The following is a 144,179-nucleotide window of genomic DNA, read 5'->3' as shown; positions in this document are numbered from 1 at the left end:
AATTTTTGAGAATCAGAATTTGTCATTGACTGAAAATTCAGGGAACTGAAATTTCAACACACTTAGGGAGAGTCTAGTTGGGGGATGGCAGTACAGATGAAGCTGGACTCGAATCTGGTGTGGAATAAAGCAATTATCTCCGCATTTTGCTAAGTAATCACACAGTTGTATTCTTTGCTGCAAGGAGAAGTTAGTAAAATAATGCAATCTAGTGATCATTTCTCTTATTCCTATGGTAGATTAAACTCCGTTGAAAAAGTGAAATGATTTCAGAACATTTATTGGTTTACGAAAGTATTGCACATTCATTGCATATTCATCAAGATAAATCTTGCTTCACTGACATCTACTTTTCTATGAGGAAGAAATGGATGAATTCAGGCATATGATTTCCCAGCAGATTCTAAAATGGAGTTCTGAAATAGGTCAACATTGCTATTTGTGTGAAATAGGTCTCTGTGTTGACTGTAAGTGTGTTATTTTATGGGTTTTGTTGTCTGGGGAAATATGGAGTAATTATGAAACTAAAGAAAGCAAAATATAATTATTGAAAATTCCCTCTTCTATAAAACTCCACTGATCACGCTAAGTATGCAGATTCATGATTAATTACAGCATGACTGGTTCTAAAAAGAGAAATGTTTAAAATTAAACTTGGTATACACAGACACATAAGCAAAATCATAGTTTGAAAGTGACCCTAAAATGACCCTGAACAAAAATCAAAGTCTACTTGAATAAAATTAGGACATTTTATGGAAGTAGATTCATTTGCCTTATCTCCAATAAAATAAGTAGGTAATTGTAATATCTTTTAGGATTTTAAAATTTGCTGGGGCAAATACCCCAAATATTAAAGATTAAGCTCCCATCAGAATAAACCATTGGAAAAAAGGATTAGGGCTAAAGAAGGTAAGCAACCCTCTGGGCACCTAATGCGTGGCACTTCTACCAGCCTGGCATTGTGCATCTTGGTGCAGCTCTATACAGTAGATTTTCCTGCAAAGATAATCCGAGTGAATCCAAGTCTTGCAGAACCTTCCCTCCCAGCGTCTGGACTTCAGGAAGCTATTTCTTCCCTCATACATATCTAGCAATAGATAGACATTCTACATTTTGGCCTATAACCAAGAACCAGTTTGATCTAGAAGTTAAGGCACCAGTCTAGAAACCAGAAACCTATATTCCAGTCCCACTTTAGGCATGAACCCAGGTGGATAACCTTGGGCCAGCCCCTCTGTCTCAGACTTTTTCTTTTACAATGTGATCAGAAGAAATCATCTCAGGTAATTTCACACATATTTTCCTTCCTTGTCGTGATTCTTGCTTGCAACAACTATGATTTAGGGTAATATAAATCAAAACAGAGGAGAAACCCGAAGAGAGGAGAGCGCTGGTCTATAGAACTACTGAGAATTGGACATAGCGGGAACGAGAGAGCATCATCAAACCAAAACATAGCAATCCATGTGGTATCTTAATAGTTATTTCTTTAATCAACCTATTGGCCACCTCAAGGCATGGCTAGTAAGCACATGAAAAAGTAAAGACTGAAAACAGAAATACAACATTACAAAGTAGAAGCATGTCGGGACACTTCAGGGAACCACAATATTTAAAACAGCAACCAATGTATTACAACGGAATCATTCTGCTCCAGGGGCGTTGAAAAGCTAGGACCACCAGTCAGCAGAGTTGGGATTATACAAATTTTGGAGGAATGCTCTTCCATAATGCAGGCATGACAACAGCCAAGGCAGAGGCAGATTTGAATCTGATCTATGTGTTGTGCCTAAATTAAACACAAGGATAATAAATCAGAATGTGTGAGAAGAAACAGAGGATACACAAGCACAGATTTGTCTGCATGATTTCTCACAATAGCTTGGTACTAGACTTGTATTCTTGCTGTTTCTCTATTTTAATTTGTTGTCTGCAGTATTTTTCTCAACATAATATCATTTCCTAATTTATCTGACTCTAATCATTTCCTTAGCGTCTTGCCCAGCCTTAAACCAAATTATTCCTAGAATCTTTTGTATGTATGCATATATCACCCCAAACACCTAATTTACAAACTATTCCAAGAATCCAGGGTAAACACAAGAAAAATCTACAAATCCATAAAAATGGATAAACTCACTAAATTATTCATTTTAGATTGGACATGCTCAACTCTATTAAAACATTACTCAAATGGATTATTGCTGATGCAGAATCCATTTCATTTCCTTAGTACAAAGACTGTATTTGTACTATTAATAAAAAAAAATGCCACAGGGATTTTTGCTGCAGTAATATATCTATATATTTTCTTTTCTAACTTATTCAGAAAAATCCACTTGGAGTGAACCAGTTTTCCAAGGAGAAATATTTTAGTTGGCTGTAACTTGAAGCAGCATATAAACTTCTTTTTAAAAACAACGTTGTTTAAAGATTGCAATGGGTATTATATTTGTCTAAAGACAAGGTGATATTTGAAAACTAGAAAGAAAGAAATGACAATAGATTAAGAATCCTTGATGAATGACTGATTGCTTAACGACCATTTTAGGTTACAATAGACCCCTCTCCCAAAAGTTAGTTATGATGTGCCCTTTAAGTTAGGACATTGCACACACACACACACACACACACACCACCCCATCAGTGGTGGGATTCAATTTTTTTTACTACTGGTTCTGTGAGCGTGGCTTGGTGGGCATGGCAGGGGAAGGAGACTGTAAAATATCCAGTCAGAGGTGGTATTTGCCGGTTCTCCAAATTACTCAAAATTTCCACTACTGCTTCTCCAGAACTAGTCATAACCTGCTGAATACCACCTCTGCACCCTAATTGCATTTCAGGTGTTTGGCAATTGGTTCACATTTACAACCAGTTGCAGTTCCCGCAGTCACATGATCACATTTGCCCATTTAGGAGGGTGAATTCAGTTAACAACCATGTGGTTCATTTAACAACCATGTGATTCATTTAACAACTTCAGTGATGTGCTTAACAACTGTTGTAAAACAATCAGATTTTATGGTGACTCATTTACTGACTGCAATGACTTATGATGGAGATTCTGGGCTCATCTGTGGACCTTAAGTGAAGACTACCAGTATTGTATTGTATTTTTTTCCTAATATATGGTATGGTGAACATCAAGGCTATACACATAGTAAATCTTAAAATATGGAACTTCAATTAAAAACTTGGCTTCAGAAGAAAACTATATAGATAAAATTCCTAATTTCCTCTAAAATCTTTTCTCTTCTCTTCTCTCTGTATATGTGCATGTATGTCTATCCATGTATCTTATAGATATGTGCAACTATTTTCCAAGTATGATTTACACTGCATGTAATAGAAACAAAGAGGAGAGCAAAGAGAATATGAAGGATGATATCTACATCTGAAAGTCTTCTCCAGATACAATTTAGAATTCTAGAAAAATCAAATTTCTAAGCCCCTCTTCATCTACTCAAAGCAATATATTTATACAATAAATAAAAAAAAATACTTACCACTTTATTGCTTACACTTGCTATAATGCAGAGGAAAAAAAGGAACATAAATCACTCATGCAATAATCAATAGACACATGGTACATCAATACTTTTGCGCTGATTAAGAGTAAATACATTTGAATCCTTTCCTGTTTGCACAAGGGGCACAATTGAAACTTAAAGGCTTCTAAAATATCAATGGTTAGATGTAAACCTATACAACAAGACAGTAAATGTTAGTTACAAGTGAGCTTCAATTAATTTAAACAGTCATATTCTCAGTTTAACGTGCATAGGGTTGTGGACTTTATATTATGCTCATTTAAGATTTAAATTAGTCTACTCTTATTCCTGATCTAATATAAACCTTCTTAGAACACTGAGTTCTAAGTAGTTAATTTTATGGCCGGTTCAACAAACCGGCAAATCCTACCCCTGGCTGGACCTGCCTGCCCCACCCCACCCCTCCCAGGAGTCCCCATGTGGCCCATTTTGGATCCCAGATAAGCGCAGGGCCTGCTCAAAGGCTCGGAGAGGGCATTTCGCCCTCCCGGAGGCTCGAGGAAAGCCTCCAGAGCTCAGGAAGAGCAAAAACACCCCCCCCCCCACCGTGCAGGAGACCGACTAGGCCACGCCCACCCAGCAACCGGGCAGAGAACCAGTTGCTAAATTTTTTGAAGTCCATCCCTGAACAGATCCCTAAATAAAGCATGGGGGGGAAAAAAGGGGGTGTTTGAATCAAAACAAATTCAAATTTGGTTGAATCAATTTTATTTTTTTTGCCAAGGCAAGTTATTACACTTTTAACAGTATTTCTAAGTGGGCACATTGTACTTCCTCTTGTGCATCAAGATCAGAATAGCAAAATTTGACAACCAAATGGCCAGGTTTTTTTTTTAAATATATATTTTAGAAATTTTCTTTAGCAAATTAAAGCTGGAATGTAGGCAAGTGCTCCCAGGGAGACAAATTGCCTCCTTTTCACAGTTAAAATGCACAATGTGTATTTCTGAGGGGAGTAGTTAGAATTCTTCTAGGAATAGAAGAGGTTTGCTTCACAAAAGACAATTCTTTCCTTTCTAGTTTCAAAATCTCTTCTAAAAGTCTGAAAAATAGCTCCAACTTAACTGGGTGTTTAAAGGACTAACATACAAGGCCTTCAGCTCTTAAATATTGTTATCCCCAGAGTAGACAGAGAATTACTTATGTGAAGATGCTTGTCTAGTCTAAAATAAACTTCAGTTAGGAAGAAAATTTAAAGAATTTGTGAGAAATATAGTTCAAAAATAGTCTCTCTCCAATGGCTGGTTCAAAAAATGATAAGGACTCCTATTTTCTATATCACTGTTATGTTTTGCAGTGTCTATATGACATGGGTAAAGTTTGAACAGATGTCGTCTCCCAACACACTAAGTTGGATTAGTTTTTAAATTGATACTTTTTTCCTGGTTTATCCCAAATTCTCTAGTTAGTTTTCTTTGAAAGAAAGAATTAACAAAGAAGATTAGTTCAGTAACTAACTAGATCAGGGCTGTCAAACTCACGGTCCGTGGGCTGGATGTGTCATGCGCTGGCCCTTGCTGACACCCGTTTTAGGGAAGAGGGGGGAAAGTCCCAGTACGTTATGTGACGACACCATGACAATGCGAGTTTGACACCCCTTGAACAAGAATAAATATTCTGGGTGAATTGCAGCCCTTTTAGTAATAATTCTATGACTTATTTTCTTATTTCTACAGCTAGTATTTGATTAATGACTGTAAAGGAGCCTGCCCATTATAGTCATAGCTTGTGCTGGTCATAAAGCAGAGCATCATATAATAGGACCTGATTATTTCACAACCTTTTCTGTGGTGGCTATGAAGCAAATCCATTTTTTGCTATGAGGCATTTTTCCTGAAAACCAGAAGTAAAATTCTGCTTTTCAGTAAAAAAAACATTATAAATTGAGCTAATGTTTATTTTTTATTTATTTATTTTATTTGGTTTGTCAATTACTTACAAGATAAAAGGTATAAGTAAAAACATAGTTATGAATACATAGATACATATAAGAAAAATAAAAGAAACAATAGGACAGGGACATTGGTGCGCTTATGCATGCCCCCTGCAGACCTCTTAGGAAAAGGGTGAGGTCAATAGTAGACAGTCTAAGGTTAAAGTTTTTGGGGTTTGGGGAAGAAACCACAGAGTCAGGTAGAGTATTCCAGACATTGACCACTCAAAGGATACATGCAAATATATCTGATTTGGATTCAAGAAACATGGTAATACAAAGGATACCCAGAGTTTTTAAGATTAAACTTTGTAAGAAGGCAACTGTTATGTATAACTACATTATTCTATATACTGTAAATAGTCAGCCATCAAACTATGTAGCTTACATAATATATTGTTTTAATGTAGTCAAAATACCTCCTATACTTGCAAATATTTTTGATTTAATTAAAAAAAGTTATAAAAAAAAAAAACCCCCTTTTTTTTTATTTATTATATATTAAAAAAAAAAAAAATTTTTTTTTTTTTTCTTTTTTCCTTTTTTTTTTTTTTTTTTTTTTTTTTTTTTTTTTTTTTTTTTTTTTTTTTTTTTTGTAATAAAGCAATTTAGAAAATGAACTAAAGTCAGGTTCAACTTTCCTATAAAAAAATGAAATGGTGAAATAAGTCAATTGAAGTCAATTGAAAGTAAACCTCTTGGGAACTCGAATACAATAAAGTTATAAGTGTATTGATACGGTATATATTACAATATATCAGGTAGCCTACATCTGCGTAAGTAACCCATCTTCCCCTCCCTTGTCCCTTCACCTTTTCTTCTCACAGGACCAGGACTCTGACTGAGTAAAATTCTTGATTCTGTGGAGAATTTATCTTAACCTTCCTCAAACAGGGAACCTGTAGTGAATATTCAGAAATAGAAATACTCATATTTGGACATCACCATGGTGAGGGAAAGAAATTAAAGTTGTTTTTAGCTGAATACAGTAACATCTTTATTGAAAATCTTTCCCAGTAGTGCCAGAATGGAAAGTAGGATAGGATAGGAATGGAAAGGATGAGAATAGAGCACATATTCCCATTCAGTCACTTTGGTTCAAACATGACAGATGAGACCCAGTTAAATAAGAATCTTCATTGCACACTAGTGTAAACCTATTCTAAGTAGTTGACTGCTTTAAGAGTGCTATTTCCTCTAATACACATTAAACCGTATTTCATACGGCTTAGTGGACCCTTGCCTTGTGTTTCTCCTCCTTGGTGCTATGTAGAAACCAATACATTTTTCAGAAAGGGAAACTCTGATTTTAGATGATGTTCTTCACCCTGCCCTTTACTGAAGGGTTGAAGTAGACCAGGAGTTGTTGTGATAGGAAATGTGTTATTATTGAGGCTGCTATGACAAAGAATAGGGTCCTTATTATTCATCACACATCGGCACTGAAGAAAAAGCAGTCACGGGGAAAGTAGCAACAGGCTGTTTATTATCAATTTATTTTGACTCAGTGCAAATACTTTTTCAATTTTGCTGCTATTAGGCCCTTCTCCTTTTCTTTCCTCAGTCGAATTCTTTTGTTCTGTTTTTATGGAGCTATTTTCTCTCTTTAGCCAGATAATTCTGTATTTTTTTTTTGTCTTATTCGTTAAAAGGTGTGTGCGCACACTCATGAGAGAGAGCAAGTGTACGTGCACACATGTGTAGCAGCATAAATTTCAGTCGTATCCAAGTATCTTGCTGAATTAATCATAGTGTTTGTAGCCGGAAGGTCTTTCATTGGGACATCTCTGTGAGGGGTTGGGAGCAGGACAAGAATTTGACAAAGGCATGGAATAGCTGAAGATACTGCTTAAATTCAGATATATAATATTGGCTGTTCTGCCTTCCCCCCACAGCTCTTGTTTTTCCCTCCTTTTTCCTCTCCCCTCCTTTTTTGGCTTTTTTGTTTCTTTATTTAGCTTTTCAATACAACATTATAATTAAGTATGAACCAGACAGGCTAACCAATGAAACACAGTAGGGCTCACTTTAAATTAGCTCAGAAACCATTGCACTGATGAATAACTTGCTGGTCTGTTGTTTTTGTCTTTAAATCTCAAGGAAGAACTGATGGTTTCTACTATTACTTTATCCTCCCTGAAGCCTTATACGTAGATTAATATAAGAAATAGATCTGGATGCAAAGCCCCTTGGAAAGATTCCAATGGAAAATAGTTTTATTCAAAAGGAAAAGGTTTCATTAATTTGTATCTGCTGCCTTTATTATTTTTACAAATAACTCAAGGTGGAGAACATATCCAAACCCACCTTTCTTCTCCTATTTTCCTCACAACCCTGTAAGGTGGGTTGGGCTGAGACTGAGTGACCACCCCAAAGTCACCCAGCTGATTTTCATGGCCAAGGAGGAACTTGAACTCACACTCTCCCATTTTCTAGCCTGGTGCCATAACCCCTATACCAAACTGACTCCGTGTTTGTTCCATGTGAGTTAGCTTCACTCCTCTACCGCATGCCATGCCTAATCATTTACATATTTGATTGATTTCACAATGGATTTGGTCCAATCAAGTTTTTGTCTTCCATAGTGTAGTTGTATACATATAGAACCCTTTCATGTGCCAATTGGATGCATATGTAATAAGAATGGTGACTTTTCACAGGTGCCAGCAACAAGGAAGGAGCTAATCCATACGCCCTCATCAGACTTATATTTCACATGTTGTTTCAGTGTTCTATCATTATATTATACCGATATCAACATAATGTTGGACTTCAACTCCCATAATTCCCAGGAACATCCAGGGGAAACTGGGTTGGCAATGACTGCTCTATATCCCTCCACATCATATCATCTTCAAAATGGTAGGCCGATTGTTCTAGCCTATATGGCTCCTAGAGCCCTATAAGAATATTTGGTGCAAAAATATAAGCAATAACATTTTGGGGGGAAAAAAAACAATAAGCAGAAAATGAGTATCTTAAGTTCATATTTCTTTTACTTAAAATGAAAAAAAGCAAACCTTCTCTCATTAAAAAAGAAAAGGATAAAAATGAAGGGTCCTTGGTGGCCTCTGGTCTTGGTTGCTTTCTTTCAGGGTTTTCATTACAGAGGTGGTATTCAGCAGGTTCTGACCAGTTCTGGAGAACCGGTAGTGGAAATTTTGAGTAGTTCAGAGAACTGGCAAACACCACCTCTGACTGGCCCCACCCCCATCTATTCTCTGCCTCCCGAGTCCCAGCTGATCGGCTAGGTCTTCTTTTGTTGCCCTGCACAGGAGAACGGAGCTGGAAAGCAGGTTAGTGGGATGGGGAGGGAATGGAGATTTTACAGTATTCTTCCTCTGCCACACCCACCAAGCCACACCATGCCCACCAAGCCACGCCCACAGAACCAGTATTTTAAAAAATTGAATCCCACCACTGTTTCATTACCCAACTAGGTAACATCTTCAGTGCTATAAGTGACTGGGGTTTGCTTTCTGTTTACGTTCAGTGGCTTGCTCTGGCAGGGTTGTTCTGAAATGAAAATTCCAGCCCATTTTTTTTAGGTCACTGTACTACCACCATACTTTCCACAAAATAAGGGTGCAAATGAAGGCATTCTAAGCCTTTCTAATGGTCGAGATGGAAACATTGTGCTCTTATAACTGTGAAACCGCTGAGAGAATTGGTAGTTTTAAGGGGTTGGAGTGGGGCTAGGATGATCCAGAGGCTCATTGTGGGCCAATCACACTCTCCAACCAACTTACCCCATAGGACTTTTGTTGTGGGGAAAAATAGGAAGAAGGAGCCTTATGCTCCTGTACAGATATAAATATAATCAACCAATAAACTCACTCCCCAAAATGGATCTTAAATCAGCCCTGACTCTTCCATGAACTTTCCAAGTATATTATGAGCAGGACTTTGTCCATTTGTGCTTGTGTCCCAACATTAGATGCAAGCATGAAATCACAATGCATATTTTGTAAGTTGCCTGATTTTCACTCCCCATCTCAACACAATTGATGTACCTGGATAGAGGTAATCTGGCAGCAATACTTCATGCTACATAGTGGTGAAGGGACACTTAAGGTTTTTCTATTTTCTATTGTAATTCTGTGTTATTTTGCATTGTCAAGCAAACGCAAACTACACCAATAAGTATTAGTTCTAACTTAGAGTTACATTAACAGAATCTTGCAAGTCTGAAAATACATATCTCCCCACCCCCCTTAACTTTACAATCCATATCTGAAATATTTGCCATAACCCCATTGCGACTGTGAGCTAAGTTATCATTGTGTAGGTCAAGAGTTCTTTCTCCTATCTCCCAAGGCCATTCCCACACACCATTACATGTACATTTATCACTCAAAACTAAGTCCATGAATAGCCTTAAAAGAAATTAATAACCTAATAAGGGCAAAGAAACACTGTAAAGCTACAATCCTATGCACCAGAGATATGCACACCACTGAGTTATTTTTGCAAAGCCCAGAACCTAGAAAATTGCAGAAGAAATTTTTAGTGTTACATTTTTACTTGGTGACGGGAGGTGAAAATAGGCTGCAATTACTACATTAATTATTTATTCCACCATCATTAGTTTTAGAAATAACTCAAGGCAGTGAACGTACTTAATACTCCCTCTTCTTCCTATTTTTCTCACAATAATAACCCTCTTGTGAGGTGAATTGGACCCAGTCACCCAGCTAATTTTCATGCCAAAGACAGGACTAGAAACTCATAATACTTTTGTTAAGGGTTTGATTCATCCTCCTTTCTTCCCTTCACATTGACCCATAAAGCCAAGGAAAAAGAAAAGAAATCCCAAATATTTCAGAACAAGATCCTTTTCATCATTGGATCTTACCCCTAAGCAAAAATACCTGGAATTCACAGTAATGGTCTAGTCGAGTGATGGCTAACCTGCGCTCATGTGCCTGCACCCATGATGCAATGCACATGCAACTCCCCCCACCCCCCTGTGCATGCACACACAACCCCTGTGCATGCAATGCGTGCCCCTGTGCATGCACACACGACTCCCCCACACTGCATACCTCTGAGCATGCGCATGCAACCCCCGGACACCGTATGCCTCTGCGCATGTGTCACCCATGTATGCGTTTACCCCCATGCATGCGTGGCAGATACCTGACAATCAGCTGGTGGTGGGGCGCGCGCGTATGTGGGGCTCTTCTGGGTGACCTCTTTCATGCTGGCAGAAGTGGCTCTGCATGACACTTCCGGCATGTGTGCTATAGGTTCACTATCACGGGTCTAGTCACTCTCCTGTAACATTAACTCTAAATCAAATCTGTATGGAAACAGATTCCCCCCCCCCAACTTATCCAAGATTCTCAAGTGTATTATATTGAAAGATTAAATCTCATCTCAGAAGAACAGGATGGCTAGAATTTTTATTGCCAGCACAGCTAATCAAAATCCCCACTCGCAATCAGCATTTATGGTACTCCATTTAATCACAAACTTGCTGGTCTAGTTATTTTTAGTCCAGAGGTGAAAGCTTTTTATATCTTGTCCATAACAAAAGAAAACAGCATTTTTTTTTTGCCCAACCAGAAACATCCCCATTTTTAAAAAAGGGAATATTTTTAGAAATTAGGAATAGTAAATGGAATTTGATTTCATTAAATTGCATTCTGTCAACATATACCTGTGTTTTAAAAATGCTGAATGTGGAATATGGATGTGTGTGTGTGTGTGTGTGTGTGTGTGTATGTATGTATAGATTTTCATAGATTTTCACGGGTACAGGTATGTACCGTGTTTCTCATATAATAAGGCCTGGTCTTATTTTTTTTTGTGCCCCCCAAAAATGACTAGGCTGTCTTTTCAGGGGTGACTTAATCCCCCCTTGCATCTTTGGGCGGGCGGGTGGCGATGGCTTGGATGTTGACCTTGGCATTGGTGGGGCACTTCGTATCGGGTCAACGCAGGCAGCACCATATCCGGGTGCGCAACAAAAGTACTTCCTAACGGCAAGCCCCCACCATTCCCCCCATTTTGCATGTTTTAATATAGGCCTTAATTTGGGGGAGGGGCTTAATTTCATTTCATGCCTATAAAACATGCTTGGGACTTCCTATTGGGGGAGGCCGTATTGTTGGAGAAACAGGGTAGGTCTAGGTATGTTCGGGTCTTTTCCCATGTAAGATTAAGAGTATCTTGGTGACGTTTGGCGAGGTCCCACTCGCCATCCACAGGCTGGTGCTTTTGGTTTCGTGCCAGTGCAACCTCGCCAAAACGTCACCAAGATACTCTTAATCTTACACAGGAAAAGACCCGAACACACCTAGACCTACACACACACACACATATATAAGTTTTCGCGGGTACTTACACTACCCAGCACAAATAAACTCCATGGCCAAAACACTAATCGCCAGAACCAAACACCTGGCAGACAAGACACACATAAAGACTGAACTATGCACCCTGACTAAAATACTGACAGCTAACGGCTTCCACAAAAGCAAAACCACAGGCTTGATCCACAAAAACACACTGAGACATAATGGAGACCTAGAAAATGAACAGACCTATGGAACAGCTGTCCTGCCCTACATAAGAGGTACTACAGACAAAATCATTAAGATACTACACAGGCATCACATCAAGACTGCCTTCAAAACAGACAGAAAAATAGCAGCCATCCTAAGAAACCCCAAAGATAACATTGACCTGAAAACCAAGGCATATACGAAGTCCCCTGTGAATCATGCCCGGCCACATACATTGGACAGACCAATAGAAGAATAAGTACCCTCCTGGATGAACACAAAAATGCAGTAAAAAAGCTGGAACACACTTCCTCACTAGTCCAACACATGAAAGCAATAGGTCATAGCATCGACTTCAATGGCACCCAAACCCTAGTCACTATAGAAAACCCCAGCCACAGAATTATCAGAGAAGCCATAGAGATTGAAAAAAGACCTGAAAGCAGGAATAGAAGAGACGATTCCACCAGACTGTCAATTATTTGGAAGCCTGCACTCAGAAACAAAAAAATCTCCACACCACAAGCCAGGCAAACACCTGGGCACAAATAGATCCTCCCTGATACCTCCAGCTCAAACACACCCCAACCAGGCACCCAGATGAAACCTAGCTTCCTAATAAATGATAGCCGTCCATTTACTTGGAGCCAAGCCACACTAAAAGCCTCCAATACAGGAAGACAATGTTGCCAGCCAATCAAGATACAAAAAAAGCCACAAAACAGACATAAGATATTAGAAACACCAATCAAGCAGAACACAGCAAACTCCAAGACCAATAAACACAGACCAAGACTCCCAACCAATCAGGATGAAGAAAAAACCATTCTGGTACAGCAGTAGGCTAGTCCCAAATTTAAAACTGAAATGGCTGTGAAAGTCTGACTCACAGACGAACACAATACAGAAGCCTGATGATGGCAGATGAGATTCTGCCGAAATGTTGCTACAACTTTAAAAGCACAACTATAATGACGTGGGAAAATACCCAAACAAAGCTGAATACTTATAAAACATATATATATATATATATATATATATATATATATATATATATATATATATATATATATATATATATATATATAGAGAGTTGATGTTGGTATAAGGGCTGTGTGATGGCCTTGTGAGTTTTGTTGTGGAGATATCTGGGATATATCCACACAGCCCTTTATCAACCCCATCAACCAATCAAGAGGCAGCAGCGCAGCCAACCAGCCCAGCACACCAGCCCCCACCACCAGTATTTACAGAGACACGGCAGCTCCGATCACACACTGCTTGCACTGGCACGAGCCGAAAGCACCAGCCTGAGGATGGCGGTGGGACCTCTCCGAAACGTTGCCAAAATACTCTTAATCTTACATGGGAAAAGACCGAACACACCTAGACCTACACACACACACACACACACACACACACACACACACACACAACACACACACACACACATATATATATATATATATATATATATATATATATATATATATATATATATATATATATATATATATGTGGATCTTTGGTTATTCGGGTTTTCTCCCGCGTAAGATTGGAAGTATCTAGGCAACGTTTGATGAAGTCTCATTCATCATCTTCAGGCTTCTGTCTTCAGCTCTGTGCTTCTCAGAGTGATGTGAGCTTGCAACTGCTTCTTCCTTTTAACTGCTAGTGGGGTGTGACTTGATTGGGTGGGGGCTTGGCTGTGTTCTGATTGGGTGGGGTGTGTTCTCATTGGTTGGGGTTTGGCTGTGTTCTGATTGGTTGGGGGTTGGCCATGTTCTGATTGGCTGGAGGTGTGTTCTGTTCAGGTGGGGGCTTGGTTGTGCTCAGGTTGGTCTTAGTTACTGGGGGATTTGAGCTGGTGAGCTGTGATCTTGCTGTTTGGCTTGAGTTCGTGGTCGTGCTACATCTTCATGGTGGGGGTCAGTTCGCTTCATGTATGGCTCAGAGGGGTTTGAAGTGGGTAGTAATGCAGCTGCAGTGCGGCTTCTGGTCTGTGGTCGTGTCTCATCTTCTGTGTGGGTGTGAGTCTGCTTTTTACTCTGAGAAGCACAGAGCTGAAGACAGAAGCCTGAAGATGATGAATGAGACTTCATCGAAACGTTGCCTAGATACTTCCAATCTTACGCGAGAAAACCCGAATAACCAAAGATCCACATACAAATAACCGCGAGAACCTCAGAATATATATATATATATATATATATATATATATATATATATATATATATATATATATATATATATATATATATATGTATATATGTTTTCTGAGGTTGTATATATATGTATATATGTATATATGTATATATGTATATATGTATATATGTATATATGTATATATGTATATATGTATATATGTATATATGTATATATGTATATATGTATATATGTATATATGTATATATGTATATATGTATATGGATCTTTGGTTATTCGGGTTTTCTCCAGCGTAAGATTCAAAGTATCAGGCAGCGTTTCGATGAAGTCTCATTCATCATCTTCAGGCTTGCTTCTTCGCTCTGTGCTTCTCAGAGTGATGTGAGCTTTCAGCTGCTTCTTCCTTCTAACTGCCAGTGGGGTGTGACTTGACTGGGTGGGGGCTTGGCTGCGTTCCGATTGGGTGGGGGTGTGTTCTCATTGGTTGGAGGCTTGGCTGTGTTCTGATTGGTTGGGGGCTGGCCGTGTTCTGATTGGCTGGAGCGTGCTCTGTTCAGGTGGGGGCTTGGCCGTGCTCACACCCCCACCCAATCGGGCGCAGCCAAGCCCCCACCCAGTCAAGTCACACCCCACTGGCAGTTAGAAGGAAGAAGCAGCTGAAAGCTCACATCACTCTGAGAAGCACAGAGCCGAAGAAGCAAGCCTGAAGATGATGAATGAGACTTCATCGAAACGTTGCCTAGATACTTTGAATCTTACGCGGGAGAAAACCGAATAACCAAAGATCCACATACAAATACCCGCGAGAACCTCAGAAAACAAATATATGTATATATGTATATATGTATATATGTATATATGTATATATGTATATATGTATATATGTATATATGTATATATGTATATATGTATATATGTATATATGTATATGGCATTCAGCTTTGTTCAGGTATTTTCCCACAGACCTATGGAACAGCTGTCCTGCCCTACATAAGAGGCACTACAGACAAAATTAGTAAGATACTACACAGACACCACATCAAGACTGCCTTCAAAACAGACAGAAAAATAGCAGCCATCCTCAGAAACCCCAAAGATAAAACTGACCTGGAAAACCAAGGCATATACGAAGTCCCCTGTGCATCATGCCCGGCCACATACATTGGACAGACCAATAGAAGAATAAGCACCCGCCTGGATGAACACAAAAATGCAGTCAAAAAGCTGGAACACACTTCCTCACTAGTCCAACACATGGAAGCCACAGGTCATAGCATCAACTTCAATGGCACCAAAACCTAGCCACTATAGAAAACCCCAGCCACAGAATCATCAGAGAAGCCATAGAGATTGAAAAAAAGACCAGAAAGCATGAACAGAAGAGATGATTCCACCAGACTGTCAATCATTTGGAAGCCTACACTCACAAACAAAAAAAATCTCCACACCACAAGCCAGGCAAACACCTGGGCACAAACAGATCCCCCTGATACCTCCAGCTCAAACACACCCCAACCAGGCACCCAGATGAAACCTAGCTTCCTAACTAATGATAGCCGTCCATTTACCCAGAGCCAAGCTGCACTAAAGGCCTCCAATAAAGTAATACAATGTTGCCAGCCAATCAAGATACAAAAAGAGCCAAAAAAACAGACAGAAGATATTAGAAACACCAATCAAGCAGAACACAGCAAACTCCAAGACCAATAAACACAGACCAAGACTCTCAACCAATCAGGATGAAGAAAAAACCATTCTGGCACAACAATAGGCTGCCCCAAATTCAAATCTGAAACCACTGTAAAAGCCTGACTCACAGATGAACACTATACAGAAGCCTGATGATGGCAGATGAGATTCTGCTGAAACGTCGCTACAACTTTAAAAGCACAACTGCTATGACGTGGGAAAATACCGAACAAAGCTGAATGCCATACATGTAAGTACCATGAAAACTTAAGAAATATATATATATATATATATATATATATATATATATATATATATATATATATATATATATAAGAGAGAGAGAGAGAGAGAGAGAGAGAGAGAGAGAGAGAGAGAGAGAGATATCTTTGGTTATTCGGGTTTTCTCCGCGTAAGATTGGAAGTATCTAGGCAACGTTTTCGATGAAGTCTCATTCATCATCTTCAGGCTTCTGTCTTCAACTCTGTGCTTCTCAGAGTGATGTGAGCTTGCAGCTGCTTCTTCCCAACCCCCAACCAATCAGAACACAGCCAAAACCCCAACCAATGAGAACACACCCCCACCCAATCAGAACACAGCCAAGCCCCCACCCAATCAAGTCACACCCCACTAGCAGTTAAAAGGAAGAAGCAGCTGCAAGCTCACATCACTCTGAGAAGCACAGAGTTGAAGACAGAAGCCTGAAGATGATGAATGAGACTTCATCGAAACGTTGCCTAGATACTTCCAATCTTATGGGGAGAAAACTCGAATAACCAAAGATCCACATACAAATACCATGAGAACCTCAGAAAACAAATATATATATATATATATATATATATATATATATATATATATATATATATATATATATATATATATATATATGTGTGTGTGTGTGTGTGTGTGTGTGTGTGTGTGTGTGTGTGTGTGTTGCTTTACATGAATACATAGACATGTAGAGACTTAAATATGAATAAATAAAAGTGAATTAAAGCATTGCAGTTTCTAAGATCAATAGTAGCTACCTAAAAGACCTGCACACCTTGATTAGTAGCCTCAATTCATTTTTGCTGAGGTTTCACATTTTTACCTTATTTTATACTCTGCAATCTACACTCTCATAAAGCAGAAACAATCGGGAACTTTCACAGAGCTTATTTGTGTCTACCATCCTTATAGATATAAAAGCTGCATATGAGCAGTAATTGAATATTTGAGCTTTATTTTCAGTTATTATAATGAAGAACAACCCCCACGTTATATATATTTTTAATTTCAATTTCCAGGAGGGAAGTAGCAAAAGACATTTCAGTTAAAGAGGAAGATTCACAGCAATGTGTAAAGGCTGGGATTAACTTGTGATCAAGGAAAAAGGCTTTGCATAATTAAAACTGAGAGTACTTTTTTTCTTCCTGTTGCCCTATCACAGAGTTCTCCTTAGGGGACATAAGCATGGAGAAGCAGGGTTTTTAAAAATATATAAGTACTATCAACTAAATGGGTTATCATATGCAACAGTTAGTTCCCTAGGCTTAATTTTCCAACCCTGTTTAAAAAAGAAAGAATAACCCTTTTCAAAAAGTTCCACCCAATCAGCCATTCAGAAATGGAGCAACACAGGATGAGTACATTCAGGGGTGGGCTTCAAAAATTTTAGCAATGGGTTCTCTGCCCGGTGGCTGGGTGAGTGTGGCCTAGTCAGCCTCTTGCACCACTGTGCAAGAGAAACATTTTTGCCCTCCCCGGGCTCCAGAGGCTTTCCTCGAACCTCCAGGAGGGCAAAAATGGCCTCCTCAAGCTCTGGAGGCCCTCTGGAGGCCGGAAACCAGCCCATTTCTGGCCTTCCCAAACTTTCGGGAGGCCCGTTTTTCACCTTCCCTGAGCCTCTGCGCATGCCCTGCACTTACCTGTGTTGAAAGGTGTCAAAATGCCTTTCCTTCAAGGATTCGATTTTCCCACCGGGAGAGCTCCGGCGCAAGGATACGGACAACTGCTTGAAAGTTGAATCTTTTTATTTTTCAGGAAGGCGGAGAACAGCAAGAAGTTTGCGTTCCTGAGCTAGCTAGCTTCTTATGGTAAGTCCCTGGTTTTATATACCCTTTTCTCCCTTTGTGAGTTGATTTCGTGTAAATGTTTGTATTTGTGCTTAATCTGTCAAAACCTGTTTGAGTTTGTCTTTATTCCTGCTGGAGGGCAAACTCCACGGGATGCGGAAGGCAAACTCCACGGGGTGGTTAGATTGTATTATCATTTTTTTTCCTAATATCTTTTAGCTTTATGATGGATTTTCATATTTGTCTTGTGGCAATCTCCTGTCTGTCTCTTTTGTAATTTATATTTTTGTGTCTTTTGTTTGTTTGTTTTGCTTATTTGGTATGTCCTGTGTTTGTAAGGGTTTCCTTTTCTTATTTGTCTAGTTTTCTTAATTACTCTTAGGCTTTTGTCTATAGGGATTCTTTAATAACTTTTATTTGATTCCTTTTCCTATGTAAGTTTGTTTTATGGCTGGCCTGATATTCCCCTTTGGCTTTTCCTGTTTGAGTGACACTACTGTCTTTGTGAAGTTCCCTTTCCACATCTGCATCCAAAACTGGCCGCGTGGGGACTCCTGGGAAGGGAGGGGTGGCTGGGTCCAGCCAGGAGTGGGATTTGGGGGTTCTCCAAACTGCACAGATTCTTAGCTAGGGGCTCTCCTGAACTCCTGTGAGCCCCCAGCAACCCACCTCTGAGTACATTACAGAATGGCATTGTTTCGGTTTGCTCTTTTATTTAAAACATCTCTTAACATTATTGTGCTTTAAGTTGTAGTGTATCGCCATGGCTCACTCAAGCTTTTTATGGTATTTTGAACAAAAAAGAATGTGAAGCAAATGGATAGTATCACTTTGGGGAATGGCAGTTCACATTTTTGCATGTAAAAAAATAGCCTACACAAGACAATTGCATGGATAGGATCGGGTTGGGCTGTAATTTTTCACTCTGTTGGAGTAATATTGTAGCTGTTCCTTGGAATTCTTTGACTTAGGGAAGTATTCAGGAGTTACTTGGTTCCTTTGGTAGTAAAGAGTCACAGCCTACACTTTTCTCCAGTATTTTAACACCTCACAACCTATGCTAGTCTATAGAACCAATGAGTTCATATAGGAAATGGTGGGTGGGTGAATAACATTTCCATTTTGGCTTCTTGAAATGGCATCCTTATGACAATTTGCTTCAATCTGATGTCTTCCATGCTAGCTGGACATCCTAAGAGTCACACTTCCAACGTAACTGAAGAGTGCATGGTTCCAGATGTGTCAGGACTGAAACTCTTAGAACTCCAAATGTAAAATTCCAAATCCCAAATCATAAAAGACCAGTTATTTTTAAAAGTCTAGAAAAATAAATGGTTGTTTTACAACCACCCAAGGATATAAAGGCAGCCTGCTGGAAACCACATTCCCTTCTAGCACCAATGATGTTACCTAGCCTGGTTATGAAACATTTGCAAACAAGCAAACAAGCTGAGAGGCCAACAAGAACCATATAGTTTAACCCTGAGCTATAGATGTTCTGATTTGGTTTTGTCTGGTCTACTCTAAGGGAATGGCAAATTGTCAAGGATGACTTTTAGAAGACTGGAAGCTGAGTTGCTAAGAATAGTGAGGCAGGAGAAAACAGGAAGGCACCGCCACAGCCACGGGTCTACAACAGATCACCATGGCCAACTTGCCACAGCTAACTCGCCATAGCCAACTCATCATGGCCAACTTGCCACAGCTAACTCACTGCAGGACAACTTGCCACGGGACAAGAGTTACACGAATTTTAAAGAAATAGTGGAATAGAATCATTAAAGAAAAAAAATGCCAAAGAAGGATAGACAAAATCAAATGTGAATGACAAAAATTGAAACATTTCTAAAATTATTTTAAATAATTAAATTCAATCGAATTCTTAAATTTTCCCACAGTGAGTGGTCCTGTGGAAAACTGGCTGTGGCAAGTTGTCCTGTTCTGCCTCAGCCTCAGTAACTTAAAAAGAGAGAGAGAAAACCTGAAAATAAATTAATATGATCTCCAAGAATCTGATGTTGTAAAAATACAGTGTCAGCATTCCAAGTATTGCACCCAAAGAAAGCAGAACTCCAAGGCAGGTAGATTCCTCAAGGAATGATTTTTTGGACACTTCATATTGGCACAACTGATGAAAACTGACTCTGAAGGTTCCCACGGTTTTCACCTAATTAAAAAGTAAAAGTCCCCCTTCCCCCAAGTCCTCAGTTACATTGTCCAATCAAGTTGCTGGCTGGTTGCCTGGTTACTTCACTCATCCTCTCCCCAGACACCTGCTGGAATGTCCTTGGTTCCCACAGGAAAACTTTTTGTTTAGACTACAAACCCCTGGCTAGCTATTTCCCCCCCCCCTGTCCCTTCTTCTTCCTTGTGGCAACCCTGAAGCCTTAAATATGGCCTCAGCCAGGTTCACTTCAGGATTGACAAATAGTTCCATAGGGCATTCAAGCTGGTATAAAATATTTTGTAGAAGTTGCTCCAGTATGAAATGACTATATAGTATCTGTATATTCTGTAATTACTCAATTGCACTAAAAATATAATTTAGATGCTGAGCTTCCCATAATTGAAACTTAAAGGAAGCAGGATGAAAAACATAGAAGAAACTTTCAAAATCTCTGCAGGCAGCCTTGCGTTTTGTTTTGTTTTTACCCAAGTAGGAAGTCTTAAATCCTGGAGTCATGTGAGTTTCATTACCATATGGATGAATTCAGATTCAAATTGGATATTTAAAGTAAGAATGTGCAAATTCTTGAATCAAGAATAACAACACGGACATTAATGCATTGGAACACATGGAGAGTTTGAATACCTAATCTGGCCCTGAGGATAAAAAACCTAAAACAGCTGCAAAAAATGCCAGTTTAAATTCAATTAATATGAAATCTACTCTGGCTGGTGGTGGAAGATGGAAAAAAGAAAGCTTTGCATGTAGAAAGACACCGATCCAGAGCAAAACTGTACAATGTTTTAAATATATCCCCTGCAGCTGTGATTCTGCTTTTTTGTTTACAGGAGTGCGCACACAAGGGGGCCCGGTTTCCGACTGAGACAATCATACATGAGTGGGAGGTCTTAAACTCCATTCCAACAGCTTGCTTTGAAAAATTCTTTCACTTCAGCACATTCTTATTTTAATCCAAAGTGCCAAAGGAGAATTGTTGTTTTCAGAGAAAAAAATCACATGGAAGGGGATTGTGTTTTTTTTTTTTTTTAAGTTGCTAAGGAGTTTATCCACTGGTCTCAATCTGGCTCGAACATCACAGTTATGCATGAACCACAGAAGAGCAATTGCATGCAACGCATTTATTTTTTCTGTGAAGTTCAGCCTGCAACAGTTGTTCTTTCTAAGAACAATAAATAAAAATAGGCAGTTCAGTGGTGGGATTGAAGTTGTTTTACCACCAGTTTGATGGGTGTGGCTTGGTGGGTGTGGCTTGGTGGGCGTGGCTTGGTGGGTGTGCTTTGCCTAAAGCGACATGCAGCTTTCCCACACCAGCTGAGATCTGCAGCGTCAATCAGCCGAGAGGATAAAGAAGAGAAAAACGCAGGGCTGGGTGGGAGGGCCGATCCTGCCCTTTCCTCTTCTTTTTCCTCTTAGCTGATTGTCGGAGGATTTTTTTCCTCCTCTCGGCTGATCGTCAGCTTTTTGTGTTTTACTACCAGATCAGAGGTGGCATTCAGCAGGTTCTGACCAGTTCTGGAGAACTGGTAGCGGAAATCTTGAGTAGTTCGGAGAACCAGCAAACACCACCTCCGACTGGAGATTTTACAGTCTCCTTCCCCTGCCACGTCCATTGAGCCACGCCCACAGAACCAATAGTAAACATTTTTGAATCCCACCACTATACTGGTTCGGTCCGGTCCGGTCCACTGAGGCAGTGTTGCTTTATAAAGTCAAAGTAGATAATCGTGGGCTACCTGCACAAATAGACCTTGTACATGACATTTTCCTGAGAATTCCTGATAGGGAATTTATAATATTCATCCTACTAATATACACTAGCTTTTCTAAAGGCTATCTTATAATGTTGCATTGGTGATTTGATTCTATAGTAGAGGGGAAATGTTGACATAAGAGAAAAAGAAATAACAATGTCTTGAACTCTTGAACAGATGAGATGGGGTAATACAATACAATCTAAAATATCTGAGCTGACATTAATACGGATTTACATTATTCCTCACGCAACTCTTACATTGGCATGGTATCTGGTATTGGATGATGGGAGATGTAAGTCAACGTCCTTGTAAGTGTCAGTTTGGGAGACACTTTGCTTCCTCATTACTATCTCCTCACCTAATGGTTGACTCTTTGCTTTTTTCTGTCTTACCCAGGTTTCAACAGAAGCTTGCTCACGTATAGGGCAAAAATAAAGTGTGCTGTGTGCTACTGCCTTCCCTCTGGGACTGTTGACCTGAGATGTGTAAAAGGAAAAGCAGCAGATGGGTGAGATGCTATGAAAACACATAAGCACCTGTGAACTCAGTGCCTTCATACTTCTAGAAGAGTGGTGACCATTGTCGTTCCTTAATGAGGAGAAACTCCAGAAACAAACCCATAAATAATAAAAACATGGGGCGCTGGTTTGCGAAAGGCTTTACGAATTTAGTCACCCTAAGAGTAATAGTGAGAAGAGGAGCTTTTCTGATAAAGTCAGGAGAAGAAGGCTGAAGCTTAGGGTAATCTGCACAGGTGTGAGAGAAGCCAACCAACATGGAGAAGGAACTCTATGTTCAAACCAAGAAGAAAGGTGTTTCCTAATAAAGCTAGAAAACTGCCTGGATTGGCTCAACATTTAGACAAAATGTCAAATTTTAACAATCTTTCTAGTTTCTTAGAGAGAAGACTGACCTTTCATGAGCAGTTCTGGAGACAGTGTCATGGATTCACCAAAAGGCAAGTCTCATCACTAAAAGTGATGGGACTAAAAGAGAGGTTCTTCATCTTACATTGAAATGGAAAGGTGGAATTTCAGAAACACGAGACGAGGAATATTTGAAATTGTCAAAGCAGAAATGAAGCACATTGTCAGGTCCCAAACCAAGAATGACACGTAGCAATCCTTCCAAGCTGAGTTCTTTATTGTTTCACAGTTGTAGACAAAATTTTGCCAGATTGAACATTCTACTATTTGCATCTACAATAGCAATAGCACTTAGGCTTATACACTGCTTCACAGTGCTTTTACAGCCTTCTCTAAGTGGTTTACAGAGTCAGCATATTGCCCACAACAATCTGGGTCCTCATTTTACTGACCTTGAAAGGATGGGAAGCTGAGTAATCCTTGAGCCCAGTTAGATTTGATCTGCCAAATTGCAGTCAGCTGGCAGTCAGCAGAAGTAGCCTGCAATACTGCACTCTAACCACTGTGCCACTGAGGCTCTACAATACATTCTGGGAACTATTAGGGAGAGACGGTTTTCACCCTCTTTCTCTCACACATAATATCAGGACTAAATTATTTTTCACTCCTCTGGAACACACTCCTGGGAATGTACTTCCTCTACTTTCTGTCTCACACACACTACGGTAAACCAGATATTTTAGGAATAAGTGAATTTAACAGATCGAAAGGAAACATTTTAAATTGCATTATTGTGAGATATATTGTCTAACGCTTGTGGCCATATGTAGAAATGAAATATTAATCTTATTCAAAAAAGGACACTGTATATTATGAGTCATGATAAGATCATAACCTGTTACTGTTAGAGCTAGTAAATATCTAGTGGACATCACGTGTGTGTGTGTGTGTGTGTGTGTGTGTGTGTGTGCGCTTTTTATTTTGCTGTACTATGGTACTGCAGCATCAATTATCCACACTTTCTTCTTTTCAACCACAATTATATCTGGTGTATTAGGATCCAAGCAAATTGCACAGGTTTCTCATACAAGCAAAGATTAACTTCAACTCTTTCAGAAAACAACAACACAATGGAACTATAAATGGAAAAAGAAATAACACAGGTTTCAAAAGAAAGGGATAGGAGATCAGGTAAATAGCATAAGGTAGTTAATGTGCAGTCCAGAAGAATACAAAAGTATTATTTACACTTTTTTTTACTGAAACAGTCGATTGTGTAGATCTTGCCAGAGTGTGAAATAAATTAAGGCTCATGACTATACCAGAACACATTATTACACTTCTGAAGAAGTTTACAGTGAACAAGAAGGTACTGTAAGAAATGAAGCTGGAGGAGCAGAGTGGTTCAGAATAGGAATGTGATTGAATGTCATGCTTATATATATATTTTTATAGTTGATGCACTAAAAGAGACAGGGCTGGAAGAGATGATCGTTGAAGTCAAATAGGAGGCCTGACTACTCATGATTCTGAGATAAGCAAAGGATAACTTCATTTTGTTAGCTAAAAGAAAAGTGAAAAAGCCCCTTATAAAAGTAAGCATTTGCAACCAAGTCTGAATATGGTCAGCCTCCATAAGCAGGGATAGAAAGTACAGAAATTAATTAGGCTGAGGCAGAAGATTGAAATGAAGGCCTGGAGTCTTTGTGGGAAGAAATAGAGTGAACAGATCTGAGGATGAGAAAGTGGAGATAGTAAGAAGGAAGGGTTGTCCTGTAAATTAGCTCCAAGCTTCACTGGAGTTGGTGCATGATAATCTGAAAATAGATGGTGTCAGAGGTGGGATTCAGCAGGTTCTGACCAGTTCTGGAGATCCAGTAGTGGAAATTTTGAGTAGTCCGGAGAACCGGCAAATACCACCTCTGACTGGCCCCACCCTCAACTATTCTCTGCCTCCCGAGTCCCAGCTGATTGTCTGGATTGTCTGATTCTTTTGTTGCCCTGCACAGGAGAACGGAGCTGGAAAGCAGGTTAGTGGGTTGGGAAGGGAATGGGGATTTTGCAGTAATGTTCCTCCAAGAGTGGGGATTTTGCAGTATCCTTCCCCTGCCACGCCCACCAAGCCACGCCCACAGATCTGGTAGTAAAAATTATTGAATCCCACCAGTGGATGGTGTGGTTATTAATCCCAGATCATCCTCCGACTCAATCCTCTGCATGATGGTTTGATTTCAGTAAGCCTAATGAATCCAAATGGACTCCAGTAGAGTGCTTGGAGTTTTCTCTAGCAACCTGGAAAACAATTCTCCCAATTCTCCCTTGTTCTGTGCTGGAACACAAAAGTGGAGAACTAGATGAGTTCACCAACCCTGATCTCCTGAGAGTTTTGAATGTTCATTCTGAAGGATGAAACAAAAGTATTTTCTGTTCAAGTGGTTGATTTACTGTTTTAAGAAGCATGGTTTATAATCAGGGATATTTTGAAAGCTAAAAAAAATCATTTCCAGATAGTTAATCTTTCCTTTTTAAATTCTGGGCATTTGTCCAACTTTGCCCTAGCAACTGTTTCTAACTAACCAATAAGAGCCCATCCACCTCTCAAGCAAAGTCCATAAGAAATGACAGGATAAGCTTACCCTTTTTCATGCCAAGATTTTCCCTTCCCTTCCTTTCCCTCCTTTTCTTTTCAAGCGGAGATCATTACATTTGAAGATTTGTTCCCCTCTTCTGGAACTCCTTGTCAAGTGATCTTTGCAAATCACCCTACTCTCTTCCCTTGCCCAGAATCCTTGCAGGTCCCTTCCTTTAGCAATTATTTAGAAATAAACCCAGAGGGATTCGCCTGGGGCTTTCTCCCCTCCCCTCATATATATTTGTCATCAACATACTCCTAGCTACTGGTAGCTCCGGCTGAATTTTAGTTTAGTGGGGTGGTGGTGGTGGGCTTTTTAAGATGGACACTAGACTGGCATTTGTTGCTGACCTTCCCCACTTGGTTCAGCTTCTCAATCATTTCAACCAAGATCACTTTTTTCCGGTTTTACTCCTCTGGTCAAACCTATCAATGGTCCTCCCTCTGTGGTTGGTCCATCAGTACCTGAGTTAGATCTCCATTGCTGGCCAATTTCCCCCTGGCCCAATGTCAACATCAAAACTCAACTGCAGTTGACCTCCGATGCTTTTCCAGTGCTCCATGTCAGGCATCTTTCCTGAGAGTTTGGTTGCTTCTTCACCCCGATGACACAAAATGTCCTCTCTCCCATGTAGGGAAAGAAGGCCCATGGATATTGTTTTGCTGTCATGGCACAGGTACTTAAGACCAACCTCCCTTTTGAAGCCCTCTTCCTATTAGATTTTGGGAAATTATTTTTTTAAAAAAAAACCAGATCTATTTAAGAAGGTATTTAATGTTTGAGTGCAACCATCCTGGTGGTTCTATCTTGTGATTTTAATTTTTGACCATCTGATTTGATGGTGGCCATTTCACTGCAAATTATTGATTATAATCCACTCAGATTTGACTGATTGTCAGGCTAAAACCAAATATATAAATAACATAAATAAAACATACACAGCTCTTGACCACCTTGAATTCTTCTCCATCATCATTATCTCCTCAAACTATCTTTTCCAACTCTCCAGCCATTGAAATGTATGCCACCAGACTCGCAATTCTAGACCTAGAAAACCTAGAACTACACTGCCTTCTGTCCGATCTAAGTATAGTATATAAAATCATACATTGCAATGTCCTACCTGTCAATTCCTGTATTCTTACCTTCAACCATACAATACCTGTATTCTTCACCTTCAACCATAACAATACAAGAGCAAACAATAGATACAAACTCAAGGTTAATCGCATCAAACTTGATTGCAGGAAATACGACTTCAGCAATAGAGTGGTCAATGTCTGGAATACTCTACCTCAGGGGTCCCCAACCACCGGTCGGGCGGACCGCACCGCAGTCCGTGGAACAAGTCCTACCGGGCCGCTGGTTTGCTGGGCGCCGCCATCTTTTTGATGAAAAAGTGCTTCCGGTGACCTTTTTCATCAAAAAGATGGCGGCGCCCAGCTGACGCCGGTACCGGGCCGTGGCGCCCAGCTGATGCCGGTGCCGGCGCGGCATAAAAAAGGTTGGGGATCACTGCTCTACCTGACTCTGTGGTTTCTTCCCCAAACCCCAAAAACTTTAACTTTAGACTGTCTACTATTGACCTCACCCCTTTCCTAAGAGGTCTGTAGGGGGCGTGCATAAGCGCACCAACGTGCCTACCGTCCCTGTCCTATTGTTTCTTTTATATATATTTTATTTTTCTTATATGTATCCATGTATTCATAACTATGTTTTCACTTATACCTATTATCTTGTAAGCAATTGACAAAATAAATAAATAAAAATAAATAAATAAAATGCTTCACCACCACTTAGCCCATAGCTCTCTGGAACTTAATCTTTATTAAGCCTTCTTTTAAAGCCTTTTTCTTCAGTTTTCTTCTAGTATACTGTGCCAGGAGTTGTCAGTTGTACAACCCTATGTTGCTATTGTACTTTCAGCAGCCTTCCAATTAGTAGTTTTTAGGGAGGCATCATAAGCTGAGACACAAAACTATCCCCCCAGGCTCTAAAACATCAAGGATAGCACAAAGGAAAGAGGAGGAAAGAGCTGTAATAACTGCTTCTGAACACTGTTATGCAGTCAGCAGACTGCTCATTGTCATGTAGTAAAGTAGTAGTTAAGATTATTTACTTGATGAAGAGATTATTTTCTGTTTCTGCCTCTTTATCCAACTCAGCCACTCCTTTTGTAAGAAATGGCACTGAAAGAGTGTGTGTCCCACAGAAATTTCATTCTCCCCATTCATATAGAAGAGAAGTATGCCACAATACATATTCTGGAGTTCTGGGCCCAACTAGGCAAGTTGGATGCCAGGCATCCCTCCCAGGGCCCAGACCCGACAATACATCTCCCGTGACATTACACTTCTGTGCAGCTTGAAGATGAGCCTATCTATAATATAGTTATGACTGGGACCTTTTCATTCCTTCCCTGTCCTTCCCTGCTTTCACCCTTTGTCATTTGACATGAAAACAAAACCTTGAGTTCTCAGTGACTTTTGTTGTAAGGTTACAATAATAGAATCTTGCAAATCGGAGAGCGCTCCTTCTCTCCCTTGCCTTTATTTTCTAGAGAACGAGGAAGGGTTCCTTCTGAGGTGCTTTTTCCACCACCATTTCTTCTGTGGGCTAAGATATCTTTTATCTGATCATCATCTAGGCTGCAGTTCCTCCTTCTTCACTTTCCCTCAAGGTTATTGTCACGACTCATTACATCTTTCAACTCCCTCACCTACTCCCTTGCTCTTCCCATCCATTTCCCCCCCTCTCCACACTACTCTTTCTTCTCTCCCCTCCAATGTCTCTTTGCATTTCCCATCATGCTTCCCTTCGATCCCTAGCCCTTACTAATCTTCAGCAAGTGGCAGCATCCAGCTATACCTTCTCTGGTTTTTAAGTCTAGCAGATTTGGGAATGGTTAACTTTGGGTTGATAAATTTGTTCAAGATAGGGATTATACTGGAAAAAAAGGAGATGGTAAAGGCAAGCTGCTTCCATATTGATGCTAAGAAAGATACATGGAGAGCCTATGATAGGGCTGTCAAACTTGCAGCCCGCAGGCCGGATGCGTCATGCGCTGGCCACGCCCAGTTTAGTGAAGAGGGGGAAAGTCCCGATACATCACATGATGCCTCCGTGACGATGACCCTTCCCTTTCTTTTCTGTGCTGCTTCTGTTTTCTCCCATTCTAATTTTCCCGTTAACTCACTGTCCACCCAGTCATGCTTTTCCTAGATTCTTTCTTCACTCAAGTCCCACAGTACGTGAAGTTGAATCTTCCTGGGTATCTTATTTTGATGGTCCATCCGCACAATGAAATCTTTCTTTGTGTGATAGTGTTTTAATGTATGTATATATCTCTGAAAATAAGGTAAAATTGTCACATGAAGTAACAGATGGTGACTTGCATACCCTAACAAGGAATTAACATCTGTAGATTTCCTGTATTTGGATCTCATACTCCTTTTATTAGGCTGACCTCAATATCTAAGTTATCACTGAGTTGGTATTATAAAGAATTTCTGATTGAGGTTTCCTGCAGAGTATTAATAAAATCCCCAAACTAGATAAGTAAATCCAAATTGCCCTGCCAGATGATAAAGATACCATCTAAATAGCATCTGGGTAACTTAATTCTTCCGCTTTCAAGATTCGTTTTTGTTCACAATGACCCATGTAACAAATTGGCCAGGTCCAGAACAAATTTTGCAGCATGCAGCTGCTCCCGATGCTTCTAATAAAATAGATTGTGAAATATTAAAAACATCAACATCTTTTAAATGCTACTTTTAACAAAAAACAATTCAGTTCAGTGGGAGATACTGACTGCCAATCATCACAGTCATAATATCTAAAGCTTCTGTCTCAGAAATACCACTATTAGAAAGACCTATCTGGACCTATCTTAAGTCCATTAAAATTTTAAAGATTTTGAAAAAAAAACCTTTCACATAAGGTGATATTTTTGAAATGAAAGATTTAAGAACGAATTAGCATATTTTGTTAGTTTGGAGATAGATCCGTAACTAGAAACAAAGAGTGCTATCAGGGTCAGGAAGGTGTAAGTATTTGAGAGACCATTTTTCCCCATAATGTTCACTCATCCTTATCTCCTCTGTTGACTTGGTGCGGGTCCCATTTATTAAGCAATGCCATCTAGCAGGAGCCAGGAAGTGGCTGTATTTGTATATTAGAACCACACCCCCTCCTCTTGAAATCCAGATGATGTCATCTTGCCAATGTAGCTTTCCCCTCAGGCCTAAGGTTCAGAGGATTTATTTTTATTTTTATTTATTTGATTTGTCAATTGTTTACAAGATAATAAGTACAAGTGTACTGTATTCAGTATTGGTCTAGCAATGTTTTGTATGCTCTGGTTAGTAGTGAGATATTACCAGAGAAAAAGCAACGTAGGATTAGGTTAACAACTCTTAATGCCTTTTGGCTATGTAGTTGCAGTGAGCTCTAGCACTTAGATCATTAGAGGTGAGTATTCCCAGGTCCTTTACAGAGCTTGGGTCATCAACAAGATCTTGACTATTCAGCTTGTATTTTATTTTCTGATTTTTTTACCAATATGTAAGACAGAGCATTTATTTGTTGAGATTTGGAGTTGCCATATGTTAGACCATTCAGATACATAGTCTAGATCTTTTGAAGGGTAGTAGTATTGTCTGTGGTATTGAACAGCTTTACATCATCAGCGAAGAGAACGCAATTGCTCTTGATATGATCACAAAGGTCGTTTATGTAGATTATGAAGAGAGTTGGTCCTAGAACACTGCCTTGGGGAACACCACTATTGACAGGTACTGGATTTGATAGGGCGTTCCAATTTTGACCATTTGTTGTCTGTTTGACAGGAATGCTTCTATCCAGTTATTCAGTTGTCCAGAGATACCACAATTCTCCACAGTCAATTTGCCATGGTCAATTTTCCTCAGCCAACTTGCCGGGGGGCAATTCAATGCTGTATTAATCGTTTCATTCAGTTACTTTTATTACTGGTGGCCATGTTTTTGTAGAAATTATTGTAACTCTTGCATTTCTGGATTGACTTCCTTTATTATTGGCCATGGTTCTGTTGAAACTAATCCAACTTTTGTATTTGTTGAATTGTCCTGTGGCGAGTTGGCCATGGCAAGTTGGCCACAGTGGGTTGGCCATGACAGGTTGGCTGTGTGGTAAGTTGTCCCATTCCAAGGTTAAAATGGATGGATAGGGTCCTTTATATTAGGGGTGGGGGTGGGGAAGGGCAAATATGGAAAGATGACTTTGTTCCCTTGCACAGTTGCTATTTGATGGGTGCTTGGTGTTTTTAATGGTATTTTTGTTTTATCTTTGCAAAAACACCCACAGTAATTGGATTTGGATGGCCAGAAATTAAGATACATAAATAAATAAATATTTTTGTGAAATGTAGGCAGTAATGGCAGATATAGTGTTTTGCACTCTGATCCAGGTAAATATTCCAGGTAAATAAAGTCCAATATTCAGACTTCATTTAAAAGAGTGCACATATCCCTTATCACAAAATTTCTACAAGGATAAAAACTGGGGTGATAGTATTCTTCTATCATTCCTTCTCTCCCAGTATAAAAAATAGCTTAGGGCCTTCCCTGCTCCCATTATTAGCTTCACAACAGACCAGTGACTGTCTAGGCCAAACTATCTGTGCTCTTACTAAAATTTTGCAGGTAGAAATTCAGTAGGCCCACAATCAGTTCCTGCAGATAAAGCTGCTAAATCTGTCTGGCTGCCTCTCCGAATAGGTGAAGTCATTTACCAGGATCATAGCAAACCAGCTGTGAGTCAGATTGTTTCAGATTTGGTTATGAGAATTGATCAATTGTGAGCACTGGTGCCCATCTCTCCACTGCAAATATATTCATGAGATGTGTTTCCGTCAAGTCCTAAGATATATGTCTTTCTGGGCAGCTTCTGAAGGGTAATATATTGTGCATATCTTTTATATTCCATTTCATTCAGCCATTCATATTCAGAATTCCCATCCATCTTCTCAACTATCGCTTTGAAGTGCTACATTACGATTCCTTTTGTTTAAAAATGTGTTAAAGCTCTAAAGACATTTTTCTATGAAAGCAGTTCCCATGCCTTCATTAGAAGCAAGTAGAAGTTCAAGCAGAGAGCAGGATCTGGCATCTAAATAAACCTCTTTTGAACTCCAGGCTCATGATTTTGAACATACCTACGCTACCTCTTTGCACAATCTGTCTCCATATACTCTTGCATTTCCTCAAGCCATTTCACAAAAGAAGGAAGAACTAATGACAATTTACTGAAATGGCGTGGAAAAACATGGAACAGAACTGTGCAAGTTTCTGCCTCAGCAAATGGAATAAGCTGGGAATGTGTGCCAGTCTTTCCCCTCCGTTTAAATAATTTGGTACAAATTAGTCAAATTACATATCTTAATTACCTCACCCATGCAGGAATGGCAGTGTCACATCTTTCAATGGTTTTGTAAATGGGGACTGCATATATAAACAGACTTTTTAGTGTTCGTCATTTACAGTCACTGTAACATGAATTATATCGGTATGCATTAAGCAAAAATCCATTAGGTGTAGCTGTAAGAAGTGATTATGAAATATGAATGGGCTACGGAACTGCTGAATTTCTGTGAGCACGGTAGTTCTGGTAAGTGGAATTTGAGGGACCATTATGTAAATGCATTCGGCAAAATTTCCCAAGAAACATTGGAGAACTGTACCTCCCCATACCCTTGCCTAATGCAAAATGTGGGTGCAAATCCATTGAAGCATGAGATTCAGCGAACACTTTCTGCTTTCATTGCACAGAATAGCGTGATCCTGATTTTCCAGTTGGTTGGGGTTTTGAAGAAGGGATGGAAACAAAATAATAACGAAAAGAATCACAAAATCTAAAAACCCTGCAAGTGGAAGTAGAATAACTGTGGCAAACGAAAGCAAAGATAGTGCCAATAGTAATAGTTACCCTGGGTGCAATTCCAAACCACCTGGAGCATCACTTGAATACCATTGGCACTGACAAATTCACCATCAGTCAATTGCAAGAGGTATTAGCTTTGTTTGGAATTGTTTACATCCTGCAGTGCGACCTTTAAAACTATCAGAACTTCTCCCTATCCTCGGTCCCTAGATAAAAATGCCCAACACAGTGTCAACATCTGGCTGACTGCACAACTAGCCATAATAATAATGTTTGCCCTGTAAGTAAAGTTGTTGACATTGTGATAATGTTATGCAAAATTCATTGCTGGTACAAACTGAAAACTAACAGAAAAGTGGCCTTGAAGGATTCTTTGCAAACATATTCAAATTGGAATCATCGTTGGATTTGCAGTTGATAAATAGTTTCATTATATCTCTATCCTTTAATATAATTTGTTATAACAAATCTGAGAGGCAGGCTTGTATGGTGATTCCACATGCTGTATGGAATCCATAATTACAAATCTTCCAGAGTATGAGGACATTAATATGGATGTGCACCCAGTTGGTATTCCCTTCTGTCATATTATTTTTCTATTTCAAAGATAGAGGTCGGAGGGAAGCCTCAAAGCTGACTTTTGAATGCTTTAGTAGCAGTAGATTTCCAATGCTGTTCTTAAATTCTCACTGGATTTCTCAAAAGCATCAACATTCTTTAATGAGACCAGTAATAATGGAGAACATGTCCTAAAATATATGTCTATGCTATTGCTAATCCCCTTTAATTTTATCAGGTCACCCTTCAGAAGAGAATCAGAATGAGGTATCACAAAAGAAGCAAAGCACCATAGTGCATACAATCACATATAAAGCAACTACAAAGTAGACCAAGTTAAGCATTTATATACTACTAAAAAACCCCATGTCTAAACCCTCATTGTTTATAACCTTCAATTGGGCGAAATAGTGCATCATAGGCAGGGGTGGGATTCTACCAGTTCGCACCGATTTGCTAGAACGGGTTAACATTCTAAGCAGTTTGGAGAACCGGTTGTTAGAAGAAATTACTGGCCTAATCCTGTAAGGAAGGCAGGAAGGAAACATTCTGGTGTTGCTTACAGAAACTGCCTCTTCGTTAAGCCTTATTACATTCTTGGCAGGACTAGACTTCCTGTCTCAGGAACTTCTCTGGAGTTTTTTTCCCCCTCCTTTGCTGGTACTTTGCTTGTGTGCAGTGACCACTGAAAAAAGTGACTTATGACCGTTTTTCACACTTACGACTGTTCAGCATACTCACAGTCACGAGAAGCCAGGTGAGGAGATGCGTGCCTCGATGTAAGTGATGTTGAGTTGGCCACTGCCCACCCGGTAACATGACCACCAAGCCTTGTCCACCCAGTCACATGACCACCAAGCCATGCCCACCAACTAAGCCACGCCCACTGAACCGGTTGTTAAAAAAATTGAATCCCACCCCTGATCATAGGCACCAGGTTCTGAATCAAACATGCCTCAAATGCGCTAACTTATAGAATACATCCAAAATCCAGAACCCACAACTCTCATGGAATGGAAATTTGGCAAAGTTATTGTCACTGCTGCCACTTTAAGCCGTGATCACGTGATCGAACCTGTGGTAGCACAGTGGTTAAAATGCAGTATTGCAGGCTAATTCTGCCGACTGCCAGTAAAGAGATCAGTAAAACAAGGACTCAGATTGTTGAGGAGCAATATGCTGACTCTATAAACTTAGCTAGAGTGTGTTATAAAGCAGTGGTCCCCAACCTTTTTGTACCAGGGACCGGTTTCAAGCAGAAAATTTTTGCAAGGACCGGGGCGGGGAGAAGAGAAGGAGGCTTCGCTCTCTCGCTGCGTCCACTGCCAGGAAAAAAAGCTGTTGGAAAAAAGGGGGGGTATTGCTAATTCTGCTCCCCCGCCCCAATGCTGCCTGATCCCCCCCCCCCTTAGTCTTTTTAACAGCTCAGTTCTTTGACTCAGCCGTTCTGCGTGGAGGAGCCGAGAGATCAGTTAACGACTCTGAGGCGGGCAGAGCTGAGGGTCCAGAGAGAAGATTGACTGACTTCAGGTTGCTTCCTCCCTCCCTCTTTCATTTGTGTCCTTGATCCCCGATCCCAGCAGCATTCACCAAGGTGACAGAGCCGCCATTTTTTTAAAAAAAATCTTTGCGGCCCGGTAGAGAGTGCTCCACGGCCTGGTACCGGTCCGCTGCCCGGTGGTTGGGGACCCCTGTTATAAAGCACTATGAAGCAGTATATACAGTAAGTGCTATGCTATTACTATCACTATTTCCAATGTTCCCTGCCAGCTTTTTACAAGGAAAGTTAATAGGAAAGCCAACAGGAATTTGGAAATCAATCCCACTCCCAATGCTTTTTTGCCCACTTGGGATCATTCAGTTCCTCTGTTTAGATAAAGAAATGTCTCTGAAACAATGACATAATGGGCCATGTTATTTTGTCTAATTCAAAATAAAAATAAAAATTCAGCAAATTAAACAAAAGCAATGTATTGTGAATTTACGTTCCATGGTAGAAAGCTGAAGTAGGAATGGATTCAAGCCAATTTCTGATTTGAACTATTGTAGAGGACACTCTACAATAGTCTGCAATAGTTTACAGAGGTTTCTCTAATAGAAACATCAGGTTTTGTGACAAAATGATGTAATTCATGTGAAAAAAAATATGAGGAGAAATATGTTATAGCAGATGAAGCATTAAAGGCAGTTGTGTTGTCGGAAAAAGTTGTTAGATTCTCTTCTGCCCTACAGGTTTTCTGAAGTAAATTCTACAATGTGTTTCTATTGGAAACATGAAAAATCTGAATCATAATCTGTTTGTTATGGTTTAAGACAGCATCAACATGCAATAGATATTCAGGGTACTGTGGTGGTAGGTAAATATTGGCAAACATTTGCCAGTACACAGTCTCTGTTATTTACACCTCATATTCAGCATCTCATAGTGTCTAAAATGGCATAGATGTTATTGTACATATGATCCATAAATCCTGTTACTAATAATATTCACTAATGTTGACTACTATAATATCCACTGCTTAACTGTTACTGCTGAGGTAAACCTAGCCTTTCCTAAAGAACCCTCCAGATGTATGAAAGATACAGGTTCCGGACTTTAAGCCAAGATTGGCTACAAAGTATTATAACTTTATTTTGGATAAATAATAAATTAACTTCCTATTACCATTTTTCATTGCACTGATGTTTTGAACTGCGTTCACCACCCAGAGTCACCCAAAGTAAAACGAATTAAGTAAATAATCACCAATGTCGGTGGTAGCCTTGACAAATTTGGAAGACTTGAACTTAGGGAACTCTTGACTAGACTTGTTCAGCAGCCAAATATAATTATGAGTGAATAGTGAGCAGGAAACAGCTTCGTGAAAAATGATGGGGCATTAGGAATTAATGTATCTTTCATAAACAAGAACAATCAGAAATTGTTGCTGAAAAATAAAGGTGGCATTGTTCTGACCTAGGCTTCCCAAGATCATGAAGCAGACTCCTTGTCCCAATAAAACCTCTTTTATTTAGGTTAAAGGGAATTCCTCTCTAGCAAAGTCCCAGCAAACAGTCTTACATGAGATTTCACAACTACAGACCTTTATTAGGCTTGAAGAGTTGCCAGGCTGGTGTCTTCCAAACACCACGCTGTAGCAGCAATTACTTGGCAAGAAGTCAGGAACAGATCTTCACCTTAATGAATTGAACTAATTGCCTCCTGCAAAACACCACTCCCCTTTCGCTCTTCTTTAGTCCGTATGGGAGGGGCCATTCACCATCTACCTGAGCCTTTACTCCCTTGTTGACCCTTGTTCCTTAACTATTCCCTTCTCCTGGCAGCTCTGCACATGTACACACTGGGAACAGGCTCCAGCTGTTCTTCTGCCCTACTGATCTCCAACTCCGAAAGCAGCTGATAACTGTGAGATGGCATTGGCCCCATCTCTGCCTCCGACACAGAGCACTCGTTAGAGCTTTCCCCAGACTTCAGGACTGGCCGATGTTCCTCCCCCACCTCCTCACTGTCCGAGTCTGCCACCAGCTCTGCTGGTGGGCCACAACAGGCATAATACATTGGGCAATTCCCACTGAAATGTTGTGGTTGATAAATGAAGATGGCCAAAGGAATTCTACTGATGTGGTGGCACTCTCAGGTTGTCTTGGTCCAAGAAAAACCTTCCCTACTGCTTTGACATAAACATGAAATAGAATTCCAGAGCTGGTATAGTTCTTCTCCCTTGGTAGTCTTGTTTCAGAAACCAGGTGTCTGCCTTCATCTCTCTTTAGGCAACATGTAGTTAGTGATAAATCCACAGGACATTGATAAGAGTATTCTATCAGATGCTCTGAAATATGAGTCTCTCTCCTTCCATGTCTACTAAAATTTATCAGCCATCAGAGCCCAGCCAGCAACAGTCTTCAAGTTGCAACCTAAAATTAATGGGGCATCAGACTCAGTTTTGGTTTATTTACTGAAATGTAAGGAGAACATCCACCAACTAAAACAAGCACCTTGTTTTATTATTCGAACATTTAAAACCTGCTGGTCCCCCTTAAGCTTCTAAGTGTCAATATTTGACAATGCTATTGTTTCATTGTTGTTCTCTTGAATTTGACTGGCATTCAGTTCTGAAAGTTTTCTTGGCATAATTTCATCATTTCCTCTTCTCTTCTAATTATTTGCTTTGAAATATTTAAGCAAGCTTCTAAAGTTTTATAAGAAAGAAATACTGCAATATTTATTGTTACAGGTATCTGTCACCAAGGTTGTACTGAATGACACAACTGATGCAGTAGCACACTAACCCAATATCTCCCCTTACGTATTTATGTCTGACATCTGAATTTTTGTGTCTCAATGCATGTTAGTACTTGCCCTCTCCATTGCCCCCTTGTGGGTGCCTATGTTCACCCCAATAGAGAAAGAAAAGGGTTCTGAAAGCAAAGTTTTTCAAAAGTTGCTTAATGATGGGAGATTCAGTAAGTTTGACTCCACTACTGAGAAGCAATATGGGAATTCTACTGAAAAACCTATGAGAAAATCTATTATGTGGACCATATTCATTCAGGGACAATCAGTCATGTAAAAACAAAATAGTGGGAGGAAAAACAAAATGGAAAATGCACAAAGGGCTTTCCAAATCTGTCCAGGCACCTTGTGATCCAAAATAAACCCAGCCTACATCTCAATATATTTTAATCCACCAGATAGCCCTGGAAAAGCCCACAAGAATTTGTCAAATTCCAGCATCTTATATTGATCACATAACTTTTACAATTCGTTGAATCTCTTAACAGCCTCTTCAGAAGAAAAAAAATGACAATGTAGTTTGAAAAAAAATCATTTTATTTTCTTTAAAAATACAGTACACAGCAGTGTGTTTTCTTTCCCGCCCTGTTACTGCTGGTTCACAAAGATAACATGATAAATTTAACCCCGATACTAGGCTGTTATAAATCCTGAGAGTGACTCAGTTACATGCTGATTTACATAAGACAATATGCTGAAAAAGAATAATCTTTCTTTTAACATAAAAGAGTCTCTTCCTGAACTTATGAATCAGATATAAAATTTGCAGAATTACTGTGCTGCAATGACCAACTAAGGATTTCCTTGAAATCCTCATGGTGAATAATTTTAAGTAAAGTGGATTCTAAATTGCTATACTATACCAAGAGGTGAAAACATACTAACTATAATGAGCACATGGGATATGGTGTGATTTACCAAACACACTTGATACTTTGTGTTTCTCAAACATGGCAACTTTAAGATGGACTTCAACTCCCAGAATGCTGGCTGGGGAATTCTGGGAGGTGCAGTTCACATATTGTAAATTTGCAGAGTTTGAGAAATACTTCTTTAGTGGGTGCTGATGGTTGTAACACCCCCTGCACCTTCATAGTTAAAGGACTTGGTTTTTCATTTGTATAAGTACTTTGTAAATGTTTTGTTTCATTTAAATTATCCAGTTTTACAGAATCTTTGGGAAAATATCCATATGTCAGCTGCATATGCTTATAATAGTACTTGGTATCACACATCTAGAGGTGTGGCATTTTTAATATCCCTAGAAGAATTTAAACCACCTCAGTTGTGTTGTTTGCATTTCCTGATGGCAGTATGTGGCAAAGGTGTATTTTGAGCCAAGTGACACGGTCAGCAAAATCATGGCTCTAAACATCCAGCAGAGCCAGGTTTCCTTCATTTCAAACTGCAGGCAGGAAATCACTTAAATGAGTAAGAAATAAAGGAATTGTAGCTATGTTGGTTGGCTAGGTGGAAAAATTCAGTCTGAATGCAGTTATTACCAAGTTTATAGAAAAAAAATATTTTTAAGTCAAGGGAGAGAGAGATTTGAATTTAGATTTCAGAGAGATTTGAATTTACAAAAAAAAAATGTAAATAATATTTGTACCTATCTATATTCTGTGGTATCAGTATCAGGAAAAGGCTGCACTAATGATACTTCTAACACTGTAGGCCTTTTTAAAAATTGCTCATGGTATCATGTAACTATTGAAGAAAATGAAATGGGAATAATTGTAGCTTATCACAGATTGCTATATTCATCTTTTTAAAAATTGGCAATTGTACTACACAGAATTCATCTTTTTGTCTAGGGCAAAGCAGTCTCTTTAAGGGAAAAACATGAGTAGCTTTTTATCAAACACACTGTAACCTTTTGTGACTTTTAACTAACATCATTTGTACTTTCATGGTACGGTTAGCATTTCAATGATCATCACAAAGCAGGATTGTCTCTCTCTCTGTGTGTGTTGGGTTTGGTTCTGTGCATGTTTAAAATAATTAATAGCATTTTAAGTACTATTGTTTTAAGTGAAAGGAAATCAGGTGCGTGTCTAGCTTTTTAGTGAAATGGGTTATTTGAAAATATTTCACTTATACTGGAACTCATCCAAAAGTCTAAATCTGAAAATGTAAATTACATGGGTGATGCTGTGCATTCCCTCCCACCCATCTTAGATTGCCATGGTGAGTTAGGTATTAATATTTGATTTTTAATAAGACTGGCGACACACTGTAAAAGTGTGTTGCATTTTATAATCACTGGGTCATTAAAAAAAATGAAAGAAAATATATGCAGGTATGCATTAGCCTTATTTCTCTCTCTCTTAATTCTCTTGTCTGATGCTTTCCTGGCTTATCCAAAAAGATTACCTGAGATACAGAATAAATATTTGGAAGGATGGTAATACTTTGGTTCAACTTCAAACCATTTCGAAGACCATTTTTCAACAAAACCTTTCAAAGACTTCATCACCTACAGCAGTGATCCCCAACCTTTTTGACGCCGCGGCCCGGTACCGGCATCAGCTGGGCGCCGCGGCCCGGTACTGGCATCAGCTGGGCGCTGCCATCTTTTTTTGATGAAAACGTGCTTCCAGTGAGCTTTCTACCCGGAAAAGCTCACCGGAAGCACTTTTTCATGAAAAAAAGATGGTGGCGCCCAGCAAGCCAGCGGCCCGGTAGGAGTTGTTCTGCGGACTGGTACCGGTCCACGGACCGGTGGTTGGGGACCCCTGACCTACAGAACCCACATTAAAAGAAATTATAAACATTAAATCTCCTGGCTTTCAAGCTGTAGAACAGCCCAGCTTTGTTTTTCCTACTGTTTGAAACATCATGTGGAAATAACTTTATCTGGGAGCCTAGATCTCATTTTCAAGAAAGGCAACAAGAATTGTTGGCCATTATATAGACTGAAGCTAGATTAGGCTAGATAATATTCCATGTATTAGTAGAAGAGGTGACAGGGATAAGATCTTACCATGACAAAAATCAATTTTATGTCAATAAAGGAGGGAGCTAAATGTTCTATAGAACACCTGTTTGCAACTATTATACTAAAAGTGATAACTGCACCATGATGAGATTTAAGGTGGATCACAGCAATGGAACATTTTTAAGTGGGAATGGGGGTTAGGAATTGGACAAAAAGAAAGGGAAGCCAACGTATCAAGAGACAGTGTTCAAATGTTGAAAATTTAGACTATTAAAATGCAAACTGCTCCTCCAAAATCACACATTATTTGAGGCCAAAGGGATGAGATCAATGTACATGATCTGTGGCTTATTCTTGTCCCTAAATCTAATTGTACCTACTGTAGAGTAGAGATTATAGTGATATCCTGCTTAATGCAAACGAAGAAATATTGCACAATTCTACTTCATCTGCTGGTGAAAGAGGAAGCCTTGGATAGCAATGTTTCCCCAACGGAGTGGGGAGTGGCATCAATTTGGAATAAAAGCATATAAGATCTTCTGCCCCCACTGGGAGCAAAGAATATTCTAATTATTCCTCCCAATACGTAAAGGACAGATTCAAAGGCTTTGAAACTACTTTTACAAGTGTTTTCTAAGTCCCCGTAACCTTTAGCTACTACCCATAAAAAGCAATAATGGTACGTTATAAATGAGTCAATATATGATTATGCTGGCAAAAGGTTTGGAGTTATAAACCTTCAGTTTGTGTTTGATAGTAAAAGAATAATCTACCCCAATGTCTACATGTTCTCATTTCTAATCCTAACAACAGGGTACATTGAAGACATTTGAAGAACTACAAAATCAACTATTCAACCACATGAAGTCAGGAAAATATTGAAATAAATAATTTGTTTTAAAATAACAATAGAATACTTATCGGAGTATAAATGGCATTTTTTTTTCTTCAAAAACAGAAGCACCAGTCTTAAGAAATGTGGTATGAGAATATATAATAGGAAGTGCCAGTGGCATCTGAGTTCTGGATAAGATTCTTTTAGAAAAGTGTACACTGAAAATCGGTTTAAATGGGAGTTAAGTGTCATGCTGAGTTTTAAAGACCGGATCTCCTTGGAATACAGTCTAATACTTACATGACCAAGTTAGGAAATAAATATGCCGGAACAGGGGAAATGGTATGTTTATATGACATGCTGAGGTTCACTCTTTCCCACCCAGTCCCTAAATGGTACAATGCTTTTGGTTAGAGTTGGAAAATATTCTTAACTCAGGCATATTCTTCCTAGGTTGCTGTAAATTTTAATGCTGTTAGATCAGATTCTAAGACCAAATCAGTTTTCCTTTAATATTGAAATTGTTTCAGTCATTACGAGTGAACTGTGAAGAGAGATGATGTCCAATGTAGTGAGTAGACATCCTTTTCTCCATCATGTGACTTCTGCAAAGGCTGTGAGGTGGTTCTACAGAGGTGAAAAGAACAAAGAATAGAAGTCATTCATCTGTAAAGATGAGAGGTGATTTTCCCACTGTAGATCCCATAGTTTAGTAGTACTTCAGAAATTCAACCGTACATATCTCAAGAAAATCTAAAATGCTTTACAAAATATTTCACATACATTAAAAGAAGAAGAATAACCCAGTTTATGATTACTTTTCCATAATACTCAATTAAGTCACCACTCTTAAATGATTGAGTTCTTCATACATTTAAACTGGAACCAAATTTTACAATTATTTTATAATAAGTAACTACAATATAATTTTTAAGAACAAACATGGCAAAATCTGGTACATCAAATTGTCAATACTATTTTAATTCTGCATTTCTTGGGTTTTATAAAAAATGTTTTGTAACTCTTGAAAGTGGTATAACATGAAACAAGAGAAGCTTAAATAAAAATTGTATTTACTATTCAGCAGAATGCAAAAATGTCCTCTTTCATTAGCATTTCATCTTTATTCAAGCTAGTTCCACTATTTCATTGAGCAGGATCCATCTATATATTTCTTGCGTAAACATATTCATAAGAAAATACATGCATGCACCCAAAGCATTTTAAAAAGCTTGCTCTTTAAAAATATAGGAAGGTAATCGGTCACTCTTTTTAAGGGCCAAGTATAACCTTAAATTGGCTTAAGACATAATATGTAATATGTAGGCAGCTAACTTCCGTAATTAGTTAAAATACTGAACAAGGATGAACGGGGGGATTTGATCTATGAAAACACGATTCACTGAAATTAATATATATTTTTATGAATTTCTTTATTAGTGTACATTAGAGGCCACTGATAATAGGTTCAAGTCTTTTGCTACCGATTCTAATCTAGATCAAATCTCCTGTTCACTTAGAATTCAGTCCTTAAAGCAAAAATGAACATTTTTTTCCTCCTACATCAAAATATACAGGAATATCCTCTGGAAATTGGTTAATCAGAACTTCTCGCCTCCAAAGGGTCTAGATCTAGACTGGAAATTCATGGAAATACCCATGGAAACCGGAGATTAAAGCCCTGATTAATCAACCTCAAGTGGAGAATCTTAGTTCATTTGCTGTTTATTTTGGTGTAAAGAAAAAAAATCTGCTACTTATGTTTCTGATGTTGTGGTAAGCAATCTAGGGATTTTCAAAAGTTTTCATTATAATTCCATAGCAGCAAAGCCACTCATGCTCTAAAGAATGCTGTAAAGAAACATTTTATTTGGTAGTTTGTAGCTGAACAGCAGCAGGAAAACAACTACTTTAGAAACTACTCATAGTATGATATGGAATTGGGGTGGGATCATTTAATTGGAGTTGAAAGTGACCATAAAACTACCTGAACAATAGATCAGGCAGCATAAACCTTTTTGTAGTCAACTTACCACGGCCAACTTGCTGCTGGACATCTTGCCACAGCCAATTCACCACAGGACAACTCAACAACTTTTGCATCAAATAAATGCCTTAAAAAAAGGGGTGGAAGAAGTGCTACACAAAGTACCCAAAGGGACATTGCAGCACATATGTTCCCTGGAGCAAACTCTTTTTCCTTAAAGCTCCCAAAGACTCAAGGTAGCTCCTTCAAGAGCCTTTCCCAGGTCACATATGTATATGTGTGCACGCATATTCTGCTTCACGAGAAAGTGGTGGATGCAGAAAACCTGGGAAAATCCTTGAAGCGGCTGTTCCTCTACCAATGTTTGAACAAAAGTGCTTTTTATTTTGGTAACAGTGTGTTTCATGAAACACCCAGTTCTGTGCAAATGTTTTTGTACAGAACTATTGGGAGATTCAAGGATTTTATTTTTAGGTCAGCCATTCCTCATTCCAGAACCATATCAGGGGGAACTCCAGATGTACTACAAAGCCAATGGCAAATATGGGAAGGAATTAGAGAACTGTAAAAGGTGTCCCTATACAGGGCCCAAGATAGAGCTTGTTGGACTCCTCTGAGAATAAAACCTTCAACAATGCCTTTTGATCTAGCACTCAGTCAGAGCAGACACACTGAAACCCATGCAAAATAAAAATAAAACAAATCCAAGTTATATTATCAAATTCCTCAGTGAATGTTTGTTGGCACAAGCATTCACCATTAATTCACAGCAATGTTGTGTTTGGTTTTGGGAACAGCAATTCACAAGTTTATATTTTTGTAACATCAGAGGCAGTTACTAGTGAGACGACAGGGGGGGGGAAAAACATGCACAGCATGGCAATAGTTATTTCCAACCAACATATCACTGGAGGAGAGCAAACTGGAATAGTTCAAACTATAAAACATCACCATTAAAATAATAAATATATTAAAACTGAACCTTAAGTGCTGGATTACATTTTTAAAAATAGAGATCACATTTACGGTACTTAGCAATATGCCAAATAATGATTCTTACTATTTTAAATAGCATTCCACTCATGTAAAGTACATTTTGACAATATACTGTAGGTAATTTATAATATAAATCTTCAGTAATGCACAACTCACTAATCATTTTGAGTATGGACAAGAATACAGAATACAAGATATAATTAACTTGTATTGCTAATCATGTTCCAGCCTGTGCATTTTGTTTAAAAGACAGTATTAAACTGATCGTACGTATCCTCTTAGGTGTTAAAATATTTTTCTCCCAACTTTGCAGGAGATGAATAGGAGAGTAGAATAAAAATGCAGCTTCACAAACTTCTGCATCTCAGAGAGAACTCTGCCTGCACTGAAGGTTCAGGTATGTCCCTTGCAAGACAGCATCTAAACACACCGGTGTGCTTGTTTGCACCCATAATTTTATTGCCTTATATGAAGATGTTCAAACTGGTCCATTCCTGTTACCCAGGACAACAGCCTAAAGAGATGGGCTTTAAAAGACTGTTCTTGCAAAGGTTCTTCTTCACCTGCGTTAGCACCTGGGTTCTGCAATAAGTACAATAATTGCATCGCTTGAATCATGTTTGGACAGCTTTCATTTTTCTTCATCTTACCAGCAGGTAACATAAAAGGAAGATGGTTTTGTTTTTAGGGTTAACTTAAATAAAAAAGTATATATGTATAGACTATTTTCTGAGAGTCTGTACTGAAGGAGGACAGAAATTATGTGACACGAGTAGCGGTTCAAGAGCTATGTATAAGCAACACAGTGATCCTATACTTGGCTTGTAAAACATTTAGGTGACCCTGGAGATGTTGTGATGGTTATAAATGCAAGGACTGGTCATAAAGCATTTTTTTCAGTACTGTTGTAAACTGCAAATGGCCACTAAACAAATGGTCATAAGTCAAAAACTACTAGTATAGTAGTATTGTTCAATGTAGTGTAATGCAGTGTAGTGTAATATAGTTGAGTATAGAATGTTGACAAAAAAGAGTAACCTCTAGAGCAGGGGTGTCAAACTCAATTTCATTGAGGGCTGCATCAGTGGCCGGGGGTGGGTGTGGCCAGGGTGGAAGGGGCTAGCTTGACGTCACTCTTGTCGGGGATGCCTGTGGCGGCCCAAGTGCTCTGCCAGTGACGACAGCCTCCTGCAAGCCTCTGCCAGCAAAAACGGAGCTCGGGAGGGCTCCGTTTTCGCTGGCAGAGGCACTGTGGGCCGGTCCTTCACTGTTTCTAGGGCGGCCCCATGGGCCAGATCTAAGCAGCCTGCAGGCTGGCCTGAGTTTGATACCCCTGCTCTAGAGGGATCCTCATAACTTATTTATCTAATGCAGTGGTTAATGTGACATGCTCACCAAGCACACTGTATTGACTGAGTTTGCCTGGAATGAAACGATCTAATGCTCATAGAATGCCTCCATAGCAATGGCACTTAGACTTATATACCGCTTTGAGTGCTTTACAGCACTCTCTGAGCAGTTTACAGAGTCAGCATATTACCCCCAACAATCTGGGTCCTCGTTTTACCAATCTTGGAAAGATGGGAGGCTGAGTCAACCTTGAGTGCTGTCAGAATTGACCTCTAGGCTGTAGGCAGTTAGCCTGCAATGTTGCATTCTAACCATGGTGCCACCATGGTGTTTTCTTATAACTATCCTCCATAAGAGGATACTTTGAGCCAATCATATTTTTCTCTGTATGACAACAAGCTACACTGCTATTAAATTTCTCACAGGTACATGGAACATGAAGCCATTGGTAGCTGGATTAGAATATAATCCTTCCTGTATGCTTTGACTGAACATGTTTATGTTTAAAAATTAAGATCTAGCTATTTGGCATGGGCATCTGCAGTAGGGTCAAATACACACAAGTAGAAACATGCATCTTATTTAGGCTGAAGAGGGTAAGTTGGTATTTATCTCTTCCATACTAAAATGTTATGAACTGTTCATATTGCTAGCTGGGCAGAGTTAAAGCCTTGACATAAACTACATCACCTAGGATGTAATATGAATTTATAAACATTAGAAATAGAATGTAGATATAATATTCCACTGCTCCCATGTTCCTCTGCCAGTTTACAGTTTTCTCCCTGCTTGGCTTTGACATTTGGAATCAAAACAGTGCTGTGGCTGAGATGTAAAATTAGGATTGAAAAAAACCCAAGTTTGAATCCAATCAGTCATAGAACCTCACCAATTAATTAGATTCACTGTCTATCTCTCAGCCTAGCCTACATTAAGGGCTGTTGTAGGAAAAAACTGGAGGAGCAAGTTATATATAAAACGTACCACTTTTTGAGATCCTAGGAGGAACATGAGATAGCAACCTAAGAAGTAATAATAAAAATAATAGCAACAACAGAGTTGTACTGGCTTGGATTCTGGATAAAGTGTCTGATGTAATGATGCCTAAGTAGAGAAGGCAGACTATATGAATTGTTTCCTCTTATTCATGCATTTTTTAAATTGAACATTTAGCTGCCTCACAATGTTAATGTGGGCAAATAAAAGCCTTTATTTTGACATCTCACAGGAAGGTAACAGAACGGATTACACAAAAGATAACACCCATCAACCAGATGCTTGCTTGAACAAATGAGATGGGAAAACAGGTTGATTTTTGAGATGGAACTGAATAAAGACTTCTATAACATTTCACCCTCTGCTGTAACTGCCATGGTTTTCAATCAAACCAAACTGAGGGGGTTACCCTGAGGAGAAAAGAAAACCAAGAAACAAAATATCTAACATCCCAGTCCTACACCATTTATTTATCTATTTCCCACCTTATTTATTATTCAATTAGTTTGATAGTGAACATACCTAATATCATTCCTCCTCTTATTTTCCCCACTGCAACAACCTTCTGAGGTGGGTTGGGCTGAGAGAGAGTGATTGGCCCAAAGTCACCCAACCAATTTGTCATTCTTAAGGTGGGATTAGAACATAAACCATCCTGGTTTCTAGCCTGGTGCCTTGACCACTAGACCAATCAAGCTCAATTTACACACAAGCAATCTCACACATACATGCAAAACGTCCGCATCCACTGTATAACAAGCACTCAAGTCTGTCAAACTGACAGGGGTATTTGGGGTAAAGAAAAAGGGTGTTGGTACTTACCTGACACGCCCGTTCTCTTTGAGCTGTGAAGAGCATCCAGCAGTGGGAGGTGCTTCAGTCTCTGCATGTCTAGGCTGGGCTTAATTTGTGGAACGCTCCTCCTCCTCCACGGTACTCCTCCCCAGCGTTCCCCAGTTTTGGCGAAGACGAGATACATAACCGCCCTCGTCCTCAATGCCCTAACAACTCATTGGCTGAAACAGGACCCCACCAGATGGAAAAAAAGGGTGGGGCTGGATGCTCTTCACAGCTCAAAGAGAACGGGCGTGTCAGGTAAGTACCAATGCCCTTTCTCCCATGAGCTGTTCAGAGCATTCAGTAGTGGGACATACCGAAGCTTGGCCTGTCCGTCTGGCCTGGAATCTCCTCCTGGTCCCTGTGGACCTGTTGCAGAACTCTTCTGCCAAAGGAGGCCTCAACGGATGCAAACACATCTATTTTATAATGCCTAATGAATGGCGATGGAGAGGCCCAAGTTGCGGCTTGACAAATTTCAATTATTGGTGCCTGTGGCCCACGCTGCCGATGTTGCAGCGCTCCTTGTTGAATGAGCTGTTATGCCCCTGGGCACCTGCAGGGATTGAGTCTGATACGTTTTCGCTATTGCGGCCCGTAGCCAACGGCCTATTGTAGAAGGTGAGACCTTGCATCCCTGAGTGTTGGGCTGAAAAGACACAAATAAGGCCTCCGTTTTTCTGAAAGCCGCTGTGCGGTTGATATATATTTGCAATGCTCGCCTCACATCAAGGCTATGCCATTGTAGTTCCATCCCTTGGGATGGTCTGGGACAAAAATTAGGAAGTATCAGCTCTTGTGCCCTATGAAAGACCGAGTTAATTTTGGATATAAATGTAGGATCAGGACGAAGGACCACCCGGTCAGAATGGAAAACACAAAGATCTTGTCTGACAGACAAGGCTGCAATCTCCGAAATACGATGAGCAGAAGTGATCGCTACAAGGAAAACTACTTTATACGTCAGAAATTGGAGACTTGATGATTTCAAGGGTTCGAAAGGGCCCTTAGTGAGTGCGACAAGGACCTTGTTAAGGTCCCAGGTGGGATAACAGTGTACCGCTGGAGGGCGTAAATTTGTGGCTCCTCGAAGGAAACTCCGTATGCGTGGATGATGGGAAAGAGAAAGTAGACCTTCACAAGTGAGAACTGACGCTAAGGCCGCCACCTGTCTTTTCAACGTATTAGGTGATAAACCCTTGTCAAGTCCCTCTTGCAAGAACTCTAGGATTTGAGCCACAGATGGAGAGGTGGGATCAATTCGAGACTTGGTACACCATTTGCAGAAACTGGACCATGTGGAGTTGACCATGTGGAGTAAATGCGAGTTGTTGAGGGGTGGACCATGTGGAGAGACCATGTGGAGTAAATGCGAGTTGTTGAGGGGTGTCTGGCGGCTTGGATAGTGGCAATAACTCTGTTGGAAAACTTTTCGCTCTTCAGACAACTCCGCTCAACCTCCTGACAGTCAGGTGCAACCATTGAGGGTCCGGATGTTGAAGGGGTCCCTGGGTTAACAAAACCCTGGCTGGTGGAATTCTCCATGGTGTTGATACGGATAGACTGCGGAGGTCTGCAAATCACGGCCGTCTGGGCCAGTAAGGAGCTACTAGAAGTAGTTCCGCCCTCTCATCTAGCAGTTTCTGGATGACCTTGGGAACCAGTGGAAGTAGCAGGAATGCATACAGAAGTCCCGGGGGCCAACGACAGCAGAGCGAGTTGAAGTTCTCCGCTCCTTGCGAGGGGTACCTGGAAAAAAATCTCGGGAGCTGAGCGTTGAGGGGGGAAGCGAACAGGTCCACCACCGGCTGTCCAAATGTCCTGACCGCTTCTTGAAACGGACGGATGGAGGTGCCACTCCGATTGATTGATGGTGGCCCTGCTCAGCCAGTCTGTCTGTGTATTCGACAGATCCGAAATGTGCTCTGCTCTGATGGAAAGTAGGTTGCTCTCCACCCAACAACACAAGCGCTCTGCTTCTCGCGTGAGATGTTTCGACTGTGTGCCCCCCTGTTGGTTTATGTGAGCTTTGGCTGTTACGTTGTCGGTCAATATTAGTATGTGCTGATTGTGTACTAGTGATTGCGGAGAGCCAGGTGTACTGCTCGAAGCTCCAGCCAGTTTATGCTGCACGACTGTTCTATGGCGGACCAGAGGCCTTGGGTTGTGAGCGATTGAATGTGCGCTCCCCATCCAAACAGGCTGGCATCGGTGGTGATGCTAAGTCTGTGTGGCTCTTTGAAGAGGCAGCCTCTGTTGATGACTGGTCTGGTCTACCAGAGGAGAGATATGAGGACCTTTGATGGTAGCCTGACCTTGTATTTGGAGTTGCTTCAGCCGGAGTGCTGGTACAGGAGCAGGAACCACTGGAGGGATTTAGTGTGGAGCCGGGCCCAAGGGATGATAGAGATACATGAGATCATCTTGCCTAACAATTTTGATAGTTCAGCTAGGGACACCCTCTTAAGACCCCTGATCTCCTTAACTAATTGCTGAATGCTATTTAGTCTATCTGGTGACAGGTAAACTTTGCCTTATCTATGACTGCCCCCAGATGGGTTAACCGAGTCGATGGTGTTAAATGACTCTTTTTCCAATTTATTGAGAAGCCGTGTTGTTGTAGGGATTGTAATGTGTTCTGAGTGTCTTTGACTGCTTGATGGGCGGAAGATGACAAAATCAAGATGTCATCAAGATAACACTGGAGTCGTACGGGGATATCATGGAGATGAGCAGCTAGCGCTGCGAGAACCTTCGTGAAGGTCCTGGGGCAGAAGCTACTCCGAAAGGAAGGGCCACATATTCAAAATGGTGGTTATTATAACAGAATCTCAGAAATTTATAGTGGGAAGGCCAAATAGCAATATGCAGGTACGCCTCCGTCAGGTCTATGGACGTGAGGACGTCACCCTTTCTGATGCCAAGTAAGATAGATTGCAGGGTGCATTTTAAACTTGCAATATACTAAGAAACGGTTGAGACATTTCAGATCTAATATTGCTCTCCACCCCCCCGAACTTTTTGGAACAACAAAAAGATGTGAATAGAAACCTCGCCCTCGTTGGGTGGTGGCTACTGGCTGGATGGCTCGTATATCCAGTAGGTGTTGGATAGCTGTTTCCATGAGATTACATTTAACCGGGTCTCTGGAGAGAGGGCATGACATGAAAAAATCTGGGGGAGTGGATTGGAACTCCAGCGCAAGGCCAAATCTAATCGTGTCCCTGACCCAGGAATCAGAGGTTGAGGAGTCCCATTGGTCTGCAAATAATTTAAGGCATCTGCCAATGGGGGTCGGGTCCAGGGAGTTATCTTGGACGCTGAAAGGGCCTGTTTCCTGCTCCCTGAAAGGATCTTTTGGATTGACCACCCCTTCTGCCCCTATCCCCGAAGTTGGACCTGTCTGGCTGCTGCCCTGGTCTGAATTTCTGGGTGAAAAAGATCCCTGGTAAAAGGGCCGAAAGGATCCCCTCCAAAAGGACTGAGGGTTTCTAGGATCTGACTTCCGAAAAAGGGAAGGAAGAATTTTCTTTTTGTTACGGGTTTCAATTAGTAGCGGATGAAGGGAAGGGCCAAACAGTCTGTCTCCCACAAATGGGGATGAAGCCAGCTTGCATTTGTGCTTAAAATCCGCTTGCCAATGTTTTAACCATAGCAAGCGTCGCGCTGTGACATGTGAAGTAATGGCCCTGGCTGAAAACTTGACTGCATGATAAGTTGCGTCAGCTGAGAATTCAGCAGCTGCTATAAGTTTAGCAATATCTTGGTGCGCTCTAAGATTAGAATTAGGGACACGTTCCCGTAAGAGGCGGAGCCATCTGAGAGAAGAACGGGTGAAGAAGGAGGCGGCCGTGGCTGCTCTGATGGCCCACGCGTCAGACTGATGGGCTGTGCATAGGGCTAGCTCGGCCCGTTTTTCCTCCGGCTTTAATGCCTCCAGCGCATCACTGGGAATGGAGGAGGACGCTAATCCCACTATAGGTTCATCTACCTCGGGAGAATTCAATAATTTTGAGAAATCAGGGGCCAAATTGAAATATTTCCTGTCATATCCAGTGGGGGCTGGGTACACCGCTGCAGAGGCCCACTGTTTCTGTACCAAGTCCGGAAACATGGGAGGAACTGGGATCACCTCTGCTTCAACTACCGGTTGGTTGAAAATTAGATCCTTTGGTCCCTCTTCCGAAGGAGTTGGAGTGGTAGAAGGGGTCGACTTGTTTAGGTGTGCAATATTTTTTGCCTTAAACAAGAGAGATCTGAAAAGTTGTGGGCGGAATAAGCCTGTAAAAACAGGTTTGTCAGGAACAAGGCCCTCATCCTCAGACATTCCCCTTTCTAAGGGGTCTGCTTCTGACAGGGGCTCGCTGTCATGTATTGATCCTGATTCAATCTCTTCCATTTGATCAATTTGATCCACTTCTTCCTCCTCCTCCTCCTCAGTCGGCCCTTGGAGGGGGACCTCCTCTTGTAAATGTACCTGGGTATGGTGCTGCTCCGACCTGGTCAATGACCTCAGCGATTGGGAATCATGATCGGTGATCACAGGATATTCCCTGGTCATAACTGTGTGTTGAAGACCTGCTGCGATTCCCTGGTGGATTGCCAGCTCCATCCAGGCCTTCATCCTCTCTGGAACTTCCTCTGTAAGACTATCGTCCTGACGAAGACCGGCAGCCGTCGAAGTGAATGTGGCTTCGGGAGCCCTTCGCGTGGTCGGTGTCCCAGATACTTGGACCTTTTGGCCTTGGGGAGCCAAGCTGTTCCTGGATGAGAGGGAGAGATCTAGGGGAGGAGGAGGGTGGGAAGAGGTAGACAGACCTGGGCTGGAGGAGGGGAAGTCCTGTGAGACCTTGTGCGCCTCCCGTGTGCACTTATCTATCTGTTTTTGTAAAGCTTTATGGTGCCTGATGGTGTCCCTTTCTGAAGTTTTAGAATTCCCTTTAGCCTGCTTAGGTTTGTGCTGAGATTTGGCTTTGACCTTCAAGGATGAGGTCTGAGAGCTGCTACCATCTGCCATTTTGATTGAAATTGGAATTGCAGTATGCTTGTTATACAATGCAATACTGTGAAGGCGGTTGGCACGCCCAGGGGCCTGATCTGAGGACAGACCTGATGCCCTGATGATGTTTTTAATGCCTCCTTTCCTGTTGTTTTTTTTTTTGAATAATACCTATCTAAAATGAGTTGTATCTCAGTAATAATATTTTATTGATATTAAAATATTATACTGAAGAGATTATTATTATTATTATTATTATTATTATTATTATTATTATTACCACTAACATATATATATATAATCAATATGTATATGAATATTAATTAAGTGGCACAATGTTATGTGCTGAGAAACCAAACAGCCAAATTGAGAATGCCTAAAGGCCCAGATTGATAAGGATAGAGGCCTTCAACAGCTTCCCTGCACAGGTGGACAAAGGCCTAGGTGCTCGCTGTTGTGCCGCTGGGTTGATTGGGCTGTGAGGGTTAAGCCAACAATTTAACTGTAAGAATAGCCTCAAACGTAGAAAAAAACCAAGACAAGGGTATAATGGTCCCCAGTATTTCTGAAGGGAACCTCTGCTCAGAACAGAGCTACCTCACACAGCACAAAATGGAATACAGGCGCGCGGTCTTGTAAGAAAAGATGGCCTCCGGCCGTTAATCTTTTGGCGCGCTCCCTAGCAGCAAACTCCTGCCGTGTAAAGGAATAGCCTCCAATGGCTTTTCCTATGAGGCTAAATGGAGGGGAAGGGTGGAAGGTACTAAGTATTTGAATCCTCCACTCCAAATGGCGTTCAGAGGAGGAAGGAAAGCGATACGACTCTGTTGGGAGCAAAGAACTCACGCCGCTGTTCGAGTAAAGAAACGCTGTGGCAATCGGTCGGAATGGCAGGGGTAGGAAGATCGGTTGTGGGGAGGGGGCGCGGAGCAGTGCTGAAGCCTCCCGCCGCTTTGGGGCACGAAATGGCGCTTCCCTGAAATGCGAGCGATCTCTGCAATGCGAGCCAACTTCGAGAAATCGCGATGGGATTAGAAGGCTAAAGTATTCTAAAGACAAGCTGATTAACTTTCAAACCTGCTAGCAAGGAAAGAATTTTTCCTGTTTTGGCCAAGGAAGAATCACAAGCACTGTCTATCTCTCACGAGGCTGAGCCAAAACTGGGGAACACTGGGGAGGAGTACCGTGGAGGAGGAGGAGCGTTCCACAAATTAAGCCCAGCCTAGATATGCGGAGACTGAAGCACCTCCCACTACTGGATGCTCTGAACAGCTCATGGGAGAAAGTGTATGTTAGTGTTCAAAGAAGTCATTAATTTTATGCAAATAGCCTCCTGCAAACACTGCTCAAACAGAAGTCTTCTCCTAAATGTCATTTGAACAATTAGGCGCATATAAAAAGTGCATTTGTATATGTCAGGGGTGTCAAACTCGATTTCATTGAGGGCCTTATCAGGGTTGTGTTTGACTTCCAGGGGCTGGGGTGGGGGTGGCCAGCTTGATGTCACTCGTGTCAGGGGCGCCTGTGGTGGCCCAAGTGCTCTACCAGTGAAAATGAGATCCCAAGGTCTGTTTTCGGCTGCGATAGCTTCCTGCAATTCTCTTCCAGCGAAAACGGAGTTTGGGAGAGCTGCACACAGCCCTCCCGAGCTCTGTTTTTGCTGGCAGAGGCACCGTGGGCTCATTGTTTTCAGGGCGGCCTGCAGGCCAGATCTAAGCATCCCGCAGGCCAGATGCAGCCCGTGCCCCTTGAGTTTGACACCTGTGTATATTTTAGTCTTTTATACAGCCACAAAACCATCACTGGACAACTCATGTATCCTTTGGACTGAGACGTTTGGACACAATAAGGAATTTTAATTTAGCTTATTAAATTAATTAACTGAAGAGAATGTTTCAGTCCCTTCTTCCTAATGTTGTGAGAGGAAGAAGGCTGTCTTTTGTGATAAAGTGTGATTTAACTGCACAATATAAAATTACCCTTTTTTCTTTATACTTTATACCTTTTTTCTTCATGGCCTCCTACAATCCTTGAGAAGATACAAAAGGGTTCTCTTCGGTCAACCATAATTTATGAGGTGGACTTGAAGATTTGCTCCTCTTACAAAAATTAAGCAAGGCAACCATTCTACCTCATATTCACCACAAAGGTTATCAATTCACAAGAGGCCTTACCTTTACTACAGAATGTTCTACCCGAGGGATGCTGATCATAGACATTTGTCCCAGATTGTCCATGTGCGACTGTTCATGTTCTGGTTGCCTACCTCTAAAATTATTAACCACACATACCACCTAGAAAAAAAAGAAAGTTCTTAGATACCATGAAGCCATTATAACACCGGAGTCTTGCTGGAAATACCATTACAATTAAAACTGTACAATTTCCAAAATATATGCACCCCACCCCCCAAAAAAAGTTTTAATTTCATGCACTGTGAATTCATGTAATTATAAATCCAGTACAGGTAGTTCTCGACTTACAACTTGGTGACCGTTCAAAGTTACAACAGCACTGAAAAAATTATTTATGACCATTTCTCACACTTATGACCATTGCAGCATCCCCATGGTCACCTGTATGCTTGGCAACTGACTCACATTTATGACAATTGCAGTGTCCCAGGATCATGAGATCCCCTTTTGCGACCTTCTGACAAAGCAAAGTCAATGGGGAAGCCAGATTCACTTAACTGTTACTAATTTAACAAATGTAGTGATTCGCTTAACAAATGTGAAAGAAAAAGCATAAAATGGGGCAAAATTCAAATTTTTCACTTAGCAACATATATTTTAGGTTCCATTGTGGTTGTAAATTGAGGACTACCTGTATAGTGGGAGGAGAATTTGCCACATTATTCCTGGGGTTTAAAACAGTATTTTCAAACATTTAGGCAATATTTCCAAACTATAATAATTGCAGAGGGTGTAGCTTGATAGAATGGGACCTTAAAAATGGAACATCTTTAAATTAAAATAGAAACATGACAGTGTAAGGGCAGATACTTGATGAGGCTGGAATCCTGGATTCTCAGGCCTGAGAAAGTCATTTTATAAACAAGGGATGGATAATCTTGGAAAGAAGCAACTCAGTAACTACAGACTCAAAAATGCAGGAGAAAGGAGTCACATGGAAATGATAATGATAACGATAAGAAGAACTCTTTAAAAATTGCTCTCTGAATAGAATAGTCTAACAGTACAAAGCTCATAGATGGAATAACATGATGCAATACGATGACTTTAGCCAGGGAGAATAATAAACACTTGTATTTACTGAAATACAGCATATGATTTTATATAGTTCTTTAATCAAGCATTTAATTATAAATGCTTGTCATTCTTGAGAATAGCCTGTATCCTGACAGATTAATGAAATGATGGATTCTACAAAGAGTCAGACATATAATAGGTAGAAAAATGTGTAGCTTATACATACCAAAAACACTGCTATTGAAATACCGACGAGAAATCCTGCTATCACATCTGACCAGTGATTTCGATATTCTGCTACTCTGTTGATACCAGTAAGAAATGCCATACACATTATGCTCAAGCAAAGAACTGGTTTTGCCAGCCTGGTTCCTCTGGCCTTTATTGTGTGGGTGATGTACATCTAGGAACAAACAATAATAATAAAAAAAGGTAATGAAAATAAATGCAATGCAATATCCATCGATTTTCATCCAGTTATTGAGGATTTTGAATACCTGTCCCACTTTTGAAGAGTAATGATTTTTTTTTAAAAAAAATCATATAAATTAACATTTATGCCAGGAATCCAAAGTTGTTATTGGTTTATTTATTGGATTTCTATCCTGCTTTTGGACTGAAATACACTGCAACCCTGAAAATTACGTCTTTTTGTGCCCTCATCCCCTGGTTGAGACCGGTGATAAATATTAATACAGAAACAGGCACAATCCATGATCGAGTGAGAACCAGAGATGGGTAGCTCTCAGCTTACAACCACAATTGAGCTCAAAATTTCTGCTCATCAGCGAAAAAGTTGTTAACTGAGTTTTGCCCCATTTTGATGACCTTTCTTGCCACCGTTGTTAAATGAATCACTCTAGCAGAGGTGGCATTCAGCAGGTTCTGACCAGTTCTGGAGAACCGGTAGCGGAAATTTTGAGTAGTTCGGAGAACCAGTAAATACCACCTCGGACTGGAGATTTTACAGTATCCTTCTTCCCCTGCCACGGCCACCGGTAGTAAAAAAAAAATTGAATCCCACCACTGCACTGTAGTTGTTATTAACCTAGTTGTTAAGTGAATCTGGCTGATTTTGTTGACTTGGGTTTGTCAGAACGTTACACAAGATAAATACATGCTGGTTGCCAAGCATCCGAATTTTGATGTGACTACAGGGATGCAGCAACAGTCATAAGTGTGAAAAAACAGTCCTGAATCACAGTCCTGTTTTTTTAAAACTTTGAACTAAATGAAGGGTTATAAGTCAAGGACGACCTGTATGGTTATATTTCTCATTTGTGTTAAAGATTCCTCCCTCTTCCCACAATGCATTTAGTGTCACAGTTCTCTGTGCATAGAGATTAAGTGTTATGGCTATTTGGGCTCATTTATGTACATAACGGGGACGCGGTGGCTCAGTGGCTAAGATGCTGAGCTTGTCGATCAGAAAAGTTGGCAGTTCGAATCCCTAGCGCCGCATAATGGAGTGAGCTCCCGTTACTTGTCCCAGCTTCTGCCAACCTAGCAGTTCGAACGCATGTAAAAATGCAAGTAGAAAAATAGGGACCACTTTGGTGGGAAGGTAGCAGTGTTCCGTGCGCCTTCAGCGTTTAGTCATGCTGGTCACATGACCACAGAGACGTCTTCAGATAGCACCGGCTCTTCGGCTTTGTAACAGAGATGAGCACTGCCTCCTGGAGCCAGAAACGACTAGCACGTATGTGCAAGGGAAACCTTTACTTTTACCTATGTATATAACACTACACAAACAGAATTTTCTTGAATAATTTGACTGCTCTTAATCTAACTTAATCATAACTCTTAATCTCTATGCACTGAGAACTGTGACACTAAATGCATTGTGGGAAGAGGGAGGAATCTTTAACACAAAGTTAAAAAGAAATTCTGAAAATAATAAGGAGAAAAACTAATCCTACTTTTATATTGAATATACAGAGGCACATTTAGTAATATTGGAGAGGAAAGGCACTTTTTTTACTTGCATTTTCGTGTACATGCAAGTGCAATCAACATTAGGCAACTATGTTGTGTGCAGAGAAGTGCGATTGAAATTGTTCAGTTAATTAAAAATATTTATGCTGGCTAAATATCTTGCAAGACATAGTCTAGCTAGCAATCTTGTCAGAGTTTATGGCCATCATCCAACACTGCTGCACTTTAAAGTAAAATGAAGAGATTGGGTGCCTAGAATTCCATTAAATTAGAACTTACTTTTTTCTTTGTTGTTTGGCAAAATGTGTTCACTGTAGGCAAGAATCTTCTATATATATATAAAAGAGAAATACCACTCGCATATCATCACAAAATCTCCAGAACCGTAAAGCCTACAAACTTGAAATTGGGCGTTGGTTCTTACCTGATACGCCCCTTCTCGGCGAGCCGCAAGGAGCATCCAGAGACTGGGATGTGCTTCCGAGTCCTCTTCTTGCAGGCTGAGCTTTAGATGAGGAAACGCTCCGCCCCCCTCACGTGACATCGCGGAGCAGCCTCCCAGTTTTTGCGATAACGAGAAGAGAGGTTATTGATTCTTTCTAATCTACTATTGGCTCCTTGGCTGAAGAAAGAGCCCCCACCAGACGGAGAAATTAGGGTGGGGCTGGATGCTCCTGCGGCTCGAAGAAGGGGCGTATCAGGTAAGAACCAACGCCCATTCTCCCTCGAGCCGCTGGAGATCCAGAGACTGGGACATACCAAAGCTGGGCTGTCCAATATCTTGGTGCGCTCTAAGATTAGAATTAGGGACATGTTCCCGTAAGAGGCGGAGCCATCTGAGAGAAGAACGGGTGAAGAAGGAGGCGGCCGTGGCTGCTCTGATGGCCCACGCGTCAGACTGATGGGCTGTGCATAGGGCTAGCTCGGCCCGTTTTCCTCCGGCTTTAATGCCTCCAGCGCATCACTGGGAATGGAGGAGGACGCTAATCCCACTATAGGTTCATCTACCTCGGAGTATTCAATAATTTTGAGAAATCAGGGGCCATATTTCCTGTCATATCCAGTGGGGGCTGGGTACACCACTGCAGAAGCCCACTGTTTCTGTACCAGGTCCGAAAACATGGGAGGAACTGGGATCACCTCTACTTCAACTACTGGTTGGTTGAAAATTAGATCCTCTGGTCCCTCTTCCGAAGGAGTTGGAGTGGTAGAAGGGGTCGACTTGTTTAGGCGTGCAATATTTTTTGCCTTAAACAAGAGAGATCTGAAAAGTTGTGGGTGGAATAAGCCTGTAAAAACAGGTTGGTCAGGAATAAGACCCTCATCCTCAGACATTCCCCTTTCTAAGGGGTCTGCTTCTGACAGGGGCTCGCTGTCATGTATTGATCCTGATTCAATATCTTCCATTTGAGCAATTTGATCCGCTTCTTCTTCCTCCTCCTTCTCCTCCTCAGTCAGCCCTTGGAGGGGGACCTCCCCTTGTAAATGTACCTGGGTATGGTGCTGCTCCGACCTGGTCAATGACCTCAGCGATTGGGAATCATGATCGGTGATCACAGGATATTCCCTGGTCATAACTGCGTGTTGAACATCTGCTGCGATTCCCTGGCGGATTGCCAGCTCCATCCAGGCCTTCATCCTCTCTGGAACTTCCTCTGTAAGACTATCGTCCTGACGAAGACCAGCAGCCGTCGGAGTGAATGTGGCTTCGAGAGCCCTGTGGTCGGTGTCCCAGATACTTGGGCCTGTTGGCCTTGGGGAGCTAAGCTGCGCCTGGATGAGAGGGAGAGATCTAGGGGAGGAGGAGGGTGGGAAGAGGTAGATGGACCTGGGCTGGAGGAGGGGAAGTCCTGTGAGACCTTGTGCGCCTCCCGTGTGCACTTATCTGTTTTTGTAAAGTTTTATGGCGCCTGATGGCGTCCCTTTCTGAAGTTTTAGAATTCCCTTTAGCCTGCTTAGGTTTGTGCTGAGATTTGGCTTTGACCTTCAAGGATGAGGTCTGAGAGCTGCTACTATCTGCCATTTCGATTGAAATTGGAATTGCAGTATGCTTGTTATACAATGCAATACTGTGAAGGCGGTTACGCCAGGGGCCTGATCTGAGGACAGACCGGTTGCCCTGATGATGTTTTTATTGCCCACTTTCCTCTTTTTTTTTTTTTTTTGAATAATACCTATCTAAAATGAGTTGTATCTCAGTAATAATATTTTATTGATATTAAAATATTATACTGAAGAGAAAATTATTATTGTTGTTGTTGTTATTGTTATTATTATTGTAACCATATATATACACATATATAGCAATATGTATATGAATATTAATTAAGTGGCACGATGTTATGTGCTGAGAAACCAAACAGCCAAATTGAGAACGCCTAGAGGCCCAGATTGATAAGGATAGAGGCCTTCAACAGCTTCCCTGCACAGGCGGACACAGGCCTAAGTGCTCGCTGTTGTGCCTCTGGGTTGATTGGGCTGTGAGGGTTAAGCCAACAATTTAACTGTAAGAATAGCCTCGAATGTAGAAAAAAACCAAGACAAGGGTATAATGGTCCCCAGTATTTCTGAAGGGAACCTCTGCTCGGAACAGAGCTACCTCACACAGCACGAAATGGAATACAGGCGCGCGGCCACGAGGTCTTGTGAAAAAGATGGCCTCAGGCCGTTAATCTTTGGCGCGCTCCCCAGCAGCAAACTCCCACCGTGTAAAGGAATAGCCTCCGATGGCTTTTCCTATGAGGCTAAACGGCGGGGAAGGGTGGAAGGTACTAAGTATTTGAATCCTCCACCCCAAATGGCGTTCAGAGGGGGAAGGAAAGCGATACAACTCTGTTGGGAGCAAAGAACTCACGCCGCTGTTCGGGTAAAGAAACGCTGCAGCAATCGGTCGGAATGGCAGGGGTAGAAAGATCGGTTGTGGGGAGGGGGCACGGAGCAGCGCCGAAGCCTCCCGACGCTTTGGGGCGCGAAATGGCGCTTCCCTGAAATGCGAGCGATCTCTGTAATGCGAGTCAACTTCGAGAAATCGCAATGGGATTAGAAGGCTAAAGTATTCTAAAGACAAGCTGATTAACTTTCAAACCTGCTAGCAAAGAAAGAATTTTTCCTGTTTCGGCCAAGGAAGAATCACAAGCACTGCCTATCTCTCACGAGGCTGAGCCAAAACTGGGGAATGCTGGGGAGGAGTACCGTGGTGGAGGAGGAGCGTTCCACAAATTAAGCCCAGCCTAGACATGCAGAGACTGAAGCACCTCCCACTACTGGATGCTCTGAACAGCTCATGGGAGAAAGTGTATATTAGTGTTCAAAGAAGTCATTAATTTTATGCAAATAGCCTCCTGCAAACACTGCTCAAACAGAAGTCTTCTCCTAAATGTCATTTGAACAATTAGGCGCATATAAAAAGTGCATTTGTATATGTCAGGGGTGTCAAACTCGATTTCATATGAGGGCCTTGTCAGGGTTGTGTTTGACTTCCAGGGGCTGGGGTGGGGGTGGCCAGCTTGACGTCACTCGTGTCAGGGACGCCTGTGGTGGCCCAAGTGCTCTGCCAGCGAAAATGAGATCCCAAGGTCTGTTTTCGGCTGTGATAGCTTCCTGCAATTCTCTTCCAGCGAAAACAGAGTTTGGGAGGGCCGCACACAGCCCTCCCGAGCTCTGTTTTTGCTGGCAGAGGCACCGTGGGCTCATTGTTTTCAGGGCGGCCTGCAGGCCAGATCTAAGCATCCCGCAGGCCAGATGCAGCCCGCGGGCCTTGAGTTTGACAACTGTGTATATTTTAGTCTTTTATACAGCCACAAAACCATCACTGGACAACTCATGTATCCTTTGAACTGAGACGTTTGGACACAATAAAGAATTTTAATTTAGCTTATTAAATTAATTAACTGAAGAGAATGTTTCAGTCCCTTCTTCCTAATGTTGTGAGAGGAAGAAGGCTGTCTTTTGTGATAAAGTGTGATTTAACTGCACAATATAAAATTACCCTTTTTTCTTTACACTTTATACCTCTTTTCTTCATGGCCTCCTACAATCCTTGAGAAGATACAAAAAGGTTCTCTTCGGTCAACCATAATTTATGAGGTGGACTTGAAGATTTGCTCCTCTTACAAAAATTAAGCAAGGCAACCATTCTACCTCATATTCACCACAAAGGTTATCAATTCACAAGAGGCCTTACCTTTACTACAGAATGTTCTACCCGAGGGATGCTGATCATAGACATTTGTCCCAGATTGTCCATGTGTGACTGTTCATGTTCTGGTTGCCTACCTCTAAAATTATTAACCACACATACCACCTAGAAAAAAAAGAAAGTTCTTAGATACCATGAAGCCATTATAACACCGGAGTCTTGCTGGAAATACCATTACAATTAAAACTGTACAATTTCCAAAATATATGCACCCCACCCCCCCAAAAAAGTTTTAATTTCATGCACTGTGAATTTATGTAATTATAAATCCAGTACAGGTAGTTCTCGACTTACAACTTGGTGACCGTTCAAAGTTACAACAGCACTGAAAAAATTATTTATGACCATTTCTCACACTTATGACCATTGCAGCATCCCCATGGTCACCTGTATGCTTGGTAACTGACTCACATTTATGACAATTGCAGTGTCCCAGGATCATGAGATCCCCTTTTGCGACCTTCTGACAAAGCAAAGTCAATGGGGAAGCCAGATTCACTTAACTGTTACTAATTTAACAAATGCAGTGATTCGCTTAACAAATGTGAAAGAAAAAGCATAAAATGGGGCAAAATTCAAATTTTTCACTTAGCAACATATATTTTAGGTTCCATTGTGGTTGTAAATTGAGGACTACCTGTATAGTGGGAGGAGAATTTGCCACATTATTCCTGGGGTTTAAAACAGTATTTTCAAACATTTAGGCAATATTTCCAAACTATAATATAATTGCAGAGGGTGTAGCTTGATAGAATGGGACCTTAAAAATGGAACATCTTTAAATTAAAATAGAAACATGACAGTGTAAGGGCAGATACTTGATGAGGCTGGAATCCTGGATTCTCAGGCCTGAGAAAGTCATTTTATAAACAAGGGATGGATAATCTTGGAAAGAAGCAACTCAGTAACTACAGACTCAAAAATGCAGGAGAAAGGAGTCACATGGAAATGATAATGATAACGATAAGAAGAACTCTTTAAAAATTGCTCTCTGAATAGAATAGTCTAACAGTACAAAGCTCATAGATGGAATAACATGATGCAATACGATGACTTTAGCCAGGGAGAATAATAAACACTTGTATTTACTGAAATACAGCATATGATTTTATATAGTTCTTTAATCAAGCATTTAATTATAAATGCTTGTCATTCTTGAGAATAGCCTGTATCCTGACAGATTAATGAAATGATGGATTCTACAAAGAGTCAGACATATAATAGGTAGAAAAATGTGTAGCTTATACATACCAAAAACACTGCTATTGAAATACCGACGAGAAATCCTGCTATCACATCTGACCAGTGATTTCGATATTCTGCTACTCTGTTGATACCAGTAAGAAATGCCATACACATTATGCTCAAGCAAAGAACTGGTTTCGCCAGCCTGGTTCCTCTGGCCTTTATTGTGTGGGTGATGTACATCTAGGAACAAACAATAATAATAATAAAAAAGGTAATGAAAATAAATGCAATGCAATATCCATCGATTTTCATCCAGTTATTGAGGATTTTGAATACCTGTCCCACTTTTGAAGAGTAATGATTTTTTTTTTAAAAAATCATATAAATTAACATTTATGCCAGGAATCCAAAGTTGTTATTGGTTTATTTACTGGATTTCTATCCTGCTTTTGGACTGAAATACACTGCAACCCTGAAAATTACGTCTTTTTGTGCCCTCATCCCCTGGTTGAGACCGGTGATAAATATTAATACAGAAACAGGCACAATCCATGATCGAGTGAGAACCAGAGATGGGTAGTTCTCAGCTTACAACCACAATTGAGCTCAAAATTTCTGCTCATCAGCGAAAAAGTTGTTAACTAAGTTTTGCCCCATTTTGATGACCTTTCTTGCCACCGTTGTTAAATGAATCACTCTAGCAGAGGTGGCATTCAGCAGGTTCTGACCAGTTCTGGAGAACCGGTAGCGGAAATTTTGAGTAGTTCGGAGAACCAGTAAATACCACCTCGGACTGGAGATTTTACAGTATCCTTCTTCCCCTGCCACAGCCACCAAGGCACGTCCACAGAACCGGTAGTAAACAAAAATTGAATCCCACCACTGCACTGTAGTTGTTATTAACCTAGTTGTTAAGTGAATCTGGCTGATTTTGTTGACTTGGGTTTGTCAGAACGTTACACAAGATAAATACATGCTGGTTGCCAAGCATCCGAATTTTGATAATTTGACTACAGGGATGCAGCAACAGTCATAAGTGTGAAAAAACAGTCCTGAATCACAGTCCTGTTTTTTTTAAACTTTGAACTAAATGAATGGTTATAAGTCAAGGACGACCCGTATGGTTATATTTCTCATTTGTGTTAAAGATTCCTCCCTCTTCCCACAATGCATTTAGTGGCACAGTTCTCAGTGCATAGAGATTAAGTGTTATGGCTATTTGGGCTCATTTATGTACATAACGGGGACGCGGTGGCTCAGTGGCTAAGATGCTGAGCTTGTCGATCAGAAAAGTTGGCAGTTCGAATCCCTAGCGCCGCATAATGGAGTGAGCTCCCATTACTTGTCCCAGCTTCTGCCAACCTAGCAGTTCGAAATCATGTAAAAATGCAAGTAGAAAAATAGGGACCACTTTGGTGGGAAGGTAGCAGTGTTCCGTGCGCCTTCAGCGTTTAGTCATGCTGGCCACATGACCACAGAGACGTCTTCAGATAGAACCGGCTCTTCGGCTTTGTAACAGAGATGAGCACTGCCCCCTGGAGCCAGAAACGACTAGCACGTATGTGCGAGGGAAACCTTTACTTTTACCTATGTATATAACACTACACAAACAGAATTTTCTTGAATAATTTGACTGCTCTTAATCTAACTTAATCATAACTCTTAATCTCTATGCACTGAGAACTGTGACACTAAATGCATTGTGGGAAGAGGGAGGAATCTTTAACACAAAGTTAAAAAGGAATTCTGAAAATAATAAGGAGAAAAACTAATCCTACTTTTATATTGAATATATAGAGGCACATTTAGTAATATTGGAGAGGAAAGGCACTTTTTTTACTTGCATTTTCGTGTACATGCAAGTGCAATCAACATTAGGCAACTATGTTGTGTGCAGAGAAGTGCGATTGAAATTGTTCAGTTAATTAAAAATATTTATGCTGGCTAAATATCTTGCAAGACATAGTCTAGCTAGCAATCTTGTCAAGAGTTTATGGCCATCATCCAACACTGCTGCACTTTAAAGTAAAATGAAGAGATTGGGTGCCTAGAATTCCATTAAATTAGAACTTACTTTTTTCTTTGTTGTTTGGCAAAATGTGTTCACTGTAGGCAAGAATCTTCTATATATATATAAAAGAGAAATACTACTCGCATATCATCACAAAATCTCCAGAACCGTAAAGCCTACAAACTTGAAATTTGTCACGTATGTTCCTCTTGGCTTCTAGGTGCTCACTAAGAAAGTATCTTTTGAAATGACCATCAGAGCATTAGCATTTCGTATATTATTATTAACACGCTCTGATGCTAAGGAGTTCTACTCCCCCTCCCCACCTGAAAAAAACTTGTTCCAAATGCAAAACACAAGCAGAAGAGAGGAGTTTCACTTTTAGTTTCACAGAACCAAGCAGCTTTAGTACAGAACAGCTGAGCTAATCCACGCCCAGGCTCCTTGCTGTCTCAGCAAATACTCTGCTCGCTCAGCAAATACTGTTTCAGTTTCCAAATGGCCCTTAACCCTCTCACACATTGACAGGACGCTAGCCAGATGAATACTGATGGATGCTGGTAGGCAAGAGGCAGATTTTTCCCCCCTTATTTTTCTCCCCAAAAACTAAGCCCGACCACATAATTTCATAGTGAAACACAGGTATTGAGCTAGTTAAAAATAAATAGCAAAGTACTATGAAGTACAGGTTGGTGGTTTGCTGTTTCCAATCACCAGATGAAACATGTACAAAACTTGTCTTTCTTCACTTTGATGATTTTTTTTAATGCCCAGAGATACCTGATTCATTCTAATAAAAATCCAGTGTAATACACTATCATTCCAGTTTTATATGTGATGAACTGAAAACAAGCTATAGATGCATTGCAGATGTCTTTAGTAACAATATTTACATCACACTTAAAAACTAACATGGAACAGAAATAAAGGAATATCAATTAAATTGGAATATACACAATGTAGACATATTTTTTTTAAAAAAACTAGGCACCTCTAATTAAGGGAATAATGGAATACCAAATAGATAACCATCTCATAATTAAAGGAATAAACTTGATATATAAAATCCACTAACAGGATATACTACTTAAATCAGGTAAAATTAAGCAATATGTAAGCCAGACTATTAATGCTGGCTTAAAAAATGTTGTCCAGACTAAGACCCTTGCAAGGTATTCAGTTCAGAACACAAGCTACCACATTTTTTCCTTTGAAAAATCCTCTTCTTCTATCCCCTTCATGTTTGGAAAAGCAATGGCCAATATTTTTGTTTTTGGGACATATACACTTTAAACACACACACAAGTTAAATTATATTTGGAAAGCTGAAATACCAAAGGTAGAAGGATCTTCCCCTCCAGATCCCAAACAACTACAGGGCTGTCCCAAAGGTGCTTTTTCAAGAGACAAACTGGACTTTCTTGTATTTCTTTGAAGACGTTTCACTTCTCATCCCAAAAACTTCTTCAGCTCTGACTGGATGACGGGGAATGAAAGGATTTATATTCCTGGCTGACAGCTGGTCATTTCCATTCTTTTAGAGGGTCGTTGAGGCCACTTGGAGGTTTATCTGTGTCCTCAGGGTCACCTGAGTAATGGAAATGGGTGTGGAGCCTTCTTGCTTGAAAGGACTGTGTTGTAGACTGGAAGTAGATGGTGCCTATCCCTCTTCCTTTGTTGAGAGAGGGCTGTTCAATTTTGACATTGATGGTCTCTTTGCCCCCTCTTTCAAACCAGTGGTCCTCTCTATCTAAAATGTGGACTTTGCTGTCTTCAAAAAGAGTGGCCTTGGTCTTTTAAACGCAGATAGACTGTTGAATCTTGTCCTTATGAGTTTTTTTATTCCTATGACACGACTACAGGGCTGTTTGAAAGCTGAGGATGAAAGCCTTCTATATCAAACCACTGAAACATTGGAGAAATGATGGAACTGTACTATGGGGAGGGGTGTGAGCAAGCACACTGAAAAGGAGGCCACTTGGGGGGGAAAGCAGTAATTGAAAAACAAAACAACTTCCTGCTAAGTTTCAAATGATCCATACATATATTGGGTTATTAAAGCCAAAGGCCTATGGCTTATGCTATTCTTCTACTCAGGGTAAACAGGAGCTGCAAGGCTGGTTTGGCTGAAGTTATGTGCAGACAACTGGAAGTGCTCCAATCCAAATGGATGGGAGCATTCAAGCCAATGTAGGGAGAGGAAGTATAGCAGGGAAATACGTGTGGCGGTTGCATTCAAAATGAGTGAAAAATCAATAGAAGGGGACATCCATTTCTGCCCTCCAGTTGCCCACCAGTTTGGGGAATAAGAGGTACATCCAGATCTCTTAAGAACTGCAATCTGAATGAAGGTTTTCCAGTGGCATGACTGACAGCACTCTTAACATACTCCTGAAATTAAAGCTACTCATTAGTAAGCCAAATAGCAAACTTGACATATCAACAGAGGCACATTAATGTCCATTTCAGACCCGATTCTTTTTTTTTCCTAGTTTGCTTGAGAAAAAGGTGATGTTGTAAGACCCAGTGCTTAGAGCACGGGTGTCAAACTCGATCGTGTCACGTGATGTTATTGGTTCTTGCCTTTGCGAAGCTGGGGTGGGCGTGGCCTGTGATGCATTGGGCCTACGGGCCACCAGTTTGACAGGCCTGGTTTAGAGTAACGTGTTACTGGCTTGCTATGCAAAGTACTCACACCTATGTTGGAAACTTCTTCAATATTTTTATCTTTATTGCAAGGCTGCTTTTAAACATATTCATGAGAAAGAGAGGAAGGGGGAGTCAGATAATGGTAATTAATGTTAAAATCCCAGGCCCTTGTATAGGGGCAAGACACCTAATCATTCTGCTTATAGCATTTCTGCTAAAAAAGGGAGAAAGAAGGAAACATTAGGTGTACCTTGTCTGAAAATGCTGAAGCTCACCACCTGTTTGTGAAATAACGCTTTTTATGAACAGCAAGCGATCAAAAATAATTCTGCCTACAATTGCCGGAATAAATCAGCGGTTAAAAAAAGACTGCATCCTAAATCACACCCTTCCGTCTTTCTCCCCTCATTTGGAAGGCAACGTGATTTTCACTTCACAGCTCCTCTTTCATCTCTTCTGTTCAAATTGCAGCAGACACTCTACGCTACCATGTTATGTTAGAATGCTGATGAGTTAAGAAGGAATTTAGCTTCAATGTGGTTTTCGTCTCCACGGATACCCAAGTCTGAGATACCAATAAACTCTCAAGGGCTGAATTTAAGACTACTTCATACTTTAAGGAGCTAGCGATCCCAGCTATAAGATTCACCATGCTATCTTGTAAGCAAAGTAAACAAGTGTGAAAATAAATTTTGTTTTTAAACGTTTTCTGCATAAAGATGACACCCTTAGCTAATACATGTTCTCAGCTGCTCAGGAATTATTGTCCATGCCTGAAAATATACCAGGCAGGAACAAACAAATTGTGGGCTTGGTACTCAATGACCTCTCTAATAGAAGTAATGGAGAAGTAGGTGCCAGCCAATACAAAAAAAGCAACATCCTGTGAAAATGTATTTTCCAGCGCTGACTATCCACAGGTCTCTGATGCTCTTTATACTTACAAAAACCTATTTTCTCACTACTACATTCTACTCTAGGGCTTGCTACAGAGCAGCATGCAGTAGACTGGACTGCAATCTGCAGAAAACCACCTGTAAAGATTTGCCAGTCGAACTGCTTTTTAGCTTTGCCACAATTAAAAAAAAACACCCTTATTTCTATACATCTAATAAACAATTCGTCCAAAGCTACAAATGGAAAGATAAGCCACTTTGCTTCCATGTCCACTCTAATTTATTCATCGCTCAAAAGTCTAAGTGCATTTCTTATCTAATGCTTATCTAATTTATGATTGCATTTGATTTCCATGTTTGTTCTAAGCACAGTTCATCTGTGATCTATGTGATAACAGTTAATACTGTATAAAATTTCCTTTCTCTTTTCTTCAATCAATTCTAGGAGAAAGCTTGGATTAGTCCCTGCAGTTTTCTTGCCAAGGTTTTTCAGAAGTAGTTTGCCACTGCCTTCTTCCTAGGGCTGAGAGAAAAGGGCTGGCCCAAGGTCACCCAGCTGGCTTGTATCTCCTAGCCTGATATCGTAACACTACAGTAAACTGGCTTTATTTTTTAAGTTTTATCAAATAGTTGATTGCTGTAATCCAAGTAAATTTTTTGTCAATGTCCAGTACCTCCCACCATCAGTTATGCTAACTAAAATGGTCAATATTTCCAGTTTGGCAGCAACTTCTCCACACTCTGAATTGGATGGACCAAATTTCTTTTTCAGAAAAAAAAAATGGTAATGGTTGAATATCGTCTCAGTTTATAGGGTTTTTTTTATATAGAAGAATAATTCATCTTGTTTATTGTGGCACCGAATCTAGTAATTGTTTTTATGTCAAAAAGGTAAATCTAGGTTAAACATGAGACGCACTGATTCTGCCTAAAGTTGCCAGAATAAATCAGTGGTTAAATGATGCACTGAAGAAAACATGGAGCATGAAGACTTCAGCTAGTTAACTGGGCTCCATTACAGAAGACTTCTTTCCGTTGTGTTTATTTTTTCTCTCCCCCAAATCTGGGCTATATCAGTAGGAGGTTTGGGTGGTTTTTGTTTTTCCCACATGACCAAAAAAAAAGATGCTTTGGTTATTTTTCCCTTTTAAAAATGTCTTTAAATCACAAGGTTCATGTCAGGGAAGGGTGGCAGAACTTGGGGATGGAGTTAAAAGAGGAATTACCCTAGAATCCTTAAGATGCCACAAGCAGACCATGTCCAACCCCTCTCCCCTTTGAATTTCATTAACCCTTATCTAACAAGCAGGGGTCAACTGTTAGTTGAGAAGATTCCTGTGCATAGGCATTTGGCAATGAATCAGTTTAGTTGGACCTTCGTATGCCTGACAGTTCACCAGTTATGCTGATAACTCCCACAAACACAAATCCATTCCACCCTTATTTCCACAGAAATAAGAATCCATTGTATTTTTGTGTGTACTTTTTATATACAAATTTCCCAAAGGGACAAATGGTTGAAAGCACTTTTGATGTCAACACTCTCTCCAAATGCACAAAGATTTAAACAGATCAAAACTAAGTTCTCTGTGATCTTTTCATGGACATCTGATTCATCATTTGAAAAAAGATGCTGATCTTTTTTAATTTGATTCTGATATATAGGTCACAGAGGCTGGAAAATATTAATGAAAAATAGTAATGTGCTATTGTGAATTTTTAGAAGGAAACCATCACAGAGACTTCGGAAAACCATTAACTATTTTCAAAAATGAAATTCCATGCAATCACATAATAAAAATATGCATCACAAACTCAGGGGAGATTTGTTTTTACATATGACTTTGGCAACAGGAATTAAAGAAATTATTCTAAATGACACACTCAGATAAAAAGCCAGATTATTAAGAAACAATGTACTTTTGATCGCCATGTTCACAGAATCTAATTTAATGGATATCTTGCAATTTCATGACTTCAAACAGCTATTTTGTTTTTAAGTTTGCTACATCAGAATGTGATACTGGAAGTCACATCCTGATATGTAACCCAACAGAAAGCGAGAAAACCTTAGGCATGTGATATAGTTCTATCTGTCTTGTATGTTTATTTTATATTTTGCAATACTTTTTCAGCTAGTCAAAGTAATGATCTCAGTGTTTTTCCAGATTAACATGGTTTAATTACTGCCATTTTCATAATATCAAACATCTTATATTAGACCCGGTTAAAACTTGAACTCTCTAATTTTACCTTATTAATTTTAATTTTACCTTAGACAAATGGTTATATGCTTATTTTCAAGAATGCACTCTAAACTGTTTATTTTTGTACCTTAAAGTATTTATTTTTTAAGTAAGCATATACATAAGCATTCAGTGTAGTTGCTGCTATATGGGATACCCACTGAGTGTTATATCTTATGATTTATGATGATTATATTTTATGATTATGATCATGATTTATCAATTGTTGCATGTATGTACACTGAGAGTTTAGCACCGGAGACAAATTCCTTGTGTGTCCAACCCCACTTCAGCCCTTATGGCAGCCAGCAGCCCTTACGGCAAAACATGACTTGATTGAATAGAATACTTTATTTGGACAAGTGTGATTAGACACATAAGGAATTTGTCTCCAGGGCAGAAGCTCTCCGTGTACATGCAAAGCAACAGAACGATAATCATCATCATTACAGTAATACAATAAGAGGGGGAAACAAAGATAATAAGGTGGATGAATAATAACATAATAACCATGGGCAAATTATAAACAGACATTAGACAGCATTGTGAGAATTTTTGATGAGAATTGAAGGAAATATCACCTAGTGTGGCAAAACTTGCTGTTCTGAAGGTTCTTAATATCCCAAAGCAGTTCACAAACAATTTCCTGAAGTGATTAAAAGAGGAAGTGGGTGAACCCAATGTCCATTTGAAGGCTTCGAACTACAGTTTGGGCGAAGTTGACTTTCCCCTGTCTTCCAGAGCAATAAAATCTGACAGAGACTGCTGTTTTACAATTTCTTCATGGGGATTGTCTTTATGGACTACAGGTCCTCTCCTTTGGCCAGAGAGGAATTTTGAGGCACCGATTCATTCACTAGCCTCTTGTTCCACTGCAGTCATTGGCTCCGCCATTGCTTCCCCAAAAGAGCCAGATCTTCAAGGCTTTTCAAAAGGGAGACAGAGTTGGGGCCATCCAGATATTAGGGGGAAGTTGTTCCAAAGGCCAGGCATGTCACAAACAGAATCTCACACCCAGTTACCTGTGAGGTAGTGGCACTGAAAGCCAAAGGATTCTCTAGAGAGATAATAGTAGCTAAATGACACAATTGGTCGAATTTGATCCACTAACTCCACAGTAGTATGATCATACACCTATTTTCCCATTCATCCCCAATCAGGATAGACTCCCATAAAGAATCTATTTTGTGATTCCAGGTGGTGCTTTTTTCATTTTTTAAATTATCATTTTGTTAATTCATAATATCTTGTTCTACACACACAGCACAGGAGAGGCTGCACCAATTTTCACAGAATTTACTTATACAGAGTGAATTTGGTGGCTATGAGCTAACCATCAATTACTGAAAATCAAAGGAATTTCCAAATGTGACTCATACATTAAAAATTACTTAGTAATGTACTCAGAACATAGGAAAATGGTAAAGTTAAATTTATCCAAATCTGTGATAGCTTGTAATTCTAATTTTTTTGGTGGGGGAAGAAGAAAAGTCTCAACAACTTTTATTTGAGTTTCATATATACTAGCAGTGATATATATATTCACCTTGATTTAGGGCATGGGTGACAAACTCACCACATCACGTTGCCGTCACATGATATTTCACGTTTTCCCATTCGTGGAGCTGGGATGGGTGTAACCTGCACGTGATGCATCCAGCCCGTGGGCCACCAATTTGATACCCCTGATTTAGGAGATACTAAAAATATTGATACATACTAATTTTCAGTTAGATATTTGAACTGCCATCATATTATGTTAACTGGAATATCCTGGCCAAGACATGTTCACTTTTTATTTTTATCAAGATGTAACGAGCAAAGCCTAAGAGCTCTTAGGAGGCAAGCATCTTAGGACCTTACCTCAGAATTCAGTAAATATTCCAAACTTTCTTACGGATTTGTGAGTGAAAAGGCAGATTAAAAATGATTAACTGAATATAAGGTGTCTTTGGTAGAAGCCACAATGGTATTTTGTCTATCACAACACCATTGCACAAATAATGCAAATTGTGAATTTGTCTGACGATGTCATGACTTGTGTGTTTTCCACTTCTGCAGATGCAGAGCCAATGTACATAACTTACCCTTGGGCAAAGAAACAAACCTTTCTATTGAAAATTAGTGTCACCTTGGGATTATTTAAACAATGTTAGGCCACATTAAATATGATATATTACATTACATACTTAGAATGTGTAACATAACTTCTTTGTATAAATGTACGTTAAACCTAAAAAAAGGTTGACCATAACACAGTATTTTAAATACTGTGATTTAAACCTAAAAAGTAAAGTAGAGATTTAAATCTAAAAAGTAAAAAAAAAGGGATATTAAGATGACCAAGTGATGGGGAAAGATAAAGATAAAATGAAGGTTTTTAAAAAGATACTCAAAACATGACTGGGATTTGGGTCCAAGGTAAGATTAGAGGGCACCACTTTCTTGCTGTCAAGTACTTTAACTGTCAAGACACTTCTCAGCTGCCAGATCCATTTTTAATTTATACTTTCAAATCAGTTTTTGACACCTGGCAACTGCCTCAGTAAGTTCCTGCAGTTTTCTTGGCAATTTTTTTTAGAAGTGTTTTGCTACTGCCTCCTTCCTAAAGCTGAGAGGAACAACCATCCTAAGGCCACTTAACTGTTCGAGGAAGGACTACAACTCATAGTCACCCACTTTCTACCTTGGTCCCTTCTCTACTACAATCCAACTTTATATTTGTATAAGGAAGGGCCATGCATTTAACAGCTCTAGCTCCAGCTGCCACATCTTAGCACTCTTAAGATCATTTTTTCATGTGTTTTGAGAGAGAGCCAACTTGACTGTTGAGTATATAATTAGAGAATATGTCTTAAGGAAAGGAGGAAAGGAGGTTAAAGGCATGAAGAGTTAGAAATACGTCACTTTTTTTGGTTATGTAAAATCCTTGGAAACCTTACTAATACTGTATATAGGTTACTGATATTCTTAATTAAAATTGATTAGAAAGGGAATAAAAAATAAAATTGAAAACTTTTGGATTAATTTTCTACTTTAGCAGACGCTGCAGGAAATCACAGCTGCCGGGTTTTTTAGCTGGTATTGATGTTCATATACACTGGGTTGTATGCATATATTATCAAGTTGTAATGCACATATATGTAATATACATATATGTATCAAGTTGTATGCATCTATAATATCGAGTTGTATGCATGTTAAAGGTTTTGAAGAAGAGATTGGATAGTCACTTGTCTGAAATGATATCAGGTCTCCAGCTTGAGTAGGGAGTTGGACTAGAAGATCTCAAATCCAGCTCTATTCTGAATTCAATGGAGTTCACCACAGGATCCTAGAATTGCACTGGTGTAGTTAGCATATATTCAATTTCAAGCAGTTTGGCCCTTTTGTAATCAAGAGATGGAAATCTGGGCAACGTTCAGATTTTCTAAGAGACATCCTACATTTTCTGGTGCAACATCAAGTATGTAGATAACCACTTCGCCATCATGGCCAGTTTGTGCCAAATTTCAATTTTCAGATCTTGATGCTTCTGGATCTTCTACAATTCTTTGTCTTCTACTATCTCCTGGTATTGCTCCATCAATTATCCATATTTTCTTCTTTTTAACCAGTTATATCTGCTGTGTTAGGATCCAAGGTTTTATCAATCTATATTTGGAAATCCATAATATTTTAATCTGCACATTTTCAATTATTTTTCCAACTATATTTTCCCACCAATTGTTCATTACTGACACATATTATGAAGCTGAAAAAATACCTGATCAAGAAATATCATCTAAAATCAAGGAAGGTAAAGGAAACACTAGAAACAATAAAGCAGCAAGTAACAGCTATAGCCAAGAAGATCCACAGTATAAAACTTGAATTGCACACTATAGGCAGACTCTCCAATTTGAATTGAATCAGAAACGTTTCTATCAATCCATCAGTGGATACATTGCAATGAACTAGCCAACAACTGACAAAGAAGAAACAGCGCATTTCTGAGCAACAGTTCTGGGACAACTCAAAGTCACGCAACAAGAATGCAGCATCGGTGAAGGATGTCAGTAAGAATAAAAAAGAAGCTGAAATGAAGAACTTGTAGTAAGAGTGGAAATGGTGGAGAAAAAGGCAGAGAAGATCAAGAATTGGTCTACACAAGGTAAAGATGAACTGCATGAGTTTTGATTGAAACATCTACACCCACTCATTGCCAAGCAGTATCATGACATATTGGAAAGAGGTGAAATTGAAGGTTTCTGGCATCTGGCAAAACCTACCTGATAATGAAAAATTCAACAAAAGCAACTGTAAGTTGGGTGTGCTGGCTGATACAGTCCAAAAGCAACTAGTTCAGGGGTCTTCAAACTTGAGAGCTTTAAGACTTGTGGACTTCAACATCCAAAATTCCTCCTCCAGTCATGTTGGCTCAGGAATTCTGGGACTTGGAAGTCCACAAGTCTGAAACTTACTAACTTTGAAGATCTTTGCTATAGTTCAAAACAAGCTCCTTCCACTTGAGCAGAAAGGAAACTGCCCAAACAGCAGAAAAACAAAAGATTAGCTCCTAATTGACAAAATGATTTTGAAAAACTGTAAGAGAAGGAAGACTAACTTGAATGTAGCTTAAATTGATTACAAGAAGACATAAAACTCCCTGCCCCAACTAAATAATCAAGGGCCTACTGTGTTTCTCCAACAATAGAAGACAATGTTGAAAAATCACTACGCAATCTAAAACCATCCCTATCTATTGGACCGGATGGAATATGTGCCTACTTCTTAAGAAAGCTATCCACTGCCATAGCCAAACCTCTAAGCATAATCTTTGAAAAATCTTTCAGGACCAGCTCCTTGCCTAACCTATGGTCACAAGCCACAGTCATCCCCATCTTCAAAAAGGAGACCCAAGCCTAGTTGAAAATTACAGACCAATCTCCTTATGCTCGTCACCTGCAAAGTCATGGAATCAATTATTAACCAATCCATCATCCTCCACTTAGAGACAAACAACCTACTCTCCAATAAACAATTTGGTTTCAGAAAAAAACTATCCTGTAATCTGCAACTCTTACACTGCAAAAACATATGGACGACACAACTCGACCAGGGCAAAGCAATAGACGCAATCTACATAGACTTCTGTAAAGCCTTTGATTCAGTGGTACACGACAAACTACTCCTAAAAATAAAATCCTATGGTATATCTGGACAACTGAATAACTGGATAGAAGCATTCCTATCAAACAGACAACAAATGGTCAAAATCGGGAGAGTCCTATCAAATCCAGTACCTGTCAATAGTGGTGTCCCTCAGGGCAGTGTTCTAGGACCAACTCTCTTCATACTCTACATAAACGACCTCTGTGATCATATTAAGAGCAATTGCGTTCTCTTCGCTGATGATGTAAAGCTGTTCAATACTACAGACAATACTGCTACCCTACAAAAGATCTTGACTATGTATCCGAATGGTCAAACAAATGGCAACTTCAAATCTCAACAAATAAATGCTCTGTCTTACATATTGGCAAAAAAATCAGAAAATAAAATACAAGCTGAATAGTCAAGACCTTGTTGATGACCCAAGCTCTGTAAAGGACCTTGGAATACTCACCTCTAATGATCTGAGTGCTAGAGCCCACTGCAACTACATAGCCAAAAGGCATTAAGGTTGTTAACCTAATCCTACGTAGCTTTTTCTCTGGCAATATCACACTACTAACCAGAGCATACAAAACATTTAACTAGACCAATACTCTAATACAGTTCATCAGTCTGGAGCCCCTCATTACGTATCTGATATTAGCACAATTGAGAAAGTCCAGAAATATTTCACAAGAAGAGTTCTCCACTCTTCTACTCGTTGTAAATACCTTATGCCACCAGACTTGAAATTCTAGAACTAGAAAACCTTGAATTACGTCTTCGGTCTGACTTAAGCATGGTATATAAAATCATACATTGCAATGTCCTACCTGTCAATGAATACTTCAGCTTCAACCATAACAACACAAGAGCACACAATAGATACAAACTCAAAGTAAACCGCACCAAACTTGATTGCAGGAAATACGACTTCAGCAATAGAGTAGTCAATGTCTGGAATACTCTACCCGACTCCCATAAGTCTCTTCCCCCAAACCCCAAAAACTTTAACCTTAGACTGTCTACCATTGGCCTCACCCCTTTCCTAAGAGGTCTGTAGGGGCGATGCATAAAGCGCACCTGCGTGCCTACGTGCCCTACCATCCCTGTCCTATGTTTCTCTATTCTTTTTTTTTCTTATATGTACCCATCTCATGTATTCACAACTATGTATACACTTATACTTAACTTACAAACAATTGACAAATCAAATAAATAAAAATAAATAAGGAGAAAATAAAATACGGACTCCACCAAAGGCCCAGCATGATTTCTAGGCATGAGGTGATGATTAGCCCCCACCAAGAATTCAGGACTATTTAAACCATGCGTCAATTTCTCATCGTTCGTTAGAACTACACGGGTGAAATAGAAAAGCGGCCTGGGGAGAATAACTTGCCTTTAGGAGTGCCCTGCACCTAGGCTAGAATACCCCGATCTACTACTGATAGAACATCCCAATCGAAGCGGCCTTGGGGCGGGTGCCCAGCACAATCCCCTCTCCACAGGCCATTTCTGTTAGGCGACAGAAAACTCCCTGAGAGGCAGAGTCCCCAGCAGCCGAGGTGGCGTGGCTGCCTGTCCTCTCGCCATTAGCAGTGTCTTTTGGGTGATAAGAAGCTCCCCCAGGGAGCAGTTAGGATCGGTCAGTGAGGCGTGGCTGATTTGCAACTGCAAACTCCGGCCATGCAATGCAAATGGCTATGCAAACTCAACTGCAAACTCAGTGCAAAAACTCAATGCAATGTACATATGCTGTTGTCAGAATAAATATCAGACGACCCCAAGATTCCCGCTGAATTTCTGCTTCCTGAGCCAGCCGCTCTTCTTCGTCCACTCAGATAGCCCTATTCCCCACCGCCTTGATTTCCCACTGCAACCATTTGGATCGCAGGAGGGTCGCTAAAGAAGCTTTTGTCTTCTCCTGTCCTACTCTTTTAAACTTCTCTCTCCAGCCTTGGAAATCCTCTCCTGGGGACTCCATCCCAGCTCCAACCCTGCTTAGTTTCCATCCTAGACAAGCCCCCTCCCAGGTGCGCTCTGGGAATCCAAGGACTGGTTCTGCCTCCCCATCTCTGACTTGAGCAGAGCAGGCACTGGAGGGGCGGGGGGGGCAGAGTGGAGGGGCTCCTGGGTTTTTTGCCTGAGCTGGGTGAAGATCATCCTGGTGGGCCCAAAGGGTGGTCTTTCAAATTGCTTTAATGATTAACAGGACACTTCCCTGAACCCCCAACTCCCTCCAGTGGGGAGGACAGCGTCTTGCTGGGCCTGGGAGAGATGATGGCTGCGTTGCAGGGAAGAAACACCCCCCCCCAAAAAAGCACCTTGGGGAAACGTAAATGAATGAATAAACTCAAAGGATCTTGGGACAACCCCCGCCCCCAGGTAAACTGCACCAACAAAAGAGAGGTGGCGGAAGATCAGGGACCTTCAGGTTCAGAAACTCGGTTAAGCACAAGCTGCTACTTCTTCCCTCCCTGCCCTCATTTCACAAGTTGCCTTTGATCACAAAGCAGATCTTAATGATAAACAACCCTGTTGTAACTTACCAACTGCATGCCAAATCCCAGCCACCACCACCCTCGGTGGCTGAATGTCTTTGGGTTAATTGATTAATTGAGTTAATGATCTAAAGTGATTTTTATTTTGGTCTAGAGAGAAGATGAGTTTAAAAAGAAAGAGCTACTCTGTGGAATTCAAGAAAGCAATCATGGAGGATTCTCGTGGTAAGAATCTGACCGCTTTCTGCAAAGAGAATTATGTTGCATCTCCGTATGGTCCGAAAATGGAGAGCTGAGTATGATAACCACAGTCAACAGGTGCAGAAGGGAAATGCCAAGAAGCGCAGGTGTGGATCAGGTCGGCATCCATTATATCCTGAACTTGAAGGCACCATCTCTTAATGGATTGCTGACAGGAGAGCAAAGGCTTTGGTTGTACGCAGGGCTGATATTCAAGCATTTGCCCTTGCAATGGCACCAGTTTGAAATTACCCAAGGAGAATTCAAAGCCTCTCATCGCTGGCTGGATGGCTTCCTTCAGCGATATGAATTGTCTCTGAGGATATCCACCTCGCTCTTCAAGCTAGAAGATGCTGAAATTGTCAAACGGGCACTTGCTTTTAAATCATTTGTTGATGCCATTGATTTATCCAAATATAAGGTCTCTCACATGATTGCGATGGATGAGACTGCAGTTTTTATGGTCCAAGAGGCTCAAACAATTGATAAGAGGGGTGCCTCGTCAATTTGCATTCCTTCAATTGGATATGAAAGCGCACGTACTACGTGCATCTTGGCCATTCGCCTGGATGGGACAAAAGTAGCACCTCTTATCATTGCCAAGGGCAAAAAAAAAAAGAAAAAATTGAACGTGTTTCAGGGACTTCTGTGCTTGAAACCGAAAAGGCTTGGTGCACACAGGGTGTTATAAGGAAGTGGATCGAGTTAACACTGCCACTTGTTGTGCGAGACATGAAGTGCCAAAGACATGAAGCGTTTCCTTGCACAAAGAAGAGTGGATGAAATAATGATCCCAGCAGGAATGACAGCACATCTCCAAACCCTAGACATTGCAGTAAACAAACCATTCAAGGACAATCTGCAGGTACAAATCAATGACTATGTTGAGAATTGCATGGAGAGAAACCAACGAGGAAACTTTGTGAAGCCTAGCCTGGCAGAGGTTGTGAGTTGGGTGAAGAAGGCATGGCATACCATCACTGACACCTGTGTTGCCAATGCACTACGAGCAGGATACATGGACAAGAGATACTCCTTTAAGGAGACCTCTATTGCTAAACATCAGCGATTGGGACCAATTCTTTTACAGGCAATGGAATCACAAGAGATTCCAGGCGGAATTCAGGCTTTGGAGTGTTATGACGATGTCCCAGAAGAAGATGACATAACTGTTTTTTTTAATAAATTGTTCCTACCTATGTTTGCATAAATTGTTCCTGTGTTTGAAATATGGTTGTGGCCAATAGAGGCCTATTTAAAAACGGGAAACTATTGCAGTTAAGCGGTGGGAAATGCCGCCATTTCAAATAAAATAATTAATTTGGGAACATCTCCTATCTGAAAGTTTGTCCTCCCAAAAGATGAGAGACGCGGGGCGGGTCCTCTCTTCCCTCCTCGGGCCCCTGGTCAGGAGTCCTTCCCTGCCATCCCCTCGGGAAGGGGCAAGCGCTTTTGCCTTTCCCTTCCCCTGGTCCGCGGCGCTTTTTGGGTCTGCTCGGTGCGGGTTTTGTTTAAATTGTTCCTGTATTTGAATAAATGGCTTGGTTTATTTATTTTTATTAAAATGGTGGATTTTTAAGAAATTGGGGTGTTGCTTTGTGGTTCCCCTGGGGGGTGGGGGTGGCTGGGATTTGGCATGCAGTTGGTAAGTTACAAAAGGATTGTTTATCATTAAGATCTGCTTTGTGATCAAAGGCAACGTGAAATGAGGGCAGGGAGGGAAGAAGTAGCAGCTTGTGCTTAACCGAGTTTCTGAACCTGAAGGTCCCTGCTCTTCCGCCACCTCTCTTTTGTTGGTGCAATTTACCTGGGGGGGGGGGTTGTCCCAAGACCCTTTGAGTTTATTCATTCATTTACGTTTCCCCAAGGTGCTTTTGGGGTGTGTGTTTCTTCTCTGCAACGCAGCCATCATCTCTCCCGGCCCCAGCAAGACACGGTCCTCCCCACTGGAGGGAGTTGGGGGTTCAGGGAAGTGCCCTGTTAATCATTAAAGCAATCTGAAAGACCACCCTTTGGGCCCACCAGGATGATCTTCACCCAGCTCAGGCAAAAAACCCAGGATCCCCTCCACTCTGCCCCCCCTGCCTCCCCAGTGCCTGCTCTGTTCAAGTCAGAGATGGGGGAGGCAGAACCAGTCCTTGGATTCCCAGAGCGCACCTGGGAGGGGGCTTGTCTAGGATGGAAACTAAGCAGGGTTGGAGCTGGGATGGAGTCCCCAGGAGAGGATTTCCAAGGCTGGAGAGAGAAGTTTAAAAGAGCGGGACAGGAGAAGACAAAAGCTTCTTTAGTGACCCTCCTGTGATCCAAATGGTTGCAGTGGGAAATCGAGGCGGGGGGGAATAGGGCTATCTGAGCGGACGAAGAAGAGCGGCTGGCTCAGGAAGCAGAAATTCAGCTGGAATCTTGGAGTCGTCTGATATTTATTCTGACAACATCATATGTACATTGCATTGAGTTTGCAGTTGCACTGAGTTTGCAGTTGGGAACTTGATGCATAGCCACGCCTCACCCCGAAGTTGCTGGGGACTCTGCCTTTGGGGAGCTTTTGTCAGCCGACAGAAACAGCCTCATGGAGAGGTATGTGCACATGGGCCGCTCTAGGTGGGGGAGGAAATTCAGTCACCCCCGAAAAGATGGCCTAGCCATTTTTTCGGGGGTCAAAAAAATATAAGGGCTGGTCTTATTTTGTGAGAAACACAGTAGAAATAACAGGGCTCCATAGAAACATCAGAAGTTTTGTGCAAAGATCAATGGTACACTGGAAGACACAGCTGCTGATCAATGGTGATAAACTGAGAGAGGTTAAGATCAAGAGAGGAATCTTTCAAAGAGACTATCACCACTGTTTGTCATTGCATTGATTCCTCTGTCAGTAATACTGAACAAGTCAGGTCATCTGCCGGGCTATCCTATCTCCTGTCAGAATGTTTGCAGCATGACTACTATTGTGAGACAACCCAGGAGCAAAACACAGCACAGTCCTCCTCACTTTGCATGGAGAACCACAATGGAGATGGAACACAAGGAGAGACAGATACGCCCTCTCATGGCGTCATTTATACATACAGCTTCTTAAAGTGGTAAAACCCTATGGGGCCCATCCTCAATCTTAAAGTAGCAATAACCATGCTGATTAATCCTCACTGCATCAGCCTCACAGCAGCTGGGCAGCTATTAAATCTCAATACCTTGACATCTCCTTTACATGGACAATCTGAAATTATTTAGAAAAATATTGTCGGAAACAGAATAGCTCAGCACTGTCTATATATGCAGCCAAGATATTGCAATAGAGTTTGGAATGGACATATGTTCCACCCTTACCAACAGTAGTAGGATGACTGTGGCAAAAGAAAGCAAAGCATAGTGCCAGTAGTAACAGGGGCTTTGAATACAATTCCAAAACACCTGGACCATCACTTGAACATGATCAGCCTTGACCAAATCACCTTCAATCAATTGCAAAAGGCAGTTTATATGAAACACCTACATCCTGTGACAATACCTTTAATATTGTTAAATTTCATCAGATTATTGGGAAAGATTTGATAGGAGGACAAAAATGCAAAATCCCATCGTAAATATCTTGTGACCAACCATAATAAATCAAGTTTCAGAAAAGAAGCAAACCCATTAGAAATAGACCGGGTTATGCCTGTATGTGCTCATGTCCCATCTACTTCTCTTATGAGTCTGCAGGGAATTTGGGAGCAAGACTTTTAAGTATCCCTCTGACAGCTATGCAAATTAGACTAGTCAGGAAGCACAGCTAGAATTAGACTTTATTGTAAAGTTAACAAAATCTTGAAAGTCTGAAAATACATTTCTTAGAAAACAACAACTGAATGAAAAACTGCTGGTGACTTGCTATCGCTGCACCAGAGAGCATTTTGCACCTCTGTATGGTTTGTCAATTGCACAGTGGCAGATAGGAAAGCACTCCAGAGGGTTAACATCATTGCCTAGAAGATCATTGGTTGCCCTCTCCCCTCTTTGGAAGAGCTTTATAGCTCCCGCTGCCTTAAGAAAGCTCAAAACATTCTCAAAGATCCATCTCATCCTGGGAACCCTTTTTTTGAACTATTACCATCTGGCAGACAGTACAGAATAATAAAAACAAGGACAAATAGGCTGAAAAACAGCTTCTATCCCAGGGCAGTAGCTCTTTTGAATTCTGCTGTATAGTGCAGTGTTGGTGCGATGTCAGGGGTTTTCGGTTCAATGTGTGGAGGGTGAAGGATGTGTGTTTGTGTTTATTTTCATGATCATTGTCATGATGTGCACTGAAGATGGTGTTTGATTTCGTTGTACGAGGTGCAATGATAATAAAGTAAACTAAACTAAAGCACTGTGGTATATAAGTCTAAGTGCTATTGCTATTGCTATTAATGTGACCATTTCCTTGGCTGCATCTCTTCTCCCTTTCTCCCAAAATTATTTCTATATGTCATTACGCTCTCTCGATCTCTTGCTTGGTGTGTCTGTCCTCATAATAATGGTACCAGATCTGGCCTACAAAAATAGATATTTGATCATTTCTTGATTGCTCTTTCTTCTTTCAATAATTTTTCTTTTGTCACAGGTGTGAGCTGATTACTTTCCATTTAAGCTTTCCATTCTACCCCTTCCATGCTGCAGAAGCAATTGTAAAACATGCAACGGATATGCATATAAAAGGTAGGTAGGTGGGAAGGATATATGTTATATTGGACAATTAGAACATATGTAAACCCTCAAATTACATCATTACATGTTGGATAAGATCATTCAAATTTAAGAGAGTGAGTTAAGGATGAAAACTTTGATAAGATACATTAGAGGGGAGTAAAAACTCAAAGACCGATCTAACTCAGATTTGATGAGGGCGAAATTCATATACCAATAGCATTTATATACCACTCCACAGAGTTTTATAGCACTCTCTGGATAGGTATAAGGTAGAAGCATTATTTCTATATTGCCTCCAGCAATCTGGCTCTTCATTTTGTCGACCAAAGAAGGATGGAAGGCTGAGTCAACCTTAAACCCTATCAAGATCAAGCTTCAGGCTGTGGGCAGAGTTTGCTTGCAATACTGTACTTTAACCACTATGCCACTGCATTTTGTCACTAAGTATTAACTTACTGAAAAAAAGAGATTTAGAGTGTTAGAGAAGTAACCAAAATGTAAGCAACAATTCTATCTTTTTAAAGAAGTACTTGGTTAAAACAACAGCATAAAACATCCTTCTAACCACTGTGGCACAGTGGTTAGAGTGCAGTACTGCGGGCTGCTACTGCTGACTGCCTGCTGACTGCAATTTGGGAGTTCAAATTTCTCCAAGCTCAAGGCTAACTCAGTTTTCCGTCCTTCTGAGGTGAGTAAAATGAGGACCCAAATTGTTGGGGGTTGATTCTGTAAGCTGCTTAGAAAGGGTTGTAAAGCAGTATATATAAGTTTAAGGGCTATTGCTATTCTTTAGTATGGAACCTCTAGATATCTTGGCCTATAGCTGCCACGAATCTCAGCAAGTGTGGCCACAGTATTGGATGGAGTAAAGAAAACTGCGGGCACCATGTGGAGAAGGCTAGTGTAGAATAATTATAAAGTTTCACAAATAGGCAACACCTAAGCTGTTGGGAAAGGCTGATTAGCAGGCGAAAAAAGTCAGAGTTACCATAGCAGCAGCCACCCACACTAAGCAGTCACAAAAAAAGGGGAGAATCTATTGTTAAAAAAAAAAAAACAATATGCTAAGATATTTTAAAATATGAAGATTTAAAATAGATGCCAGAAACCGAAGAGAGACAAAAGAAGGACAAAGGCACACAAAATATAACATTAATATTTTTTCTTAATTTGAAGGCCATATAGGTTTGGGGCAAATATAGACCAAAGCCTGAGCGGGGAAAAGAAATAGAAGGTGTGTATTTATTTTCACCACTATCACACTCACCGTCCAAAAGGCTTCTGTGTGACTCATCCCGTAACAGCTGAGAGGTTAGCGAGGGTGAAAAAATTACTGGCCAAAGCCTCAAAATTTCCAGTCTCAGCAGGAGTCCACCACTGCCAGATCTCTTAAGCTCATCTAAGAAACAGACTGTCGGGTGCTCAGTTCCTTTTGTGCAGTTCAGGATTCTAGCAAATTCCAGGTTCTCCTGAAAGGCTGGGAGACCAGGCACACCTTACTTGCTTCAACTCATATCAGTCAAGTTTCCTGTTCTCTCCACAGTGTTCCTGATAGCCTAGGAAAATTTATGATTGTGTGATTCTTCTCTCCCGACATATGTAGGACTATCAGCTGGTCTCATCCAGCTTCCCAGAATTTAAACAGGCCATTTTCGTATGTTACGGCACTTTTTCACTAGAAAAGTATTCCACTGGAGATCCATAAGATCCCCCAAACCCTCTTTGCTTTTCTTAACTCATTGAAAACCTGGCTTTTTGCCCAGACATTTGAGTGAGCTAATATGATTTTGGGCAATTGTTTTAACTACTGTTTGTTTTTGTATGCCGCCTATGGTTACTATGAGATGGTCATCGGCCATATAAATAGTCTAAATAAAATAAATATGTGTCTTTACCTAGCTCTCTTAGTCCCGTACAGCCAAATACACATTCTAAAAAAGAAAATCACACGAATTAAATAACTGTTCAATCATTCCAGTCTTCCCAAACATTAGAAAATATACAAACAAGGAAATAACATACAAAAAGAATGCTTGCCATTTTATCCTGTGTCCATCTTCTTAAAATTTGGAATCATTAATTTGTAAGAGGGACTCGCATTACAAACGAAACATATGACAAAGCAGCTTTATGAGATCTGACTCATCTTTCATTTTTATGTTTAGTTGATCTCGGAAAAGGGGAAATGTTTTCAGTACAACATTCTTCCTTAAGTAACAAGTAGTTAAAGAACTGCCGAGTGTGAGGAAAAAATGAGTTGACAAGATAAAAGCATTTCTAGCACAGTGGGACTTTAGTTCTACGGGCAGCCCCATACAGAAATTAATGCCGTTTATTTAACAACTGCCTTGTTTAATATTCTCTTCAATGAAATTAAAAACACTTTGGGGGAAAAGGAGCTCCCACCCCTCTGGATGTTCAGGAAGCTATTAAAGACCTGGCTATTCTCCCAGGCTTTGTGGCAGGGTGATTTGTTTTTCTTTCTTTATACATTTGTCTTTGGTTTCTTCTCTATTGGTGGTTTCTTCTCTATTTGGTTGAACTTTCCTTTCCTTTCCCTTTTCAGCTGTAAGTTGCCTAGAGTCACTAATAGTCAGGCAGACTTGAAATGCCAGTAATCCTATCTACAGCAGGAGCAGATAGATTTTATTGGACTATAACTCTTACTTACCTCTCACCACTGGTCCTTGCAAAGGCTGATAGGAGTGTATTTCACCCGTCCTTGATTTATATCAAGGTGACAGTTTAATTCAGATAAGATGGAAACACTTAAAGAGTAGAAATTTGCTGATCTGAGTAAAGAGCTATATAGGCATAACATAAAGGAATTTAGAAATCCTTCTGGATTCAAAACTATGATGTGGAAAGCAAAACTTTGTTCCATCAATTTTGGACAACACATCACTCAGAACCAAGAAACAAATCTATTATATCTGCAATATTTGCAGGCTAACAGCATTAGACAATTCTACATAGTTGGAAACTGTGGATTCCTTTGTGCTCTCTGAGCTTGGTTGTTTTCCTGCAGACATTTCCTTACAAACTAGATAACATTCCCAGCCAAGGAATAATGAATGGAAACTGATCAAGGAGAGATTCAACCTAGAAATAAAGATAAATTTTCTGACAGTGAGAAGAATCAACCAAAGGAACAGAAGTTGCCTTTGGAAGTTGTGGGAGCTTCATCACTAGAAGCTTTCAAGAAGAGACTGGACTGCCATCTGTCAGAAATGGTGTAGGGCAGTGGTCCCCAACCTTTTTTATGCCGCGGCCCGGTACAGGCATCAGCTGGGCGCCGCCATCTTGTTTCGATGAAAAAGTGCTTCCGGTGAGCTCACCGGAAGCACTTTTTCATCGAAACAAGATGGCAGCACCCAGCGCTTCCAGTGAGCTTTTCCAGGTAGAAATGGCTTTCTGCCCAGAAAAGCTCACCAGAAGCACTGGGCGCCGCCATCTTGTTTTGATGAAAAGTGCTTCCGGTGAGCTTTCTGCCCAGAAAAGCTCACCAGAAGCACTTTTCATCAAAAACAAGATGGCGGCGCCAGCAAACCAGCGGCCCGGTAGGATTTGTTCCACGGCCCGGTAGCGGTCCGCAGACCGGTGGTTGGGGACCCCTGGTGTAGGGTCTCCTGCTTGGGGGGGGGGGTGTAGGACTAGATGACCTACAAGATCCCTTCCGACTCTGTTAATCTAAGTATCTAAATACATAGTTTGCTAAGAATAGAATACTTTATTGGCCAAGTGTGATTGGACACACAAGGAATTTGTCTTGGTGTAAATACTCTCAGTATACATAAAAGAAAAGATACATTTGTCAGGATTCGAGAATCATAAGGTACGACACTTAATGATAGTCATAGGGTACAATAAGCAATCAATCATACTTGGAAACGTCTGCAAGAAAACAACCGAGCTCAGAGAGCACCAAAGACCCCACAATTCAACCCTGAGATACATAGGTGGGATTCAGCCAGTTTTCACCGGTTCACCCGAACCGTTAGTTAATTGGTTATGCAGTTTGGAGAAACCGGTTAAAAATAAAGTGCAAGAGGGTTTTTCCCCTCTCTCTCCCTTCAGTTAATAGCTCTGAGCAGACAGACAAGAACCAATTAAGAGTTGCAGCTGGAATACAGCCACATGCTGAATCAATAAACAACAAGTCAATAAACAACAGAAACTGACAGGATTAGGGCAGGGAAACCCATCAATCACCCATCTAGGGATGGGATTAACCTCTTCCCTTCAGGAAGAAGGCCAAGATTACAAACATTTTCATTATAAAGAGTATTAAGTAACACTTCTGTGATCAGATGATACTCCCTGGAGTTCCCCAAGACCTTTTATAGCTGCTGCAGTCTTGGCTACTTCTTGTTTCTTCCTGTGGAGATGACAATGATGCAGCTTGATCATACAGGCTGTGAATTTAATGCATGTGTGGTCCAGCCAGTGTATTGCTTCTGCTGAAGCACCCAATTTAGAACAGAGAACAGAGAACATAGAATAATAGAGTTGGAAGGGTTAATTTGCTTTTTGGCAGCATGCCCAGGCTTTCAATGAGTGGCTGCTCTTAATTTCCCTCTCAGCTGCTGCATTTACTTTGGGGTTGACTTTTTTTAAAAAAAGGGGAATGGCTGTTTTAACACTTCTGTTTTCTGCATTGTTTTAGTGGTTCCTGGCACTGTCCTTTTGGGGTGTACTTCCCTCACTCTTTTTGAAAGCCGCTAATGATGGAGCACCCACAACTTCTGAAGACAAGCTATTCCATTGGTTGATTGGTCTCACCCTTAGGAAATTTCTCCTTAGTCCTAGGTTGCTTCTGTCTTTAGTTTCCATCCATTGTTTCTTGTTGTGCCTTTCGGTGCTTTGGAAAATGAGTTGACTCCCTCATTTTTGTAGGAGCCCCTCAAATTTCCTGACAGAGCAATTAATCAGTGGAACAACTTGCCTCCTGAAGTTGTAAATGCTCCAACAGTGGAAGTTTTAAAGAAGAGATTGGATAATCATTTGTCTGAAGTGGTATAGGGTTTCCTGCCTAAGCAGTGGGTTAGACTAAAAGACCTCCAAGGTACTTTCCAACTCTGTTATTCTATTCTAAATATTTGAACAGTGCTATTTTATTGTGACTTGGACTAAGGAGAAATTTCCCATGCCCATCCAGTCACATGATCACCCAGCCACGCCCATTCGGACATTAGGGCAAAGAACCAGTTGTTAGATTATTTGAATCCCACCACTAAGATATCAATAGCACAGATGGACAGTTGCTTTTACAAAGGAGTTCTGTCACTTGGAATGAGGTACAATTACATCTCATCTGCACTTAGATGGCAAAAGTGCTGAGCAATTCCAATTACTTTCAATATTATAAAAACAAGGATATTTCAGAACACAGGAATATATAGACTTACTTAAGTTTCATGGTAGCATTAAAAAAAAACATACCTGATGGCAATTTTAAGATTAATCAGGCTCTGTAGATGTATTACAGAAACTTGGTAAGAACCTACTTCCTTTAACATGCTTGTCCAATTAGATAGCAAAAACCCATAATTATTTGGATCAAGGTCATGCATTCACCATCAAGCTTTTAGAATTCAGTATACAGCCAGAGAGTTAGTTTAGTGTAGGGGTCACATTGCAAATGAAGATGGCTTTGGGATGCAAGTTGGAATTAATATTATCCACTGTTCATGGATATAGGATAGTTATTTTCTTCATATTATAAATAGTTCTGTATCAGAGATGCCAAATATTGTTGCTCTACTAATAAGTATAAGATGAATTCTAAGACCCAAACTATTCTTTCGTTGTTAAATTATTAGAAATTATCTTTAATTTTAATGGATTAGCTGCTGCTTTGATTTTATTTCCTGTCTTGAATTATCAAATAGTTCAGATAATTGAATAGTTTTGTTTTTATTCTTCCTCTCAAAGGGGAAAAACCCTTTTATATATAGATATAAAAAGCATATGGATCATTCTAAATGTAGTCTTTGTTAACGTCACAGTTACTATAGTATTCCTACAGTAACTATAGTATTCCATTATATTTTTACATATTTTTTTTCTTTAAAAGGAATTCAAAACTCTACAAAATCCATATCTGTTTTCATGTATAACTTCCATTTCCCTATATAACTTTCTCTAATGAATGTGTTTTAATGCATCTTCTAATATATGGCGTTTTATGAATCTTTGGACAGAGAACCATAAAAGCCAGCACATGCTCTTTACCACTTTTCAGTCATGTTTTGATTGTTTATACCATTTCAATCCCAAAGTAGCCATTGCTTTTATATCCTAAGTAATTATGTCTATATAGATACAGGTTTAGATATTGTTATATGCATCTAATTTAACATGCAGATCTCTCCCTCCCTCCCCCCTCTGGAATTTTATGTTAACTAATTCAGATGTATGATTTTCAACTTGCAAACCTAAATGAAGCATGCGTTCAACTAATGACATGTAATCGTGTTGCTCTAGATATCTAAAAGACCCCCTAATGTCAACATTAATGTGGTCAAGTCAGCCTGCCAAGGCTGTTTTTCACTCATGCAGAAGAATTAGATGACAACTGGGACTCCACATAAAACCACATCAGCAGGAAAAAAAAAAAAAAGGAAAAGATGTTGCACCTTTTTTTCTGCTAACTAAACGTGAACATTAATGGAAGAAAATGTTTTCTGACAGGATAAAAACATTCCCTTGCTTATTTTGCAACAAATGCATGTTCTTATCTCTTTTTATGTATTTCTGTCAATTATTTAAATTTGTATGAAAAGCCAATTCAAAAACGAAGCCCGGTGCAACGATAAGTAATGTAAGCAACTTTTGCACATTGTTATAATAGATTTAATTACATGTGATCCAACATACAATAAACAAATCCCACTCTTGAAATAAACTAAGCATTTTTTGCCTGATTCTGGTACACAAATCACAGACTTAAAATAACAGATACCTGCTACAGGCAACTTATGCTCTAAAACTGGAACAACTGCATAGGTCAAAATTATATAGAACATATCTAGCTGGGATTTATTTTATTTTTTATTTATTTATTTGATTTGTCAATCGCTTACAAGATAATAGGTATAAATATAAACATAAGAATACAGTAAGAATACAGAAAATAGGTACAATTAAATGGGGACAATAGGACAGGGAGGCACGATAGTACATTTATGTACGCCCCTTACAGACCTCTTAGGAATGGGGTGAGGTCAATAGTGGATAGTTTGAGGTTAAAGGAGTGGGGATTAGAAGATGTAACAACAGTCAGGTAGTGCATTCCAGGCATTGACCACTCTGTTGCTGAAGTCGTACTTTCTGCAATCGAGTTTGAAGCGGTTTACATTGAGTTTGTATCTGTTGTGTGCTTTTGTATTGTTATGGTTGAAGCTGAAGTAATCATTGACTGGTAGGACATTGTAGCAGATAATTTTAAGTCTAATCATAGGCGGCGTAGTTCAAGGTTGTCCAAGCCCAGAATCTCAAGCCTGGTGATATAGGGTATTCTGTTGCGAGCAGAGGAGTGTAGTATTCTTCTAGTGAAATACTTCTGGACTCGCTCAATTGTATTAATGTCCGATATACAGTGCAGATTCCAGACTGATGAGCTGTATTCGAATATTGGTCTAGCAAAAGTTTTGTATGCTCTAGTTAGCAATTCAGTATTTCCGGAGGAGAAGCTTCATAAGATTAGATTTACAATTTTTAATGCCTTTTTGGCAATGCTGTTACAGTGAGCTCTGGCGCTTTGGTCATTTGATATGAGAACTCCAACGTCTTTGACAGAGTGGGGATCATCAATGAGGTCATATCCACCTAGTTTGTATTTGGTGTACTGATTTTTTTTACCAATGTGTAGGACAGAGCATTTGTTGGTCGAGATTTGGAGTTGCCAATTGTTTGACCATTCAGACACATAATCAAGGTCATTTTGAAAGATAGTAGCATTGTCGATGGTGTTGAATAGTTTTACGTCATCCACAAAGAGGACACAGTTGCTTATAAGGTGATAGCAAAGGTTATTAATATAGAGCATAAAGAGTGTGGCTCCTAGAACGCTGCCTTGGGGGACACCGCTGTTAACTGGAGCAGGGTTTGATATAGCATTCCCTATTTTTAGTATTTGTTGCCTGTTTGACAGGAATGCAGTAATCCACTTACGAAGGGATCTGGAAATGCCGTAAGAGTTTAGTTTTAACGGTAGTTTGTCATGTACCACTGAATCAAAGGCTTTGCAGAAGTCTATGTAAATTGTGTCTATAGCTTTACCCTGAACAAATAGAGTAGTCCATATGTTTTTGCAATGTGGGAGTTGAAGATTTCTTGAACAGCAGATTTTTCTAATGCCAAAGAAATCTAAAACATTTATTACACGCGCTCTCTTTCTCTTTCAGCAAATGGTCATAGAGACCAAAATATTTTTGATTTTATACCTCCAAGGTAAGATCTCTGATTCTGTATTTTTACAAACTACATACTCATAGAAACTGAAATGGAGGGGACATTGTAGAAAGGAATCTATTCCCAACTGTGCCCATTTTTATCAGTATTTACTAGTTATATCTTGTGATTTTTTAGTTTCCAGAATGTTAGGTATGGAAATACTCTGGATTGTTGTACATCTTTAAGGTTGTTACAGCATGGGTTTTTCAGATCATATCCCTGGATTTGGACATAGTCTTACTCATCCATTATTCTACTTATAGTGAATTCAATAATGTAGCTGTTAGTGAAGCGCCAAGGGCTTGTCTATATGAATTGTGACCTGTTCTGTTACACTATCAGTCATTTTGATAGGTTGCCAAGGACTCCACAAATCTCCTATAGAACTGCAGCCTTCCTTTCAACCTTGAGAATGTCCAGATAGGTGGTCACAATAATCTAAGGAGGCATCTTCTCCTACTTCCAGGATTGCAAAGAAATCTTCCTAAATTCATACTAGATTGCCAACTTAGCCAACATAGTGGTAAAACAACAACAGTTCTTTACTCCTTTAGAATAAGAAAATAAAAAGGTTTCCTTACCCACAATGCAATTGCAAGGCGGAATACGAAAAAGTCAAACGAAAAAGTTATCTATCTTCTTTGATCAACTGAATGGCCTGATCGCCAAACCACCAAGATTAAATCCTGCCATTGACAATAATTGGCTTAGATACCAAAGCCAGCCAAAATCATCAACCCTAACTGTTAAAAATAAAACAAGTAAACAAGTGGCTTAATTAAATATTTGTAATTTACCTTTTTGTAGAAATGTAAGAACAAAGAGAAGAATAAGGGCACTTAACATTTTAAAAAAGTAAGGAGAGGGATATGTTAATACATGCAACTGAACTTTCAATATTTTGTATTGACACACAGTATACACATAGCCTCTCATCACACTCACTTTGTCAGCTCACTGGTCAGTGGATGGTCAGGATGCTTTCTATTTCAGGGTGGGGGGAGCTTTTCTCCCCAATACAACAATGCAGTTAGGCAGCCAACCATAAAGTTGGGGTGACTGCACTACTATCTGTAACAGGACACAGGGCCAGCTGTAAAGGGCTATACATAAGCCATCAATCATATATTGGAAAGACTCAGTGCTAGGTGCAAGCAACCAGATCCACACATGTAGAATACAAGCTAACCATTTTATTGTATTCTGCCTGTAATACAGGAATCTCTCCAGACTATTTGCCTTCTCTTGGGAACAGATAGTTAAGTTTCTGTGGAGTTTAGTAGTTGTGGATCTCTTGCGGCTGTGCAACAATTCAAGGCTAATTCCCTGCTTGAGTCATCTTTCCTGCCTGCCTGGGCATTTCCCAACACACAGTTCCACTATACCAAGATATTTTTTTTTTTTAAGAATGGAGAAATATTCACAGGGGATTCTTCCTTCTCTGGATATCAAGCAGAGAGACTGCATGAGATGCCCATCAAAATGCCCTCTAGTTATGCTTCTTCCTTATCTTTATAACATTAATGTATTCCTGTAGCAATGCTGTGCAACCCTGTCTGGAAGGATAACGTAAGAACAGTAATGCAAAGCTTTGAAGCCACCTCTGGAAGCTCATTCACAAAGCAAAATGAAACCGTTGTATTGCTTCCAAAGCCTCCCCTTTTATCTGCCTAATGTATGGGACGGAGGAAGCTGTCAGGGACAAACAAAGCCCCCTCAGTAAGAATAACATCACCTTGGGGTCCCAGCAGCGTGAGTGACACGGACTCAATCCAGCCTCAAACAACAGCATCGCTTCTGTGCCTTGCTGAGCCCAACATCGCCTCCCCAATGTGAAGAGCCCCACTGAGACGAACAAAGCCCGCTTTGTACAAAATTAATTATTGCACATCATTTGAAGTTGAAACAGCAGGCGGTGCTATCAAAAAGCAGTATTTAGCCCTTTGATACATTTGAGAAGAGGAACAGCGTTACTCTCATTTTCTCTTCCAAACAGCACACATTGGAAATTTTAAGATTTTTTTTTTAAAAAATTGAAATAAAAAAAAAAATCATTTGACTCTTACAGATAGGACGTTACCTAAGCTATGAATCTGGTGAACATAATACTGAAAGAACCATGCATGAACTCAAAGCAAGATCAAAGATTCTGTGGATGGCATAAGCAAGCGAAGAGGCAAACCCTGGAGGAGAGAAATAAACAGCCACCATCTGGAACACCTGCACACGTAAAACCGATTTAAACTGTTCCAAAGTCAACATGACTGACACCTCTGTAATGATATAGGCCATTTATTCACCAGTGACTTATATTATTATTTGACCACTGCTGCAGCTGTCAAACAAAAATGAAAGCAGATTTCACCCTGTTGCAGTGGTGACCAAGCAAAGGTTGTGGGAAATCTACAAGTTGAAGTCATCTGAGAAGGCCAACAACCTAAACCCAATTGCCGGATTTACTTACAGTGATGTATGTTGCTGCATATATACTCAGAGCTGCTTCTTTGGAAGGAAAAGTTTTTCGGGCTTTCATGACAAGATCAGGATTTCCAGAGCAAGACTCTGCACCACTGACAAACTGTGTAAACTGCTGACATCCCAGAGCTGTGTAGTTGGGTTTGCAAAGTGCAAGGAAATGAGGTGCAAGATTCCCAGTTACTACTTGTCCAGCATTTACAAATATGTCTGTTGCAAAAAGTCCAAATGCATAAATGCCTAAAGAAAGGGAAGGAAAAGAAATGATTAAGTTGCTATTACAGTAGCACAATAAAATGAATAATCTGATTAATAATAAAGTTGATTAAATAATTAATCAAATTAAATAATCTTATTAAATAAATATTTTGCATGTAAGCTTGGTGAAAGGCACACTGCTAAGAGAAAATGAAAACAATATAGAACCTTGTTCTGTTTTTGTACACACCAGTGCAGACATGCTAACTGTAATCTTGATTTATTTTTAGGTGTGCTATGTTTGTAACAGGTAGAATCATTACTCCTCTCTCTGTGTGTGCCAGTTAATATTGGTGCTGGAGGGCCTATTTTTTTACTGGTAAGTTTTTGATCCTATGAACTGTGTGTACCTCTCCTGGGCCATCAAGAACTTGATAGATTATTAGTTCTCTGAATTGCATCTAGAATCTTAATGATAAGTCAATTCAGCTCATGATAATGAAATGCTCTATTGGCATAGTGTGACATGCATGCTCATAATTCCCTTAGCAACCGCATTCTGGATCAATTGCAGCTTCTAAATGGTCTTCATCGCTACAGTCCACACGTGAGGTCACCAAGTGTGTGTGATTGTCCTGGTCCAGATATGGGTGCAATTGGTGTGCTGGATGAATTTGTAAGAGTTTTATTGCTACATATCTTTTAAGCAGGAGCTGTGAGTTCAAAAAGACAACCCAAATGGTACATCAGTCCTAAAGGGGGAAGTGTAATCTCAACCCATGGAACTGTTTAGTCCTCTTCCCATGTGATCCAAGCTCCCATAACTACTCAAGCTTGCCACAGCCGAGCTTGCATCTGTCCTTCTTTATCCACCCCAGCACAGCTTACAAATACTGGGACAAGACCTTGACAGAAGGATCTGGTTGGACTGAGATGTCATCAGTGTACTGGTGAGAGCTGACCCCCCCAAACTGCTGAATATCTCACCTAGTACCCTTATGCAAATGTTTTAACAGGAGGGGTGAGAGCATCGAATCCTGAGACACCCCATATATCAGAGGTCTCTGGCTTGATTCTTTTTCCCTGCCAACATTGTCTGGATCCAACTACAAAGAAAGAAGGAGAACTCCCACTCATAATTCCCACAAATGGATAATAATAAAAAGGATAATATTAGAGACCACTTTGAGATTAAGGTGAACCAGGATGATTGCACTATACCACTGGCGGCTAACCTTTTTGGGCTCCTGTGCCAAAAATTGTGTGCGCGCTCGCACGCGTGCACTCACATGCCAGTACCCAGAAAGCAATGCATGGAAACACCCCCCACACCCCCTGCACATGCACGTGCAATCCCCGCCACATCGCCGCCCTTACCTACACTGTGCCTTCCAGCTGATTTTCGGCCCATTTAAGGCCTTTTTCGGCCTCCCAGAGGCTTGAGGGCAGTTTCTGCAGTCTTTGCAGGCTGAAAAATAGGCCCATTTCGTCACTTCTGGTATTACAGGAAGTGATGAAATGGGCCTATTTTTCGGCCTGCAAAGGCTGCAGAAGCTGTCCTCAAGCCTCTGGGAGGCCAAAAAAGGCCTCAAACAGGCTGAAAATCAGCTGTGAGGTACGCGCATGCGCAGTGAGGTAAGTTTGCCTCTAGCTCGCGTGCCGGCACAAATGGCTTTGTATGCCACCTGTGGCATGCGTGCCATAGGTTCACCATCATGGCACTATACCATCTCAGTTCCACCAGAGGTCGGTAGCAAATATAGCCAAAGTCTTTTCAATTCTGTATTCTGGTTTGAAACCTGATTGGAAAGAGTCTAGAAAGCTTGTCTCCTCTAGAGCTTTCTGTTGCTGCAGCCAGGCCACCTTCTCAACAATGTTCCCCCAAAAGGGGAAAAGATAGAGACATGGTGAAAATGGCCAGGCCTGTCAAATCCAGCAATCTCTAATTTTAATAAAGTAAGAGAATCTATGGACTAATTGCGAACCTTAGCTGTCCCCTTGCTTGCATTTTCCCTGGCAACAGTAAGTAAAATATCAGTCATTTCTAACATATTTAACCATTGTGCTGTAAATGCAATCCAAACTCACTTTTACTTCAACTGTGGTCATGTCATTTTATGCAAGCTAGGATCTCTGCTCTACAGACCACCTTGCTAATCCACACATTGCTCCTTGCATCTCAAGCCATACAGAAGTACAGTAAATGCAATGAACTGATACAAACTGAGAATGTTGGTTTTTCAAGGGCATTATGGCTTGAATCTTATTGAACAGAGCAAGAGTTCTCAAGAGCAGAGTTTATTATTAAAGGAGTGATGAGAGTTAAGGTTACAGTTGTATAAGGTTATAGTTGTATGCATATACCTCAAGAACCCAGAGACAATTCAATTGAGCAAGAGGCTTACATAATTGATTTACACACCCTAATGCATGAAGATTAGAAAATAACACCCAATATTCTTACCAAGGAACCTGACAGTCCTGCGCACCAGTGGGTTTATATAGCAACAGTCTCCAGTTAATATTGTTTTTTCTTGGTTTTCAAAATCCCGTGTGGCCATCTGTAAGCAAAACACTGCAGTTTCTCCAACAATAATCTGAAAACAATAAAAAGAAAAGGAAGCATTAGATTCCACAAATACAAAGTGATACTACACTAAAGATACATTTAAATCCATCCACAGGGGTAAAATCCCATAAAGTTCATTTCATTTGCCAAAAAAAAAAAAAAATTAAAGCAAGACTAAAGCCTAACAACACCTTTAAAAGGGGCTATGCACAAAACACAGGCAAACTCTAATAATGAGGTACTGGATTGTAAATTACTTTCTGAGCCCTTCTTTCTCAAATGAAGTTTTATGGAATCCTAGCATTTCATGATAGATTCTGATTGGGGGAAAAAAGTCTGAACTTTGCACATTGCATAATGCCAGTACTTGTAGTGATGAAATTTTATATAAACTATAACTCACCTGCTGGCCAATTATTGCTTTGCTGTTGTAAACAATGTACAAGGATTTTGTAGGTTAGAAATGAATTATATAGATAATCCTTACATAGTGACTGCAATATTCAATGAGCATTTAAAATTACGACTGTGCTAAAAAAGTAACTTTACAACCAATGGCTACATTTACAACTTTGTAGCATCCCTCACTCACACAATTGCCTTTCTAGTCAGTACCGGTTCTCCTACTATCCCTGTCGTGTTACTTTTCTTTTTTGTGCCCCCTTGCATAGTGGAGAAATATGAGAGAAAGGGATTATAAGAGAGTAAGCAGGCACACAATGGAGAATACACATTGGAAGGAATGCAATGGCACCAGCAGCCCACCCCACCTTTGGATTGATAGACCCAAGTGCAGGATACAACCAGCCTGGTGTATTCCCCATTGTGTGCTTGTTTATTGTCTTGCAATCCTAAACTCCCCAATTAATGTAAATACAAAGATTAATTCCCTTCTTGCTAATTATCTCAGCACAGGAGTAGCCAATCCAAAGGGCATGAGAGTGGGAAAAAGGAAAGCATGGCTATGGTCATGTGATTCCCCCACTTAGTGATTGTTTCCATTAGTCAATTATGATTCCATATATCTCAATTATGATTGCTAAATGAGGACTGCTTGTAATTTGTCATGCCCCTGGTTGATCAGTGATCCTCAGAAGATGGAGGACCAAAGGAAGAAAAATGGGAGAAAAAATGTGCAATGCTTCAATTCCATTGAGGTGTTTTAGAACAAGGTGGTGCAGATTAGCAGCTGCATCTTTTCCTTGGGTTACTCAGCTGTTGTTGGAAGGTTTCTGCTGCAGCTAATTGATTGTAGAAGAAGATGCAGCTGCTTCAATCAGTCACTGCCAGATCTGTTTTCATGCTTGTATGTATTTTGGAGCAACTCATGTTTTTGGTCAAAATGGGGATAGCAACAATGCTGAGAGGGCATCAGACAGCACCACCCACAACTTTAGCCTCCGTGGCTAAAGCCACAGTCTCACTGTCCTGTCCACAGGAATCCCTGTCTTCGTGTGAAGAGTTAAATAGAAGGAAAGCAGAGGGATGTTCAGCTGCACAGAGGAGCAAGTGGCATAAGCATGTCTACTTAGGGCAGGGCTGTCACACTGGTGGCCCGCGGGCCAGATGCACCACACGCTGGCCACACCCAGTTTAGCAAAGGGGGAAAAAAGTCATGATACATCATGTGACGCCCCCCGTGACGGCGCAAATTCGACACCTCTGACTTAGGGGCAATGTAGTGCTGAAACCCAGGAATGATTAATGGCAACTATGCTCGGGCAGGAATTCCAAGCCTCCTCTATTTAAGATCGCCAGGTGAAGGTAGCTTAGTGCCAAAACAACAACCCGCCTTGCACTTTCCTTTGAACTCTTTAGTAGCTGGTCCTTGGTTATCTAGTCTAGCTATGAAACGTCTTTGAATCCTTACCCCTACCTTGCGTCATGAACTCCAGTTATAATAAGCACACACTTCCCCTTGAACTCAAACTATATTTACATTTATGCCCATGCCTGCTGGGTTTAGGAGTCTCAAACTGTTAAACGACCAACTCCAGCTGGGATGAGGGAGAAGATTCAGTAAGCACTTTCTTGCTTTCGGTAAGGATGAGGAGCAACACCAAGAAAGCCTACATAACTTCTGGTGGAGGGGATCAAGAATTTTATAAATAAGGGCATGTAAAGAAAACAAAGGTAGCTTCCATAAGCTATAGAAAAATAATCAAGAATTGTATATGAGGGCAATACCTTTCTTACATACAAGCTTCAAGTTCTCCAAGAATTCCAGAGTTCTTCAGGAGGGAAGATGGTAAACAGAGCTAATAAACAAAATAGTAAACAAATGGACAGACAGAGGGAAAGAGCAACCACCACCGAAGCCATCAAGTCTTCATGTAATTATGCTCTTAAACATTAATGTGGAAAAATATCATTAGATTCCACTTGATGGTGAGATCATTTCTGAATGTCATCGGTATCTATCCGTTTTAAAGTGAAGAGGATGAACCCCCCCAAAAAACCTAGGTGGGAGTAGAGAAAAGACTGTGGATTAAACTGTCTTGGCTACTGGCACTTTACAAATGTCATGGCAGGCTGGAGATGTTGGCACAGAGTACAATTAATTAAAACATCGTTCACCATGGATCTGTTACAGAAGAGGGTATCATTAGCGAAACATTATATGGGGGCCTCCATAACCATTGCACCAATATCGCTGAGGAAAGTAATGGTAGCTGGTATTGTTAACTAGTGCTAGAAAACTACTGGAATAAAAGAAGAAAGAAACAACATTCCCCTATTTTTGTAACCATGTAATTAATCTGTTTCTTAGAACTCTATCCATCACACGCCAGTGTAATTACGGTATGTTTTAGACCCTCAGATATTGGTAGAGAAATTTGAGAACTGTAGTTAGATCTAGTAGTTTTAAGATTTTTTTTTATAGTATGTTAGTATAATGGGAATAATGCAACATTGAACATGATTAAAATAGAAGAATGTGGCAATAAAACTTAATAGAGTAATACAGGCAAATGAATAAAAGCAATAAAATATTATCACACTGTATTTACAAGTGAAAGCTTTAAAAAAAACTAGCAGCTTAAAGAAATCTATAAAAGAAATTATTCTGAGGATACAGATAGTGGCAGTAATTTTTCAACCAGGTGCCCTCTAGATAGATTGGCAGCAGTGGTGGGAATATGCAAGTTATAATCCAACAGATTCAGAAGGAATCTCTTTCTGGAATGTTAGGTCTACGGGCTGCATGTAGCCTATGCGGCCCACTGATTTTTTTTAAAAAAAGTAATAAGTTCACCACCCCTCCAAAAGACATGCTACCCTGTGGCCCCAAGCTGCATAATGATCACCAGCTCCAATGCTGCCTTTTCTCCACTAGTCAAAGAACAGCTGATCAGCATATTGTTTTTCAGCCTGCGAGGATTTTTAATTTATCAATATGACTCCTTTGCAGGCCTAGTCTAGAGCAGGGGTCTCCAACCTTGGCACTTTTAGACTTGTGGACTTCAACTCCCAGAATTCCTCAGACAGCTTTGCTGTCTGAGGAATTCTGGGAGTTGAAGTCCACAAGTCTTAAAGTTGCCAAGGTTGGAGACCCCTGGTCTAGAGTACTGCATATATAGAGAGGCCTTTATATTGCTTTTATATTCAAAGCACACTTACAACGAGGTGCTCTCAAAAATCTAAACAGTTCTTTTTAAATGAAAGAACTAATTAAATCCTAACCTATATTTTCCCTTCAGTTTTCAGGTTTGACAAGATTGGATGATTGGTTTGTTTGCTTTTATTCTGAATTAGATTCAGGTCATTTCTGCCTGTGCATGCATGCATGCCTAGCTCCTTTGCTTCGCTGACTCTTCCAACAGAAGCTTTCCCTGTGTTTACACATGATGTTGCAGAGAACTGGAGCAAACCTTTGATGCAGCTGTGCCAAGCCTTCCAGATAACCCAGCTGTCTTGGCATTCAGAGGGAAAGCCATTCATTCATGCCCGCATGCTTTGAAAAGGGCTAACAGAGAGACGGCTGGATCATCACATATGTAAAACATCTTTACATTTATTGCACAGTGCTATAAGCTGCCCAGAAAGGACTGTGAACCTTGAAGCAATTATATGCTTTTCTAAGTAAGCCTAGCTATTTAAAACTAATATGCACACACACACACAAATAAAAATAAAGAAACTGGGCGATATATGTTTCATTGACAGCAGAATTTTTTAAAATATTCTAATTCAGAATCCGAGTTATAGCCAGAAAAAAAAAAATCTAGAAATAAATCCTCTGAATTCCTAACAAGTACAGACTGTCTAACCTTAATGATGTGAAAGACGTAGCTTCTATATCTGAAACCCTTTTATGAGAATAGGATTCAAACAAGGTACATAAGTTGAATTGACCTGGAAGGAATAGTGATTTGACAGTAACAGCGTTGTTTTCCAGTACTGGATTTTCATCAAGAACAATTGAAATGTTAATTTATTTATGTGATATTTTGACTGAACCTTTTACATTACTATATACCATGTTTCCCTGAAAACAAGACCCTTCTTATTATTTTTTTGCCACCAAAGAAGGCTCCAGGTCTTATTTTCAGGGGAGATGTCATCCACTGACTCACCTCAGTTGCTCGTGTCGCCCCAACCTCCTTTTCGCTGTCAGAGGCCTTCAGGAACTTCTTCTGCGGCCAGCAAGGCCTGCAAGGCTTTCCTGAAGGCCTCTGTAGCTGATAACAGAGCTCCGGATCGATCCAGAGCTCTGTTATCAGCTGCAGAGGCTTTCAGGAAAGCCTTGCCAGCTGCAGAAGAAATGGGTTGGCAAGGCAGGTGTCGGGGTGTGCGAGACCTAGCTGCAACTGTCTGAATGGTTAGTAGTAGCAGCTCCACCCCCCATCTACACCCTAGTTTAATTTTTACCGTGCACCCCAGAGTGGGCAGGGTCTTAATTAAGGCTTATTTTACAGGTAAGGTTTATATTGGGTGCACATGTAAAAATCAAGCTAGGATTTACGTTCAGGGTAGGTCATATTTTCAGTGAAACACAGTAGTTCAAAGGTAAATGAATGGTAAACAACATCATCAATACCAACTGGTAAACAACAAGCCCACCATCCAAATCTCCAGATATTGAGAAAGCACAAATGGAAAGCACTACTTGACCAGTCAGGGGCAGGAAAGTATATTGATGATACCACATCCTAGGGCAGACAATTTCACCAATAATTTCATGCAGATGTTAAAGAAGAGTGGGGACAGAGTTGAGAATCTCCCTCAACATCAGCTGGAACCAACCTTGGAAGAAGAACTGCAACACTGTATCTTCCTGCCTATCCATAAGTTGATCTAGAACAGGGGTGTCAAACTCACATTGTCACATCGTTGTCATGTGACATATCCCGACTTTTTTCCCCTTCGCTAAAATGGTGGTGGGCATGGCCAGTGTGTGATGCATCCGGCTGGTGGGCCGCGAGTTTGACACCCCTGATCTAGAAGGATACCATGATGAAAGAATCAAAATTTGTTGAGAGATTAAGGAGGGTCAGATGGTTGCACCACCACCCTGATCTCATCACAAATGGTCTACAAGTGCAATCAATGGCCTTTTAGAACTTTAGCTGTGCATCCTGACTGAAAGGGGTCTAGGTAATGTGGATGATTAACTGTAACATAAAATTTCCTTTTTCTGGACATGTTTGTTTCTGTAACTAGAGAATGAAAAAGGAGGACCAGATCTACCATACTTGTCCCTATATTCTCCTTTGTTCCGACATGGGGCTTATACATTTTACAAATAAACTGAAGACCTAAATTGAGATGAGTATTCATGTCAACAGCATCACCATTAAACAGATCAAGCAGCATTATGGATCCGCACTAATTTTCAAGAATCAAAATAAGGCAATTAAGAAAAGTATTTCTGGGTCATATTAGCACATTTAAATTATAAATCTTTCATTTAGCTCGTTCTTGATTTCAAACAAATAACAGAGTTTACACAGAAATAAAATAATCAAATTGCCAGCTGATGCTCACATTCATCTTGCTCAGTGTGCCTTCTGCAGAAATAAAACATTCTACCTTTATTTCTATTTCCTCCTTCCCTCTACCTATTCTGCAACCACCCATTTTATTACTCTTTCTACACACAAGTCTGCAACATCTTCTTGCTTTTGAATTGTTCTGGAATGCATCTTGATAACTTTATTTGTTTGGGTGAGCATCTGCAATTAAAGGGGTATTTAAAAGCTCTTTTTCTGCCTAGCAGTACTATTGATGTTTTACAAAAAATATCAAAAATGGGACCATAGTTCTTGATTGTTCAAAATATGGGAAAATTCAGAAGAACCACCTTACTTTTGATGAGGATAGAAAAGGGGTATTTTTAAAAGACAGAAGAAGTGAAATCAACGGTCCTGGAAATGGTTCCAATGTGACCAAAAATGTAGATAGTTCAGTAAACTATTATTATCTAGTTCCTCCTTCACCATTAATAGCTGAGCTTCTGAAGTATATTGACATAGAAGAGGCAGGCTGAACATAAACTCAACACCAGTATTTGACACTGCATACATTTAGATCCTTTCCAGAGATGGGATCGGACTGGTGTAACTACCAGTTCGGTGATTTACGTTTTGCTTTTGGTACACTGAACTCCATTGTCTGGAACATCAAGGATTACTGCAGCAGCAAAACTGAAGGGTACAGAGCTGTGATACTCACTACCCTTCTGTATACCTGGGAAATATGGTCTGTGTATCAAAGACGGGCAAGACACTTAACCATTTCCACATGACTTGTCTTCACAGAATATTAGGCATCAAATCACTATGTAAAATATCAGACAATGAAGTTCTCTCTATAGCAAGTCTAGCATCAAACCACACACTGCTAATGAGAGCACAGACCCATTGGGCAAGTAACATCCTCCTTATGCTGGATAAGTTCATAAGAAATCCTTTGGGGGAAACTTTCTGCTGGAAAACACATGAAAGGCCTTACAAAGTGGATTAACATACACCCAACTGCCTAAGTAATGCTGGCACAAAATTGCTCTACCTGGCATGGCCTCATTGATAAAGGCTGCCAAGCTTATGAAGTAAGGTGCATTGCAGAAACCCAGCATAAGTCTAGAGCCATTTGTGCAACAAATGCACTGTCTACACATTTTGCCCAACATGTGCCAGGACAGTCATCTTGGGAAACTCCACATTTAGTTTTAGTGTGATTAATGGTGTTGAGGTATTCATTGAGGATGAGGATTAATAAACATGACATACAGCCATCTAGCAAGCTCCACTGGATCAAGGAATCCCCAAGCCAATTGGAAAAAAATCATGTTTTGAGGGCCTTCTAGAAGACCAACTGTGCAGACATGACCCAATTTGGCTTCTTCTCTTGCAGTGCACTTATTTACATTTGATTTCTAATTTCAACTGACCTCACATGGGCTAGACGGGGACAGCCAAAAGGCCAGATATGGTCCTGGGGTAATAAAATGTCCAGGTTTGTGATAGACAAATAAATGTAACTTGATCCCATGTAAGACTGTACAGGTTGTAACAACTTGAATTGAACCTACAAGCATACTGGCAACCAATGCCGTTAGTGAAGCAAAGGTGTCACACTTACAGAATGACGACACTGCTGCATTTTGCACTAGGACAGCTTCGTGTTCAGTGTGTTACAATAGGACATCTGAAGTGATTAGGGCATGAGTGACTAAGAGCGGAAGGAATACTTTATAGGAATACCCTGAAGACTTGGTCTCTGGATAACCAAGAGGGGTAAAGAGAAGTTTGCCCCTTCTGGTTATTCCTGCCACCTCAAAGAAATCCACTTTAAAACGCTGACAGATATTGATTGGAAGAAAAACCCACCATAGCTGCTTACGTTCTTGCATGAGAAACAAGCTTTCTGTTAAATGAAATTGATTTGTGAGGTGAGAACACTGGGAAGTTAGCAAAGTAACAAAGCAACCATCCACAGCAATTCCAAGTGCATTATGCTGACTGTTCCCTTGAGACCATTTCTGTGGCACTTTCTTGTTCATCCTTCCTTGCTGCTTTGAACAAATGCAGAAAGCCTTGCTTAATTTCCTCATAAGCAGTTCTTTCCCTCCTAGTGAGGGAAAAGAATACAATATCTTTGCGGGTCAATTTAACTAGTTATGTTATTGATTAGAATACACACTAAGACTGAAAGTAGAATTTGCTTCAGACAGACTGAAACTGGGAACTCTTCCATTTGGTGTAAAATATGTTAGACAAAAGGCAGAAAAAGCACGATCTACTATTTTTCTATCAGCATTTGCACACTTTGAGATTTGTTCATTTCCCCCCATCTTTAAGAAAACGCCATACACCAACCCACCTACTTGTGCTAGTTCTTGCTTCTCCAGCTTGCAGTTTGATACCTTAATTTTCAGACTAATTTTCCTCACTGCATCAAACTAGCATTTGCTACAAATCATTCATTCTCAGCCAACAACTTGGCACTGTCTGAATTAAAAATACATGCACATCATTGGTTCCAATCAACACATTTCTATCATCACCAGAAGTATTCCTTCTACCTTTATCTATAAATATACTCAGCAACTAGAAGGATATTGTCATCCATCTTTATCTAGCTTTCTGCTTGTTGTTGAACCATTTTCAACATTTTGCTTTCCACAGTCTCATGCACACTTTATTGCCATCATACTCCATTCTTATTATAACCAGCAAACAACCTTCAGCTCCATATTTCTGCACAAACTTCCATATTTCAAGTCTATTCGTTTAATCACATGCCTTCTCTAAATCAACAAGCCCACAATGAATTTTCTCTCATTCAGACTGTTGGGCTAAACTGAAGTACTCCTTAATTGGAAATAGCATGAACATTAGATTTCTCATGGCTTGTATTATGCTGATCACGTTTCTCCATCAACCAATTCCTGCTTTTATCTGAAATCTCTTCATCCCATCAAAATCTAATTAAATTTTGGAACATAGAACGCTACTGGATAGAGGGAAAAGCAAGGCAAGAAGTCTACTTATGCATCACTGAATGTTTCTCCCCCACCCCAAATAAAAAACAACCCTACACTTTATTTTTGTGTGTACAATATTAACAAGCTTTTCAGCTTTTTATTAAAATATATGAAGATATGAAGATCATTCGGGCCTTTTGGGGCAGTGTAGCAAAGAATCTTTAACAAACAGAAATGACAGAGATAAATTGCACAAGGTTAAAATATAAACATTATGCAATTCACAGGCAGCTAATATGCAGACAGCAAAAGCTATTTATGTTAGAAAGATGCTACCTCACAGATACTATTATTTTGGGCCAATAACTAATTTCACTGTCTCTTTGCAAATCAAGGAATATGCACGGGCTATTTAAAATCAACTTTGGTACCAGAGAAAGCAGATCAGTTCATATTCCCTTCACTACTTAATCCTGTAAATTTAATTCTAGACTGTAGTTCTTGATGAGTTGCAACAGTGAGCATAACAACTTACAGAATGTAAAGTCAAACAAGTCTACTATAGCAATTCACAAAGTATCTGATAGCACAAATGGAACTGGCACCAGAGTTAGATATCATCATACTCATAAAACTGCATGTTTCCACTGCATTATTAAAATACATATTATATGAATATAAATATGTATTATATGATACCAGCCATTATCTAACATTCATATGTAGAAGATGTTGTATAATGTATTGGATGGATGGCATAAAATTGCACTCTCACAAAATTTCCTTCAAGATATCCTCAATTTAATTAATCTTCTTACAAACAGCTCTCATACTATCTTTTGTAGTCAAATATAAATGAATTAATATAGAATTAAGAGTCTGGTAATTGCACATCACAAATCACATTATAACTGTATTTCAAATTTCTAACAAAATCTCCACTCTTGTTTCATCAGTAATTTCTCAACAGCAATCAATGATATTTTTTTTAAAAAGGAAAATGTAATTTTTAAGGTTAGTGATGACAGAAAAATATGGGTGCTACTTAACAATGCTTTGGTGCTTATTTTTGTGACATTAAAACAAGGTGTAATAAATTAGCATAATTCTGTAAAACTAGTTTTACAGCTGCTCTGTTATAATTAATATAAAATCATTCTATTGCTTCCTTGATCTACTTCTAAGAATGAATCTAAAAAATGATATCATAGATTTATTACTGCTTCACTTGTCAAATAGATTTCTGGCAGATTAATCAAGTAGATTTTATGAAAATACAATTACTACATTTAATGCAAGTTCTTTTTAACATTTTACTGGGCTGAGAATCACTAAGTATTCCTTTGTGGTGACATAAAAATACATTGCTGTATTTGTTGATTTGAAACACATAAGACACCAGTCCTCATTTTATAGACATAATATCTGATTCAGTGAAGCCCAAATATATTACCTTGTGCATGGTGGACCAAATTCTGCTGCGATATAACACACACACACACACACACACACACACACACGTTTGTAGAAAGCCATAACTCAAATGACATAAAATAATGCAAATGGTGTGATTTGCACAGTCTGCATTATAACCCAAACATGCCAATTAAGTAAATCCCTGCAATACCCTATTTAATGATTCATTGGTTAAAGAGAGGCTTCCCTGTTAATGCCAAACAGTCCTAATAGCCTAATACCGTATGCTATATTGTCTTGTATAAATTATTTCATAATTAATGCAAACCACTGTGAGGGAGTAGATGGCTATTTCAATACTTCTAAGCCTTATAGGAAAAGATAAAATCGTTGATAACATGTAAGAAAAAGAATCCTCCAAATTTTAATTTTCCATTTGAAAAAAATGGTTTGGTTGATGTTTCCGAAAAAAGATGTCAGAATTCAGGAATTCCTTTCCCAATCTTGCTCATCCTTTCGAATCTCCATCTCCATCTAATCTGCAACATAAATTATATTTAGCAATAAAACAGAGCTGATGAGTAAAAAATGTTAAAGAGTACAGCTTTTCCAACGCAAGAAATTCAGACCATCTCCTCCAGAGCTATTGAAACTTTAGTCTATTGCATGAGGCAGCGTTATCTAGAGCAGGGGTCCCCAACCCTACTCTGTGGATTGTCACAGGTCCATGGCATGCCAACAACTGTGCCACGCAAACAAGCAAAGCCCCATCCGCGGGATTCAGGCAGCCTGCAAAACCGCACTCCCTCCAAACCACAGAAAAAACTTTTCTCCATGGAAATGGTCCCTGGTGCCCAAAGGTTTGAGGGACACTGATCTAGAGCCCTCCTACAATCATGGCTTCAAATATAAACAGGGAGTAAACATCACAAAAATATTGTGTTTGCAGTCTTCAGGTTTTTTTTAAACAAGTCCACGTTGCTATTCCCTACTAGGATAATTTAGTTAGTCCTAATAATTCTTAATTATTGGCATTAGATAAATCTAACTCTTCTTAGCACATGTGCTATGACTTTTTTAAATATAAATAATAAATATTTGATGACCACAAACATGAATTCCTACTATCCATTCATCCATAGTTCCCATCCAACAAGATGCCTATGTACTGATTCCATCTGTTCTTCAGACTTCATGTTGTATTGTGGAATGATTCAATTGCATCATTAATAATAATGGAAGTCCCAGTTTACTGCCCACAACATTGTGATTTGTAACATATGGTCCTGTTCGGAATTGGACATCTTGACTATTGCATTTTAAGAGTTGTCATTGACTTTTTTAGTTATAGGGATGACACCAATCAGTGGAATCAAACTCAGTATGCCCAGAAGGAAATGATGGACATTTTTATACTTCTTTCATTGCACAGGCATTGTCTATGATTAGAAACAAAAAAATGCCCATCAACCATGTTTCACTGTGAACAGCCTGGAACATCCATCAGCTCTCCATAAACAAGCTAAACTATCATTACATCTTGCAAAGCTGAATGCCAAGATAAACAGATGGAAACTCATTACTTTTTTCCCTTGACATATGCTTACCCATCATTTCACTGCATAAAAATAATACACATGTGGTTCTCTGTTTTCAAGGAACAAAGTCCTTTGTATTTCATCTATAAAAAGACATTTCACTGGTTATATCATGTGGCCCATTCAGAAACATAACCATGGAACACCATAGCTACTGCACGGAGCAGGTCTGTTAACAACTCACCACGACCAATTTGCCATGTCCAAGTTGCCATGGGACAACTCACTGGGGACAAGAGTTACACTAATATCAAAGTAATGGTGGAATAGAATCATTAAAGAAAGGATGCAAAAGGAGGGACAGAATGAAATGTGAATGACAAAAATTAAAATATTTCTTTATTTATTTTAAATGATTACATTGAATTGTTACATTATCCTGCAGTGAGTTGTCTCGCGATGAGTTGTCCATGATGAGTTGTCCCACAGTGAGTTGGCCATGGTGAGTTGGCTGAGGTAAATTGCCCGTGTCAAGTTGACTGCAGCAAATTGGCTGTGATGAGTTGTCCCATTCCAGCACAAGAGCAAATAGTGTGAATCCCAGATATTCCTAAATAGAGTATGTTTTTATGAAGACCATATACATTTCCATTGCTTTTATATACCAGTCTTACAAAAGATTCCCAGGAAAATCTTCACTGTTTCATTATGTATACAGGTTGTCATTTCTATGGAAACCCTCATCCATACTATTTATGAATGTCTGATGCACAAGGATCACTAACTGGCTTCATTCCTCAGTCTTCAAGTCTTTATTACACCAGTAAAAAGAGGGGATCAAACTTCAGATTATCGCTGAGCCTCAATTTCATACTTATTGGAATCCAAACAATGAAGGCAATGGTTTTTGGCTGATAGTAACATTGATTGTTTCCAGAGATTTCTTTCTAAAGCTTTTCTGTAAAGTTACCGTATTTGGTTTAATACCTACTTTCTGTTCTAAATGGCTTTTATGTGAGCTAAGAACCTTCCTTCTGACTTTTCCATTGTTGAGTGCATTGATAAAATGTGTTTTAAATATGACTAGCTATTTCTGATTGATTGAGGTCACAAAGAGTTTATGTTAAATTATTCTTGTCATGCATCTTCTTCTCATGGGCTCTCTTGCAGCATTGTATAGAAATCTGCTTCTTTGTCTATCAGAGACATTTTTAATATGAATTTGAAAGAAAAATATTTTTGAATCAGTGAATTCCTAAAACAAATATAGCACCAGAGAGAATGATGAAAACCATAGATTTCACAGATCTGGTCATTGGGAAACATTTCACGAATTAATCTAAAGGTTAATATATTGCTAATATAATGGATAAAATAATCTACTAACATCAATGACATTTAAGTGATATCCAGAGCTCTTCCAGATATTTATAAGACTATATGCTCAGATTATGTTGCAGATCTGATATGGACCAAACATCTTCATTTTATTTCTCTGCCAACCTATGAGATAATTTGATTGGGAGCTGCCCATAGTTTGGTATAAATTTATTTATCTTTTAAATAAATAAATATAGATTTTGCTGTAGATATCAGCTGTACCATTCAGGATCATGTGACTAAATAGTTAAATTTTAAAAAGTGCAAACAAAAATATTCTCTTTGTATCAGAGAAGAGTAGGCTTGAATCCATCTGATGTAATTTTTATACATCAATATGATGTCATATTTTTTTGTTCTTGCTGTGTGAAAAACATCCAATGGCATATAAGCATCTTCTTGTAGGCTGAAATGGTTGTCTAGGTCTAATTGCAATAATATATTATGTAATATCTTTATGGGGTCTTAAAGTATCACCATTTCTCTTAATTAGTTTTTTTTTTAGGAGCCCCAAATGCAAAAAACAGGAAAATACAAGTTTGACAAAATATTCAGCAGTTGGGCCACAAAAATAATATGTTCTGCAAACTGGCTGGCAAAGACCAACAGAGACTATGTTATTCCGGGAGAGTGGAGAATCATCACAGACTCCACAAACAACTCAATATTAAAATAACTAGCTCGATACCTGTGCTTCGCTACGAATCTATGTGGTTGGGCTTAGTTTTGGGGAAGGAAAATAAGGGGGGAAATTTTGCCTCTGCCTATCAGCATCCATCGGTATTCATCTGGCTAGCGTCCTGTCAGTGTGTGAGAGGGTTGAGGGCTATTAACTATAACTATTGATTTATAGAGCAAGTACAAAATTTCATTCTAAATTATCGAAAGACAATAGAATTGGATGAGTCATGTCCTATTAAATGACAAGCTGTCCAACCAGCTCTCAAAACTGCTCTGTGATGGGGGAAAAACCCAGCAAGGAATGAGTAGCCAATTCATGCTGTAGGTTTCAACACAAGTGGCCATGCATCCAGAAATGAGCAGGTTTTATTGGCGCTTCAGATTATAAATAGAATTTCTGATGTTAATACATTTATAATAAAATGAATTCTGAAACATAGATATATTGCATGCAATGAATGATGAATTTTCTTTGGTTAGCCATGCCCTACAAGTTTTGAATTCCACAGAGAATGCATTGTATTGCCTGCCATGAAAAGCAAGTTTTAAAAAAAACATAACTCGGGTAAAATAAAATCATGCTCTGCATACAAAAGATCCCAGATTTCTAGTTGTAGAATCCAAGAAAGCTACTGCTCTCCTGAATTATAAACTAAGGGTACAGGCTGGCTAAGTTGAAACGTACTTTGTTCATTTGTGATTCAGTATGTCATATAAAGACAATTAGTGGAGCTTAAAACAATAATCTGCAAAACACAATTTTCTATAAACACATCTTGGTAAGATTTATTGATCGACATTCAATTTATGTAGCCACCCATCTTGCAGTTACCAACTCGAAGTGGACAAGCAAAGATTAAAAACCAACAGAGCAAGAACAAATAATAATAGACAACAATATCACAATAATACACCGCTAGGAAAGGGAGTGGGCAAAACATCAATTAGAATCACTCTACACTTTCTTCACACAACAGCATGTAAACTAGACTGTGTGGCTATACACATGGTTCTGAAATAATTCTTAAAATTCTATTTTAATTATCACTTCTACTGCCTTAAAAGAAAAATATGGGGTTACTTGATTATTTCAAAGTGAAGTCATGATTTGGGAAAAGTGCCGCTATTATGGATGACTTCCTAAACCTGATGATGTCACAGTGACAGACATCATGGCAACATGACAAGACTACATTAAGGGATAGTGTATCATAATGCATATTTCATCACTTGCTCATCCCTAACTTCTCCTACAGACACCTAGGACCGGTGTTTCTCAACCTTGGCAACTTAGACTTCAACTCCCAGAATTTGAGCTAGGGAATGCTGGCTGGGGAATTCTGGGAATTGAAGTCTACATATCTTCAAGTTGCCAAAGTTGAGAAATATCGCCCATAATAATATTGACTATTATTTACAGCAGGGCTGTCAAGCTTGTGGCCCACAGGCTGGATGCGTCATGTGCTGGCCACACCCATGCCCGGTTTAGCGAAGGGAAACAAAAGTCACGATACATCATGTGATGCTGCTGTGATGATACAAGTTTGACACCGCTGATTTACAGGGTCCAGAGTTAGTGCCTCTTTTCAGAAAACGCATGGCCAGGTACCAACAATACAGGTAAATCCTTGATTTACAACGGTTCATGTAGTGACCATTCGAAGTTACAATGGCACTGAAAAAAGTGACTTATGACTGTTTTTCATACTGTGTCATGCCCCTGTCGGAGTCTGAATCCAAGGAAGAAGATGAACAACTGACAGGGAGTGGGAGTGTGGCTTTTTTGGCTGTGGAAGAAATTGGGGAAGGGCAAAGTCCGGCTGGGCAGAGCAGGGAAGAGGTAGAACAAGGGAGAGGGATTTCAGAGGAAGACCCAGGCCCACCCCCTCTTCATCCTAGGGCACACAGGGAGGAACCAAGAAGAGAGCAACATGGTTGTGTGGCTTACGGGGAGGAAAGGCCCCTGATTCCCTTCATTAGAAACACCTGGGAAGAGAGTTTAAAAGAGATGCAAGCTGAGTGTGGCGTCTGATGGGAACAAACGAGAGTTTATCTTGTGTTGACTTTGGTTATCTGCGTTCCTGGCATCCTTCCAAAGGGGTTGAATTACTGCCGTTCCTTCACGTCTGGAATTCCTTCTCTTGCCCTGCCGGACTAATTACCTCATCTTGCCTTGAGTGGACTTATAGTTACAGTTTTTGTTGACAACATTTTGGACTTGATTCTCTGCAGCCAAAGGCTATTCTTAGGAGAGTTTTCCTCCAGCCCAGAAGGTAACCAGGACAAGTTGGAGCTAATAAACTACTGATTATCTGACTGTGTTGCCTTTGTGCCATGCCCCGGGGTCATCATAGACTGGTCATGTGATCCAAATTCGGATGCTTGACAACTGGTTCATATTTATGACAGCTGCAGTGCCATGTAAATCACTTTCTGCAACCTTCTGACAAACAAAGTCAATGGGGAAGCCAGATTCAATTAACAACTGTGTTACTAGCTTAACAACTGCAGTGATTCACAACTGTGGCAAGAAAGTTCGTAAAATGGGATAAAATTCATTTAACAGCTGTCTCACTTAGTAACAGAAATTTTGGGCTCAATAGTGGTCATAAGACGAGGACTACCTGTCTATATCTCGGGGTGGCTGGTGTTATTAGCTAAAAATGGAATAATTTCCATGTCCCCTTTTCCTCTCTTGCATACTTTCTTTATGAACATCACCAAAGGTTAAATGCTGTACTAAAATTTAAATTCAGAGATTCTGTCCAATCTTCTTAAAGGTAAGTGGATTCAGGAACATGAGTGGTTGGAATTCATTTCTCAGACTTCCGAACAGAGAATGAATGTTTAGTTTTCTACAAAAGATCAATCATTTCCCATCCTAAGTATGAGCTGGATTTATTAGTTAATTATTTCAGTAATTAGGCTGTGCTGCTTCCTACCATTATTAACTTTATCAATCCATTCTTTTCTTTCTTCTTTCTCTTTCTTTCTTTCTTTCTTTCTTTCTTTCTTTCTTTCTTTCTTTCTTTCTTTTTTTTTCTTTCTGGAGGGGAGAGGTCATATTACGTCCATTCAATTTACACAGCTGTTATTTTGAATCATGCTGGGGTAGGCAATGCAGCAAGAAATCAATTGCAATTCAAAGTGCTAATTTGGACTTATAAAAGCATTACATGGCCTGGTTCCCAAGTACTTGCCAAACCACTTAACCCGATGTAATCTATGCAAGCAGGATGTGCTTGGATCAGCTGCTTGGGGTACCCCACTTTCTGTGAGTGAGTGGAACTAAGATTAGAAAGTCTGTTTTCTATTGCATCGCAGAGTAGTATCCCTCTAAATGACAGGGGACAAACTCATCACGCCACATTGCCGTCGTGTGACGTATCGCAACTTTTTTCCCTTTGTAGAGCTGGGATGGGCGTGGCCTGTGCATGACGCATCCACCCCACAAACCGCCAGTTTGACACCTCTGCTCTAGATCAAGGATGTCCAACCTTAGCAACTTTAAGACTGGTGGACTCCCAGAATTCCCCAGTCAGCAAAGCTGAACTTGAAGACCACAAGTCTTAAAGTTTACAAATCTGGACACTCCTGATCTAGATATTAAGCTGACCTCCTCTCTGTAACAGCCTGTGAGAGCTTTTAAATATCAAAGGGAGGGACTTTGATTCTCTGCTGTAGCTGCTTGAAAGAGCCTTCATCTATCATCAGGCATTAAGATTATTGTCTTGTTTTTCTTGAGGTTTTTTTCCTTTACTTTTTATGCTAATTTTAGTTACCATCACCTGCAGAAAACTCAAAAGATTCAGTAAGGTTCAAAACAAACAAAGCAATAAAACAAATTCCGCCTGTTTAAAGAATTGTGATGAGGTTCACAGGCGAGTTATAACACTTCCCTCTGCAACAACATCTTCTTTATAAAAACAATCCCAATATGAAAGTTAGAATTAATCTTTGGCAGAATTCTATCAATCCCCTCTCTGCCCATCATGTTAATAAAAGTCTCTGCAACAGCAAATGCTTTGCATTGATTAAGGGACACGGCCTGAATACAACTCTATTTTTCAACTGAGGCGATGAGCCCAACGCTACTAGAAATTGCACATTTGTGCAGATTCAGTCTGCTGAATCAATTCTTAATCCTCTGAGCATCAAAGACTATTTTACAGGAAGCTAACAAGAAACAGGAGAATGCTATCGATAGAAGACATTCAAAACAATGTTAGAATCAGGCACTGTTTTTATTTATAAGAAACTTTTACTAACATAGAGCCTGGTTTATTGTGGCATAAATGCTCGTAAATTGTTACTTGGAAGAAATGAGGTTACCACAAATGGTTTCAGCTGAAATTAAGAAAACACAGTTTCTCATTCACAGATCCACTCCCCTATATGTGAAGTCATGCAGCCAGTTACCTATGAGAGGTCAGAAGGAAATTCTTTGCACACAACTCGGTTCTCTTCACACTGGCTTGCTGATTTTAAGAAAAGCATATGGCCGTTTATGCAGAAACCTGATGGCACAAAGAGGTTTCCTTGACAGGAGAATGGAGTAGCAGGCTCCAACAAAATAATGAGACAGAAAGATTTAGGGATCACTGCTTTCTCTCTTCTCATTTCATTTAAGATAAGGATACTTGCATGCTGTGCGAATAGAAAAATCTGTCTTCCCATAGGGACATGCTCATCATTCCACCAGAGATGATGGCAGATAAAGTATACCTAACTCATAATTTATGTCTCTTTTCTGGATGGTGTAAGATAGACCATAGAGTGTAAAATGTGTTAATCAATACAATCTTTCAGCAACTGGTATATAGCAAAAGGATAGTAACTCATCAGCTCACACACATCTCATATACTTAAACATCTGTTACACTCAATTGTTTACACTGAGATTTTTATCTATGGAGATTCTGTCATCCAGGTCATGGTTGTCCCAAAGGTGCTTTTTTCAAGAGGGAACTGGTTTTTCTTTGAAGACATTTCACTTGTCATCCAAGAAGCTTCTTCAGAGCTGAAGAAGCTTCTGGGATGAGAAATGGGTGCGATTCAGCCGGTTCAGGCCGGTTCAGGTGAACCGGATGTTCAATTTACATCTGGTTCACCAAACGGTAGTTGAACCGACTGGCTGGCCCCACCCACTCTGTCCTGCCCTTCCCAGGAGTCTCCATGCAACCCATTTTGGATGCAGTTAAGTGCAGGGCCCATGTGGAGGCTCTGGGAAGGCAAAAAATGGCCCTCCCAGAAATTCCGGAAGTCCAGAAATGGGCCTGTTTCTGGCTTCTGGAGAGCCTCCGGAGCCCAGGGGGAAGCCGTTTTCGCCCTCCCAGAGGCTCTAGGGAAGCCCCCGGACTCTGGGGAAGGCGAAAAATAGCCCTCCCAGAAGTTCCAGTAGGCCACACCCACTATGGCCACACCCACCCAGCAACCGGGCAGAGAACCAGTTGCTGGGGTTTTTGAATCCCACCCCTGATGAGAAATGAAAGGAAAACAAAGTCCAATTACCTCTTGAAAAAAGCATATTTGGGACTGAGACTTTTAACATTACTTATATGTAGCAGATATCAAGAAAAACTCTTCTGTTGTTAGAATATTTTTACAGGATCTAATATTTCCAAGGCAATGTGGAATGCATACATTTTTCTTCACCAGAAATGCTGCGTGATTATTAAAAGTATTAGAATAACATTCAGTTGTTGCAAAGAAAGGTTTTTTTTTATTCTGATTCATTATGATTCAAACTCTGGTCTTGGGATAATGCTGCAGGAATAGTTAGGGGAAACTGGGACTCCCAGTACATATATATGCAATGATCAACTTGGTGCCACAAGATGAGATCTATGAACTAGGCATTTTGTGTGGGATACTTGATGGAACTTTTCCAGGCCAACAAGTCTACCAAGGAATTCATTTTTATTTTTGGTAGACTCTGTATATACTAGAAATTCCTAGTTTTGGTCAAAAGTATCTACAGCTTCTATTCTTTTGTATGCACGCATGGCAGGAGAAATTTGGTTCTTCAGAGAAGTTCCCCGATTTCTTATTTGTCCACTTAAAAAAAATTCCTATCACCTTCTAGGAAGGACAGAATTTCTCAGGGGAAACTTTTACAATGGGAGAAATAATAGAGAAAGAACAAGAAATATTGAGTACATGCACTGATTCATAAGAAAAATCTACAAGGTCAAAAGACAAATGGATCCAGTTTCCAAATCCATATTGCTAATATTAATGGCACCTAGTCATGCCAATTTTTTTTAAAGAAATTCTCTGCCTCCTAATGTGTAGCAATAGCAATAGCACTTAGACTTATATATTGCTTCACAGTGCTTTACAGCCCTCGCTAAGACGTTTACAGAGCCAGCATATTGCCCCCAACAATCTAGGTCCTCATTTTACCCACCTCGGAAGGATGGAAGGCTGAGTCAACCTTGGGTCGTTGAGACTCGAATTACAGACAAGTAATATGTCTCAAGATCTAAGCCTGGATACTATCTAGCGGTCAAGATTATTTCTCCATTATAGTAGATTAGGAATATTCTACTATATTTTATATTTATAAATATAAATATAAAATTTATATTTTATGTTCAGTTGAAACTCCAGAAGTTACCTAATGTTTCCTTTTAGAAAAACAAATTTCTTTGGCAAACAATATTCTCTGTCCTTCTCCTCTTCCCTTGTATTGCTTACAAGAACTCTTATTAGGGGACAGATGTAATTTTTCGTTGTAGGGTGCTTAAAGCAACTGAACCCAAAAGAAATGGATGCTAACTAACACTGGTTGATAATTACATTCTAGCTATGCAAACACCTCTTTCTTTGATGTAAAAAAAGTCAAAAGTAAAAGAAAGGTTTTTAGTTATAATAATCATTCATGGCAAATTCATTCACTTCAGTAGAATAAAAGTTGTCGAACTAAATCTAGAGAACAATTTAACTACTTCACTGAAGACTTCTCTGCATTATATATTCGGAGGACCACACTGATTGTATTGATTATACTAGTAACAATTACCAATAACTAGTGTAATTTCTAATATATGGCTAATTTCCCACCTTCTTTTCATTGATCAATTAAAAATGTACTGTATTATGGATATAATAATAATGGATGATATGAAATCTTCTCATAGTATACACACAGACAATATACTTCTATATATTTCTACAGTGTTTAGAACATGGTATTTTCAGATCTATAAGGATCTGATGGAGCTTTATAAGAGCCAAAGGGCAAAAAGAAGTCAAGTTCACTGAAACATAGAATTTTTCCAATCGCACAAGAAAAAAAATCACACTACAGCAATTTTTCCAATCAGCCTGGAAAAAAACATGGCTTCTTCCATGAATTTATGCTAGATCTGCCATTTTGCAGATCTTACATTCTGATGAATTTTTTTCTAATAGGTCCTTATAAATTGAAAACTTTTGAAAATGTCTACTGTGGGAAACCTCTTTCTCAGAAATTCAGAACCATAATTGTCATCATTTTCAGAGAGAAATATTAAGTATTATGATAAGAATTATGGAAGTTTTAGGAATGTACAAGGTTGGGGAAGACTAGCTTATACAACTAGCTCATCCTTGTACTGACTTCTAACCCGACAGAATATAATGCTTCTGTTAGAAAATTACATCTTAAATGTATACCAGACATGGAAGGCATGAGAAATGGGCTATAAAAAGCAACAAGACTGCTGTCAGTATAAATTATGGTGCCCATTTGGCCTGCTTAATGATTGACATTTTAAAAACATTTCTGAAAATATTGTCCAAATGAAAATTGACATGGCTTGAAAACACATTACATTGCTTAAAAATAATGGCTCACTGGCAAAAACTTGTATTTTCCATAATCCATTCATCACCTAGCATCTGAAAGTGTGAACACCTCCAATGAGATATTATTATACGAACTAGCTTGAGCAACTATAAAAGATTCTGCCTGATTCATAGGCACCCATTCCTAACCACAATGATGCCAAAATGATGTGTGCATCATGACATTATACTGAAAACACTACCTCTCATGCTTGCATTGCAGTATTGTACACATGCAAGCAAGAGGTAGAATTGTTATCACAATGTTGTAATGCACATTTTGTCGTTTGCCTGCTCCCAGATACCTATGCCTAGCATTTTGGATCATTGTTTCACACAAGGAAATCATCCCAATAGAATAGAAAAATGTCCAAGTGTGATAGACACACAAGGAATTTGTCTCCAGTGCATAAGCTCTCAGTGTACATGCAAAGCAACAAAGTAATAATAATCATAATAATGGTACTAATTAAGAGAAGCTAGTGGAACAGATGAGAGGAATAAAAGTAATCCTAAAATCATTTCTTATTTAATGAAACATAACATTTCATGAAATAATGTATTTTTAATATAATTATTTACACCAATGGGACTTCTGGGATACTCTCTGGAATCAGTGGGCTTTTCAAGATTGCCGTGTAACTGTTACTGCATTTACAGTTTTTCTAACATGTAACATAACACTGGTTTGTTCAGTAGCCCAGATTTATTCCTTCCTATTTAGCTCTGCAGCCTTGATTTTTATACCAGCTGTATAAGAAAAAGCAAATACCAAGACTTTTTACAATGTAAATAAAGTATGAAACTTGCATGAGAATGGATTGCTTCTGCTCTTTTATGAAAACCTTGAGAACTGCAATTTGCAAAAGATGGAACCAGTCTTGGAAAGTAATTTCCTCATATTCCTCAGCTGCCAAGCTAAACAAATTCCTCCTTTTCCCCCTTGTAAATACAAGCCAAGCCTTATGTACTCCAGCACTAATTATAGTGAAAGTTAACTATAATTCCTTCACTACACCTACCATATAATGGTATTTGCTTGCTTTTAGCACAATATGATAGCTAAGCCGGGCATCTACAATTTATTAACTCGAGTTTACAGTTCAGCAGTAAATATGAATCAAGTTCTTATTCAACAAATCCATCCAGAATGTGGCTTGAAAAGGAACTGCAGTCTGCGGATCCACGAAATATCATTTATAATTGGGATGGTGTACGTATACTTACTGTGTTTAATACCGTAAAGAGACTGGAGGGAAGAAATAATTAAAGAAGGAAAGGAAAGGCTGGGGAATTCACACCCCAAAAACTAGATTGTGATTTCCAAAACTATGCTTCTACCAGTTCCAACAGATTATCAAGCAACACGCTATCTGCTTAATAAACACTACTCAAAGAGGCATTAACTGGAACATCTAACGTTACTTAACCTCAAAACGTGAATTAACATTTTCTAGTACAGGTAGCCCTCAACCACAGTTGAACCCAAAATTTATGTTGCTAAGTGAGACAGTTGTTAAGTAAAATTTGCCCCCCTTTATGAACTTTCTTGTCATAGTTGTTAGGTGAGTCATTGCAGTTGTTAAATTAGTAACACAGTTAGGTGAAGCTGGCTTTTCCACTGACTGTGTTGTCATTAAGTCACAAAAGGTGATCACATGACCCCAGGACACTGCAACTGTTATAAACATGAGTCAGTTGTCAACTGTCTGAATTTTGATCATGTGACCATGGGGATGGTACAATGGTCATAAGGGTCACTTTTTTCAGGCCACTGTAACTTCGAATGGTCACTACGTGAACTGTTGTAAGTCAAGGACTACCTGTACCATTTGTTCTCATCAAGGCTTTCGAAACCGTAATTAAGCACACACTTAGTTAAAACAACTCTTGTTTATTTCAACGCTGGGAATTATGTTCATTCTCAGCGATGTAATGAGTCCCAAACAGTCCCTTGAAATAAGCACCCACCTTTCTCTCCTTTGAATTGTTGCCAACATCTAAAGTGCCAAATTAACTATAAAAAACCAACCGAAGTACAAAATCCACACAGAGCTTCAAGGTTGAATCCGAACAGAGCGACGACTTTGCTTCCTGCAAAGTCTTCTCTACCTTTGCCTGTCCTTTATACCTTATGGGAGGGGCAATCACCTCCCAGCCTTACTCCCAAGTAGCCCCTTTTGTCTTAGCTGCTGTTGCCTTCTAGCAGCTCTGTGCACACGCACACTGGGAACAGGCTCGCCTTGTTCCTCTGCCTCGCTGCTGCCAGACTCTGGACGCTCCGGAGTCAGCACTCCAGAGTCAGCACCCCCGGATGGTCCTGGCCCCATCTCTGCATCAGACGCAGGACTCTCGTCCGAATCCTCCCCAGAACTGGTCCCTGTTCTTCCCCACTGTCCAATTCCGCTGCCATCTGCACAGGCTGCACCATCTTAGATATTCTAAGCATATCCTTTAACAAGAAAATTATTATTCTTTAACTAGCCCTACACAGATTTATTGTGGAATTATTTTTTTCTGTGTCTTTTCTTTCTTTCCATGTTAAAAATGAAGAGGAGTATTCTCTGACCTTGCCTGTTTTCTTGCAAACATTTCATTATCCAAACTAGGTAACATCTTCAGTGCTAGTCATGAAGTAGCAGGGTGAGAGAAGTGACAAAAGTAGAGAAGTGTTTTGGCTGGAAGAAAAAAAGTCTTCCATGATGTTTTTCTCAGTTGTAAGAACCACAATGCTCTCCTTGAGTAATAATGGTGTTTTTTTTTCCCCTAGCCTAGTTTTTGGCCTATAGAAATGTGCTACGGTAGCATTAAAATCACAAACAGTAATGGGATTGAAATGTGGAATGGCCAAACCAGCAGGAAAATGCAGGCAAAGCAGATAATAAGAAGACCTGCCAATGGCTAATAGCATAGAAAATTGAAGAAAGAGACAGAGAGGCTAATTCTGGCTGCACAAAACCAAGCCTGAAGAACAAATGCATACGACACAGTTGAGAAGACAGCAATGGATAGCAAATGCTGCATCTGCAAAGAAGCTGAGGAAACAGTGGACCACCTAGATAGCTGCTGCAAGAAGATCCCACAGATTGACTACAAACAACAGCATGACCAAGTTGCAACAATGGTACATTGGAATACCTATCTACAGGCAAGAACTGGTGGGACTACAACATGGACAAAGTAATGGACAATGAAAAAACTAAAGTACTCTGGGACATTAGAATTAAAATGGACACTCATCTGTTACTTTACACACCAGACTTAACAACTGTCAGTAAGAAAGACAAAAAAGTCTGGATAGTGGATGTGGCGGTTACCTGGAAACAGCACAATAAACAATATAATCTCTCTTAGTTGATGTTTCTGAAAATATAGTTAAGTTATATATCACTGGTCTAGAAGACTAGAAACACAATCAGTGAATCAAAGAGAAAAATTCATAACATAATGAAAGAATTCATTAATTTAAATTCTGAAATGGAAGAAAATATATTCCACCCCCTTCTACAATTGCTCTATTAAAGAAAAGCACCATTCAGAGGGATGGTATTATGCTTATTAAAAAAAAGTTTATTTTTATTTCCAAGCTGTATTTTGAAAATGATTCCAAATAAGTTGATAAGCCTGCAGTACTGCACTCTAACCACTGTGCCACTGTGGCGCAACCAGCTTGTATTTACAATGGTCACAGCAGCCCAGCCTGTTCTGTTCTATTCTGTTATTTTATTCTATTTCTATTTCTATTCCTATTCTATCCTGCAGTGGCGCAGTGGTTAGAATGCAGAACTGCAGGCTACTTCTGCTGATTGCCAACTGCTTGCAATTTAGCAGTTCAAATCTCATCAGGCTCAAGGTTGACTCAGCCTTCCATCCTTCCAAAGGGGGTAAAATGAGGACCTAAAATTGTTGGGGGAAATATGCTGACTCTATCAACCGCTTAGAGAGGGCTATAAAGTACTGTAAAGTGGTATTTAAGTCTAAGTGTTATTGTTAATATATAAAGGAAAGATGACAGCACTGATTCTTATGAGAAGTGAAATCACGCTTTATGATCTTTATGTTACTAACATCTTTTTGAAAGCCATACTGTTTGTATTAGTAAAATAATTATCCAAATTCTGAAAGTTATAACATAGATCTAGAAGTCCTAAACAACCTGAAAACATCATAGAGTTGCAACACTGATCTATAAAATCTCAGTTTTACAAGAATCTGTCCAGGCAAGAAAAACTGTGTATACTCAGTTAATGTAGACGGTAATCAACTGTTCATTATCTCAACAGAAAACAATGATTGCTTCAAATAAAACATAATCACAACTGTTTTAAGCAATGTTGATGGAATGTGAAATTTAGTATGAGGGTGTAAGTTTTGGCAGCTAAATAATACAGAAACACAATTGAAGCGGTTCTGGTATTGTCTGCTATCTTAAAGAAAAACGTTCTCTGAACACTGAATGTGTCACCCAAGTTTCACTAGACCAACCTTCCTTAAAAATTTATCTTCTGAGTATGCTAGACCAGGAGTCGCCAACCCCAGGGCTGGGGCCCACGACCAGACCTTGAGTCTTTTGGAACCAGGCCACAGAAGTGGTAGGTAAATGCTTGCACGAGCAATGGCCTTGTGTGTGCACTCCATTTGCGTGAGCTACAGGTGCGAGTGCCCAACAGTCATGAGGAACCAGGGGTAGGATTCTACCAGTTTGCACCTATTCGCTAGAACCAGTTGTTAACATTCTAAGCAGTTTGGAGAACAGGTTGTTAGAAGAAATTACTGGCCTAATCCTGTAAGGAAGGCAGGAAGGAAACATTCTGGTGTTGCTTACAGAAACTGCCTCTCCCTTAACCCTTATTACATTCTTGGCAGGACTAGATTTCCTGTCTCAGGAACTTCTCCGGAGTTTGTTCCCCCTCCTTTGCTGGCACTTTGCTTGTGTGGAGTGACCATTCAAAGTTACAATGTCACTGAAAAAACTGACTTATCACCATTTTTCACACTTATGACTGTTGCAGCATCCCCACAGTCTTGAGAGGCCAGGCGAGGAAATGCATGCCTCAATGTGAGAGATATTGAGTTGGCCACACCCAGCCAATAACATGACCACCGAGCCATGTCCACCCAGTCACATGACCACCAAGCCACACCCACCACCTAAGCCACACCCACAGAACCGGTTGTTAAAAATTTTGAATCCCACCCCTGTGCGGAACCATACCCTCTCTCCTCCCCACCACTGGTCCTTGAAGCCGGAAAGATTGGGGAACACTGTGCTAGACAATATTGCCTATAATTTCCAGCCTGCAGAGCCAAATAGAAAGATTTTTGATTAGGAAATATGAGAGCAACTGGAAGATTCCAGCTTGGGGAATAATCCACTAGGGAAAGTGAAACCGTCTATAAAATACAAATACAACAAATCATTTCTTTCCTCTTCGGGTGTTCAGGTTCAGTTGCTGCTATTTTACTTGCAAATGCTAAACAGCTCCTTCTAGGATTTCAGAAACAGGCTAAGATTTAAAATATACTCAGTGCTGTGGTACAAGTAGCCCTCGACTTATGACCACAATTAGGAACACAATTTCTGTCACTAAGGAAGGCGGTTGCATGTTTACAACCTTTTTTGCCACGGGTGTTAAGCAAATTGTAGTCATTAAGTAAATCTCACTTCCCCTATTGACTTTGCATGTCAGAAGCCAGCTGAGGAGTTGCAAATGGTGATTACATTACTTTGCAACACTGCAACCATCGTAAATTCACGCCGATTACCAAGCATCCAAATTTTGATCACATGACCATGTGGGTGCTGTGACAGTCATTAAATACAAGGAACAGTCTATGGAGATTCACAGTTATCTTGGTTAATGGTTGCCAACCAGTGGGCCAGGGACCACTGGTGGTCCGTGAGAAAATTTTGGTGGTCCGCAGAGAAATGTCACCTCCAAAACACCCCCCCAAATCAATTAATCCAGACTGCGCAGGAACACAAGGCTGCACCGCCCACATGGCCCGTGGGAACACAAGGCTTGCATCACTTGCATTGCAAACAACACGAGGTAGTGAGGGGAGGGGGGAAAGGGCAGAGTGGGGAACTTGCCTCACTCGCCCCACGTGCCTCGCCTGGCCACCGGGCTGCTTCTTTCCACTTCTTTCTTTGGCTGCACGCAAGGAAAGCAGCAAAAGTCTTTCTTTCTCTCCCCCAAACTCTGCCAGAAATGAGTCTTTGAGACCCTGCAAGGCATCCTGCTCCAAGAGGCTGCGACGGCACAAGTCTCACAAAGACTCATTTCTGGCAGAGTTTGGGGAAGAGAAAGAAAGACTTCTGCTGCTTCTGCTGCTTTCCTTGCATGAAGCCAAAAGCCTCCCCCCGAGAACAGAGCTGGAGACATTATTATGCGATCCCAAAGAAAGAATGATCGATTGGTAGGAAAACGGGGTGGGGAATTTTTTGGGATTTTGCCATGGTCTCTGGTCCATGGGATTTAAAATTATAAGTTTGGTGGTCCCTGAGGTTCAAAAGGTTGACGACCCCTGATCTAGGTCATGGTTGTCCTAAAGGTGCTTTTTCAAGAGGCAACTGGACTTTCTGATTTTCCTTCAGCTTGGAAACATCTTCAAAGAAAAACCAGAAAGTCAAGTTGCCTCTTGAAAAAGCACCTTTGGGACAAGGAACCGTTGTAAGTCACAATTTTCAGTGCTGTTGTAACTTCAAGCAATTGCTAAAAGAATGGTTGTACGTTGAAGACTACATGTATAGAGTTTTTGTTCAGGATTTGGGCCAACCAGATAGTTATGTCATCTTTTAGTGCATACCATTCTATTTTATTTTTACTCATCTCCACCACTATATGGGCACTTAATAAGTCATAAATATCAACATGTCCTGGGATACTCCGATAGTCATTATATTTCTCAGCTTCTCTCTCCTTCAACCTACTCCCACCTCACCCAAATTTTGTGCTTAAAATTCTCATATTCCTTTGTGATTTCCTCCAATTTCTCAAAATCTCCCTGATGTATCTGGTATCTGCAGGTGTTCTTTAACGGCACTTACTCCTCAATTTAAGAGAACAAGGGAACATCTATGATCAAACTTTCAATCTCTTTCACTTAAGTTTAATTTCTTTTCAAAACAGCTGCAAGTAAAACAGGGATTGCCACTGAGGAGATAGAGAAGTTTAATTTTCCATCCATAATAGATGAATCCGACTTCCAAATTGCAGTTTATTCCACTAAAAAGAACTACCCACATATGTGGTTTTTTAGGTTGGGAGCAGCAACACATCATGGAGAGAAATACAAACAAAGTAAACCATTCAAGTTTGATGGGCTGCAAGTTATCTCATCTTGGGGAGGGAATTATTTCTTTACAGAATAACAGAGTTGGAAGGGGCTCTGGAGGTCCTCTAGTCCAGCCCCTGCTTAAGCAGGAGACCCTATACCATTCCAGCAAGTGGCTGTCCAGCGCTTTTTAAAGCCTCCAGTGATGGAACACCCGTAACTTCTGAAGGCAAGTCATTCCACTGGTGACGTGTTCTCACTGTCAGGAAATTTCTTCTTAATTCTAAGTTGCTTCTCTCCTTGATTAATTTCCATCCATTGTTTCTTCTCTTGCCTTCTGGTGCTTGGGAAAAGAGGTTGACCTCCTCTTCTTTGTGGCAGCCCCTCAAATATTGGATCACTGCGATCATATCATCTCTAGTCCTTCTTTTCTCTAGAATAACCATACCCAATTCCTGCAACCATTCTTCATGTTTTATTATCCAGCCCCCTGATCATCTTTGTTGTTCTTTTCTGCTTTCTTTCCAGAGTCTCTTTTTTACACATGGTGACCAAAACTGGCTGCAGTATTCTAAGTGTGGTTTCTTGAAATGCAGATATCTAGGTCCCTCAATCAAAACCTATAAACTCTCTCCAATCTATTTTCTCTAACAGGTCCTACTCAACTGAATTATATAAGCTATTCTCTCTCCTATTTCACAGCAACAACGCTGTTGGGAAAATACATATTTGCAGAAGTTTGGCATGTAGAAGATCTTAATGCAAGTGCTTTGTTCCTTCTGCACATAAAAGCATGATAGTGAATAACTCTGCTTTAGAATTGGTCTACGTCCATGACCGGAATAGAAATCCTGGTAATTTTAGCTAAGGTATTGGAGATCTTAAAGAAAAAAGCTCTGCACTCTTGTGTTACGGTTTAGGAGTTGTCACCAAGAGCTACTAACCTTGTATGTCTCAACAGGTATACTAATTCCTGCATAGTAAAAAATCACACACTTTAAAAAAACTGCAATATTTTACCAAGACTCCATTTAATGGCTTTGTGGCATCAGATGGGCTAATAATTATTTCTTATATTTTGGCTGCTATTAGCTGCCTTGAGTTTAGTGGAGTATAAATTCAGTTAAATACAAATTAACTAAATAAATTTGCCTTTTACAGTACTTCAGATAAAATAATTGCCCATAAATTGGTTCAGTTTTGAAATCTAATGACCATATAAATGTAAGAATCTTGCCAGATAGAAGTAAAAGATAATTCACCATTCATCTATGTTGTGCCCATTCAGCTTGCCTCTGAGACATTATACATTAGGACTTAGAGGCAGTACACTATTCCATTATGTTGTCTAAAGTCAATATATATTAGAAGACATAAAAGTACTGTATGTATTAATTATGGAATGGAGCAAAACCCAAACAAATACACTGTTTCAGAAGTCTAACATGACATCGGCCACAATTAGATAGGACAGACCAGGAAATCAACTCCACCGGAAGGCTAAAATTAAGTTTTATTGAGATTGGTTGCAATAGTAGAATTTTGCAAGTCTGATTGTGATACACCTCTTCCCCTTATACTCCAATGAATCCGAAAGGTGTCTGCTTGAGCCATTTCCAAATGTTATCACATTTTAATTTTTTTTAAAAAAAATGCGTGCGCCCCTTTTGCCTAGATACCAGTCAAAGACATCTTCTTTACCCTGCAGTGAAGGAAGAAGGAAACCAAGACTGTGTTAACTGTGGGTGGGTGTGTTTTGGTTCAGTTAAACCAGGGTTGTCAAACTCAAGGCCCGCAGGCTGGATTCGGCCCGCAATGTGGTTAGATCTGCCCTCTGGGGCTGGTACTTCACTGTTTCCAGGCCAGCCGGGAGCTAATCTACCATTTGGTGGCAGCCATCCAGTCTGCCACGCGGTCAGCCTTAGATCCACGGGGCTGACATGGAGCCAGTGAGGGGCCACTCCTGTCCTGTCCCCTAGATGTGCGCTGGAGACAATGGATCCCTAGCCCTGCCCGGGCTACTACAGCCCCCCACAACATGAATGACATCAAACTGGCCACACCCATCCCAGCCACTCCCACCCAGACAGCTGTGACCAACCGACTATGCCCATCCGCCCCCAAGGTCAACCACAATCCTGATGAGGCTCTCAATGAAATCGAGTTTGACATCCCTGAGTTAGACTGTAGCTATGCGCTAACTATGACCAATCTCAAAACAGCTAAATATTTCAAACCTGGGATTACTTGTCTGGAGGAAAATCAAGATGTTGCAGGACTATAGACTACAGGTAATCTTTGACTTACAACAGTTCATTTAGTGACTGTTCAAAGTTACAACAGCACTGAAAAGAGTAACTTATGACCATTTTTCACACTTATGACTGATGCAGCATCCTCATAGGTTAGGACGCTTGACATGTGGCTCATATTCATGACGGTGAATATGCAGTGTCCTGGGGGTCACGTGATCCCCATTTGCAACCTTCTGACAAGCAAAGTCAACAGGGAATCCAGATTCACTTAACAACCAGGTTACTAATTTAAGAAGTGCAGTGATTCACTGAACAATTGGCAAGAAAGGTCTTCAAAGGGGGCAAAACTTACTTAACAAATGTCTCACTTAGCAACAGAAATTTTGGGCTCAATTATGGTCGTAAGTTGAGGACTACCTGTACATTGGAACTAAGAAAAAACAACAACTGGCAGTTAGTAAATCACTTCTGCAATAATATTACATAAGTCTGTTAGTAAAATCAGGCTCCTTCTTCACCAATCAAGGTCTCCTTTCCTAAACCTACTGTAATTGGGTTACCAGTCTGGAATGCAAAAATTAGGGTCACCGTTTTTTAAAAAAATACATTGTGGCATATTTTGTTGTGCCTGAAGTCAGTCACAAAGCCATAAATGTTAACCAAGTTACTTAGTACACCTAAGGTCACGGAGTAATCGTAAAAAAAACTCCTATCTAATAGACATGTAGAGTTGCTAAATCCCACTAATCCCACTTTCTGTGATGACCCGGGAAGCAGCACACACGTAACAAATTCCCAAACATAAATAAATTTCCTTTAATGCCTCCAACTTGGCTCCACTGTTCAATTGTTCTCAGTTGCAGATTAAACTCTTTCCAAAATAGTCTCCAAAAGAAAGAAATACAGTCCAAACTCAAAGAACAGATAATGGAGAAATAAAAAACCAAAACAAACCGCACTGAAGAAATTTCCACGACAGACCAGGATAATTAATTACAAACTTCACGAAGATAACAAGGCACAGTCCATTGGAAGAACACCAGCCAAGATAAACCTCAACCAGAAATAAAACATGCTTTACTTCTAGCAATGCTGTGTTTTAAACGCCCCTCCTACATACTATTCCCCCCAGCTGCAGCCAATGAGGGGGATCATGGCCGATTCCTCTCCCATAAGTCACATTGTTCCCTTCTCCATTCCTCCCTGCGTGCCTTAGGATGAAGAGGAGATGGGCCTGGGTCTTCCTCTGACTGCCCAGCCGGCCTCTGCCCTTCCCCAGCCTCCTCCACAACCTCCGGAGCCACACTTTCACTCCCTGTCGGTTGTTCCTCCTCTCCCTCGGAGTCAGTCTCCAACAGGGGCAAGACACTTTCATTGTTGGCCAATTGTATCTTTCACTGATAACCACTGCTGTGAGCATGGCTGACTCCAGGAAAAGCATCTGTGTGATTTCACTGTATCAATACTGCAACATATTGAATTCTTTATTGTCATTGTACATATAGACACAGTATACATACAACGAAATTCACAATATGAATTCACAATATGCACTTACATTCAACGCCACAACACAAAGAGGAAACAGTCACTGTGTGCATATCATTTGGGCATCACTATTTTCCTGAGGGTGTTGCTACTTTTTCTGCACACTCTGATTGAGTTCCACCGCCCACTGGGCTGAGTATGGCCCCTGAGCCACATCCACTCTTTTTGAGTGTCCCAGTCCAGCCTGTGTGAGGTCAATCAGATATTAGAAATCAAATGTAATAAGTATGTTGGTTCAACCCTCCAAAACAGTCCTAGTTTCTCATGCGTCCCCTTTGCAAAATCATTTTCCCACTCCTGGATTATAGCGCAGAATTCAGGGAAAACATTTTCATCCAGAAAAAGCAGTAGCAGATGAAAGCTTTTCTCATTCATACCTAAGAAATTGTTTTCTTTCTTTTCTCCTGTCAGCATCTCTAACTCAGGCTGTGGGCCACCATCTTGATGTTTCTACCAAGATACAAAAGTGATTCTCAGCCACTCCTTATCAAATATACAAGTCTTTCCTTCTGTTTTTATTTCCAAATAGGGCAATGCCAGATTAGATTTTAAACAAAACAACACACACATTGTCAGTCTTAATCTTGATAAATCTTGAAAAATGCATGTGCATGAATATACATTGTATTCAAATGAGCTTTCTAAACCATGACTCTGCTTGTGGGTTGACAGCCTGCTCACTAAGGGAAGGTGTCATATTAACATTGTCACCAATTTTTTTTTACCACTGCCCCCAATTTCTGGTGGATAAATTAAGATTAAACACAGTGGACTGAAGGTCAAGTAAGGGACACCAAATAACCTAGGTGAGGAAAAAGCAGATGAAGTGTAAGAAAAAAAATACTTCTTTGTCAAATTATATACATAATCAATGCTCACTTTTGTTATGTAACTCATTCAGTTTCTGTTTCAGGTGCTCAATTAGCACCAGGGCTATGCTCATACTGGATGAGACTTAACATGCCTCACCTAGTTATCTCTTTCTTCTCCCAGGGTGATGCATGAAAGATGCTTACTCTGGATGTGACTTTACATTGGTCTTCTAGTTCCCGAACCATTATGTCCTCCACTGAAATTCATCCATCATCCGTCCCATGGCCTACCCACCGTCACATACAACAGATGGTGATAAATACACTAGTCATTGATCTATCTGAGCCAAACTGGGTGTGCTCAGAGGGCATTTGCATGCTGCATACTGCACACATTCTGGTCAGTAGCAAATCACAATGTTCAGGGAGATCAGTAGTCTTGATCTTGCTTCAGGTATCTTACAAATAAATTACTTCCTTCATTTTTTTATTTTATTTTAAAGGAAAGCTCAGTTACTGATATGGGGGAGATTTATTTATGACAGGTGAGTAGAAAAGCAGATAGATGAAAATACAATTTTGGCAGATCATGTTTATGCACATGTTCTACTGTTTTTCAGTTCAAAACAAGGAGTGTAAATCTATTTTAAATTAAATGTAAATCTATTTCTATAAATGGACTGGGATTCATTTTCTTCCTCTCTATCCAGATTTTCTTCTTTTTTAAAAAAAACAACACAAATTTTATTAATTTTAAAGACAAACAAACCATCATTAACCATTAATACATGAACCTCTTTCCATTGTAAATTTTACAAGTCAAATAAAACATTATTTTATACAATATAATTCTATTTTAGACCATTTCCATATGAGCATACAAATATCTCTTATCCAATTTCTCTTTATTACTCTTTACTCTTATCCAATTTCACTATTCTTATTTTTCTCTATATTTATCCAATTTATAATTATCATCTATTTCTCTCTGACTTGGTTACCATTATTCTCATTCTATATTCCTGCAAGGTTTTATTAATTCTCCCACATACATAAACACACAAAACACAAAAATATAAAAGATCTTTTAGGAAAGTAACTTGGCCCCAGAAACCTCTCTCTACATGGACTTCAATTATATTCATGCTCATCTTACATGCCATTACCTATTTTATTTACCATTCTATATCTTCTAAATTAGCTTCTCCACACATTTCACTCTTCTTAATTCTATCTTATTTAATTCATTTTAATTTAAGTCATTATATTTGTATCCTTTGTCCATTCTTTATTATCCATTTGTCTCATTCCCTATAGTAAAAAGAAAAAAGAGTTTCTCCTGAGATCACTAATCAGAGTATGATGCCTTTCTATCATCCCCCTAAATTAACATTTAAAATAACACCTAATACCCAATCTGATTCTGCTTGGTACATTCTATCTACTAATTTTTAAAAAAGAAAAATAATAAATCCAAAATGATTAAATACATTACTAAACATTTCAATATTTTAATCTCTTATTAACTCTTAAACCATTCTAATTTTCTATTTCTAATACAAATGCTACAGTACCATCTTATGTACCTTGCAGAATCTTTTTTTAAAACAAATTATACATTACCCTTTGTCCCTAAAAAAAAATTCCTCTTTTCCCATCTGGTTTCAAAGCTTTGTGGCTTTTTTCCACCTTTTCCCTTTCTTTCTTCTCCCACCAGGCCTTTCTACCCGCCCCCCTTCTCCTAGCCTCTGCCTTGTTAGCTTCCCTTCTCTGTTGTGTTCCTTTTTTCTTTTGTTTTCTAGCATTATATTGATTTTGCATCTTATTTTTCTCTTTCTTGGGTGTTTTTTAAATCTTAAGTCCTTCATTTTCCTTCCTCTCTTTCTCCTCTCTTTCTTAATTAAATTTTGAGATTCATCAAAGATGGCTTCTTCTTCTTCTTCTTCTTCTTCTTCTTCTTCTTCTGTTGCTGCCTCCATCTGTTGTTGTGTTTGTTGATAAATAGCAAGCGCCATTTCTAAAAAGAGAAAAGCTTCCTTTACAGCGTCCTTGCCCTCTCTTTTTGTTTGTTCATATTCTTTTCTCAGTTCCTCAACAGAAAAAGCCATTATAAATCTTTTCTTTTCTTTTTTTTCCTCTTTCTTCTTACAACCAAGATGTTTCAAAAGTTAGAACAGTCCCAAAATCCCAAAGTCACCACTCAGTCCAAGCCAAAACAAAGTTCTCACTTTCTCTTCCTGGGGTAATATCAATCAAAAAAACAACCAAATCTGTATTTTAAAGCCTTATTGCAATAAATTTCAGTCTTCAAATCCTTAAGGCATCTCCTCCAACAAGATCTTTATATATATATATATATATATATATATATATATATATATATATATATATATATATATATATATATAGTCCTCTCCCTTCCCACTTATCACAGAAAGCAAGTTTTAACTTTCTATAAAAAGACAAGTTTCTCAATATCCATTTGTTGATTCCATAGGGAAGGAGAGTAAACTTTCCTTTCAGCACCTCAAAATTGCCGCTTATAGTTCTCTTCTGGAAAGTATCATTCAGAAAGCCATAATTTTCAGGATGTTAAATATGTCTTATTTCCTGGGTCAGCCAAGAAAAACTTTCAACAAAACAACACACACATTGTCAGTCTTAATCTTGATAAATCTTGAAAAATGCATGTGCATGAATATACATTGTATTCAAATGAGCTTTCTAAACCATGACTCTGCTTGTGGGTTGACAGCCTCCTCACTAAGGGAGGGTGTCATATTAACATTGTCACCAATTTTTTTTTTACCACTGCCCCCAATTTCTGGTGGATAAATTAAGATTAAACACAGTGGACTGAAGGTCAAGTAAGGGACACCAAATAACCTAGGTGAGGAAAAAGCAGATGAAGTGTAAGAAAAAAATACTCTGTCAAATACTTTGTCAAATTATATACATAATCAATGCTCACTTTTGTTATGTAACTCATTCAGTTTCTGTTTCAGGTGCTCAATTAGCACCAGGGCTATGCTCATACTGGATGAGACTTAACATGCCTCACCTAGTTATCTCTTTCTTCTCCCAGGGTGATGCATGAAAGATGCTTACTCTGGATGTGACTTTACATTGGTCTTCTAGTTCCCGAACCATTATGTCCTCCACTGAAATTCATCCATCATCCGTCCCATGGCCTACCCACCGTCACATACAACAGATGGTGATAAATACACTAGTCGTTGATCTATCTGAGCCAAACTGGGTGTGCTCAGAGGGCATTTGCATGCTGCATACTGCACACATTCTGATCAGTAGCAAATCACAATGTTCAGGGAGATCAGTAGTCTTGATCTTGCTTCAGGTATCTTACAAATAAATTACTTCCTTCATTTTTTTATTTTATTTTAAGGGAAAGCTCAGTCATTGATATGGGGAGATTTATTTACGACAGGTGAGTAGAAAAGCAGATAGATGAAAATACAATTTTGGCAGATCATGTTTATGCACATGTTCTACTGTTTTTCAGTTCAAAACAAGGAGTGTAAATCTATTTTAAATTAAATGTAAATCTATTTCTATAAATGGACTGGGATTCATTTTCTTCCTCTCTATCCAGATTTTCTTCTGATGGAATCTTAGAGTGCGTTTGATTTTTGTTCTGCTGGAATACAACCAATTCTAAAGGGATATTCTTGGTGGAATTATTTCATTCTCCAAAGGGATATTCTTGGTGGAATTATTTCATTCTGAGCTCCAAAAGGAATTTCATTCAGTTCTTTAATAACTACACAATATTTTTATTTTTTAGATCTATGCTCTTATATGTTCTTCATTTGTACATGCATTTATCTCATTTTTATTACATTTATGACAAGTGATATATGTGTTTCTGCTACAAACCCTAATAAGAAAGTGTATTATATTTCAAACCTACTTCTTCAATTGCACTGTCAATTAATGTATGCTGTATGACTATATTATATGCACAGCAGATAATGTTCTGTATTTATTAACGTGTGGTTATATCAGCAAGTGGTGATTGGTGTCTAGTTAACATAACAATGAAGTAGATAAATGACTCACATAAAAACAATGGTCATTTATAAAACCCAAACTGGAATGAGGTATTAGCTGGTGTCAATCTTAGGGGTTTATACTGCTTAACATTTTTATTAATGATGTGGATGAAGAAAAGGGGAAAACATTTATCAAATTTGAAAGTGACACAAGATTGGGTTGACTAGCAAATAAACTAGAAGACAAAAATAAAATTCAGAACACTGTTGTAAGATTACAGAAATTGATTGAATATAACCGAGTGAAGTTTAATAAAGACAAATGAAAAATTCTTCACTTGGGAAACAGCTCAAGAGCACCAGTATAAAGGATGTCTGGCTTGGGAGTAGCACTTATGTGAAAGACCTGGCATTGTAACCAGATAAAACTGAGTAGGCAACATCAACAGAATTATGGTTTCTCAAGCATAGAAAAAGACTTGATACACAAAGGAACGCTCAGTTCTATTTCATTCTGAATTGGTCTGAATGCTCATCAATTATTGTGTCTAGTTCCAGGCAGCACATTGTATGAAGAGTTCAAACAAATTGAGAACTTCAGAGAAGGGCAACAAATACCCCCTCAAAAAATAAGTTCTACAGAGACTAAAGAAACTGGAATATTAAGAAGACTGACAATGATAGCTCTCTCCAGATAACTGAAATATATCTGATAACTAGTCAAGATAAGCTAGCCAACTATTGGACAGGAAACAATAGATTTAAGTTAAGGAAGGCAGATTCTGGTTCAATCTTGGAAAGAGCTTCTAACTTTCAGACGAGTTTGACAGTGGAAACAATTACTCAGGGAAGTTGTCGTCAGAGGCTAGACACTTATCTGTCAATGATAGTTTAATTTGGATTCGCCCACTGAACAGGAGATTGAACTCAGAGGCTAAACCGCTCCTTCCAACACTGTTATTTGAATTGAATGTAAAAACTTCAGACAGAATTCTGCCTTTGGATCAAACAGGCATTCTACCTGTGCTGCTTTTACTAGTTTAAATAAGAACATTCACAACATTTAATCACTTTCTGCTATGATCAATCTGGGCTTCCAACCAAACTTTCAGCCTAAGGCAAAGACAAATTGACATTCCCTCCCTCATCCTACTTATGGAAGCTGATTAGAGAATCGAGACTGGCAGGATGTCACGTAATTGTCAGTCTTTCCCCATTCAATAAATAAATAAATATAACTAGGGGGAATAGCTAGGAGGCAAAGGACTGCCTCTGCTAGCACCTGCTACCTAATGGTGTACTTCATACAGGCTTGCTGGCCAATAAACATAAGAGGGAACTCTGCTAGGCAGTGAGTAGTAGGCTTGGTACTTTGGGCAGATTAACACCAGAAAGAGAGTTACCGTATTTTTTGGACTATAAGACACACTGGACCATAAGACACACCTAGGTTTAGAGAAGGAAAACAAGAAAAAATTGTTTTAAGTCTCTGCACGTCTCATTTTTGCCCTCCCTGGCGAGATCGAAAACGGGACTCATGGAGGATTTGGGAGGCCAAAAACGGACCCATTTTTGGCTTGCAAACTGCTTCTGGATGCCAGGGAGGGCAAAAATGGGACCCACGGAGGGTTTTGGAGGCCAAAAACAGGCCCATATTCACTCTATAAGACACACAGACATTTCCATCCACTTTTGGAGGGGGGAGTGCGTCTTATAGTCCAAAAATATGGTAATTAGTAACCTTCACAGGGTTCTTAAGGCAATCTTTACCTTTTTCTGTCCTTCATTTTCTTGGGGGGAAAGACTTAAGCTTGGGGCAAAAGGCCAAACTTGAGAAATGTATTTTGTTGGACCTAAATTTCAATTGTCTCTGAAATGGACATTTCAGTAGACCCTGAAAGAATCACAGTGCAGAGCAAGGCAGGTAACCTTGGGAGGTGGAAGGGCTGAGGAGTGTCTTTTTATCTTTTCCAAAAGACTATGGGATAAGACAATGACATCAATGGGTGTCTCTGATTTTATTTTTCTCCTTCTGAGGGGATTTTACTTCTATAGATTATACTATCAAAGTCTTTATCCAGGTATTTGTAGAATATAGATATTTGTAGTGTATGAGAATAACACAAGAACTACTTCTGATCTTTGAACACGAGTTACCCTTCCTGGTGTCAGCATCCAAGCAAACTCACTGGTTGTCAGCAAAATTATAGATATCTACCAACAGTTCATCACTCCCTGAGGGAAATAAGCTTGGCCACTTTGTCTTCTCCAGAAATTAATATGAAAGATTCTGTATATACAGAATGGCTGCCTCTAAAGAACAAAACTGGATAACTCCATGTCTCCTTCCTTCCTTCCCTATATCAGAACTTGTAACAGACATCTAGCTTGCAAATACATATAAATGAGTCAGTTGGCACCAAAAAGAATACTTTGAGAGAGCATACTTCAAATTATATAATCTATTGCATTTCAAGCTCATCTGGACTGCTGATCATATTAATTATGGAAGCTCTTCCAAAGCAATTTCATTGTATTCATAATCCTCTTCAGAGTGAACACAGCAATCTGTTTCATAGGTACTAGCTATAAATAATGTAGCTTTCTATTTGCAATGTAACATTTCAGGGGATAAATAAAAAAGTATTTTAATGGCCATTTTAAAATAATATTGCCAGAGCAGTGGATTATTAATATTTCACTTGGCCACAAATCTTCATAAAAATTAATATCTTGTATCTTTGGAAATAGCCTGCCAGCAACGGTGTTTGAGATGTAATGATTTCCCCTTGTGAATAGAACTGGTTAATAAGAAACTCTTCTCTGTGCTTCTTTCTTCTCTTCTGTTGCAAACACTCCCTGGGCCTGAGATACCAGTTCCAGGAGGAACATCTTTATGGTCAAAAAAGAACAATCCATATAAAAAGCAGGAGGGAAAACCAGACTCAGCTAAGAAATAATGAAGAATGTTCAGCTATGTGGGAAACATTTAGCTGTAGCTAAGGCAATATTTGTCAGCCATTTTGAATCCAGAGTAAACATGAAGAGATTGGTGCAAATAATCATGGGTACACAGATTAGAACTATTCAGCATTCTGTTCCCACAGCGGCCAAGCAAATCCTACAAGAAACCCACAAGTAGAACAAGAATACAAGAGCACTCTTCCATTCATGTTCCCTAGCAACTAGTACTTACAGACATACCAGAGGTAATCTATAGCCACAGTGACTAGATGAGATGAACTTAATGTCGTTGAGAAAATCTGTGTGTTGGGGATAGTAATCTAGAGACACAAAACATATATTTTTAACCTTGTCTTAAAGCCATGCCTAGAGAAATAACTATTTTTGTTTGACATCTCCTTCTTCCAGTTGACATTGAGATGATGCAACCACACCCACAAATCTAGTGTGAATTAGTGACATGTTGGGACTGGAGGAGGTTATGTATCAAAATCTGGACTGAGGAAATAAAGAATAACCACTGTAAACATCCTCTGGATTCTATTTTTTCCAAAAATACACATGTCTAAATAATTGTGACTGCCAAGAAAAAAGAGATTTCTTAAAAAATATATATTTCATAGGGAAAATAATGCCAAGCTAACACAACATATATTGGTATATAACATAAATAACATAAATAACACAAAGAAGACTCATCACCCTCTATACAATTCAATCAATTCTGCAGCAGGGTGTTCATCAACAATGGACTTGCCTAGAGAAAACAAGATTAATTTGATACATAATTTGCATATTTCTAAGTTTCTATTTGCTAATATGCTTCTTTAAAGGCCTACATGTGTCAGAAACAAGACATCTTTAAATGAAAAGGCTTTGTTCTTTTCCTGACACTGTCCAACACCTCTCATCATAAACTCAGAGGACTAAGTTACAGCACAATTTTAAGCTTGTTTATGCAGAATTTAGGCCTGGGAATTCAAGGGGGGTGGGTTTCAAGCATGAGCACAGAATAATCCTCTTCATATTCTCCTTATGCTAAGAAGCATAAGCAAGAACCTAGATGTAGCCATCCTTAAGACATCATAAGACCAAACTGTAACTGATAAAAAATATATGATATGCCTATATGCAAATATGGGTGTAATAATTTAAAGCAATGGTAAGGAAGCATTGGTTTTCTGGTTTTCCAGACATGGATATATATTATAACAAAATATTGTAACGTGAACTGATTTTTATCCCAGAACATTCTTTTCAACAGGAGAAACCATCATATACAATGGGAAGAAAAACTACCAGCTCAGCTTCAAATACTTTATCGTTAGGGCATAAGTGGCTTTATGGCTTTAAATCAATGTGAAGGGCTCCAGAATGTGATAACCAATGAGATTTCTTGCATAGCCCTGCTTGCACGATTTGTCTGTCAGAGATTCATAAGACAGTGTGTTTATAAAACTGCACATTCCAAATTATCCCTTTCTATTTTTCTTGCCTTAAATTTATGGCTGGCAGGGAGAATCCCAGCAGCATCATTTTATCAGTGTCTTGCACATCTAGGCATGTGTGTGCATTTGTGTCTAAATATATCCCACTTTGAATGGTCACACCCTCCCCTTTTTGTTCATGGCTTCAATATGCTGGGGGACTATTAAATGCTTCTGTCTAATGACATTACAACTTGTATTCTGAGCTTTTTCAAGGCAGATGCTCCTTGATAATTCTTTTTTCTGGGAAGCCAGCTGAATGCCATTCAACAGACCTATTCATGAATCTTTTTTAAAAGACACCTCAAAACCCCACATCAAGATTTTGCCTATATCTCACCTTCTGGCTCCTCCTAACCAATACAGAAAGGGCTGAAGCAGAAATAAGAAAAATGCCTATTCCCTTCTCCTTTTTGACCATCAGAAACAGACAAGCTTGTCATTTTCGCTAGCAGAAATATTTGCTACACACCGCCAGAAAATGCCTGCTCGTCTGTGACTAACCAATGCACTGAACAAAATAAAAATGCCATGAAAAATAGCATTTAAAAAATAATAATAATAAAAAAAATTCCAGTGCTGTATCTTCTTTCCAAAACCAGCGCTACCAGCTTCAGGAAAAGAAGGGGGGGGACTGAGGATACTAGCGATCTTTAGAAAATGGCTCTTCCAGCTGAGGCAAACCCAGAAAGGACTCCCAGCACCAGCACCACTCTGGCAATTTTAAGCGGGAACCCCAAAGTAAGTTGAGACGGACAATCCCGAGGTACTGATCCCCGGCAGGGAGGAAGGGAGATAATACGCCACCAAACCCAAGGAAGGAAAAATCAGCCCAGGCGATGAATCCCGCTGGTTTAAAATCGGGCCAGGGCAGATTATACCCTCAAAGACATACCCATATGTAAAGCCACATACATTATGCATGTGTATGTGCACGGAGGCCTCTTTTTTTTTTTTTTTTTTCTATCTTGCCCAACCCGGCTCGGGATACCTGCGCCGCCTCAGGGAGACTTTAGCAACAAGTTGAGCCAACTTGAAAGGCGGAAAGCAGCACTTTCGGAGCGGTGGTGGAGGAAGGGGAGAGCGGGCGGAGAAGGGAGGGAAGGAGGCCGGTTAGCTCGCTCGCAAAGATGCTTACCACCAAGACTGGCACCCCCGCCGCCAGCGAGTAGAGGAGTACGGGGGGCACCGCGCTGCTCTCCTCCGGGCCCGGGTAAGGTTTGCGGTAGGCGCTCTCGTAGCAGAAGAAGCCCTGCAGGTTGACCGTGAAGGTGTCGGTGTACTCGAAGTAATAAGCCAGCATCACGGTCCCTGCCATGATCACCATCTGGAAGTAAAGCATTCTGGTAGGAAGAGGAGGAGAGGGCACTGGCATGTACTCCGGCGGCCGCGGCAGCCCCCCTCCCCGGCTGCGCGCTCCGCCCGCTTCCCGGCGGCATCCACCGGGGAAGGGGGCGGCGGCTAGTCCCAGGCAGCGGCGGCGGCGGCGGCGGTAGCTGAGACGGCAGCTGGAGGAAAAGCAGAAGGAGGAGGCGGAGGAGCACCAAGGCGTAAAAACCAAGTCCCCGGGAAAGGGAGAGGGCCGTCCGCTCGCTGGGACCGGCAGCACGTGGACCGGCAGGCCGGCCTCGGACAGCTGCCCTCGGAATAACACGTAGCGCTCCGCGCCGCTCGAAGGGAAGCTCCGAAAACTCCGCCGGGTTTTTAGACGCCGCGATCCCGACGCCGCGAGCGTGAGAAGGCGGCGTGGGGGGAGCAAGCCCACGGCAAGCTTCCCGCGCGATCCTCCTTTCAGTGGGACTTTTGAGGGGTGGGGGAGAAAGCGGGGTGGCTGGCTCGGATGCCTCCGCCCTTAGCGCGGTGCCGCCGAGGGCGGAGCGGGTAGCACGGGTTCCATGCTGCGAAATCGCCTCCCTGGAGGGGAGAGTCGGGCGGTCTCAAGAAATCGTGGGGGGCAAAAAATCCCGGCCGATCCTGAGATTGGAGAAGAGGACCCAGCAACTCTTCAAAGGGCAAACGGGCCGGGATCCACGCCCTCCCTCCCCTCCCCGTCTCCGGAGGTGGCGAGGATTCAGGCGCCGGCTTCTTGCAAAGTTCCTGGTTTCCCCCGGGCGGGTTCAGCCCTTCCCACCTCGCAGCCAAGGCTCTTTGGCTGGGGGCTCGCCTTGGCCGCGATCCGCAATTCCGCGCTCGATCCCCTGCTTTGAAGCGCGGCTGCGGAGGCAGCGCCGGCGCCGTTTCTGAAGCTGCATGGGAGCTGGAGGGATGGGAAGAGAGGTGGGTGGGTGCTTGAAATCTATCTCTTTCGCCCCCCAGTGAGGATTTTGCTTTCAGTCTTAATTTATATATATATATATATATATATATATATATATATATATATATATATATATACACACACACACACACATATATATATATATATACACACACACACACACACACACATATATATATATATATATATATACACACACACACACACACAAACTAGAAAACATATATATATATATATATATATATATATATATATATATATATATATATATATATATATATATATATATATATATACATATATATATACACACATACATATACATATACATACATACATACATATATATATATATACATACACACACACACACACACACATACATATATAGTGTTCGTCTATATATATATATATAGACAAACACAATACAGAAGCCTGATGATGGCAGATGAGATTCTGCCAAAACATTGCTACAACTTTAAAAGCACAACTATAATGACGTGGGAAAATACCCGAACAAAGCTGAATACCATACATGTAAGTACCTGCAAAAACTTAAGAATATATATATTCAGCTTTGTTCGGGTATTTTCCCACGTCATTATAGTTGTGCTTTTAAAGTTGTAGCAATGTTTTGGCAGAATCTCATCTGCCATCATCAGGCTTCTGTATTGTGTTTGTCTTTGGCAGATGAGATTCTGCTGAAACATTGCTACAACTTTAAAAGCACAACTATAATGACATGGGAAAATACCCGAACAAAGCTGAATACCATACATGTAAGTACCCACGAAAACTTAAGAAAACATGTGTGTGTGTGTATATACACACACACACACACACACATGTAATTCCCCAATGCGCCATTTGGGATGTGTGCCATCTCCCCTCTTCCTCCTCCTCCTTCTCCTGCAACACCTACAAGACTGCAAACTCCTTGCTGCTGGATCCCAGTGTGTCTGGGACTAGCCCTTGACAAGCAGTGCTTTTCTGCTTGAACCCAGACCTGGGTTAAAACAAAGTAGCTTCCTGAGGAGGAAGTGGCTATTCACCCACCAAACAGCCCAACCCCAAAAGCCGCTGCTTCACTTCTTGGATCAGTGAGCTACCAGATCTGCCTTCAAGATGCTCCACGAAAAACTGAATTTTATTTTATTTTATTTGCAAAATGCAAAATTAAAACTGCCACAGAAGCAATCAATGCATCCATCATTTAGTGCATGGATTTAGTGTAGTTGAACACAAATATGCGTATGCATAATCTCTATATAATTTACACTTAGCTACTGCATGGTGGTGACCTGTCCATATAGGTAGTCCTCAATTTACAAGGACAGTTGGGACCTGGATTTCTGCTTTTAAGTAGGGGGGTTGTTAAATGTATCACTCCCAGTTTTACAACCTTTTTTTTTTTTTGCCATGGTTAAGCGAATCATACAGTTGTTAAGCAAATCCAGCTTCCTTCCGTTGACTTAGCTTGTTGGAAACGGCTGGGAAGGTCAGAAATGGCAATCGTATGACCCCAGGACACTGCAATTATTGTTAAATGCATGCTAGTTGCCAAGCACCCAAATTTTGATCACGTGACTGTGGGAATGCTACAACAGTCGTAAGTGCAAGGACCACGTATAAGTCACTTTTTTCCAGTGCTATTTTGACTGTGAACAGTCACTAAATGAACGGTTGTAAGCTGTAACCTCTACTCTATTCCCTTCATCCATAAGCGGTGATGGCGAACCTTTTTGTTGTGATGTGCCAAAAGTGCGTGCGCGTGCCGACACCCATTGTGCCCCCCTGTGCATGCGTATGCAACACCCCCGTCCCACCCCCTTACCTGCACTGCGCATGCACAAGCTCCCAGCTGATTTTCATCCCGTTTGAGGCTGTTTTCGCCCACCCAGGGACTCAAGGGGAGCGTCTGCAGCCTCGGGAGGCTGAAAGCAGGCCATTTCGGCACTTCTGGTCTATCCGGAAGGCCCATTTTTCTGCCTCCCAAGGCTGCAGAGGTTTCAATTAAGCCATCAATCAGCTGGGATGATGCGCAGCGCAGGTAACTTTGGCTGGGGCTTGCGTGAGCACACAAATGGCTCTGCGTGCCTCCTGTGGTATGCGTGCCATAGGTTCGCCATCACGGCCATAGACAGTGCCTTTATCTCCAGGCCGTGGTATAACCCAAAGATGTCATTAGCTATGCCTATATAAAAGTAACATCTCTCTTATTCCAATATAAATATCAGTGTGCCAAATTTTCCAACTCATTACAGGAGCTGGTCGACTGATCTGTAAGTGTGGAATTGCAGATAGGATTTTGAATGGTGAGAAATGCAGGTGTCAAGTAGCCCTTATTAGCCACAGTTATTAGCCACCTCTGCAGTTTCTCCTCTCCCAGCCTTGGCTCTCTCCATTAGCAAATTTTGTTTACTAAGCTTATTTCACATGGATCATCTCTCCTGCTCCCACTGTGCTGGATGCTACCTTCTTTCCTGGTTTCCCATAAGGAAGAGAACCTCTAGTCCAGGGATGTCCAACTCGGGTTGTCAGGGCGGCATCATGTCACATATCGGGACTTTTTGTCTCCTTCACTAAACTGGAGGTGGGCGTGGCCGGCACGTGATACATCCAGTCCGTGGGCCGGGAGTTTGACAGCCCTGCTTTCAGTCTTTCCACTGAGGATTAACCGAGTTGGTAGGGACCTTGTAGGTCATCTAATCCAACCAACTCCCCACCCAAGCAAGAAACCATTTCTGACAGATGGCAGTCCAGTCTCTTCTTGAAAGCTTCCAGTAATGAAGCTCCCACAACTTCTGAGGGCAAGCTGTTCAATTGGTTGATGGTTCTCACTATCACAAAGTTTCTCCTTATTTCTAGGTTGAATCTCTGATCAGTTTCCATCCATTATTCTTTGGCCTTCAGGTGTTTTGGAAAATAGGTTGATTCCCCTCCTCTCTGTGGCAACCCCTCAAATATTGGAACACTGATATTATGTCTCCCCGGTCCTTCACTAGACTAGCCATGCCCAGTTCCTGTAACTGTTCTTCATATGTTTTAGCCTCCGTCCCCCAAGAAGAAAGATTTTCACTTTTCTGGTTTAATAATACTTAGAAGGGATTTTTCTGCCACTTCT

General features: G+C 40.0%; 1 protein-coding gene across 2 annotated transcripts; it reads right to left on the bottom strand.

Moving 5' to 3' along the window:
* Positions 1 to 37,645: 37,645 nt before the first annotated feature.
* Positions 37,646 to 140,490, bottom strand: PLPPR5 (phospholipid phosphatase related 5). Of its 2 annotated transcripts, XM_026674077.2 has the most exons (7): positions 139,916 to 140,490; positions 96,542 to 96,674; positions 93,869 to 94,119; positions 55,503 to 55,679; positions 54,239 to 54,358; positions 39,867 to 41,526; positions 37,646 to 39,602 (listed from the first exon to the last, which is right to left on the bottom strand). In XM_026674077.2, the coding sequence occupies exons 1-6, from the start codon at positions 140,150 to 140,152 to the stop codon at positions 41,494 to 41,496; spliced, it is 951 nt and encodes a 316-aa protein (XP_026529862.1). In that variant the 5' UTR covers positions 140,153 to 140,490; the 3' UTR covers positions 37,646 to 39,602; positions 39,867 to 41,493. The 2 variants fall into 2 exon arrangements, with proteins under 2 accessions (XP_026529862.1, XP_087816744.1); XM_087960618.1 differs by lacking the exons at positions 37,646 to 39,602; positions 39,867 to 41,526; positions 54,239 to 54,358; positions 55,503 to 55,679 and adding exons at positions 61,318 to 61,514; positions 62,661 to 62,837 and having other exon boundaries at positions 139,916 to 140,489.
* Positions 140,491 to 144,179: the final 3,689 nt, after the last annotated feature.

This window comes from Notechis scutatus, chromosome 3, assembly GCF_049901735.1.
Source record: "Notechis scutatus isolate UNSWTSFEM ecotype Mainland chromosome 3, rNotScu1.2, whole genome shotgun sequence".
NCBI classification, from domain to species: Eukaryota; Metazoa; Chordata; class Lepidosauria; order Squamata; family Elapidae; genus Notechis; species Notechis scutatus.
The sequence above is the reverse complement of the archived record's forward strand: the minus strand, read 5'-3'. Positions and strand labels throughout refer to the sequence as shown.

Bases quoted from the DNA above. Each gene is read 5' to 3' on its own strand.
- PLPPR5 (XM_026674077.2), bottom strand. From the start codon at position 140,152: ATGCCAGTGCCCTCTCCTCCTCTTCCTACCAGAATGCTTTACTTCCAG. The intron at 96,675-139,915 runs GTAAGCATCTTT...TATTGTTTTCAG, and splicing joins CGGGGGTGCCAGTCTTGGTG to ATTATTGTTGGAGAAACTGC. The intron at 94,120-96,541 runs GTAAGAATATTG...CCCTTTCTTTAG, and splicing joins CAGGACTGTCAGGTTCCTTG to GCATTTATGCATTTGGACTT.